The sequence below is a fragment of the Megascapheus bottae genome, chromosome 3 (assembly GCF_031878675.1).
Source record: "Megascapheus bottae isolate mThoBot1 chromosome 3, mThoBot2.hap1, whole genome shotgun sequence".
NCBI classification, from domain to species: Eukaryota; Metazoa; Chordata; class Mammalia; order Rodentia; family Geomyidae; genus Megascapheus; species Megascapheus bottae.
Genome location: NC_143511.1, coordinates 72652736 through 72783001, shown reverse-complemented (window position 1 = coordinate 72783001; position 130266 = coordinate 72652736). Strand labels below are relative to the sequence as shown.

The following is a 130266-nucleotide window of genomic DNA, read 5'->3' as shown; positions in this document are numbered from 1 at the left end:
GATAGTGCTCAGGCCCTGAGTTCAGTTCCCATGACTGCCCCCCCCCCCAAAAAAAACAGTCTGAGCAAGTGGCTCAAATGGTAGAATGCTAGCCTTGAGCTGAAGAATCCAGGGACAATGCCCAGGCCTAGAGTTCAAGCCCCATGACAAAAAAAAGTCTGAAAAAAGGTGTGGGTCAGCGTTTTGTCACTATAACAAGTATTTGAGCTAACAAATTTATAAAGAAAAAAGGTTTGCTGGGCTCTGATGGTTCATACCTGTAATCCTAGCTACTTAGGAGGCTCAGATCTGAGGATCATGGTTCAAAGCCAGCTTGGGCAGAAGAGTCCATGAGATTCTTATCTTCAATAAACTACTCAGGAAAATCTAGAAGTAGATCTGTGGAAGGAAGGTTGGTTGGTTGAGGCAGCTAGTAGTTTGGCCTAGTGGTAGAATGCTTGCCTAGCATGCACCAAGACCTGGGTTCGATTCCTGTTACCACATGTCTAGAAAAAGCCAGAAGGGGTGCTGTGGCTCAAGTGGTAGAACTCTAGCCTTGGAAAGCCCAAGGACAGTCCCTGAGTCCAGGCCAGGACTGGCAAAAAAAAAAAAAAAAAAGACGGAAGGAAGGAAAAAAAGGGTTTGTTCATGATTTTATAAGTTTCAGTTCACACAATTATCTGAGCTTAAAAATAAAAAGGCAGGGGGGCCGGGAGTTTGGCCTAGTGGTAGAGTGCTTGCCTAGCATGCATGAAGACCCGGGTTCAATTCCTTGGTACCCCACATACATAGCAAAAAGCCAGAAGTGGTGTTGAGGCTCAAGTGGTAGAGTGCTAGCCTTGAGAAAGTCCAAGGACAGTGCTCAAGCCCTGAGCTCAAGCCCAGGACTGGCAAAAAAAAATAAAAATAAAAAATAAAATAAAAAGGCAGAGGATCTAGTTGCCCATAGACAGCCAGGTGATAAACAGCATATAGAAAATTTTTCAATAGCATTAGTTACTAGAGAAATGCAAATCAAAGTAAATAGCGCTGTGGCTTATGGGGTAGGATGGCAGCCTTGAGCTGAAGAGCTCAGGGACAGGACCCAGGCCCAGAGTTCAAGTCCCACAGCCGACAAAAAAAATCTCATGGACTTTTGAAATGAACTCTAAGATATGGAAGCACGAGGTTTATCTTGTGTAATTGTTGAATTGTTGTTCTTAATGTACTGTAATTTCTCCTCTCATTTTTTGCTCTTATGGTTAATCTCATGTTGTTACTGTACCTGACTTTGTTACCTGGTATACTGTATATATGTTTGTTTGTTTGAAATAGGGAAGGGAAGGGGGGAATAAGATGATTGAGAGGGGATGAGGGGAAAGAAATGGGGACAAATGTGTGAGAAGTAATGCACCTACTACCTGACGAATGTAACTGTAACCCCTCTCTCTATACATTATCCCAGCAATAAAATAAAATAAAAAGAAATGTAAATCAAAGCCATAAGATTCTACTTTACACCCACTGGGATGGTCATAAATCAAAAAGATGGAAAAAAAAAACAAGTGATGGCCAAGATGTGAAGAAACTGAACCCTCATATATTGCTGAAGGGAATGTAAAATGGTAGACATAGCATTATAAAGCAGTTTGGCAACATCTCAAATTAAACAGACTTGCTGCCTGTTACTGGATATCTATGTGAAAAAGAGCAACTCCAAATAAAAACATATACTAAAAGTAGACACTAGATGGCACTGTTATTTCAAGATTCCTATTTCTTGATTTGGACTGGGGTTTGAATTCAGGGCCTCACATTTGCTTGACAGGTCTTTACCACTTAAGCCATACAGCCTGGCCCCTCCCTACTTTTTGGCAGTACTTATGGCCTCACAATGGTTAGACCAGCATGCTATCATTTAAGTCATGCTTCCTGTCTGGCATTTTGCTAGTCAACTAGAATACAGTCTCTTGGGCTTGTCTGCCCAGGCTGGCTTCAAACTTCTGTCCTCCAGATCTCAACCTCCTTAGTAGATAGGATTGCAGGCATAATGTCTCAGGCTCCTGGTTATGTGGTATAGTAACTAAGGCAAAAATAGTGAAAATAAAAATGAAATAAGAAGATATATACAATTCAAGTTGCTTAAAAAATACTTTGGGGCTGGGAGCATAGCCTAGTGGTAGAGTGCTCACCTAAAATGCATGAAGCCCTAGGTTTGATTCCTTGGTACCATATACTCAGAAAAAGCCAGAAGTGGCACTGTGACTCAAGTGATAAAGCACTAGGCCTTGAGAAAGCCTAAGGATAGGATTCAGGCCCTGAGTTCAAACCCCAGACTGGCTGGGAGTTTGGCCTAGTGTTTAGAGTGCTTGCCTAGCATGCACAAAGACCCAGGTTGATTCCTTGGTACCACATACATAGAAAAAGCCAGAAGTAGTGCTGTGGCTCAAGTGATAAAGCACTAGGCCTTGAGAAAGCCTAAGGATAGGATTCAGGCCCTGAGTTCAAACCCCAAGACTAGCAAAAAAAAAAAAACTTAGACTTGTATTTTTTTTTGTTGTTTTTGACATAGGATCTTGCTGTTATAAGGCTGACTTGGAACTCTTGAGTCTCCTGCCTCTTTGATTAGAGGCCTGTTTGCTACCAGACCCAGTAAAAACAATGCTTTTTAATATTAAAACATTGTGGTACTTTGATTCATTTCATATTATTAATGTTTTGTCAATTATCATAAAATGCCCACAGTTACCTTCATTTGTTCTGTGACTTCTGAAGTCAATGAAGTTAATTGTCTTTCTTTTTCTTGGTCTAAGACCAGGACTTGAATTTCTGATACTTTCACTCATTGGTTGATGCTCTTCTACCTGAGCCATGCGTCCAATTCCCATTTTCTTATTTTAAAAAGTAATTTTTTGTTTGTTTTTGTTTTTTTGCCAGTCCTGGGCTTGGGCTCAGGGCTTGAGCACTGTCCTTGGACTTTCTCAAGGCTAGCACTCTACCACTTGAGCCTTAGCACCACTTCCGGCTTTTTGCTATGTATGTGGTACCAAGGAATCGAACCTGGGTCTTCATGCATGCTAAGCAAGCACTCTACCACTAGGCCAAACTCCTGGCCCCTTAAGAAGTAATTTTTAATCAAAGTGGCTCATGTCTGTCATCATAGTTTGAAGCCAGCATAGGTGAAAAGTTTATGAGACCCCCATCTCAATAAGAGCCTAGGTATGATGTCATTCAACTGTCACCCCAGATATGAGAGGACCATGGTCCAAGCCAGCTGAGACAAAAAGTCCCTATTTTTTTAAAAATAGCAAATCTGGCCAGGTGTCAGTGGTTCCTACCTGTAGTACTAGCTACTCAGGAGGTAGAGATCTGATGAATCTCAGTTTGAAGCCAGACAGAGCCAAAAATGTTGTGAAATTTCATATTCAAAGTAACCAGCAAAAGCCAGGCTTCAAGCATGATTCAAGTTGTAGAGCAACAACAGAGTAAGCCTGAATCCCTGAATTCAAACCCTGATAATGCCAAATTTTTAAAAACCAAAATGGAGCTGGTTGCCAGCAGCTCATTCCTATAATCCCAACTATTCAGGAGGCTGAGATCTGAGGATCACAGTTGAAAGCCAGTCCAGTAGCCGGGGCAGAAAAGTCCCTGAGATTCTTACCTCCAATTAACTAGCAGAAAACTGGAAGTGGTGCTATGACTCAAAGTGGCAGAATGCTAACCTTGAGCTACAGAACTTAGGTACAGTGTGCAGGCCCAGAATTCAAGCCTCAAGACTAACAAAACCAAAAAAAAAAAAGGACTGATGATGTGGCTTAAGTGTAGAATATCAGTCAATCAAGTTTGAGTCCCTGAGTTTAAATACTGGCTGTGCCTTGGTTGTTCAAGCCTAAGTTCCTAGCTACTTACTTGGAAGGCTGAGATCTAAGAATAGAGATTTAAAGCCAGCCTGGGCAGATCTTCGGGACTCTTTTTTTTTTTTTCTTTTGCACTGATGGTTACATAGTTTTATTACATATTTAATCACAAACCCTTTTTTATTAATGACTGAGTGATTTAAAAGTCTTTGTAAAGCTTAGTAAATTTCTTGACAAAAAAAGGATGAAAAACAGTGCCATTTTGTTGATACAAGAATCACAGATGTTTAACTTATACCATTTCAGCAGTTTACAAAGAAATTATCTGCCAAGTCCTGGTGACTCATGTCTGTAATCCTCTCTGCTCAGGAGTCTGAGATCTGAGGATCACAGTTTAAAGCTAGCCTAGACTAGAAAAGTCTCTGAGATATCCATCTCCAATTCACCAAAAAAGCCAAGTGTAGTTGGCTCAAGTGATAGAGGCTTGAGCAAAAAAGGACAGGGGCAGCCCCCAGGCCCTAAGTTCAGGTACTAGGACACACATGAAGTTTTATTCAAAAGAAGCTTCAAATTACAGCATTTCTAAGATATAAAGGGAGCCTGAGAAGCACATGGGAATTGTAGTTTTACATAACATTGCATAGAATATATGTTCTTTAAAAAGTCCTGTATTACTTTTGACATTTGAAAGATTAAACATCAGTTTGGGACTGGTATCTTGACACCTGTAATCCTAGCCTCTGAGGAAGCTGAGAGATGAGAAACCCAGTTCGTAGTCAGCTAGGAAAGGAAAGTCCATTATATTCTTAGCTCCAATTAACTACCAAAAAGCTTGGCTCAAGTGGTAGAGTACTGGCCATGAGCAAAAAAGCCTAGGGGCAGCACTTAGCCCCTGAGTTCTTTGAGACCCATAGCTCCAAATAACCAACAAAAAGAACTGAGGGCATAGCTGTAGTGGTAGAGTGTCAACTGTGAATGAAAAGGTTTAACAAGATTTCAAGGCTCTGAGTTTAAGCCCAAATACCAGCATACACACACATGCACACTCACAATAATAAACTAACCAACAACAAATAGTATACAATAGGACTCTATTCCACTGAATCTGAATCCAATTTTTTTCTTTTAAGGTTTTTTTAAATCTATGACATAAATGTACTGATTCAGTGATAAATCATAACCTACTGTTTGAAAGACACTGCCTTAAAGGTGTTTTTAACTTGCCATTGTGATATTTCAAGTAGCCTTTTAAGATATTTTAGGCTTTTCAAGCCAAATCTATTAATGGTCAGACATCAACAATATTGTATGACTAAGAGCAGATACTTTCAATGGATTTAGAAGAGTCAAGGATCTTTGAAAATACCATTTTTTTCAACCCCAAGACTGGTAACCATGCCTGGGAAATCTCTTTTATTTCATAATTTTTACTGAATTTACTTTGTGCCAGTCCTGGGGCTTGAACTCAGGGCCTGGGAGCTGTTGTGCTGGACACTAGCACTCTACTACTTGAGCCACTGCTTCACTTCTGGGTTGGTTGGGGTTTTGTTTTGGGGGGAGGGTTTGGTAGTTTTTAGTGGAGATAGAAGTTTCATGGACTTTCTTGTCCAGGATGGCTTTGAACCACAATCCTCAAATCTCAGCCTCCTGAGTAGCTAGGATTCCAGGCATAAGCCATAAGCACCCTGCTTAAGTACAATAAATCTTGATCAATAGCACCCTCAGCTTTTTAAGATGTTACCTTAGTACTTTAATGATCATTGTAAGAAAACTAAAAGAATATACTGTAACATTAATTTAACCATTTTCATTTGTGATGAAACACAAATTTAAAATATTGAAGTATTCAAAACTTTTATCTTTAGAAGGCTGAGATCTGAGGATTGTGGTTCAAAGCCAACCCAGGCAGAAAAGTCTCCATGAGCCTCTTATTTCCAATTAACCGCTCAAAAACTGGATGTGTAATTGTGGCTCAAAGTGGTAGAGCTAATTTTGAACAAAAGAACTCAGGGACAGCACCCAGGCCCTGAGATCAAGCCCTGTAACCAATGTGAGAAAGAAAGAAAAGGAAAGAAAAAGAGAGAAAGGAGATGGGGGGGAGGAAGAGAAAAAGAGAGAAATGGAGAGAGGGAGGGAGGGAGAGAGGGAGAGAGGGAGAGAGGGAGGGAGGGAAGGAAGGAAGGAAGGAAGGAAGGAAGGAAGGAAGGAAGGAAGGAAGGGAGGGAAGGGGGGAAGGGGGAGCAGGAGTTTAGCCTAGTGGCACAGTTTTTGTCTAGTGTGCACGAATGCATGAAGACCTGGGTTCGATCCATTACCACATACACAGAAAAAGCCAGAAGTGGTGCTGTGGCTTAACTGGTAGAGTGATAGCCTTGAGAAAGCCCAAGGACAGTGCCTAGGCCTTGAGTTCAAGCCCCAGGACTGGCAAAAGAGAGAAAGAGAGAGATAAGGAGGGAAGGAGGGAAGGAAGGAAGGAAAGAAGGAAGAAAGGAAAGAAGGAAAAAGGAAGGAAGGAAGGAAGGATTATCTCTATTCTAAATACCATAATAATAGGTTTTGTAGTTAACCCTTCCAGTTTCAACAACCAAAAATATTTCTAGAAATTAACATGGTTTCTGGAGTACAAATTGCCCTATTCATTTATTTATACCATCACAGTGATTTTTTTTTAAGCAACTACAAGAGAGAATCCCAACAAAGATTGTGGAACCGCAATGGTTAAAAGAGTGAGACACAACCGATGAGCTTAGACTGGTTCTAATAATTGCTATAAAGAATACTATTGGCATAATTAACCAATTAAGAATATGTACTCGATAACCCTCAGCCTACTTTTTTTTATTAAAGAATTTATTAACATTGATTTTTACATCATATTTCAAATGACGTATTTACCTCAGCCTAATTTTAATTATGTTCTAAAATCTAAGTGCCAGTGATTGTATACAGAGATTACCTTCTTGAATACTTATTTGTTAAATATGTCATTTGAAATATGATGTAAAAAATCAATGCTAATAAATTCTTTAATGAAAAGAAAAAAAGAGTATGTACTAGACATTAAAGGTTGCTTTATTGTTATTGATCTTTTTAAAATTGCTTTTGTATGTGGGGGATGTGTGTGTGTGTCAGTCCTGGGGCTTAAACTCAGGGCATGAGCACTGTCCCAGAGTTCAACAGTGTCCCTGTGTCCCACTTGGGCCACAATGCTACTTCTAGCTTTTTCTATTTATGTGGTAATAAGGAATCGAACTCAGGGATTCATGTATGCCAGGCAAGCACTCTACCAGTAAGTCATATTCCCAGACCTGGGAAAACTGTAAAGGACTTTCAGCCATTTTTGTACCCTTAGGAATGAGAACTATTTGCTCACATGATAGAAGCAATGAACTGAAATGCCAAAGCAGCCCTGAAGCTGCACTTGTGGATTTCTTTTATAGGAATAATGCATTTTTATCTACAGTTTCCAGTTAAATACAGTTAAATGGTATGTGAGAGAGAGAGAGAGAGAGAGAGAGAGAGAGAGAGAGAGAGAGAGAGAGAGAGAGAGAGAGAGAGAGAGAGAGAGACAGAGATCTGGTCCTGAGGCTTGAACTCAGGGGCTGGGCATTCATTTCCCTAAGCTTTCTTTCTCATGGCTAGCACTCTACCACTTGAGCCAGCTTTCTGGTGATTAACTGGAGAGAAGAATCTCAGTGAGTGGGATGATGGTGCCTGCAATCCTAGCTACTCAGGAGGCTGAGTTCTGAAGATTGTGGTTCAAAGCCAACCCGGGCAGACTCTCATCTCCAATTAACCACCAGAAGTGCAACATGACTGACGGGGGGGGGGGGGGGGGTCACAAAAGTCACATGGACTTCTCTGACTGGCTTCTTGACTGGCTGGCTTCAAACCTAAACCCTTAGATCTCAACCTCCTGAGTAATTAAGATTACATGTTTGGGCCATCAGTGCTTGGCTATATTTAATCTTTAAATGATGGTTTATCTCAAGGCCAATGTTTCAAAAAAAATATAAAGCTTTTTGGGTCCCTTAACCACAACCAAATATCTGGTATTCTTAGTGTGTGTATGTGTGTGCGTGCACATACTCACATGTGCACACATGTGACTGGAGCTTGAACACAGGGCCTCTCATTGTTGCTTGGCTTTTTTGCTCACAGCAGGTGTTCTACCATGTTAACAGCCACACCTCCACTTCTGGGTTTTTTTGGCTATTTGGAGGTAAAAGTTTCCTGAATTGTTTTCCTACTCTGGCTCAGAAATGAGATTCTCAAATCTCATCCTCCTGAGTAGCTTTGATCATAGGTGTGAGCCACCAATGTATGACTCTGCTTGTTTTCATATCTACTTTTCCCTCTGTGAGCATTTCCTTTGTTCAAATTTCCTTCACTAGAAAATGACTTTTAATATTCCTACCTTCTCAATATATTACATGCTACTTACAGAGAATTGTATGAAGATCCCTGGCAGAGATCTCCCTCTTCATTTTCTTTTTTAATTCCTCAGGCACTGGCAAGAACTCAAGACTTCATACTCATGCTTGGCAATTTTACTCATAGCTGGTGCTTGTCACTTGAGTCACACTGTCGGTCTGACATTTTGGTGGTTCATTAAAGATAAGTCTTCAAGGTTTTTCTGCCCTGCTGCCTCTAAACCTTAATCCTCCAGGTTTTAACCTCCCCAAGTAGCTAGGATGATAGGTGGGAGCCTCCAACTTTCAACTTCCCTTTAGTTCTTTTGTTTCTGAAATAGGATCTTTCTACATAGCTATCTTCTTTTCTCAAATCAAATATTTTTCTCATCTGAACAATCATTCTATTTAAAATAATACAGCAAGGAAATCTAGGGTGAGTTTGAGTAATCCAAGTCCAGTTCCTTTGGAGATATTTCCACTTATTTCTTCCTGGTGTCCATTAAATAACTATTATCTCAAATACCCCAGGTTTCCCAAAGAGGTATTAATTCTGAGAAAGAGTACTGTATTTAGCACATGCTGAAACATTTGCCCTTCCCAGGACCAATACATAGCCTCACAAATATACTTAGAAAAATCAGTGCTTTTTAATGCCTAGCTATCAGATTGTGTCTACTAAGTATTAACAAAATGTTTAAAATTAGCTTAAGAATCAGGCTCCAAGCTGGGTGCAGTGGCTCACACCTGTAATTCTAGCTACTCAGGAGGCTGAGATCTGAGAATCAAGGTTCAAAGCCAGCCTGGAAACTAAGAAGTTCACAGGACTCTTATCTCCAAGTAAACACCAGAAAATGGAAGTGGCACTGTGGCTCAAAAGGTAGGGTGGTAACCTTGAGTTGAAGAGCTCAGGGCCAATGCCCAGACCCAGAGTTCAAGCCCCATGACTGATAATAAATAAATAAGTAAATAAATAATCAGGCTCCAGCTGAGCTAATTAACTCAGGAGGATGAGATCAAGATGACAGCGTTAGAGGCCAGCCTAGGCAAAAAGTTCACAAGATCCCAATCTATACCAGTCTCAGAGCAAAGTGGTAGGCACCAATCATCCCAATGATGCAAGAAATGCAAATAAGAGACTGGCATAAATGTAAGATTCTATTTAAAAACCCACAAACTGTCGGGGTCCTTCGTCCCAGGCCCCCCTCTACTAGTAGGGGGATGGGGAAAAAACACACCCGACCAGGCCAAGCCTCGAGAGGAAGGGGCCCAATGTCCCTCCGCACCCAGCCTTCTTACCCCGGAGCACGAACAGAGACGCCACGCAGCTTCATCAAGACAGGAAGAGCTCTATTCCCTAAATCCCTCCTCCTTATATTGGGTGAGGGAGCCTATCAGTATACAAGATGGACAGGACAAAGAGATCCATGTGTTTTATTTCTACTACAAGCCTCAGCAGAAAGTTATTAGACATGGCGTTACTCGGCCCCTAATATCTCCCCCGTTTTTATCTTAAAAAGGAAAAACTTAGGGTATGTGGGGCTACCACCATATTAGATCGGCTGTGCCTGCCTTAGGTGTCTCCACGCTCATTAGTCTTCTTACCCGTCCTGGGATCACCAAGTCCTTTTTACTTGGCTCCTGTCTTAGGTCGATAGGCTAATAGCTGGGACTTTACCGTCTTTGACTACCAGCCGTCTATTTAGGCAAACCAGACTTGAGGGAATGCACCTATTTCCATGGGAGCAGACGCCTGTCGCATTAGCATTCACTTTCTGCGTTGACTTTGTATTATTTTAGGCAAGCAATATCAGACATATTACAATTATAGCGCATCCAAACTAATCAATCCTGCCCATCTTTGATCAAGTCCTAAAATCATTTAAAATTCAACATGTATCTGATTAACAATAATTTGTGTACATAGAGAAATCTTCAAGTTGTCAAACTAAACATTAGACAGATTAATCACTCAACTGAAAATGTTATACGGCATTTCCATCAAGCAAAATCTGGAACAAGCAGCTACACAGAAGGTGCTGATCACCTGCTCCAGAATATTCAATTGTTCTCACAATAAATCAATTCATTAAGCATAACAATCCCAGTCCTCAATTAATGATCAATGGCTTCTGAGATCTACAACACAGTATTCATTCTCTGTAGAAACTGCAGTGGGAAGGGCAATCCTCACAGCAGTAACGGCATCTGCAGATGTGGCAATGGCCACCACCACGGTCAGGAAAATACCAAAGTCTCTTACTGATGAGCGGGAAAGCATTCTCCTCCACCTGTACAGGCTCTGGTATATACTGAAGGGCTCTGACTACAATAGCCAGAGAAAACAGGGAAGCATTCCAACATTAACTAGAACAACATTGCGGCGCCCGGCACCCCTGACCAGCAGGGAAGAACGGACACCACCCGAGGATCCTTCTTGTATCACGCTTTATTGAAGAGCAACTTGGTTGAAGGGAGAGCTGAAGCAGAGGGGCGCGGGGCAGGGAAATGCAGCTGCTTATAAACAATCAAGGAACACGGGGCTTTTGCCATTGGCTGCTCTGTTGCCAGGGTCATTTTAAAACTCGGGATTGGTCAGGCCTCTGACGTCATACGCGCAGACTCAGTGGACCGAGCAAAGGCTCCGCACTCGCATACCAAATAAGGAGACAAAGAGCGAGGCAGGGGACAGGCGCCGTCTCGGCCGCTCTGGCTCCCCACACAACATTATTAATAATTAGAGATTGAAACCAATAGAAAAACAAAGACTATCACATAAGTAAACTGTATCATAGCCAAGCAATAGAAGAATTAGAAATACTGAAGAAGTATTGGTGAGAGGAAGTGGCCAAGACTGTTCAGGTCCCAGCAGCGTGATCCTCAGCGACGTTGATAGGGTCATCATTGCCGCATGGATTCACTCGGGGAACCGCACTCGTAGAAGTCTTCATCTTGACCGACGAGCTTCCGAGCAGTCTCCACCGTCTGACGTATCAGTCTCTCCGGCACCCAAATGGGACCGTCAGCATCCTGTGGAAAAACACAAACACTTCCTCGCCCCCACTTGAGGACAGGGTCTGGTCCTTTCCAGTTTCCAGAAAGAATATCTTTCCACAATACTAAAGGTTTATGACTGCTAGAAGGATTAAGATGTCTATCTCATGCAGAACGTCCTTCAGCATCAAGAGTTAGAAAGTTTAAAGTAAAAAGAGCTGTAGCAAGACTATCTTTAGGAGTCTTCCAATCTCCCCCTTTCTGTTTTAAAAGTAATAATTTTAATGTCTGATGTGCACGCTCTACTATCCCTTGTCCTTGAGGATTATAAGGAATACCTGTTTTATGAACAATATTTAAAGTTGTACAAAACTGAGCAAAGGAAGCAGATGTATATGCTGGACCATTATCTGTTTTAATACTTTTAGGCATCCCCATGGATGCACATGCATGCAGCAGGTGAGATATGACATCCTTAACCTTTTCTCCAGTATGAGAGGAAGCAAATAGGAATCCAGAATAGGTATCAATAGACATATGCACATACTGTAAGGTACCAAAGGTAGGCACATGAATAACACCTATTTGCCAAATGTAATTGGGTTGTAAACCTTTTGGATTTATACCCAAATGAAGCACTGGAAGGAAAGGAGCACACTTTTGACACTGTCTAACAATCATTCGGGCTTGCTCCTTTGTAATGTTAAAGCGCTGTTTCAGAGTCATACTATTAATGTGGAATTGAGCATGAAAACGAGTAGCCTGTTCCAGTACTGAAAAAATGAAAATAGTTTTCGTAGCCAAATCAGCTAATTGATTTCCCTTACTTAATGGACCTGGCAATCCTGTATGAGCTCGTAGATGCCCGATAAAAACAGGATCACTATGTTTCCACAAAATTTTCTGAATTTGGAAAAACATAGAAAAAGCGGGAGTTTGTGGTAAGATAGGTCCAGCAGTTTCCAGAGAAGGAAAAAGTTGAACAACATACAAGCTATCAGAAAAAAATATTTAAAGGAACATAAGGATAACGTTGTAAGGCTACAATGATAGCGTCCAGTTCTACTAACTGAGCAGACTTATGATGGGTAATATGTGTCAATACTGTATTCCTAGTAACCACAGCAGCAATGCCAAGAGAAGATCCATCTGTGAATACTGTCAAGGCCTTTGGAATGGGATCCTTTTTAACTATAGTGGGAAATATAACGGGATGTTTTAAACAGAATAATAACAACCTAGATTTAGGAGGATGATTATCAAAGTAGGCTTGAGTAGAGCATCGTAATAGCCCATTCGTTGGTATTTCCGATTAAATATTCCAATTGTTGAGATGTATAAGGGGTGATAATTTTACAAGGATGAACTCCAAAAACCTTAAGGGAGGTAGTAAGGGCTTGCATAATTAATTCAGCTATCATAGATGGATAAGGCATAATAATTTTCTTTGGAGAAATTGAAAAATGGACCCACAAAAGAGGGCCCTCTTGCCAAAAAACTCCAGTAGGTGTATAAGCAGAAGAGATCACAATAAACATGAGCTCTTTAGAATAGTCAATACGATCACAATGAGCTGTTTCTATAGCTTTTTCTACAAGAAGCAAGGCTTTTCTTCCTTCTGGAGTAAGCTCCCTAGGAGATGAGGGATCAGGATCCCCTCATAATATCTCAAATAAAGGTTTAAGTTGTCCTGTAGATAGACCGAAGGAGGGCCGTAGCCAATTAATATCCCCTAAGAGATGTTGAAAATCATTTAAAGTAATCAATTTATCTTTAGCAATCTGAATTTTTTGTGGCTTAATACATGTATCCATAATTTGATATCCCAAATACAAAATGGAAGAACCTGATTGTACCTTTTCCTCAGCTATATGGAGTCCATGACTCTTTAACATATCAGACATTAAGCCAAAAAGTTGTAAATTTAAATTAGGGTGTGCTAATATCATCCATATAATGTATTACTATTACATCAGGATAACTTTCTCTAAGGGGCTTAATAGCTGCATCAATATACACCTGACAGATTGTAGAGCTATTAGCCATACCCTGAGGTAGGACTTTCCATTGAAATCTTTGATAAGGACTTTCATTATTTATAGAGGGTACTGAAAAAGCAAACCTTGGAACACCCTTAGGATGTAATGGAATAGAAAAAAAAAAACAATCCTTAATATCAATAGTAATAATTTGATATCCCTTTGGAATAGCTACAGGATTAGGGAGGCCAGGTTGCGTGGAACCCATACGTTGCATAGAATTATCAATAACCCTCAAATCATGAAGAAGTCGCCATTTTCCAGATTTCTTTTCTATTACAAAAATAGGGGAATTCCAAGGAGAAGTAGAAGGCTCAATGTGGCCAGCTTGCAATTGTTCTTGTACTAACTTTTGGGCTACTTGGAGTTTTTTCTTTGACAAGGGCCACTGAGGGACCCAAATAGGATTATCAGATTTTCATGTTATTTTTAATGGTGATTTCACAGTGGCCCTTAATAAAAGGATAACCAACTCCAAAGCGGTCTTTTTTGAGGTTATAAACAGAGGCTGAGGATTTCCTTGAAGATGTTTTCCCAGACCTTTCCCTTCCAGGTAACCCTGTTTATGCATCATTTTCCAAGCCCTCTTACCTGGGTAATATCCTGATTCAGGTCTTATCCAGGATTCTTTGTCTTCTTTAACAGGTTCTGTGGTAAGATGTACTCCCATTTGCTGTAATATATCTCTGCCCCATAACGTGATAGGCAATGATGCCAACACATAAGGCTGTAAAGTGCCTTTATGTCCCTCCTCAACCTGCCAGGATAAAACTTGAGCACTCCGATCAGGACTTTGTGAAAATCCTAACCCTCTCAACGTGCAATCAGCCTTCTGAAGAGGCCATTGCTTAGGCCAATGTTGAGCATCGATAATGGATATGTCTGCTCCAGTATCAAGGAGACCCTCAATGGTCATTCCTTGCACAAGTAATTTGAGCAGAGGCCTTTTTGAACAACCCTGTGCCCAACAACCCCCTGGAAAGATATGAAGGCCAGAAAGAATAGGCGAACTACATCCAAGAAGTAAGCCTACTGAATTTGGAGGGAGAGGTCCTGACACCCCTGAAGGAATTAATTGAACTCCCATCTCAGGTGTTAATACGAGTCGGGAGGTGGAGCAGAGGTCCAGTACTGCGCTGCCTGAGGTTCCTCTGACGAGGGAGTCAGTGGAAAGAAAGGATTGTGACGAGGAATGGTCTGGATTATGCCTGAAGTACAGCGTACTGGCATCTCCAGAGCCCCGTACATTTGCGGGCCCCAAGGCAAAGGGCCCCGCCTTCCGTTTTTTGACTAGGGCCTATTTACCAGGTTCTCATCAATATCAGTGACAGGCCTACACTTATTTACCCAATGTTTACCCCTTCTACACTTCGAACAAATCCCTTGCATTGGGGACTTTTCTGTCTTCACCACCGAAGCTCTTTGGAGCACCTTATTAGGACATTGCTTCTCAAAATGTCCTAAATGGCCGCAGTGAAAACAAGTTTTTTGTCTAGCTCACCCTGCAGGGCCCAAAGGAGATACACCCCTCATGGCTGCTGCAATCACCTGTCCTGTGACCACTGCATCATTAATGTCTCTGCAGACTTTTATGTAAACTGATAAATCCTTTTTCCCTTTCCATGGTCTTATGGCAGCTTGACACCATTTGTTTGCATTTTCAAATGCCAGCTGAAGTATTAATGGCATCGCAGTGTCAGCGTCGCCAAAGACACAAGTGGCTGTTTGAATGAGTCTATCTACGAAATCTGCATAAGGCTTGTTAGGTCCCTGAAGAACCTTTGAGAGATTACCTTGTAAATCACCAGAACCTTGTAAGGTCTTCCATGCTCTGTAGCTGCAGTAGCAATCTGCGCATATGTTCCTGGTTCATATTGAAGCTGTGCCTCTAACGCGGCATACTCACCTTCACCTGTAAGCATCTCAATATTTGTGGGAAACTGGCCGCAGCATTTCTACGTGCTGTTTCTAAAGATAACTCTTGCCAGCCAGTCTTCCAAATCAAATATTGTCCTCCACTCAGCACTGCCTTACATAATTTTTTCCAATCATGGGGAACCAAATTTAAATTTGCCAATGAGTCTAACATACTAATAGTGAAAGGCGCCTGGGGTCCATAAGCCATAACGGATTCCTTTAGCTGCTTAACGGTTTTAAAATCTATTGGTTGATGAAATCTCACTTGATTTTGATCCTCAAACACTGGAAAATCCCATCCATCCCCCATTTCTAACGCTTCTACTCTTTTAGCTAACTTGCGGATGGATTGGGTGAGGCTGGCTGGTGGCTCCTCCCACCGAGGCGCAGGTGGCTGAACTATGGGCAGCGGCTCCTTATTTCATAATTCCGCACCTGAGCACAGGCTTTCTAAATCACTACCACTTAATTCTTCCTCCTCCTGCTTACTCGATTCTCTCTCGAATATTCCTTCAAGCGTCTCTGCGCTTTTCACCTGTTTTTTAACTGGTTCTTTGGACGAAAGTAAGCATTCCCGAATAAGTTGCCACATAGGAAATGTTCCTCGGGGGAGGTCTCCCTGTTTCAGCGTTTTCTCCAAATCTAATTTATGTAAATCTCATTGTGGTACATTAAGAAGTCCTTCCTTTAAAAACCAAGGACTTACTTTTGCTATCATATCCACATAAGCCTCAACCGTGGCTTCTTTTACTGCAGTACTATTAGCTTTAAGTAAATCTTTTATAACTAACCATTCGGTTCTTAGAAACATCTGAACCCATTATTCCGGCTTTTTCTATTTTTTTTATTTTATTTTACTTTTTTTTAATCAAAACTCCTTTCACACACACATTCGCGGTCGTTCCAGCCTGAACCCATTCAGTTCTATTCTAAAAGCTCTTTACACACATTTGTTCCCTTTCATACACACATTCGCGGTCGTTCAGGTCTGAACCCATTTGGTTCTATTCTAAAATGTCCTCACCCTTACACTGCTCTGGCCAGAGACTCCCGCGAGGTTCCTCCCTACCTGGGACATTGCCTCGCCCTCCGCGAGGTTCCTCCCTACCATGCCCGAAGTGACCTGCACTTCGGAAGTAATCTGGGAACAATTATTGCCTCGCCCTCCGCGAGGTTCCTCCCTACCATGCCCGAAGTGACCTGCACTTCGGAGGTAATCTGGGAAAAATCTGTTAAAATTTTTTTGATTTTTTTTATTAGCTGCAGCTTCTTTTTGAGTTGCCTTCTTTATGGGTTTTTTCAGGTTTCTCTGGTTTTTCAGACTTTAGTTTTCTTTTTAAGCACTCTCGTGCCCTTTCATTGTGCCCCTTTCGTGCCCCACGTTGGGTGCCAGTATGTCAGGGTCCTTCGTCCCCGGTCCCCCTCTACTAGTAGGGGGATGGGGAAAAAACACACCCGACCAGGCCAAGCCTCCAGAGGAAAGGGCCCAATGTCCTCCCGCACCCAGCCTTCTTACCCCGGAGCTTCAAGACAGGAAGAGCTCCCTCCTCTCTATTCCCTAAATCCCTCCTCCTTATATTGGGTGAGGGAGCCTATCAGTATACAAGATGGACAGGACAAAGAGATCCACGTGTTTTATCTCTACTACAAGCCTCAGCAGAAAGTTATTAGACATGGTGTTACTCGGCCCCCAACACAAACAACAGCGAAAAGGGTTGGGCTCAGGTGATACAGTACCTGACAGGTACAAGGCTATGAATCCAAACCACAGTACTATCAACAACAGCCATAAGCTGAATGGCACATTCCTATGATCCTAATTATCTGAGGCTGATGCAGGAGGATCAGGAGTTCAAAGTCAGCCTGGGCAAAATTAGTGAGACCCTATCTCAAAAACAAAATAAAAAGGATTGAGGGCAGGGCTCCAGAGGGAGAGTAGTTGCCAGCATATGCAACCTGGAGTTCAAACTCCTAGTCCCTAAAGAAGGAAAGTGTTAAGAACAAAAAGAATCAAGACTGTAATTGAGGCATCTACGTCTCAATGGGTCTTATTTTACAACACAAAAATCAAACTTTGAAAATACTCCCATGTCATTACTCTGTGCCAAATTAAATTCCTGTAGGTGTTATCCTCCCACTACCCTCTACAAAATTAAATTTTTGATTAAGGTCTCATACTCCCAACAGGTTTAGAAGAGGGGCAATACTAAGAGCTTATCCTCTGTGTACAAGTAATCCTCTGCCCCGAGGATGGGAGTGATATGGAGAGAGTTTGCTTTTCCAGTTATAACAGTAACACTTTCATGGAGAAGCTTTCCAGATGGTTTGTTTTGTTTTGTTTTTCTGGACAGACCTTTTGCTTGTTAGCCTGTTCAAGGCTGAACATTTGCCTGGTGCCTTGTGGAATCATCAGCAGTAACATGATTTTCAGAACCAATCTAGTTATCTGGCATCCCAGGGACTTTCCTACTGACCTTGCAGATTGTGGTCTGGTTTTTTTTTTTTTTTTTTTTTAAATCAAGACTATTATTTCCAACAAAGAACAAACAAGTGTGGGGGAGTGAGGAGAAATACATGACTATTACACAGTTATGTCAAAAGACTTAAGAGGGCTGATTTGAATTAATAACCTGAGTGAAGGCTTTGCTCTAGTGGCAAGATGAAACTTCTATTTCCTATTAATGATGTGGTCTCAAATACATGAGAAGAAACTCCTTTTTCCCACAGCGCCATGGCATTATGAGCATCTACAATATTTATCAACTTCACAACTCTGCAGACAAATAGAATGACGAGGCTCTTGGAAAAGTGAACTATTTTAGCATAGTAGGCTAACTTCAGTCATAACAGGTGTGCATAGAGGGAGTTTTGTTTTGTTTTGTTTTGTTTTTTTAAAAAAAAGAAGGGCCGGGAGTTTGGCCTAGTGGTAGAGTGCTTGCCTAGCATGCCCGAAGACCTGGGTTCGATTCCTTGGTACCACATACTTAGAAAAAGCCAGAAGTAGTGCTGAGGCTCAAGTGGTAGAGTTCTAGCCTTGAGAAAAATCCAAGGACAGTCCTCAGGCCCTGAGCTTAAGCCCAGGACTGGCAAAAAAAAAAAAAGAAAGAAAGAAAAAGAAAAAAGTTGTCCCATTATTTTACCTTAAGGTAGAATTATTTCTTCCACCTCTACTTCTTTGTGTGGGTGTGGGGGTAGGGCATTATACCAGTAATAGGGTTTGTAATCAGGACCTGGACACTGTCCTTTGGCCTTTTTACTCTAGGTTGGGCTCTATCACTTGAGCTACAGTTCCACTTCTGGCTTTTGCTGGTTAACTTGAGAGGAGTTTCATGGACTTTTCTGCCTGGGCTGGTTTTAGACTGTGATCTCAGCCTCCTAAATAGATAGGATTGCAGACATGAACGACCGGAGCTTGGCTTATAATTCTTTATCAAATGTACCATACTAGTAGGTTGCTAATATTAGCAGGAACTTGGTGTAGGGCTTCCTGCTACCTTGGTCTTGAAGCTGAAACCTAATGCTTTTGCTTATTGACTAGCATGTGGCTGAGCCATACCTCTAACCCCAGTAGGAACTTTTTTGTTGTTGTTTTTTTGTTTTTGGCTAGCCCTGGGGCTTGAACTCAGGGCATGGGCACTGTCCTTGAGCTTCTTTTGCTTAAGGCTAGCACTCTACCACTTGAGCCACTTCTGGTCTTTTTTTTTTTTTTTTTTGATTAATTGGAGATAAGCATCTCATAGACTGCCTGGGGTAGTCAAACCACATTAATCAGGTGTCAGCCTGCAGAGTAGCTAGGATTACAGGTGCCCAGTTCCAGTTTTTACAGAGCTTACTATCCATCTCTCCCACTTTCACTCTTTTCCTGGAAGTTGGTGATTGGGCTGTTGGGCTGAAACTCTCCAATACTCTAATGTAGGGGGTGGAGAATATCTAGCCTTTGGGCTATTATAGACATGCTTCTTGTCAGCTGCTTGTGGCCATCTGCTTGCAATGATAATTTTGTTCTTCCCACAAATGATGTTATAAATATCCAAATGGGCCCTAGTAGAACAAAGGTCTTTTCAATGATCCTAGGAGAATTCTATGTTAAAAATCCATCCTCAAAGTAAGGAATAGGGTTCTACTTTTAATGATAAGAGATTAGTGCTTAAAGGGAAATGATGATTCTTATAACACTGTAGTTACACTCAAAACTATCCTCAGACTTACCTTCATGGACTCATGATTAAATCCTTCAGGAAGCTTTTCTCTGACTATAGGAATGACCATTATATTAAAATCTAGGGGATAGTTGCCGGGAGTTTGGCCTAGTGGTAGAGTGCTTGCCTAGCATGCACGAAGAGCCGGGTTCGATTCCTTGGTACCACATACTTAGAAAAAGCCAGAAGTGGGGCCGGGAGTTTGGCCTAGTGGTTAAAGTGCTTGCCTAGCATGCATGAAGACCCAGGTTCGATTCCTCGGTACCACATACATAGAAAAAAGCCGAAAGTGGTGCTGAGGCTCAAGTGGTAGAGCTCTAGCCTTGAGAAAGTCCAAGGACAGTGCTCAGGCCCTGAGCTCAAGCCCAGGACTGGCAAAAAAAAAAAAAAATAAATAAATAAAATAAAATAAAATCTAGGGGATAATGTGAACTAGATGATACAATAAAAAAGATATCTGGAGGTGGTGGGGTGGGAAATGGGGATAAAAACATGGAAGAGATATCAATGTGTGAGAAGTAGTGCACCTACGATCTAGCAAATGTAATTGTAACCCCTCTATACATTACCCTGACAATAAAAATTAAAAAAAAAAAGATATGGGGAAGGAATTCCCCCTTTTTGGAAAGGTGTTTCAAAAAGTACAAAGCAACTTTGTCTTAAGCTGGAAACTGCAAACTACAAGGCAGTGACAGGAGAGAATTCTCTCTACTCTACTCTAGGTACTGCCTAGTTCTCTGTGTATGCATGACAGAGCATGAGGAAAATTGGACATTACTCACCATTCCTGATAGGTTAGTAAGCATGTAGGAGACATTTTCATGCCACCCCCTCAAACAGCTGGGAAGGACTTTGAAGAAAGGCTCATAATTCAACAGAATGAGGAAAGCATCAGACTCAGTATATGTCAGCTATTATAGCATTTGACTATGAAGGCGAGATAGCCTGAAAAATATGAATTATACTCCCACACATTTTTCCTTTGACCTTTGAAGTGTGGTATTGCCTAAGTGTTAAATAAATAATGAATATAAAGGGAACACTCTGACAAGGTATCTTTTTTTAAATCATTTTTAAAATTTTGAAATAATTACAATTCACAGGAAGTTTAAAAGATAGTACAGAGATCCTGTGGGGCCTTCACCAGGTTTCCACGTATAACATCTTATTAATGGCAGTTAACCAACAAAACCAGGAAAATGACATCAGTGTGCTCACCCATCTTCTAATTCTTCTACCTTCACATTTACCACAATTCTATGCAGATTTTTATCATGTGGAGATTTATATGATCACTTCTATAATCAAAATTCAGAATTGTTTTATCATCACAAATTCTATCACAAACATCTCCATCCCCTTCCACTCCCTCTCATTCCATTCCTAATCTCTTCCATCCAGTATCTTCTTCCTTCTATCATTTTGGCATTTTGAGAATGTTACAGAAAGAGAATCATACAGTATGTAATCATATAGCATGTAATCATACATACTGTATATTTTTCACTAGGTATAATTTCAGAGGTGTTTATCTTAGGAAATATATATAATACATACATACATCCAATTTTGTATTTTTCATAGGATAAAATGATACTAAAGGGATTGGGGGGAAGGAAAGTGGGAGGAAAAACATGGGAAGGGGTAATAATGTTCAAGAAGTAATGTATTCACTACCTTACAAATGTAACTATACTCCCTCTTTATATCACTCTGACAATAACATTTTTAAAAAAGATACTAAAGGGGCCGGGAGTTTGGCCTAGTGGTTAAAGTGCTTGCCTAGCATGCATGAATACCCGGGTTCAATTCCTCGGTACCACATACGTAGAAAAAAAGCCGGAAGTGGTGCTGAAGCTCAAGTGGTAGAGGTCTAGCCTTGAGAAAGTCCAAGGACAGTGCTCAGGCCCTGAGCTCAAGCCCAGGACTGGCAAAAAAAAAAAAAAAAAGATACTAAAATGTTGACCTTCCTACATCCACCTCTGGCTATTATTTTTTTCACCTATATCAATATCTTCCTATTATTTCATGTCTTAAGAAGTCTTACCTGTAAACATGAATAGGGTAATATAGGTTAACTGTTAACTAACCACTACAAACTGGAATGAATTAAGACAAGTGTTCAAAGGTTACATTTTGTCCAAAGGTAAGGGTGAAGGGTGTAGCTATGAAAAACTACAAATGTTTCCTAGGAATTCCTTAGGCAAATTAGAATAAAAACACAAGGAAGATAAAATGATAACTTTTGTGTGTGTGTGGGTTATGGGGCTTGAACTCAGCCTGGACCCAGTCCCCTGAGCTCTTTAGCTCAAGGCTACCATCCTACTCTGGGGCCTGGGCGCTGTCCCTGAGCTCTTTAGCTCAAGACTATCCCCCTACCCTTCAGCCAAGCCCCAATTCCCCTTTTTCTAGAGGTTAACTGAAGATAAGAGTCTCAGGTCCAAGACATGTGAAAGGGTATCAATGTACGTGAATTAATGCACCTTCTATCTGGCAAATATCATGTAACCCTTTTACTAATTACAATAAAAAATGCAAGAAAAAAAAAAAAAGTCTCAGGTCCTTTTGTGCCCGGCTGGCTTTGAACCTTGACCCTCAGATATCAGCCACCTGAGCAGCTAGGATTACAGGTGTGAGCCACCACCAGCCAGAATGATAAAAATTTTATAAACTAAATAATTTGGAACTATCTTCTCTTTCAACAATATAACAAAGTGCTGGTACTAAGGTCACCTGGGCAATATCTGATTATTATAGAAATCTAAAAACGTCTGCCAAGATTATGGAAAGGCAAGGCTCTTTTATGGAAACAGCTCGGATGCTAAACATGGGTTTTGAAGAGTTAAGCTCTACTTTATCTATTGCTTTTGAATCAGAAACTCACAAATTCACAGCTCAGTCCCTAAGTTCTATGAATTTGATGCTAAGGGATATGGGAAATGAAGTTTCACCTTGCTTTCTGTTATAATATGTTTTCTTTTTATCTAGGCCTCGGTCATAAAGCTGGACTTGAATATTTAGCAAATACCATATCATTTTGTTTACTTTATTTAGGTGCACTGTTTTTACCTTGCACACTCTGTACAAAAAATTTATTAGTATGAATAATTTTCAGACACATTCCACATTTTTTTTTTGCCATTCCTGGGGCAGGAATTCAGGGCCTATGCACTGTCCTTTGGCTTTCTTAAGGCTTAGTGCTCTACCACTTGAGCCACAGCACCACTTCTTGCCTTTTCTGTGTATGTGGTACTGAGGAATCAAACCCAGGGCTTCATGCATGACAAGGCAAGCACTATACCACTAGGCTATGCTCCTGGCCCCACATTCTACATTTTTGAGTTTTTTTGTTTTTTTCTGGCCAGTCTTGGGGCTTGAACTTAGGGCCTGAGCACTGTCCTTTGGCTTTTTCAAGGCTAGAGCTCTACCACTTGTGCCACAACACCACTTCTGGCTTTTTCTATGGATGTGGTACAAAGGAATTGAACCTGGGTCTTCCTACATGCTAGGCAAGCACTCAACCACTAGGCCAAACTCCCAGTCCCACGTTTTACATTTAAAAAACAGTATTAATTTATGTTAGTTATCTTAAGGTATAAAGTTAAAACAGTATAACCAAACCAGGCTCTAATGGCTTACAATGAAATCTAGATATTGAGAAAAGAGACTCATCTCCAGTTCACTAACAAACAGTGAATGTGTGGCTCAAATTGTAGAGCATCAGGCTTGAGTGAAAAAAGCTAAGCAAGAACACAAGGCCCTGTGTTCAAGACCCAGAACAGAAACAAAAAACAGAAAAAAAGGGCAGGGCATTGGTGGCCTATACCTGCTATATTAGCCACTTAGGACGTTGAGATCTGAGGATTGAGATTCAAAGCCAGCCTAGACATGAAAGTCTGTGAGAATGATCTCCAAATAACCACCAGAAAGAAGTGGTGCTGTGGCTCAAAGTGGTAGAATGATAGCCTAGTGATAGAATGATAGTGGTAGAATGAAGAGCTCAAGGATAATGCTCAGGCCCAGAGTTCAAGCTCCCTGACAAAAAAGAGGGGTGGGGGGAAAGGGAAGAAATGAGAGAGGGACATAACCTTTTCTTAAAAAAAAAAAAAAGTACGTTGGTACCTTTTTGGAATAATTCTGGCAATAGTTGCTAAATCTAAAGTGTTTGTATCTTTTGTTCTGTAATTCTTCTAATCATCTATTCACAGGGGCAGGGAGTGTGGCCTCATGGTAGAGTGCTTTCCTAGAATGCATGAAGCCCTGGATTTAATTTCTTGGTACCACATACACAGAAAAAGCCAGAAGTGGTGCTAAGGCTAAAGTGGTAGATCACGAGCCTTGAGAAAGCCCTGAGTTCAAGCCCCAGAACTGGCAAAAAGAAAAAAAAAAATCTATTCTCAGATTGGTACAGATGATGTTTCAGGCATACATGTTTTTCTGCATAGATGATAGATGTTCATACATACATGATATTTTCTATAACATTCTTATATTAAAGAATTAAAAACTTTAAATTTCTGTGATTTGGGAAAAGTTTAAATAAATTCTAGCATATTAAATTAGATAGGGGCCAGGAGTTTGGCCTAACGATAGAGTGCTTGCCTAGCATGCATGAAGACCTCAGTTCATTCCTCAGTACCACATACATAGAAAAAGCTGGAAGTGTTACTGTAAGTGGTGGAGCTCTAGCTTTGAGAAAGCCCAGGATAATGTTCAGGCCCTAAGTTCAAGCCCTGGGACTGCCAAAAAAAAAAAAAAAAAGATAGTACTATTCAGTAACAAAGAGAATCAAGTAAAGTAAAAGAATTGTAGTTCTTGTAACAGTTAAGGTCTAAATGATAATATATATTATTACTGAGGTTATCATGGGCTGGGAAGGGTTTGGTGAGAAAAAAAACCAAAAGCTTTAAAATATTTAATAGTATTTCAATTTTAAAAATTGAGTATCAACACTTGTATTCCTGATGTACCAAAACAAAAAAATTAAGAAAATTTCATCCCCAGATTATACTCAAAATACAGCAATAGAAAGGCTGTATTAGCTATTTATTTCTATTCTATTTTAAAATAGAGAAATATCTACATATATCTGGCAGTGTATGGTGGCAGTATTTACAACTGCAACTTAATATTTGGACTTCACCAACAAAAATATATTTGGCATTTTGTAAAATGAAACTGAGGTTAGACCTGTACTTACTGATGACCTCACTGAATAAGATACTTTATTGAACTGAGCCAGGTGAGGTGTCTCATGCTTGCAATACTAGCTATTCAGGAAGTTCAGCTCTAAGGATTGTGGTTCAAAGGCAGCCTGGGCAGAAAAGTCCATGTGACTCATCTCTGATTAGCTATTAAAAAAATAGCTGAAAACGAATCTGTAGCTCAAAGTGGTAGGGCACTGGCCTTGAGCACAAAAGCTGGGGGACATTGTCCGGGCCCTGAGTTCAAGCCCTAGGACCAGCATCAAAATAAAAAACTGAAAATAGATTCAGCTAAAAAGGCTGGAATTTGAGTTTGTATCTATACTTTCAGTACCTTGCACATAATATTTACTGAGGAATAGATAATGACTGCATGAGTCTTTTTAATCTTTTTTTTTTTGGTAACACTTATTTAAAGCAAGACATTTTTAGAAAGGATACATGGTTGTGGTTATTACTTGCTTTTCAGGTGGGGGCAGCAGCTCACTATTTCTACTCAGGGAGGTTGAAAATTTGATTTAAAGGCAGTGGCTTACATTCTGGCGAGCTGTGAATTGGAAGGCCATTCAGTTTCAGAACTAGAGAGGTGATGAAAGGGGGAATAAAAGCATGTTGTCACTAGCTACATATTTGTGTTACATAGTTACTACATGTTACATATATATAGTCTATTTTTGTTCAGACAGAAAGGACTGTGGTGCAAACGAACTGTGAACCTGTAAATAAATCACACTACTCGTGTTATATTTTTATCTGGAAAAAGCGAATATTATTTACCTAAAAAGTTCTTCCCTTCCCCTCCCCTCCCTCCCCCCCGCCAGAAGGGTGAACGAGTAAAACTTATAGAACTATGGGAACTCGGGGGCCCTACTAGATTCGGGCAGATCCAAGTTTCACGTTAAAGTCAACACCGGATTGTTGGCTTTCGAAAAGCACTTGGACGAAAACTGCTTAAAAATCACAAGGCACTCCACGGTAGGATCTTCACCACACCTACCCGGCTGGAGCCAGGCCCGGGGGGAGACTCCCTTTGCCTGGCGGCGGGCGGCGGGTCTGGCTCAGGCCAGGGTTCCTCCCCTCCCGGGCCCGCAGCGTGGCCTTCCTAGGGCTCCAAAACACGACAGCCGGAGACTCGCCTCCGACGGTCGTGCCTGGTTTCTGGCCTCGCTGCCAACACGGTGGTCCACCCGGAGCAATCCTGTCTGGATTCTAGGGTCCTCGTGGGACTCTTCCACCGACGTTGCACAGTCGAGTCGGGGCTTTTCCCGCCAGCAGGGGGAAGTGTTCCAGGCGGGCCTCCCGCCGGGCCGGAAGGCCCGCGGGGCAGGCGCGAGGGCGGGCAGTCGAGCGCAAAACACAAGGCGCGCGCTCCCGCGAACGCAGGAGGGAGGCGGAGGCACGCGTGCGTGAGTGCGTGCGTGCGTGACGACGTGACCCGGGGGGGCGGGGCGCAGTGGCGAGGGCGGGAAGAGGGCGCCCTGGAGCCGAGCCCAGGGTGGGCGCGAGCGCAGGGGCGGGCCCCGAGGGAGGGCGTCGACGCCGGAGGGGCGGGGCCGAGCCAGGCGGGGACGCGCTTGCGGGCTAGGAAGGCGGGGGCGCGGAGGTGGCGGGAGCGTGCCTGGTCCCCGCCCCTGTTTCCCACTCTCTTTCCACCTCCGACCGGCCGGGCTCCGGAGAGGCGCCGCTTGCCGGTCCCCGGAGCTGCCCTGCCCCTGTCGCCGCCGCCCCTCGGGGCGAGCCCGTCCGTCCGCGCACCGTGCGCTCCTTCGTCTGGGCCATGGATGGGTAAGTGCCAGGCGGCGCGGCGCCCGCGTCGGGTTGTTCGGGCTCCGCTTCCTCTCTCTCGGCGGGACGCGTCGAGGGCCGGGAAGCCGGGCTCAGCGCCGCCCGACGGCGAGGTTTCCGGGTGCCGTCGTGGGGGGACCCCAGAGTCTCAGGAGCGCCGGCCGCCTCAGCCTCTCCTTCCTGTTCGTGGCGCCTCCGCTCTGCCCGCCCCTTCCCACTCTCACGGCGCGCTCCGGGAAGCGGAGGGAAGCCCAGCCCGACCGCCGGTGCCGGGGCCCGCCCTCCGCGTCCGGAGTCCGGGGAGCCGGGCCGGCCGGCCTCCCGACACTTCCTCCCAGAAAATGGTGCGCGGCGGACGGACGGACGGACGGACCGGCGGGCGGGCGTCTCGCTCGGGGACTTGCTGTTTACCGGTGGGGTGGGGCCAGGCGAGCGGCGGAGCTCTCTCCCCGCAGGCGAGGCGAGGCGAGCGGCCGCCGGGTGGCGGCAGGCCAGTGCGCGCGTCGGTGCACGTCTGGGCGGCGACCGGGTCTCGAACCCGTGCCCAGCTCGTGGTCTCGGGCGCCAGGGGACGGGCTTGGGGCGTGTGTGGTGTGTGAGTGGAGGATAATTCCTGACCTGAGCGCTCCGGGAATGTTACCGATTTCGTGCCTCCCCGGCGTCTGTTCCTGGGGACCATAGACGTCTTCCCCTTGTCCCCACCCCCGAGAAAGTTGGGTAAATTCGTTGCCTTCCTTGTGTGTAGAGAGATGGTGTAACAACTGCCGTTTTCGGGGCGCTTTTCAAACACTTAAATTGACCCAAGTGAAACCATGTAGAATCACCTATATCGTGTAAATATTTCGCTGGGAGTTCATGGGGTCTGGAGTGAGGCCTGCTGTAGTTTCATAATTAATGACCTTGGTGAATTAATTGAAGATCGGGTTAACTGTACATGAAGATATTTTTTAAAAAGTCATCTCTATCCCCAATTATGAGATTTTTTGTTTGGATTGCTAAACACATACACACACGGCGGTTTTTGTTTTTGTGTTTTAATTCTTTTTTCTACCTACTTTTGGTGGCATGATTCCTGCAAGTTTCTTGGATGTGAAATATGTAGAACTTTTTTTTTTCTTTATAAAGTAAAATGCCAGTTTGCATTTTGCCGTATAATTGATTGCTACCTGTTACTGGAAGACACTAGAATCTTCCAAGAAATTTTGCCCTCGTTAGGTTTCATTTCTTTGTTTCACAATATTAAGTGTAATGTGTGGATTACCTCATTTGAATGCGGATTACGCCTTGCCACAGACATCAAGTGTAATTTTAGATAAAAAATTACAGTCTTAATATTCTTATTGTTTCTATTTCATTTAAACTATTTTGTCTCTTTGAAACTTCTCTGAGAGAAGACCTATATAACATTATTTCACTCAGTTTCATTTTAAGTGCATGCATGTGCCAGTGTTGTGCCAATGTTTCAGTTCAGGAAGGCTGTAAAATTAGTTTCATGATTTGTAGTGAATCATCAGCAGAAGTTTTGATTTCTGCAAGCAGCCTAGTTTTTTGGGTCACAAAATTTATAGTTAAAAAGAGAGGACATTTGTATAGTTACCTCTCTCTTTGCTTCATCTGTATTTTTTTTGCCCATTCTGAGGCTTGAACTCAGTGCCTGAGCACTGTCCTTGGGCTTTCTCAAGGCTAAAGCTCTTATCACTTCTGGCTTTTTCTATGTATGTGGTACCAAGGAATCCTAACCCCAGTCTTCCTACATGCTAGGCAAGCACTCTACCACTAGGCAAAACTCCCAGCCCCTCATCTGTGGTTTTAAAGCTCAGTTTACTGACGTAAATAATAGGAAAATAAGTTCTTTTCAAAGCTATAAAGTAGTATGTTTTACTGTGGCCAGGACCAATATCAGAAAAATGGATTTCAAGTTTCAGAATTTACAAAGGAAAAATTAAAAAAATCTGTATGCTATTTTAAACAAATTCATGTCACTTAAACATATATTTATTTCTATGAAGTAATGATGCCATTATAGGTAATTATTGTAGCTTGTATGTAGCTTTTTCATAGGAAATTTGGGGCCAGACTATTTATTGACGATGTGGAGATGATGAGTTTTTATACAGCACGACTTTATGGGCATGTTTACACCCCGATCCTAAGGTTTTGAATACCATGAATTTTGCCTTCAGGAAGCTTATTAAATTTCTTTTTTCCTATAACCTTTTCCTTTATTTTGAGTACTTTTGTTAAATAGAAAGAACAAAACCTGCTTCCACTGGCTCATGCCTGTAATCCTATTTACTTAGAAGGTCAAATGAGATCTGAGGATCGCTGTTCAAAACCAGCCTGGACAGGACTGTTGGCAAGACTTTTCCATTTAACCACCAAAAAGCCAGAGTGGAGCTGTAGCACAAATGGTAGTATGCTAGCCTTGAACAGAAAAAGCTAAAGAATAGTCTCCAGGTCCTGAGTTCAGACTCTAGTACCAGCACTAAGAAAGAACTGACAAAGTCAGCATCTCTCTTTAGTTCCATTTCAAATCCCAGCTTCCTGTATGTGCTTCCCTTTCCTCTCAGAAGGAATTTCCATGTAAACACAGTTTTGATATGTTTCGAAACAAACAAAAAAATGCATCAAAACTTGAAAAAAAATTTTTTTTTGTGCCAGCCCTGGGGCTTGAACTCGTGGCCTAAGCACTGTCCTTAGGCTTTTTCCTCAAAGCACCACTTCTGGCTTTTTCTATGTATGTGGTACCAAGAAATCAAACCCAGGTCTCTGTGAATGCTAGACAAGCACTCTACTACTAGGTCAAACTCCCAGTCCCAAAACTTGAAATTTTTTGTGTTTGGATTTTTAAACTGTATTTTTTTTTTCTGGGGTGGGGGCAGTCCTGGGCCTTAAACTCAGGGCCTGAGCACTGTCGTTGGGCTTTCTCAAGGCTAGAGCTCTACTACATGAGCCACAGCACCATTTCTGGCTTTTTCTATGTATATGTGGCACTGAGGAATCAAACCCTGGTCTTCATGCATGCTAGGCAAGCACTGTACCAGTAGGCCAAACTCCCATCCCCTTATTTTTATTTTTGATGGTGGTGTTTGTAATAAGGGTCTTCCTTGTATTTATTACAAAATGCTATACTAGTTGAACCATGCTCCCTGGCTGTGGCATTAATAGTGTTCTGGTGAGTTGTTTTGTGTGATAAATGCAGATTTGCAAGATATTTTGCATTCTGTAAAATCCAACACTGGTTTTGTTTCATTTAAAATTGTAGATGTGATCATTTGTACCAATGGTTTAAAATAGTGTTCAAGATTTTAAATTTTGGATATTTTGAATAGAAATAAAAGAATAAACACTGTACTGAAGCACAACAGAAAGTTTCTAAATACCCAAAGATGTTTTATTTTGCTACTTGCTTTACTGTTGAGGCTTTGCTTTTACACTCTGCTGTTGCTAGACTGTTCCATCATTTTCCTGTATTAACATTTCACAACTCATCACATTTTTATTTTTGTTGTTTGTTATTATAATGCTTTTTCTTTTTTCTTTGATCTTATTATCTGTCTTTTAAGAACTTGTTCTCTAACTTTGTTTTCCATTTTCTCTTTTTACTTTTTCCATACAGTGTTGTTACAGATCTTATAACAGTCGGTTTAAAGGTAGGAATCTTTTACTATCCTTTCATAATCATTTTTGTATCTTAATTTTGGCATTTTTTTCCAATTATGAAGCTATAGCACCTATTGACAAAATTGTCTATTATACCATGTAATAGTAATAGTTCACTTTTCTTCAGCTTCAAAATAAGTAGACCTGTAGCTAATTTCAGATTTTATGTAATTTTAGGGAGGCACTTTATATTATATATTATATACATAAAGTATGAACAAAAATTGGGCCCAAAGTTTGACTTGACCTATTAGAGTGTTTTTTGGTTTCGTTTCATTTTAGAAGTTAAATTAAACTTAGGCTCTGATTTATCTTTTATTGTGTCCTTTTATCTTTTTATGAATATTCTTATGATTAATAGCAGTAGCTGGTATTTCTGTATTGCCTATTATATTTCACGTTTTTTTGGTTATTTTCAATAATCATAACAATTCTTAAGGATGATTAGTATTGTTTTTCCGGAGATGAAAAAGTGGGTTTAGAATGTTTGTCCTAGACACTTTTTTGGGGGGGGACGTCAGTTGTGGGGCTTGAATTCTGGGCCTGGGCACTGTCCCTGACCTCTTCAGCTCATGGCTACCGCTTTACCCTGAAGCCATAGCGCCACTTCCAACACTTCTAGTTTTCTAGTGGTTAATTGGAGATAAGAGTCTCACGGACTTTACTGCCCAGGCTGGCTTTGAACCGTGATCCTCAGATATGAGCCTCTTGAGTAGCTAGGATTATAGGTGTGAACCATTGTGCCTGGCTGTCCTGTAGACTTTTATTCAAATCCTTGTCTTGCTGGTTTGAAAGCATGATTTTTTTTTTGTTCTTATTGTTATACCTTATTGCTAGCAATAAGGTTTCTATCTAAAAGGTAAATAAGCCAGAGTTTAGATAATTATTTATTGTTTTGCCAGTCCTGGGGTTGAACTCAGGGCATGGGCACTGTCCTTGGACACTTTTTGCTCGAAGTTAGCACTCTGCCACTTGAGCTACAGTGCTACTTCAGCTTTTCTCTGTATGTGGTTCTGGGAAATCAAACCAAGGGCTTTGTGCATGCTTGGCAAGCATACTACCATTAGGCTGTGCTCCTGACCCTAGATAATTAGTATTTATAATAATTATTTTTCTATACTTCAAATAGTTTTAGTTCTATCAAAGTTGCCTGATTAGATTTAAAAACGTAAACTGAGTAAATACTGGCCCTCAATGCAGCTTTTAAAATGTAGATTGGATGTCTAAGGTTTCCTTTAGTAATTTGTTATTTGATGTAGCTGTATAGGGATTCTAGTTCAAGAAGCTACTTAGAATTCTAATTACTGTAGAAAAAGTTACTCATCTTTATATAGAATGTATTGTAGATATTACAGATACGTGTGTGGAGCATTGTCTCATCACTTCCTAGTATACGTTCTGCCAAAGAAAGCATATTCTGTGGTTGTCAATCCATCTCTTATACATCGTCTTGCTCACAAGGTCTTTTTCTGTTTCACTCTTACCTGGATCTGATAGTGTACTTATATTCTTACTATGCTTTAAGAAATAAGCAGAAATGGGATGTCCAAGACTAGCATAAATAAGGGTGTGTACTTATATTCTTACTATGCTTTAAGAAATAAGCAGAAATAGGATGTCCAAGACTAGCATAAATAAGGGTGTGTGTGTGTGTGTGTGTGTGTGTATGTTGATCCTCGGGCTTGAACTTTTTCCTGGATATTGTCCTTGAGCAGCTTTTTGCTCAGGCTTGTGCAATACTACTCTTTCACTTCTGGCTTTTTGGGTGAGATAAGAATCTCACAGACTTTCCTACAGGGGCTGGTTTTCTCAGATTTCAGCCTCCTGACTAGCTAAGATTATGGGCATGAACCACTGGCACATGATTGGGGCCATTTCTAAAAAAAATCTATTGAAAAGGTAATGAGCAGGAGGTTGCCAGTTATATAAATAAGATAATGAGTATTTTTGTTTTTCAACACTTACTTAGTCCCTCATTTTCTCCTGTTTACTCCTCTGTATGTCCCTCCCCCCCCCAAGTTGTAGAGTTCATTTCCAACATAATGTCAAGTGAGTATCAATGTTGCATTAGTTCATTTATCCTGCTCTTTCTGTGATTCCTTTTCCCTTCTCCAGAAGAATAAACTTAAATACAGGACACAAGGTACAGAAACTAAGAGAAAAAAGAAAGAACTAACTACATACAGGAATTCAGGACTTAATAAGAACCTTTGTTTCTAATTCTTGGAATTCATGTTGATACACTTCATTATATATAGTCCTATGTACTTAGCAATTGGATTATTGAGATTCTCTGTTAAGGATATCATAGACATAGTCTAGTTATTACAGATGGACACCATGCAACCTACTTTTCTTTGGGTCTGGCTTGCTTTACTAAATATAATTTTTGCTAGGTCTTTCCATTTCCTTTTGAATGGGGCAATGTCATTGTTTTTGATGGAAGCATAGAACGCCATTGTATGTATTGACTACAGATAAGGCCATACTAAAGCTACCAGCACAGCCATGTTCATTACAGCATTATTTACTGTAGCTAAGATATGGAACCAATCTAGATGCCATTTAGTAGATGAATGGATCAAGAAGATGGGGCCATTTCTTATACTTTGCTTTGAGGTTGGGTAGAGTTGACCCACTTTAGCAAAGTTGAGATGTATTTGTGAATTGGAAATAATGAAGATGTATTTTTTTGGTATAGTAGACATCTTTGGAAGATAAACCTGTTTCTCATTTTCTAATGAAATTACAGGCTCAATTTTCGTGTGTGTGTGTGTGTATGTGTGTGTATGTGTGTGTGTGTGTGTGTGTGTGTTTTAGGTGCCTGTGGGAGAAGCCGTAAGTATAGTAAATATTTGACCAGTTTGAGGACTTTCTGGATAAAGTTCTGAATACTTACATGCATGTGCACGCGTGCACACACATACACACGTACACATACACATTTTTGAGTATGCAATGTAAATGTTATGGTCAATGCCTAGGAATAGAGTTGTTTGGTGATAGGTTTTGTGCATGTTAAACTTTATCAGAGCTAGGGGCTGGTAGCTTGTTTCTGTAATCCTAGCTACTCAGGAGGCTGAGAGATAAAAATTGCTGTTCCAAGACAGCTGAGGCAAGAATATCCATGAGGCTTTTCTCCAAATAACAACTAAAAAGCCTGCAGTGAAGCTTTGGCTCAAGTGGTAGAGTGCTATATTTGAGAAGCAAAGAAATGACTGACAGTGCCCAAGCTCTATGTGCCCCCCACCCATATTAAAACCCTTCACTAGAACCCAGGACAAAAAATTAGCAGAAATGTTTTGAACTTGAATGCCTCCCTAAAGGCTTGGGGACTCCAGTGTAACACTATTAGGAAAATCTTCAGAAAGACTCTTGTTTAGAGATTTTTATTTTTTTATTTTTTTATTTTTTTGCCAGTCCTGGGCTTGGGCTCAGGGCCTGAGCACTGTCCCTGGATTTTTCTCAAGGCTAGGGCTCTACCACTTGAGCCACAGTACCATTTCTGGCTTTTTTTGCTACGTATGTGGTACCGAGGAATCGAACCCAGTCTTCGTGCACGCTAGGCAAGCACTCTACTACTAGGCCAAACTCCCATCCTTTGTTTTGAGATCTTTTTATCAATGAGTATATATCCTGGAATGTGATTGATGTAACCCACACTGGCTCTTTCTCTTCTCCTCCTCTTCTTCCTCTTCCACTTCTTCTCCTTCCTTTGCCTCCTTCCTTTCCCTTCTACCCCTTCTTCGGCCTCATTCTTCTTCCTCTTCTCTCCTTTCCTCCCCTTTCTTCCCCCTTTTTCCACCTTCTTCCTCTTCCTCTTTTTTTCTTTGCTTTCTCTTCCTCCATCACCATCTCTGCCACCACTTGAGCCACAGCTCCTTTTCTGACTTTTTGATGATTAATTGGAGTTAAGAGTCTGATGAACATTACTACCCAGGCTGGCTGTAAACCATGATCCTCAGATATTAGCTTTCTGAGGAGGTAGGATTACAGACATTACCAGTGCCTAGCTTTCTTCTTCTTCTTTTTTTTCTCCTTGCACTGGGATTTGAGTTCAAGTCATCATGCTTGAGTAACTCCACTTCCCTTTTTTATATTTGAGGTAGGGTCTCATTCATGCCTAGCCTCTGTGCTTGATTTATACTTCTCCACATCTCTGGCTTGACAAACACATGCCACCATATCCAGCCATTGTGCTTTTCCTGTAGCTGGGATGATAGGTGCACTCCACTGTGTCATCCATTGGTCAGTATATGGAGTGTTGTAAACTTTTTTTTCTCCGGTTCTGGGACTTGAACTCAGGCCTGGACGCTATTTCTGAGCCTCTTGTACTCAAGGTTGGTGTTATACCACTTGAGCCACAGCCCAACTTCCAGCTTTTTCTGAGTAGTTTTTGGTTTTGTTTTGTTTTGGGTCATGGGGCTTGAACTCTGGGCCTGGGCGCTATCCCTGAGCTCTTCAGTTCAAAGCTCTATTCCATTTAAGCCACAGCAGTTTCAGTTTTCTGATAGTTAATTGAGAAAAGAGTCTCACTGACTTTTGTGCCTAGGCTGACTTTGAACCTTGATCCTCCGATCTCCTCCTGAGTAGCTATGATTACAGGTGTGTGTTAGCTGCACCTGGCTCTGAGTAGTTTTTGTCTTATGGACTTTCCTGCCTAGGCTGGCTTTGAACCAAGAACCTCAGATCTCAGCTTCTCCAGTAGCTAAAATTATAATCCTGAGCTACTAGCACCCAGCTTGTAAACCCAGCTGTCCTAGAACAGACATCCATGAATCTCTGCCTTCCAAATAGCTAGAATTAACAGGCTTAAGTCACTGCTGCTGGCTCTGTTTCCCTTTTTCCAGAAGTGGTGCTGTAGCTCAAGTGATAGAGCACTAACCTTGAGAAAGTCCAAGGACAATGCCCAGGCCTTGAGTTCAAGCCTCAGGATTGGCAAAAAAGTCAGGTAATAAGTACATTTCTTTTTGGACAATGTTATGCCATCCCTTGCTTTCTCCCGAATTTTTTGTTTTAAAATATATTCTGACAATATGTTTTTTTTATTGGTAGAAGACACTTCAAGTGTGAATTAATGTAGCTGAATATTTACCTTGTACATAACTTTTCTTTTTGTTACACTTGCCCCCTTTTAGTTTTGGACCTTCTTAGTTAATTTTCAAGTAAGTCTTGAAGTTTTATCTGAAGCTGGCTGCAGACCTTGATCCTCCTACTTACGGCCTCTGTGTAGCTAGAATCACAGGCATATTTGTTGAGTTAAGGTCTTGCTAACATTTTTCCATGGCTAGCCTCAAATCATTATCTTCCCAATTTCTCTCCTCTCTCATGCTGTCTCTCAAGTAGCTGGCACTACAGACAAGTACTAAGTCTTCTGGTCTTTGGGATGCATTTTTAACAGCTAATTCCCAATGACTCCTTCCTGTTCTTTATAACCTTGCTATCCTTCATTTTACTTATGTATTAACCACCTTTACTTTTTAAAGATGTCTGAGTTTCTCTCTTTTAACACTTTAAGTATTTCACCTCACCACTTTTTCTTGTTTTTGTTTGTTTTTCTACCAGGGATTGAATGTGGGTTTTGTGATCACAAGACAAGGGCTCTACCTCATAAGTGAAGCCCCTACCTTTTTAGTTATTTAGGTAGTCTTGTACATTTGCCCAGCTAGCCTTGGACCTCAATCCTAGAACCTCTCCTCCTAAGTAGCTGGAGTTACAAGTGTGTATCACCTCACACAGCTTGTTTCTGAGGTAGGATCCTCATAAGTTTAACTTAGGCTGGCCTACTTGATCCTCTTATCTTTGCATCTTTAGCTGGGATTAAGGCTTGTACCATCGTGCTCACTTCACTCAACTCTGTCTGATTGCATGATTTATTTATTGTGTGTCTGTAGATATTTTTTCATGTATTTTTATTGTAATTAATAGAATTATATTCACCAGATAGAAGGTACATTACTTCACATACATTGATACCCTTTTTCATGTCTTGGTACCCATTTCCTTCCCCCCATCCCCTTCCCTCATCTTGTTTCCCCGCTTCCCTATCCTATTTCAAATAACCAAATAAACATATATACAGTATATCAGATAACAAGGTAAAATACTGAAACAATATGAGATAACCAAGGGACAGCAAAAGAAATGCGGGATAACATAGTACATTAAGGACAACAATCACTCATTATATGGCTTTTATTTCTATATCCTGGAAGCCCTTTCATTTGGTGTCATCCTATATGGCCTTATGTATCTAGGTTTTGCTCTGTTGTAAATCTCTGCTAGGAGAACCAACGGTTTCTACTGATTATGACAAACGAGGGAAACCATTGAGCCTATGTTCCTTTGAGTCTGGCTTACTTCATTTAATATGATTTTTTTCTAAGTCTTTCCATTTCCTAACAAATGGGGCAATGTCGTTTTTTCTGACAGCAGCATAGAATTTCATTGTGTATAAATACCACATCTTACCCACTGAGGAGCATCTGGGTTGGTTCTATATCTTTGCTATGGTAAATAGTGCTGCATTGAACATGTTGTGCCAGTGAATTTAGTATATCCTTGTTTCTGGAAATGATTGCATGATTTGTGATTAAACCCCTCATTCTTCCTGGGCATTGTCCCTGAGCTTTACAGCTGAAGGCTACTGCCTAACCCCTTGAGCCTCAGTACCACTTCCGGTTTTCTGGTGGTTAATTGGAGGTAAGAGTCTCAAGGACTTTTGTGCCATGCCCAGGCTGGCTTTGAACCATGATCCTCGGATCTCAGCCTACTGAGTAGCTAAAATTACAGGCGTGAGCTCTATCACTTGAGCCTTAGCACCACTTTGGCTTTTCTCTATGTATGTGGTACAAATCCAGGTCTTTGTGCATGCGAGGCTAGCACTCTACCACTAGGCCAAATTCCCGGCTCCTCATTCTTCTTAATCTTATTTCTCTATGTATATGGTGTTTTTTTCTTCTTTGTTTTAAATATTTCATTTTTGTCTTTTGATAGTTTGAGTGGCTTTTTTTGTTGTTTTGTTTTGTTTTGGTATTATCCTCTGTAATCTCTGAGCTTCCTGGATCTATGATTTAGTATAATGTATTCTATGAATTATAGGAAATTATTATGTTTGTTACTATTTTTTTTAGCAAGAGTCTTGCTTTGTTGCCTAGGCTGATAACAGACTCTAGGCTTAAGTTATCCTCTTAAATCTGTCTCTTGAGTAGCTCAGACTTGAAGTATACACCAGAAAAATTGAGTTCATTACCAGTTTTACTTTTAGATGTTTTTTCTATATTGCTATCTTTTTGTAAAATATTCTTGTTTTGTCTGTTTTAACCACTTGAAATTTCCCCTTAATCTCATTGATTTTTTTTTTTCTGTAGCCATGTCCGATCCATTGATTAGCCCATCAAGCATTTATTCATTTTTATTACATTGGTTTTGTTTTGTTTTTTGTTTTTTTGCCTGTCCTGGGGTTTGACCTCAGTGCCTGGGCACTGTCCTTGGACACTTTTTGCTCAAGGCTAGCATTCTACCATTTGAGCCACAGTTTTTTCTGTGTGTGGTTGTAAGGAATTGAACCCAGGGCTTCATACATGCTAGGTATGCACTCTACACTAGGCCACACTCTTGACCCCTCATTTTCTGTTTTTTTATGGGGGGGGGGGATCGGTTGTGGGACTTGAACTCTGGGCCCAGGCATTGTCCCTGAGCTCTTGACAACTCAAGGCTACTGCCCTAACTCTTGAGCCACAGGGCCACTTTTGGTTTTCTAGTGGTTAATTGGAGATAAAAGCCTTATGGACTTTAATGGTCAGGATGGCTTTGAACCGAGATCCTCAGATCTCAGCCTCCTGAGTAGGATTACAGGTGTGTACCATTCCTACCTTTTGCTGTTTTTAATCATTTCATTTTGAGTCTTGGGTGTTTCCATCTCTGATTACATCTATTTTTATTGAATGTTACATACTTTTCCAACAGTAGGCTTTAACATATTGGTCATAGTTATTTTAAGCATTGTCTGATAATACCAAGATCTTTATCCTATTTCAATCTGGTCCTAATGCCTGTTTAGTCTCTTCAATCCATATTTATTCTTGCCTTCTTGACTTGTCTTTTTGGCAGAAAGCCAGATATGATTTATCATATCTCAGCATTTAAAGGCTATTAGAATTTTGTGTTAATCTAGCTAAGAGTTGGACTGTATTCAAAGTTGGCTATAGTGTCCAAGGCTTCAAATTTTCAGTGTCCTTTAGAATCTTACTCTTGGAGCTTTTCATAGCTATAACCCATTGCAGTACATTAGAGTCCTGTTATTTAGTGATAAGATGTTAGAAAGGTAAGCATTTTTTTTTACTCTTTTTTGTTTTTGTTTTGTTTTTGTTCTTTGCCAGTCCTGGCTTGAACTCAGGGTCTGAGCACTGTCCTTTGGCTTTCTCAAGGCTAGAGTTCTATCACTTGAGCCACAATGCCACTTTCAGCTTTTTCTGTGTACATGGTATTGAGGAATCGAACCCAGGTCTTCATACATGCTAGATTACCATTATACCACTAGGCCAAACTCCCGGCCCGGCATTTTATACTCTTTAATTTCACTTTTTTAGTATGTCTGTGTCCTTGGTCTATGACCTTCACAAGTGTTTTCTTCAGCCTTTTTCTCCCCTTAGCTAGGCCAGGAAAGTTGGACAGGGATGGAATTGAGAACATGCCTTCCTCTGGATAAAATGTAATTTTTTTACCCATCAGTTTGATCTTTATTTTGAATAAAACTGAAAAGTCTATTTTACAGTGGCGACTTTCTCCTTCTTACTGCTACTCTTAAGATTTTAGTTGTGGTTTTGGAGATAAACTCCTCAGAGGGTGTCGAAACCCTATGATATTGCTGCTTCAAAGGGATTTTTCTTATGCATGTTCATACTCAGCCTTCAGACGTGTATCAAAGTTACCTACCAATCAACTGTTTCTACCATGACTCTCCAGCAGCTTCTCTTCTAAGTAAGGATATCTTTTCTCTGTGACATTAGATTCTCCAAGCTTTAAGGTTGCCCAGAAATCTCAGTTCTCAGTTATGTTTTTCTTTTTGTGAAGGCAGAAATAACTATGTATTCTTTCAGATGCAGTTAATGAATTGTAAGATTCTTTTATGTATTTTGGATATAATAAATACTTTTTGTCTGATTCATTTATTGTGCATTCTTTCAGTGTGTATGTCTTGCACTTTTTTTTTTTTTTGTCAGTTCTGGGCCTAGACTCAGGGCCTGATCACTGTCCTTGGGTTTTTCTCAAGGCTAGTGCTCTACCACTTGATCCACAGCACCACTTCTGGCTTTTTTCTATATATGTGGTACCGAAGAATCGAACCTGGGTCTTTGTGCATGCTAGGCAAGCAGTCTTACCACTAGGCCCCTTGCACTTTTTTTCTTTTTTTGGTTGATTGTTGGGCTTGAACTCTGGGCCTGGGCATTGTCCCTGAGCTCTTCAGCTAAAGGCTGCCATCTTGAGCCACTTCTGGTTTTCTGGCAGTTAATTGGAGATGAGAGTCTCATGGACTTTAGTGCCCAGGCTGGCTTTGAATCATGATCCTCAGATCTCAACCTCCGGAGTAGCTAGGATTGCAGGTGTGAGCCAGTTCTCCTGGCCTGCACTTTTTTTTTCCGTAGTGATACTGGGCTTTGAATTCAGGGCTTCATGGTTGCTAGGCAGGTGCTCTTAACACTGAGCCATGCCTCCAGCCCTCTGATTCACAAGTCTGTTTTGAGATAGTGTATTGTGACTTGCCTGGGCATGTACCTTGGCTGCCATCTGCCTACTTTAGGGTTCTTTGTGACTAGACTACCAAATACATGTTACTACATCTTGCCTTCATTTGAGAAGGTGTCTTGTGATCTTTTTTTTTTTTTTTTTTGCCAGTCCCAGGGCTTGAACTCAGGGCTTGAGCACTGTCCTTGGGCTTTCTCCAGGCTAGAATTCTACCACATGAGCTATACCACTACTTCTGGCATTTTTCTATGTATGTGGTACCAAGGAATCGAACCCAGGTCTTTGTGTATGCTAGGCAAGCACTCTTACCTCTAGACCAAACTCCTGGCCTCTTGTGAACTTTTTCTTTTTGACTGGCCTTGAACTGTGATCCTCCTGATATCAGCCTTCCAAGTAGCTAGGTTTATAAAGATGAGCCACAGGTACCTGGCTTGTATTTATTTCTTAAGAGTGTTTTACGGTAAATATAGTAATTTGATTTTGATAAATTTGTTTAATTTTTTTTTGATAGGCTTTCTCTGTGTTTAAGAAATTTATGTATTGAAGGGGCCAGGAGTTTGGCCTAGTTGTAGAGTGCTTGCCTAGTATGCACAAAGACCCTGGTTCAATTCCTTGGTATCATATACATAGAAAAAAGCCAGAAATGGTGCTGAGGCTCAAGTGTTAGAGCTCTAGCCTTGAGAAAGTCCAAAGGTAGTGCTCAGGCCTCGAGCTCAAGCCCTGGCTGGCAAAAAAAAAAAAAAAAAGAAATTTATATATTACAAAGATAAGAAGGAAGATACTTTCCTTTGTTGAAAAGCATTTTCTTTGGCACTTGAAAAAATCATTTCATCCTATGTAAGTGGCCCTATTTCTGCATACTTTTTTTTTTTTTTGTCAGTCCTGGGCTTGGGCTCAAGGCTTGAGCACTGACTGTCCTTGGACTTTCTCAAGGCTAGCACTCTACCACTTGAGCCTCAGCACCACTTCCGGCTTTTTGCTATGTATGTGGTACCAAGGAATCAAGCCCAGGTCTTCATGCATGCTAGGCAAGCACTCTACCACTAGGCCAAACTCCCGGCCTTCTGTAAACTTTTTTTTTCTTCTTTTTCTGTGTTGGTCCTAGGGCTTGAACTTATGTCCTGGGTGCTGTCCCTGAGCTTTTCCACAAGATTGTAAATACATTAAAATAAGGACAAGGATTTTTTGTTTGTTCCATTTTTTTTCAGTGACTAAAGGCCTAAGTAATCTCTAAATATTATTGGATTTATTGACTGATGGATGTTATTACTAAGAGAGTTGTACATATTGAGTTCAATATATATGGACTATGCCTATTTTAGTGGGATCTGAATAAACTGTTGAAACGAATGCAGTTTGGTTTGAATGTCATAAGCTAAAGAATTGTTGTGGAGAAATACTTTGCTATTTATTAAAGAAAAATATTACTGTTGCTAAGATATCCAAGTAAAATGAAAGCCTTCAGAAATTGTTATAATTAGAGGTTTTTAAACCTTTGCCACACTGTGCAGTCCAAGAGTTTTATCTCATCTTCAGCTACTCCCTTTTTATTCTCACTGTCCAAAAACTTCAAGAGGGTCAGCCTTGAAAAGGAAAATGTTACAAATAAACAGTTTGACAGTTGTTCTTTAGGATATATCTAGGTATAATCATTGAATAGATGAGGGACCCAGTATTTTGAGAGCATGATCTCTTTATTTTTTTATTTTTATAACTTACCACATATATTTACAATATATTCTGATCACTCTCACCCGTTCTGTTGCTGTCTGAAGTCATGATGTCTCAATGGCTAGTATCTTTGGGACTGACTGAGGTCTGTTAATTAACCAGGAGTCTCTGGAAGGGTGAATGTTAACAAAAGGCTTAAATGTGTTTTTTGTTTAGTTGTTTTAAAACCCAGACATTGGAGTTATCTGTAGTGCTTCACAGTTACGTTGCAATTCTGTTTGTTTCTACATTTCTATAGTTCATTATTTAGCAAGAAAGTTCTTAATATATTATGTACAAAACCATAGTAGATTCTGTAGAGGAAAGGACATAAGGATGAGTAATCAAGAGACCATCATTGACAAATGTATAGTAATACTCCACCTGATATCACTTATTTCTGCTTATGGAAAAGCTTAGTCAGTTCAGGACAAACATGAGTTTTCTATTCTGGGAAATATTCCGCCCAGGGTCACTAGACCATCTGCTAGAAATTTTACTTTGGTTCAAGGTAGGACTTAGATATTAGGTTCTATTAATTAAAAGCAATTCTAAAAGACTGGGCTGGGCACATTTTGTGGTTATAGTATCTTGACAGACTAAACACAATTTATCCTATTGAATTTAATGTGTATTTTGGGTATAATCTTAATTGTAACCATGAGTTAATGTTTTATTTTCACAATTTTTCTTTTCATTGTTGTTGTTTGTCATGAGGCTTGAATTGGGAGCCTACATGCTGTCCCTAAGCTCTTTTGCTCAAGGCTAGCACTCTGCCACTTTGTACCACAATGCTACTGCTGGTTTTCTGGCGGTTAATTAGATGAGTCTCCTGGACTTCACTTTGAACTGTGATCTTCAGATCTTAGCCTCCTGAGTAGCTAGGATTACTGGCAGGAGCCTACTGGCGCCTGGTTTCAGAATCTTTGTTATGTATTCACTGGTTTTTTTTTTTAATATATTTTTTATTGTAATTAATAGAAGGGTTACATGATATTTGCCAGATAAATGGTGCATTAATTCCCACACATTGATACCCTTTCACATGTCATGGTCCCCATTTCCCCTTCCCCCTCCCCTACCCCTCATCTTGTTTTCCCCGTTCCCTATCCAATTTCAGATAACCAAATTCAAATATATCCGATATACACTGTCTTTTTTTTTCTCAGTTGTTTGGCATTCTTATCTTTATCATATTAATATTCCCATTTTAATTGTAAATAAAGTCAGTTCCTGTCAGATATGACAGTGAAGTACTTTATTTGTTCTGCTTAATTACAGTATTCTTGTGCCTTTTGGCTCTGGGTATCCAATTTTCAGCTGGAGAGAGCCTCAGTAATTGATACTTGAGGAAAGTAAAGCTGATTGATAATATTGGTACAGCCAGAGAACAACAAGTCCACAGGAAACTTCTGGGCTTATGTAAAATTTGCTTTGTGTTTCTAAGGAGACTGTTCATGCAGTGTTATCCTCAATTTCATAATGTCTGTGTTATTCTACCTATTTAGGCCTTCTTACACTATTTACCTGTGATACATTGTCTTTTTTCTTGTAGCATACAGTCAAATCTGATCAAGCTTTCCTGTGTGTGTGTGTGTGTGTGTGTGTGTGTGTGTGTGTGTGTGTGTATTTGTGTGTATACATATTTGTTTTTATTTAGTACTAGGGTTTGCTTGCCTAGCTTGGCTGAACACTTCACCACTTAAGCCATTCCTCTAGCCCAGCATTTTGCTAATTTTTGTTTTAGAGAGTGGTGTGATTTGAAATTTAAGCTTTATAATACTAAAAATCTGCTTTCTATCATTTGACAGTGAACTCTTGGGCAAAAAACAAAACAAAACAAAACCCACCTACCCACCTTGGATAATAAAATCTGGCTATGACTATTTTTATGGCCACATTTTAAAATACAACATTCTGGGCTGGAAATGTGGCTTAGTGGTAGAGTACTTGCCTAGCTATTCATGAAGCCCTAGGTTTGATTCTTTAGTACCACATAAACAGAAAAGGCAAGAAGTAGACTCAAGTAGTAGAGTCTGCTAGCTTTGAGCAAGAGAAACTCGGGGATAGTGCCCAAGCTCTGAGGACTAGCAAAAAAAATAAAATGTAACTTTTTTTTTTGTTCTTTTGCTATTATCATCTTGAGCTATTAGGGTTAAAAAAATGTTATTTATTTGGGGGTATTTTTTTTTTTAGGCAGTATTTTTCTGTGTAGTCTAGGTTGACCTTAAACACGTTTAGGCTGGGTGATGGTGGCTCATACCTGTAATCCCAGCAGTTACTAAGGAGGCTGAGATCTGATGATCATTGTTCAAAGCCAGCCTGGGCAGGAAAGTCCATGAGATTCTTTTTTTTTTGCCAGTCTTGGGCTTGGGCTCATGGCCTGAGCACTGTCCTTGGACTTTCTCAAGGCTAGAGCTCTACCACTTGAGCCTCAGCACCACTTCCAGCTTTTTTCTATGTATGTGGTGCCGAGGAATCAAACCCGGGTATCCGTGCATGCTAGGCAAGCACTCTACCACTAGGCCAAACTCCCGGCCCCTCCATGAGATTCTTATGTCCAGTAAACTACTTCGAAAAAGCTGAAAGTGGTACTATGGTTCAAGTGATAGATCACTAATCTTGAGCTTTAAAGATGCTCAGGGACAGAGCCCCTGCCCCAGAACTGGCCAAAAAACAAAACAAAAAACTAACAGCAACAAAAAACCCTTAATGCTTAGGTGTGCTTGAATTTATGATTCTTTTTATCTTAACCTTTTTAGTGCAAAGAATTAGATGTTTGCTTCAATACCTTACTAAAGTTTAATTTATTTTTGTCATAATTATTTTAGAAATGTTTTACTTATTCAATATAATAAGTCATAAACCCCATCTTTGATTAAAAACATTTCCATTTAGGGGGCTGGGGGTTTGGCCTAGTGGTAGAGTGCTTGCCTAGCATGCCCAAAGACCAAGGCTCAATTTCTTTGTACCACATATATAGAAAAAAGCTGGAAGTGGTGTTAAGGCTTAAGTGGTAGAGTTCTGGCCTTGAGAAAGTCCAAGGACAGTGCTCAGGACCTGAGCTCAAGCCCAGGACTGGCAAAAACAAAACAAAACAAAAACATTTCCATTTAGGAAACTTCAGGATCTTATATTTATATTTTTATGTATAATAAGATAATAAAATTAACATTTCTTTACCTCCATTAACAAGGACGGGGGTGTTTTACTTTGTTTGCTTGGTCTGAGCACAGATCCTGGAGTTTGAGATGGATCTTAAACTATATAAGCAGTCACTCTTCCATTTAACTCATATTTCCAGCCCCTTTTTGTGTTTATTATTTGTTGTTGTGTCAGTACTAAATCAGGGGTGCAGTCCCTGAGCTTATTCCCCCCCTCCTCAAGGCTGGCAGTAGAGCCACATTTCTGTTTCCATTTTTTTGATGGTCAATAGGGAAATAAGAGTCCCATGGGCTTTCCTGCCCAGACTGGCTCTGAACTGCAGTTCTCAGATCTCAGCTTCCTGAGCACCTAATATTACAGGCTTGTCTGTTATCTTTGAGGTAAGGTCTCACTTTATACATGGCTGGCCCTGGGCCTGGACTACAGTCTTATTTGTGTTGTCCTTTATTGCACCGTGACAAGTATTTGTCTCTTCACCCAACCATTATTTTTTTTTTTTTTATTTTTATTTTTTGCCAGTCCTGGGGCTTGGACTCAGGGCCTGAGCACTGTCCTTGGACTTTTCTCAAGGCTAGAGCTCTACTACTTGAGCCACAGGACAACTTCTGGCTTTTTTCTATGCATGTGGTACCAAGGAATCAAACCCTGGCCTCCGTGCATTCTAGGCAAGCACTCTACAACTGGGCCAAACTCCCAGCCCCCAACCATTCTTTGAAATGAAATCTCTTGAATTTCTGTGCTTCAACTAGATTCATAGTCCCTCAATCTCCATCTCCCAAGTATTTAGAATTTACAGGCTTGATCCACCTTGCTCAGCTATTTGTATATCTTTTAGGCATGTTTTATTTCATTTAAAAAGCTCTTCATAGGGCTGGGATGTAGCTTAGTGGCAAAGCGCTTGCCTAGTAAGTGCAATGTCCTGGGTTCGATCCCCAGTGCCAAAAAAGAAAAGACAAAAAAACAGTTAAAAAAAAAAAAAAGCTCTTCATAGCTAGGCACTGGTGGCTTATTTTTTATTCTGGCTAGCCTCTCAGCAGGATGAGACCTGGAGGGTCATGGCTCAAAGCCAGTTTGAAACTTTTTTTTTTCAGTTCATGAGCATGAAGACAGACTGGAGGTGTGATTCAAATGGTACTGTAATAGGTGTAAACTAGAGTTCAACCCCTGGTAACAGCGTTTGTTCTCTCTCACTCTCCCTCTCCCCCTCCCTCCTCCTCCTTCCCTCCCTCCTCTACCTCCCTCCTTCTCTCTCTCTCTTCTCTCCCTCTCTTCAGCTTTCCCTCCCCCCCCACACTTGTTGAAAGAGTTAATAGAATTAACAAACTTGTTTATTTTGAAGATTCTTTGCAGGGTTCACTATTGCTTCATGATAGTTTCTGATTTTTCTAAATTTGGGAATATTTGATTGCATTTTCAGATTAAATTTCTTTTATAGTTTGGGAACATTTGATTCCATTTTCAAATTAAATTTCTTTTACAGTTAGAAATTCGGTGGCAATTCATAGAATAACAATTAAGTTTTTGTCTTCCAGAATGGTTCAGTGTTTGATGTACTGCCCATAGGCTTTCTTACAACCCAGCCTCTAACAAAACCAGGCTGCCCCAAACCCCTGGCAACAGAATTGTTTACCTTTATAAGAAGGTAGATAGGGAAAGCACCAAATCTGCACATGGTGTGTACTCAGGTTCTTTGGTATTAGGGAAGGTTCTGCTGTGAAACCCAAAGTCCTTATTCGACTGTCTAAAACAACAACAAAAATAAAACCACATCAGTAGAGCATATGGTGGTTCCATGTGTGCCAAATATGCTTGAGACACTCTGATGTGCTTTTCTTATCAAGGAGCAGAAAATCATTGTGGAAGTCCTGAAGGCACAAGCAGAGTCAGAAAGCTAAGTAAAAGTAGGAAGCTTTTTGTGTGTAGCTAACATGTAGATCTCTAAAAAATTTCTAGCGGGCTGGGAATGTGGCTTAGTGGTAGAATGATTTGCCTAGCATGCATGAAGCCCTGGGTTTGAATCCTCAGTACCACAAAAATAGAAAAAGCCAAAAGTGGTGTTATGTCTCAAGTGGTGTAGTACTAGCCTTGAGCAGAGGAAGCTCAGGGACAGAGCCTAGGCCCCGAATTCAAGCCCTAGGACTGGCTAAAAGAAGAAAAAAAAATGTTTTTCTAGGAAGTAAAAGAAATCTTTTGAGTGGTTAATTGGAGATATGATTCTCACGAAGAACTTTCCTGCCCAGGCTAGCTTTGAATTGTGATCCTTAGATCTCAGCTTCCTTGGCTCAGGGGTGAGCCAGCAGTGCTTGTCTGACAGCTTTTTAACATTGCTAGTTTGGCTGTAGAACACCAGAACACTTTACTTGGCTGGATGTGGGGACAAACCAGTAATGTTAACGCTGTATTCATAAGTCTCAGGCAGAATCACAAGTGCCAGGTCAGTTGGAGCTGAAGAGGAATATTACTCAAAGAAAACAAAAACAAATTAACTCCTTCCCTCAAGAAACAGTAGTACATTAGATATTATTTTTAGGATTATTTTATGAAATATTACTGATTACAAAGAATTCAGTTAGTATAGCTATAAATTGTATCTTTGTGTTGAGTTAGAAAAAGTATATGGATATTGTTAGGATTTGTAATGTTGTACCAATTCCTTTGTATAAATACAAATTTTACTTTTTGTTGTTGTTGGTCATGGGGCTAGAACTCAGTCCTGAGCACCATCCCTGAGCTCACTGACTCGAGGCTGGTACTCTACCAGTTGGGGCCACAGTGCTACTTGTGGTTTAATGGTGATTCATTGCCCAGGCTGCCTTTGAACTGTGATTCTTAGATCTCGGCCTCCTAAGTATTACAGGTGTGAGCTACCAATGCCCAACATAAATACAAACTATAAAACCATTTTTGGAATGCAACCTCCTAAGTACAGTTATAGTTCTGTATTTCAGAAGTAACATTTTATATGACTTGATTTGGTCAAAACTAGTAGATTGCAAGATGATGTTCCCATTGTCTGTGGTGGCATTTTATTAATTGTTTTTACACTTATCACTTGTGGATGTGCTATATATGTTTTCCTTACAATACATTCCCAACTTCAGATTTTTATGGATTCTCTTAAATAGGTCTTCATACTAAAATAGAATAATAGTGATTATTACTTTTGGTACTAAATCAAACTATTATCAAAATTTGGGCTAACTGAACATTGGTTTTGCTTTTCAGCGGGGATCTGATGAGCTTCTTTCTTCTGGTGTCATTAACGGACCTACCATGAACAGTTCTACTTCTACAGGCGTGTATGGTAAGTTTTAGTTCTTGTCAATTTTTTTTTCACCTGAGCGTCAACATTTTTTTGAAGTGTTCAGAAACATGATGAAATGGCACTGAAACCACCGTATAAGAACTATAGAATTAAAGTGAACAAGAGTCAGTTACTTAAGGGAAAAAAATGGAAAGCAATTTTTTTAAGTTTATGAATTCATATGAGTTGGTCAGCCATTGGTGTGCACCCTCTTAGTGACTAATGGAAAGATTTTGTAGGCAGAGAAACAGCAGGGCATTTGTTAATGAAGATGTGGTTAGAGTAATAAAGGCATTGAGTCTAAAGTAGACATTTCAGAGTTGAGATCCCATCAGACTCCCTGAGAAATCTTGTTAAAATACAATTGTTATTTGACTTGTAAAATCCTGTTCAAAAGGTTGTGTTTGACACCAGGCTGGGCTGCATAATGAGCTTGAAGCCAGCAGGGACTATATAGGAAGACTAAGTCTCATAAAACTCACCAGAAACAAAAAGCCTCACAGTTGAAGTAAAGCACACTGCTGAGTGTCTTTACTCTCAGCTACTTTAAAAGCCAACATAGGAGAATAACAAGTTAGAGGCCAACATGGGTAATTTATACCTTGTCTGAAAATGTAAATTTAAAAGGACTGGGATGTTGTTCAGTGGTTCTGGTTCAATTTCCAGTATCACAGAAAACAAAAAATAACTTTTGAGACTCCATCCAGCATTTCTCTCTCTTCTTGAACTCAGGGTCTGGGCACTGTCTTTGGGCTGTCTCAAGGCTAGAGCTCTACCACTTGAGCCACAGCACGATTTCTGGCTTTTTCTATGCATGTGGTACTGAGGAATCGAACCTGGGTCTTCATGCATGGTAGGCAAGAGCTCTATCACTAAGCTAAACTCCCAGCCCCATCCAGCATTTCTAATTCCGTAGTTTGGTAGTGGGTCCTCAGGATTTGCACCTGTAGACGCTTGCATAATGTTGATAATGCACATTTGGGAACTGCTGGTTGAGAGGCAAAAATCTAAAATTGCTAAATATGATTGCCTTTTGATTTAATGGCTCTTTAAAAATTCTGTTCTTATTCTTCTATTTTATGACATCCACTGTGAGTATTTTCATTTTACAGTCTGATCATTTGTCCAGTTCACATTCATGAACTGTTAGGATAGGTGATCAGGCTCTACTGGAGAAAAAAGAAACACAAATGAGATAGGAATTTAGCTGACAGCAGTATTTTGTGTTTCAGGCTTTTTAAGGATACATCTCATTAAACTTTAGGTTCAGTATGTCTCTTCCTTCTGTAGCCTTTCAGCACAGCTCTTTTAAGTGGTAATCTCTTTCAGACTTTGGCTAAAATGTCTTTTATTGTCATTATTGAGTATTAAGTGACTAATTAGGATTCTTGGTTAAGCATTATTTTCCCCCTGTCTTTTAAGGATCTGTCTCTTCTCCCTCCTAATCCCCTCAACTATTAGGGATTGAATTCAGGGGCTTTCACTTGCAAATGCCCTACAAGTTGAGCCAAAGGACCAGCCTGTTTTGTTTGACTTACTTTTGTTGATGTAAGCACCCAGATTTCCTTTGTTTTACCACTGCATCTGGTTGAACAATAATATCACCAGCAGGCCATGAGAGTTTCTATTGTAGGTTCAGCTGCCAGAAAGTAAGTGGTCTTTGTTGACCATCTTAGTCTGGGTTTAGCCAGGAATAGACTTGGAAGACAGCATTCAGTAGTCAGCTTTATCAAGTGCATAAATATATTTCACATGATTCATGTGCTATATACATCCACACATATAAAATTTTATGTATATAGGTATACAGTCATACATACATGTCTATGAATATATCTTTTTTGTTGTTATTCCAATACAAGGATGTGAACTCAGGGACCTGGGTTCTATCCCTTAGCTTTTTGCTCAAGGCTGACCCTCTACCACTTGTGCCACAGCTCCACGTTATTTATTTATTTATTTATTTTGGCCAGTCCTGGGCTTCCGCTTAGGGCCTGAGCACTGTCCTTGGGTTTTCTAGAGCGCTACCACTTGAGCCACAGCACCACTTCTGGCTTTTTTCTATGTATGTGGTACCAAGGAATCGAACCTGGGTCTTCATGCATGCTAGGCAAGCACTCATCTCTAGGCCAAACTCCTGGCCCACTTCTGCCTTTTTGGTTGTTATAAGAATTGGATGGGGGCCGGGAGTTTGGCCTAGTGGTTAAAGTGCTTGCCTAGCATGCACGAAGACCCGGTTCGATTCCTTGGTACCACATACATAGAAAAAAGCCGGAAGTGGTGCTGAAGTCAAGTGGTAGAGCTCTAGCCTTGAGAAAGTCCAAGGACAGTGCTCAAGCCCTGAGCTCAAGCCCAGGACTGGCAAAAAAAAAAAGAATTGGATGGGCCAGGAGTTTAGCCTGGTGCTAAACTGCCCAAGGACAGAGCTCAGAATTCAGGCTGAGTTCAAGCCCCAGGACTGGCTAAATAAAATAAATAAAAATAATGTTTGCTGGTAGGCATTTTGGATGGAAATACCATACTTGTTAAAGTAGAAGAGAACAAACCGCTTGTCTAGTGACTTACTCATAATGTGACCAAGAAGCAGAGCTGCATGGACTTTTTAGGAATCAATACTCCTAGTTCTGGAAATGACGCTTCCTGTCTTCATAGAATTTTGGAACAAGTGTTGGGTATTTCATTAAATAAGCAAGGTTCTTTGTTATAGAGATTAGTACAGCATAGTGTTACATTAATTTTTGTTTTTAAAATCTTTGTGCCAGTACTGGGACTTGAAGTCTGCATCTTGTAGTCTTACCCAGCTCTCTTGCTCCAGGATGGTGCTCTACCAGTTGAGCCACACCACTGGTTTGTCATTTTGATGGCTAGTGGGTAGTTTTTCTGCCTGGCCTGGCTTTGGATTGTCTTCCAAGTCTCAGACCTCCTGAGTACTAAGATTACAATATAACTACTAGCACCCATCTTACTGGCCTTTCACAAATTTGTTTATTTAGGATTACAGACATTTTAAGTAGTTTCATTAGTATTTAGAAAAAGAACCTTTTCAGTTTGGAACAATTACGTCTTTTTCCTATTAGCAATAACAGTATGTACTATTAAAAAGCTGTAATGAAATTTTCAGTTGTTAAGTAATATATATCCAGTCTTCTATCTTATTTTTCTAAAATTTGTTGTTTTAATTATATTTACTTTTAGATTAGCATAGAAAAAAATCCTTAAAAATACATTAGAGACATTACAAATATTGTTAATTATTCATAACAAAAAAGTGGCGTAGAGGTGTAGTCATATTTCCATGGTGGGGATATTTTCTGAGAAATGCATTATAAAAAATTTCATCATTAAGGAAATATGTAGTATACTCACACAACTATACATAGAATAGTTATTTACTCAACTATATTTTACTTACTTACCAGGACTAAATGATATAATCTGTTGCTGTAGGCCATAGATTTGTACAGGTTGTCACTTTTATTGAATACTATAAGAGGTGGTAACATAATGGTAAGTATTTTTGTATCTAGACATAGAAAGGGTACCCTGCACAATTAGATGGTATGTTGGGTGAGTAAATATGAAATCCCAGGGTGTGATTGCATTCTGTTACAGACTTTATAAGTATTGTATGTTTTGTTCAGATTTGTTTTTCTTCAGTAGCATTGTTCTTAGCTTCATGTACTTTTTAAATTTGTAGACTTAAAAGAATTACTTTCTAACATTTTGTAATTGTACTTTGCTTAAAACCTAAACATTTTATAGCTGTGTACAGAATGTTTTCTTTCTTTATATCACTATTATGTGTTTTCTGTGGTCAAATATTTTAAATTTATTTTGCTTTTTAAACATGAGAGTCATGATCATCTGTTTCATTTTCTTCTACATCTTGTCCTACTGGAATGTCTTTAGGGCCAGTAACAAGCATGAAGCTGTCATCTCCTGTGATAGCAATGCCTTTTAAATTGTTTCCTCCAACTGCTGTATAGTTTACTTTTTGTTCATTTTATAAGTAAAATTAGTAATACTCTTATGAAAAAATTCTAAATACACAAATGAGTAACATAGTCATTTAATATCAATAATTATGATATATAATACTTTTTTGTACAAGTGGAAGAGCAGTAGGTTTGTTTACGTCACAGTCACCATAGACATGACTAATAGTATTATTAACAAGATAGAAAATTTTCAGTTTATTTAAAAGTCTTAATGGGATCAGTGATCTGTATATGATCAGGTCCTTCATTGAAACATCATTATGTAGTTCATAACTGTATTTGAAATAATGCATTCACTTACCCTAATACTTTTCCTTAATGTTAAATACCATAGATCATTTAAAAAATTATAATGCTCAAAAAGAAACCTGATAAACGGCTTATTGAGAGGTGGTTGATTTTGTTTGCCACTGTCCTCTTTTTCCTTTAAGTTCCCATAGTCCCTTGAAATTTATATCCTGAAACTCAAGAGAATCAAATGTGACAATGTAGTTAATACAGGATGTCAACCCAAATTAGTTCCAGTAATTTTTTTAAAATCTTATATTTTTTAGCTAATGGGAATGACAACAAGAAATTTAAAGGAGATAGACCTCCCTGTTCACCTTCCCGTGTTCTCCATCTTCGAAAAATTCCATGTGATGTCACCGAAGCAGAGGTCATATCATTAGGTCTACCATTTGGCAAAGTAACTAATCTTTTGATGTTAAAAGGAAAAAGCCAGGTATGTAATACTTAAACATTGACAGAATGATTATTACCCTGGTGTTAGTATTATGATTTTTATTACTTTGAACTTCCAAGAATATTGTCTCTATTTGTCCATCCATCCATCCATCCATCTGGTCTTGCTTTGTGGCCCAGGCTGGTCTTAGATTTACTGAGCTCAAGGGACACTTTTTTTCGTTGTTGATCATGGGGCTTGACTCTGAACTTGGGTGCTGTCCCTGAGCTCTTCAGTTCAAGGCTACCACCCTACCCCTTGAGCCACAGTGCCACTTCTGGTTTTCTAGTGGTTTAATTGGAGATAAAAATCTCACAGTCTTTTTTTTTTTTTTTTTGGTAGGGCCATTGGGCTTGAACTCTGGGCCTGGGTGCTTTCCCTGAGCTCTTCAGCTTAAGTCTGTCACTCTATCCTTGAGCCAAGCCCCACTTCCTGTTTTCTAGAGGTTGATTGGAAATAAGAATCTCAGGGGGTTTTTTGGTTTTGGTTTTGGTTTTTTTTTTTTCTGCCAGTCTTGGGCTTGAGTTCTGGGCCTGAGGACTGTCCTTGGATTTTTCTCAAGGCTAGAGCTCTACCACTTGAGCCTCAGTACCACTTCTGGCTTTTTCTAAGTATGTGGCACCAAGGAATTGAACCCGGGTCTTCGTGCATGCTAGGCAAGCACTCTACCACTAGGCTAAACTCTTGGCCCCAGAATCTCGGGTCTTTTTGTGCCTGGGATGGCTTTGAACCTCAATCCTCAGATCTCAGCCTCCTGAGCCTCCTGAGTAGCTAGGCTTACAGGCCTGAGCCACCGTGCCTGACCTGAGTCTCGCAGTCTTTAGTGCTGAGGCTGGCTTTGCATCATGATTCTCAGATCTCAGCCTCCTGAAGCTAGGATTACAGGTGTAAGCCACCATACCTGCCAAAAGGACACTTCTTAATATGTATCTGGGATTAAAAGCATGTGTTACCATGCCTGGATCTTTAACTTTTCTTATCTATATATTATTTTATGACTATTGTTAGTTTTTTTTTTCATGTTGTTGTAGTGGCCATTGTTTTTGTTTTGTTTGGCTAGGGCTAGGATTTGAACTTCAGGGCATCATGCTTGCTCAGTATCCTTGTTCAGAGCAGGCATGCCTCCAGACCAGATTTTTATCTTATCTGGAAATGAAGTTTCATGGACTTTTCTGGCCAGGCTGCTTTGACCCTCAATATTCTACCTCTCATTCTCTTAAGAAGCTAGTAGTACACATGTGAACCACTGGCATCAGCTCATAAATTTTTAACTACTCATAGTTGGTTTTCTTATCACTTGAGCTATGCCTCAAGCGTGTTATAAGTTAGCGTGTGTCTGTGTCTGTGTCTGTGTCTTTGAACACTGGTTGTTGAGCTTGAACTTCGGGCCTGGGTGCTGTCCCTGCACTTCTGTGCTCAAGGCTGGCACTGTATATCACTTAAGCCACAGCTTCACTTCTGGCTTTTTTGGTGGAGGTGAGAGTCTCAGATGATTTTCCTATTGCTGACTTTGAATGGTGGCCCTGAGATGTCAGCCTTCTGAGCAACAAGGATTGTAGGTGTGAACCACCTGAGTCTGGCATAAGTTCATTTTAAAGGAAAGGGGGCTTGCGGGGGAGAGAGAGAGGAAGAATCAGAAAAAAAAAATAGAACAATAAATAAATAAATAAATGATGACAAAAAAAAATTACTCTTACCCAAGGACTGTGGTCATCTTCCTTTTTATTTTATTTTATTTTTTTGGCCAATCCTAGGCTTGAGTTCAGGGCCTGAACACTGTCCTTGGATTTCCTCAAGGCTAGAGCACTACCAATTAAGCCTCAGCACCACTTCTTTTTTTTTTTTTTTTTTTTTTTTTGCCAGTCCTGGGCTTGGGCTCAGGGTCTGAGCACTGTCCTTGGACTTTCTCAAGGCTAGAGCTCTACCACTTGAGTCTCAGCACCACTTCCGGCTTTTTTTCTATGTATGTGGTACCGAGGAATCGAACCTGGGTCTTCGTGCGTGCTAGGCAAGCACTTTAACCACTAGGCCAAACTCCTGGCCCCCTCACCTCAGCACCACTTCTGGCTTTTTTCTTTCTTTCTTTTTTTTTTTTTTTTTTTGCCAGTCCTGGGTTTGAGCTCAGGGCTTGAGCACTGTCCTTGGACTTTCTCAAGGCTAGCACTCTACCACTTGAGCCTCAGCACCACTTCTGGCTTTTTGCTATGTATGTGGTACCGAGGAATCAAACCCGGGTCTTCGTGCATGCTAGGCAAGCACTCTACCACTAGGCCAAACTCCTGGCCCCTCATTTTCCTTTCTAACAAAACATTTTGTATTTTATATTATAGGATGTTTTATTTAAAATATTTTATATCAAAGGCCAGAAGTTTGGCTTAGTGATAGATTGCTTGCCTAGCATGCACAAAGACTCGGGTTCAATTCCTCAGTATCACAGACAGAAAAAAACCGGAAACAGTGCTGTGTCTCAAGTGGTAGAGTGCTAGCCTTGAGAAAGCCCAAGGACAGTGCTCAGGCCCTGAGTTCAAGCCCCAGGGCAGACAGAAAAAAATATATTTTATATCAAGAGGCACTGTATTCATAAACTGCTTTACTGAATGACACCCCCTTTGAACAACTTCCCAAAGAAAATAAAAATATAGGCTGGGAGTTTGGCCTTAGTGGTAGAATCTTGCCTGTACAAAGATTCTGGTAGTGGAGATATAAATTATACCTCATTTGACAAATTACAGAACAGTTGTCCAGAATCTTAAGTGGATATGTCTACTATTCTCACAAGACAAAATTACAAGTTTAAAAGGTCATATTGACCTTTATCTTGTAAAATAGAATTGAGTGTTCAACTGAACATAAAGAGTTAGTGTTTTAACCTAGAAATAAGGAAATAGGAAAAAAATTCAAATCAGAATGATTTAGATCAAGTTATTAGAGGCCACTTTCTTATAGAATTAAGAGTATGTAAAGCCAGGTAGACTATGTCCTTTCTTATTGCTTGCTGTGGATCTCCTGGTTTACTAAAGTTAAGCCCAAAGAGGCAAAGGATGAATATCTTCTGTTATATGTGGAAGTTAGAACTTATTTATAAATGTCCTAGTAAATACTTCTGGGCTGTATACAAATGTATTATCTGAAATACAGTATTTTCAGTCAAGAATTCAAATGTCTTAGGAAGGTCCAAAATGAATTCTAGGAAAAGGGTGTTTAAGGGTTGGGGACAGACTAATGAAGTAGTAAGGAAGTGAAAGAAATACAGTAATAAAATTTAATGCATATCCTACAAAATTAAGAAAATTGAAAACATATAAGCTGGGTCCTGGTGGCTTAAGATTGTAATCCAAGCTACCTAAAAGGTTGAGACTGGAAGATCACAGTTTGAAGCCAGCCTGGGCAGGAAAATCTATGAGACTCTTCAGTTTTTCACCAGAAAACTGGAAGTGGCACTGTGACCCAAGGTGGTAGAGTGCCAGCCTTGAAGTAAAGAGCAACCAAGGTCAAGGTCTTAGTTCAAGTCCCATGACTATCCCCAATCCCTACCCCCCCCCCCAAAAAAAAAATTAAGGCCTAATTCTCTACAGTAATGGTACAAATGAAATCAGTGTGTCAGAGACATCGGTACTCTGTATTCCCACATTTATTACATCACCATTCAAAATAGCCAAGAAATAGAAACTACCAAAATGTCCATCAGCCAGTGAATGAATAAAGAAAATGCAATGATGAAATACTATTCTTCCATAAAAGAAAAAAAGAGATCCTGTCATTTGTAATAGCAGAAACGGAGCTGAAGATTATTAAGTGAAGTAGTGCATGATCTTACTCATCATGTCTGGAATCTAAAAGGCTGAAAGTTGAGAATAGAATCGTAGCAACCAGTGGCTGGGAAAGAGGAGAAAGAGGTTGGGACAAGTTATCTGTAGATACTAAATTATAGTTAGATAATAAGACTAAAAAAATTGATGTACTATTGCCTATTTGAGTGACTATAGACAATAATGCACTATTTCAAAAGGCTATTAGCAATGATTTTAAATGTTTTCATCATTAAATAAATGATAAAATGGTGGATACTGTAGCTCACTAGTACTGTGCTTGCCTGCTACATGCTAAGTTCTGTTGAGCATTCAATAGAAGAAAAGAAAAGAAAAGGAAAGAATAACTGAGTAATGTATATTGTTTTTATCTGATTTAAGCATTTCACAATATATTATGTAATTACAGGTAGGTACCATACCTGTAATTGTAGGTACTCATGGGGCTAAGATCTAGGGGATCATAGATTGAGGCCAGCCTGCAGGGAAAGTGTCCTAGACTTCATCTCCAAAATAGTCAGCAAAAAACTCAGCTGGCGCCTGTAATCCTAGCTGTTAAGGAGGCTGAGATCTGAATATCTTAGTTGAAAGTCAGCCAGGGCACAAAAGTCTGTGAGACTCTAATCTCCAGTTAACCACCAGAAAACTAGAGCTCAGGGACAGCACCCAGGCCTAGAGTTCAAGCACCACAACTGACAAAAAAATAAATAAGTAAATAAACTGAGCTAAAGGCATAGTTTATAGTGGAAAAGTACCAACCTCCCAAGCATACAATCCTGATTTCAAACCTCAGAACTGGAAACAAAAATAAGTAAGTATGTGTGCCACACCATCTTAAACAGATGCTTTTAGTGGTTGGGGTTTAATAATGTCCTTACCCCCTCCTCCCCCTGTAGAATCCCATGTTAGAGATGCAAAGAAATTTATAGATCACATTAGGCAGCACTTCATGTTTTAGAGAGGATATGAGATTCAGGGTTGCTAATAACCGCATTATTGCAGCTAAGTATAAGTTTACATTGTTTCCTTTCCACTATGAATTGACAACTCTTGTTCCTAGTTAGCTAAGTATGGGATGATCACCGTCACTAAAAAAAACGAATATTCTATTTAATTTGTCAAAAAAGTTATTTTATTTTGTTTTTACACAAAGGAAAGGTAGAACACATAATTATGCCTCATACCTGTTAAACAATTTTTGCTAGTTAAAATACTATTTTTCAGCTTTCCTCTCTTTTCTCCCCCCTTCCTTCTTTCTGACTTTTAGAAAACCCTGATTGCCTCATTAAATTTTAATACATCTTTTGTGTACTGTAGCCCCTTAACTGAATATTTTTGTTAATGTATGTCAGATATACAATATAACTAGTATGTGCAGTATTTGCTATATTAGTTCTACTGTGTAATATAATAGGGTACCAATGTAACATTTCCACACATACATACAATATATTTTGATGAATCTCACTTCCTATCACTCTCCCCTATCTCACTGCTGCCCCTAATTTCAATAGATTTAGATTTCTGTTTCATACATAAAAAACAACTACTGAGACATACTGAATGTCATTTACCCTCCCTATTAGTTCTGCCTTCCCACTGGCACTAATCACCATGAATGAAGCCTTCCTCACTTTCTTGTCATTCTTTTTAAAATTGTACTAAGAGACTTAACGGTAATGTTTCAGATGTACATGTATTCTACCTTGCTCAGAACAACCATCTCTACTGTTTACCCCCTCTGTCCTCCTAACACCTTTTGATGAACAGCTTTCATTGAGACTCCTTATGCTGACTTCATACATAGTTGCAATGTATTTCAGTTTTTTACCCTTTATCTTTCTTTCCCCTCCCCCTTCCATCATCATCTTAGTCATGTTTTATGTATATAGGTATAAATTTAAGTGTGTGTATATACGTTCATGTCCTTAGATATGAGAGAGAGAGAGAGAGAGAGAGAGAGAGAGGGAGAGAGAGAGAGTGTGTGTGTGTGTATGTATTTGGTCTAGCTTCCACATGTGAGTGAAAACATTTTAACTCATCTTTTTCATCATTTATTTCATTTTTATGACTGTGTAATATTCTATGGTAAGTGCCATACTTACTATTTATTTTTTGGATATCTTGACTGGCTCATCATTTTATGGGGCTAGCTAGAACTCAGGTCTTTCAGCTTTCACTCAGCTTTTTCTGCTAATTGCTGGTGTTCTCCAATTTGAGCCATGCTCTTCTGGCATTTTGTTAATTATTTGGAGATAGAGTCTTGAGGTTTTATGTGTCCAGGCTGGCAACCTTGATTCTCAAGTCTCAGCTTCTGGAGTACTTAGGATTGTAAGCATGAACTGATGGCTAGCCTAGACCCAAAAATTTTAACAGAAGACTATTAAATCAGAGTTCCTTAAAGCATCCATTTATGATGGTGATGCACATGTTTATCTTTGCCTTTATAAGTATTTTTAGAAGAAGCAGAAATAAGAGGAAAACAAACATACATCCACCATCAGTAAAACAGCTGACAATTTCCAAGACTTAAGTCCATTATTGAACCCAACTTTTTGATGTACTTCTAATTAGCATGTATGATCTACTTCAAAGCAGAGGATTTTTTCATTCCCTTGGGGACATTATAATTTCTATTGAGAATGGATGAGGCGAGAGGAAGAAACTAATAAGACAGAATAGTTCTATTTAAAAAGATGGTTTTTCACTTTATCTTTTTGCATTTATTGCAGGCTTTCTTAGAAATGGCTTCTGAGGAAGCTGCTGTTACTATGGTGAACTATTACACTCCTGTTACTCCTCATCTTCGAAGCCAGCCTGTTTATATTCAGTATTCCAATCATAGAGAACTTAAGACTGACAATCTACCTAATCAAGCTGTAAGTATTAAAGACATTTTTAAAAGTAGATAACAGCACGTGGTATTAAATAAATAAGAGCACATGATATAGAGAATATGTACTATTCTTCATTTTAGGATACTTTATTAGTTGGAATAATGTGTTTAATTTCTTACTTGATGCTAAATAATTAAAAAATGTCACTTAGAAACATCTGAAATTAAGATATTGGGAATAACATTTTTTTCTTTTTTTCTTTGTTTTGGTGGATCATGGGGCTTGAACTCGGCACTGTCCTTGAGCTCTTCAGCTCAAAGTTACTTCCCTACCCTTGGGCCTGGGCACTGTCCCTGAGCTCTTCAGCTCAAGGCTACCACCCTACCCTTGAGCCAAGCCCCACTTCCCATTTTCTAGATGTTAGTTGGAGATGAGTCTCAGGTTATTTTGTGCCCAGCTGGCTTTGAACCTTGATCCTCAGATCTCAGCCTCTTGAGTAGCTAGGATTACAGGTGTGAGACACCACGCCCAGCTTTTTTCTTTCCTTTTTGTATTAAAATGATTAGAAGAAAAATGCAATGTTCTATATCCTAAAATCTCAAATATAAAAGGAACTCATCAGATAGGATCTCACTTTTCGGTGTTTTATTTTGCTATTGTTTGCCTTTTCAAGGGTTTTTTTTTTGGTTTTGTTTGTTTGGTCAGTTGTCATGCTTAGGGTCTGGGCCTGGGTGCTGTGATGCCCCGCCCCTAGTGCTCTAATCACTTCTCAACATAGCTCTACTTCTTGTTTTTTGGTGGTTAATTGGAGTCTCACAGACTTATTTTCAGATCTCAGCCTTCTGAGTAGCTAGGATTATAGGAATGAGCCACCAGTGCCCAGCCCAAGTTCCTTTTTAAGTAGTTTAGTTTTTTGGTTTTTTTTTTTTTTTTTTTTTTTTTTGTATACAAAGCAAGTACCCTTTAAGCATGTAGCTCAAGTGGTAGGATGCTAGGAGGTAACCCTGAATTCAGTCCCTAGTCCCCCCCAAAAGAGTATTCTTTTTTTAAATTTATTTTACTTTTTGGTTGCTTGTAAGGCTTGAACTCTGGGCCTAGGCGCTATTCCTGAGCTCTTCAGCTCAAGGCCACTTGAGCCACAGTGCCACTTCCGGTTTTCTGGGGGTTATTTGGAGATAAGAGTCTCACAGACTTTCCGTGCCCATGCTGGCTTTGATCCTCAGATCTAAGCCTCCTGAGTAGCTAGGATTACAGGTGTGATTACTGCCCCAGCTAAAAAAGGATAATTTTTAATTGTATGAAGAGTATCTTTGACTTGTGTTCTTGCTCTAAAGAACTGCACTCCTTTTTTGTGTGTTTTTGTGTGTTTGTTTTTTTGTTTTTCTGCCAGTCCTTGGGCTTACTCAAGGCTAGCCCTCTACCACTTGAGCCACAGCACTACTTCCAGCTTTTTTTATATATGTGGTACTGAGGAATCAAACTTGGTCTTTGTGCATGCTAGGCAAGCACTCTACCACTAGGCCAAACACTTAGCCCGTTGTTTGTTTTTGAGTGGAGTTCCTATGTAGTTCAGGCTGGGCTAGAACTCCTTACATACAGCCCAGGCTAGCATCCAACTCCTTATTGATCTTCCTCTCTTGGCCTCCTGAGTGCTAGCATTTCAGCCACATGCCACCATGTTCACTCTAGCCTTTGATTGTGTGTTGAAAGGCATAAAGGCAAGTTGCATTAAAATTTACTAAGTTACAGTTTTCTGCATTGCTTAAAACAAAGACATTTGTCCATGATCCTTACTTTAAGTAATAATGTAATAATCTAATGGGTTACTTAATGGTTTTAAAGTAAAAAATGCTTTTTATTTTTTTTATTGCTGCTTACTTTGCCTCCACATATTTCTCATTCAAGCATGTTGGGAATGAACATAGGGTCATAGTTGGTTAAGTCAACACTTACCTTAGAGCTGTAGCCTCTATAATAGAGTTTGGTTGTTTTTTTTTTTTTTTTTTTTTGCCAGTCCTGGGCTTGAGCTCAGGGCCTGAGCACTGTCCTTGGACTTTCTCAAAGCTAGAGCTCTACCACTTGAGCCTCAGCACCACTTCCAGCTTTTTTATGTATGTGGTACCAAGGAATCGAACCCGGGTCTTCACACATGCTAGGCAAGCACTTTAACCACTAGGCCAAACTCCTGGCCCCTATAATAGAGTTTTTTTAATGAAGAAATATCATACAAATTATAAATATACATGGTAGAGATAACTTAGTCATATTTTGGTTTATATTTTTCTGTTCTGTCACTGAACCTAACTTACTGCAGTGGAATCTTGATAGATAATTTAAACTTTCTCTATTTTTCCTTTATAATATTTTTTAGATATTGTTTATAACAATGAGTTCAGAGTTGATTTGGTTTTAGTTCTTTGGTGGGGTTCTTGTTGTAATTGTTTTTTTAGGGGAAGGTTGTTTGCAGTACTTCGATTTGAACTCTAGAATTCATACTTGCTAAGTAAATATTCTACTACTTGAGTCATTTTGCTCAGCTTTTTGGCTTTAGTTATTTTCATGCTTTTTGCTTGCACTGCCCTGGGCTGTGCTACCCTTGCCTTCTATATAACTAAAATGACAGTCATGAGTCACCATACTTAGCTTGTTTAATCAGTCAGGGACATACTAAGTTTTTTGCTGAGGCCATCCTGGAACTGCAGAATAGTCCTCCTACACTGCCTCCCATATAGCTAGGATTTCAGGTGTGAGTTAATCTGCCAGTTTTTTTTAATGATTACTATAATTTATGGTGAATTTTTTTAGATAGGTATTACATATTTTTCCCTGTTTTATAATGGTTTCTTTTTGTTTTGGAAAGTGGTACTGGTCTGGAATCTTGAACTGAGGACCTGGGCACTGGCCCTGACCTTTTGTGCTTAAGACTAGCTAGAACTCTTAATATTTGAGCCACAGTTTCACCTACCTTTTGATAGTTTATTGGGGATCACATTCTCATGGACTTCCCTGTCTAGGCTAGCTTCAAATCCTGATCCTTAGATCTCAGCCTCCTGGGAGTTAAGACTACCAGCTTGAGCCATCGGTGCCCAGCTTATTTTATAGTTTTAAAAATAGTACTACAACAGCATATATTTTACCATTCTTACAACATTATTGTTATTAAGTCATTAGGCAGTGAAATATTTCTGAAACCCAGCACATTTTTTATGTTGTGATGTTACTGGATTGCTTTTGCATATCTAATAATGTGTGAAATTGTATCTTATTTTTATTTGATAATATGTAACATTCAGTGGCTTCTGTTTGTCCCTTTTCTTTCATTTTGTTAACTGTAAAATACATGTCATTTAAAATTTATCATTCCAGCAGCTTTCTTCCCCCACACACTCCCTTGGTGGTGCTGGTCCTGGGACTTAAATTCATGACCTTGCCATCCTTCACTTGGCTTTTCCACTCAAGTTTGGCACTTTACAACTTGAATCTTACTTCCACTTACAGTTTTTGCTAATTAATGCAGATAGCAGTTCATGAGATTTTTGCTTGTCTAGCTTTGAGCTATAATCTATAGACCTCAGTCTCCTGAGTAGCTAGGATTATAGGCATGAACCACTAGTGCCTAGCTCATTTCAGCCATTTTATAAGTGTAGGTTTTGAGAGGTTTTATGTATTAATTTGCAAATAGCATTTGTATTGTTTTAGAGAAGGAAGTTAGATGTTATAGTTTCAAATTTCTGCTTCTAGTCCTACAGTTTTTTCATTAGTGTGATTCCTAAGGATTTTAGTATAACTCTTGAAGAAGAAAAAGTAATTTAATAAAACTTTTAAAGATTGAATTATTCTAAAGGGAAACAGTGAGAAATTCCAGTTGCTTGGCAACCAGTCACCCAAATGACCTAGTTTATTCTTAGCCTTGATTTCTTCCCAGTACTATTTACTTTTGTGAAATTATTATACATTGGTATTTGATAAAATATAGAAACATGAGGTTGCAATTCAAAGTAGCTCTTTACATACTTTGAGTCTTACAGCCTCTGTTTTGTTCTTTGAGAAACAAAATATCCCAAGCATGTATATCACTTCTTAGATATAATTGATAGAGAATCAAGTGAATACCAAGTATTTTTATTTCCTTCACTTAAAATAAATTTTTATTACAAAATTTAGGTCATATTCTGAGATACAGCATTTGGTAGTCTTTATTGAAATATCATAATTCTTTGGGTTTTTTTTTTTTTTTTTTTTTGTATTTTCTTTTTTGGTACTGGGGATTGTACCTAGTTGCACTTGCTAGGCCAGCTCTATTTCTTGGTCTTATTGGTAAGAGTCTATAAATCTGCAGAGATCAGGGGGGTTTTCCTTTAAAATATCTGTAATATAAAATGAACAGTTAAAAACCTGTACACTAGCTTTGTGCTGGTGGCTCCTGCCTGTAATCCTAGTTACTCAGGAAGCTGAGATCTGTAGGTTAATGTTGGAAGCCAGCCCAGGCAGGAAAGTCTATGAGACTTCTATCTCCAGTTAAGCATAAAAAATACCAGAAGTAAAGCTGTGGCTTAGACAGCCTGCAGGCCCTGAGTTCAAGCCCCAGGACTGCCACAAAAGCAAAACAAAAACCAACTGTACATACATAACATGTTAATTTGCACTTCCTTGTCTTTGGAAATACCTTCTTCACATCACATATGTATTTTTGTTGTATTTTTGTTTTGTTGGGACAGGATCTCAATACATAGCTCAAGCTGGCTTTGAACTCAAGAGCCTCCTACCTATCCTTACTACTGCCTACCTATCCTGACTGCTGCCTCCATCATCCAGATTTCTATCCCAACTTAATAAAATCTGTTGTTCCTGCTCCCTCCCTCCCTCCCTCCCTCCCTCCCTCCCTCCCTCCCTCCCTCCCTTCCTTCCTTCCTCCCCCTCCTCTCTCTCCCTCTCTCTCCCTCCCTCCTTCCCTCCCTCCCTTTCTTTCTCTCTCTTTCTTTTCTCATTTTGGTTACTGGAGTTTGAACCTCAGGGCCATATGCTTATTGGGATGGTGTGACACCAGTGAACCATATCTCCATTTCTGTTTTTCACTGGTTACTTGAAGGGTAAAGATGGGGTCTTGCTGTCCCCTGGAGGCACGTTTGAGCTGTATCCCACCTAGTTAGGCTTCTGATCTGTACTGGGATCGTAGGTGCATGCCATTTCATCTAGCTTCTTTCCATGAAAACTGAAACTTTGCTGCTCAAAGTAGTTCTATACTGCTGGCATAGAACTACTGTCCTTCCAGTCTCACTTTCCCAAACAACTTGAGTTACAAGGCACAAGACACCCATACCCAGTTTACTTCCTTTATTAATAGTTAATGCACTCATTCCTGAGAGTTTATTGCCCACATGTTTAAAAGTCATATCCCATAACAGATTTTATGCCTTGTAATTTTTAGTGCCAGTTGCATTTTCACATTTTAAAAACCCTCTTGATTTTTCACTTCAATGTTTTTGGCATCGTTTTATTTGGCTCTAAATGCTGGGTGTGATACATGCTTATGATCATAACATTGAGAAAAGAGAAGCTTGAATTCAAGGCTACACTATGAAACTGCCTCAGGAAAAAAAAATCCCACTCCCAAAATATTTTTGAAACTATAATTATAAAATCTATAGTGTCTTTCGTAAATTTATTCATTCATCCATTCCTTCCTTCCTTCCTTTCTTCCTTTCTTTCTCCCTTTCTTTCTTTCTTTCTTTCTTTCTTTCTTTCTTTCTTTCTTTCTTTCTTTTTTTCTTTCTTTCTTTCTTTCTTTCTTTTTCTGTCAGTTGTGGGGCTTGAACTCTGGGCCCGGGTACTGTCCCTGAGCTCTTCAGCTCAAGGCTATTCCTCTTATCACTTGAGCCACAGCACCACTTTGGTTTTCTGGTGGTCAGTTGGAGATAAGAGTCTCACAGTCTCACAGACTTTTATGACCAGGCTGGCTTTGAACTGCTTTCCTCAGTTCTCAGTCTCCTGAGTAGCTAGGCATGAGCCACCAGCACCCAGCCTAAATGCTATTTTCTCAGATTTATTATCAAAAACATGTTTTTCCTTTAGGAGTAAGACTTTATACAAAATTTCATGTGTGATAGGACTTTAACAAGCAAGACAAAAGCATAAGACTCAGTGAAGTACAAAAACTGCTAATAAGTTTTTTATTGCTGTGATAAATACCTGAGACAACAACTTAAAGCAGATAAAGCTTAATTTGCTTCCAGTTTTAATCATTTCTGACAGGCACAGGGAGACAGAAGAGAAGGAGTAGAAACAGGAGAGGAAAAAAGACAGTGAACAAGAGGACAGAAGAGAAGATAAATTTTTAAAAAATGGGAGAGAATAGCAGAGCATGGTAGCATTCTTACTGTTTTTTCCCCTTTCATTTCATCTGGCCCCCAACAGAAAAGAAAAGAGATGAGGATGGAGAGAAGGGAGCAAAAACATAGGCAAGAAGAGGGAAAGGAGGTAAGAGAAGGAGGACCACTAGAGCATTCTTCTTACTGGCTTTCCCCCTTTTATTTCATTTGGGCCCAGTGAATGCCAACAAATATGTAAGAGCTAATATTAAGAAATGTTTCCCATGAGCACAGATGTTTTATCTCTTAGCTTCCTGGCTGCCATGTTGTGAGCTGCTGTCCTGTCACATATTCTCTATGGTCATGGACAGAAACACTGGAAACTGTGAGCCTAAAATAAGACTTTCCTTCTCTTACATCAGATTGGGAGAGCCATGACAGAGCTAAAACAGAGACATCTACAAATTCTGTCCTGCTCTTCAGGGCGTCCTTGCTTAGTTTGCATGTATGTATACTAAAACATTAACTTGAAGACTAAGAACTTTTCAGTACTTAAATAATAAGCACGTAAGAAGTATTTTCTTGGCAATGCTTCCTCATAAACCTATGTGCTTGCACTGCAGTATCTCTATAGTTCCTTGTATGGCATCCTTTTTAGATTAAGATGCTCAGCTATACCTTGCATTAAGGTGTAGAAGATAGCCCTTACTGATCCAGGCTAGGACCTGAAGTATTTTGGAGGATGGAAGTGAGTTGATAACACAACTCCCAAAATTTGATCTGCCCAAAGACTGTCTTTGATTGTCTACCTTTAGTTTGACAAAGGGTTATTTACCTTTTACAATTCCATTGATGACCTCATAACCTATATAAACTTCATAAGTCATTTATTTATCTATTTCTTAAAGAATACCACTATGCTGGCTCATAGGGCACAAACAGAAAACTACCAGGGAGCACTTAGTGTCACTTGTGACATCATCTCTCCTCCATCCCCACCAATAGTATCATAGAGCTACTGCATAGCTGAAGAGTTATACCTGGTAGTCACAATCTAGATTGTTCATAAGATTCAGTTGGTTTCAAATTGAATGAGAGCGAGCCATGGGGAGTTAGTGCTAATTCCTCCTCAGAGGCTAAGCTTCCCAGATATACTAAAAATGTACATGAATCCCCAGGGCCATCCCGCTGGAGTTTTTGCTGCCACGAGTAACTTGAAAGCAAAATAAGCTACACCATTCACAGATGACTTAACAAAATTAGTGCACCAAATTCTGTTCCTCAGTCCTTGGTCAAGTATACCTTTTTTTTGCCAGTCCTAGGGCTAGAACTCACGGCCTGAATACTGTCCTGGGGCTTTCTGAAGGCTAGACCTCTACCACTTGAGTCACAGCAGCATTTCTGGCTTTTTCTATGTATGTGGTACCAAGTAATCGAATCTTGGTCTTAGTGCATGCTAAGCAAGTACTCTGCTGCTACGCCAAACTCCCGGCCCCTGTTGAGTATCCTTCTGCCTGTCAGGGTTAATACAGAAGAATTTAAAGTGGTGGCACAGTGCCACCACCAGAGGAATAAGACCATGTGTGATCTTGAAATTACAGGCATCAATCCCAACCTCATACTCAGTTCCAGCTGGAGAAATGACAAGAATTAACTAAACAATAAATGGCTAAATTTAAAAAAAAAATCAACTCCTTAGTTGCAGTGGCTAAATTTAAGTGCTTACTAGCCATTCTAGCAATCATACTAGACAGTGAAAACACATTTCTGTTATTGCAGAGAGTACTGATTAATATCTTACATGTTTCCACTTAATGTTGGGTTTTGTGTTACAATAAATAATGTCTTTTCTAATTCTAACACCTGGATTATTTTCTTATTTTTGGTGTTGCTGTTCAATCATAGGCTTGAACTCAGAGCATGGACACTGTCTCTGTGCCTTTGTGCTCAAGGATAGTACTCTGCCACAGTTCTATTTCCAGTTTGGAGGTGGTTAATTGGAGATAAGAGTCTCATTGACTTTTTTGCCAGGTCTGGCTTTGAACCCCGATCCTCAGTTTTCAAGCCTCCTGTATAACTAGGGTTACAAGCATGAGCCACTGGCTTGGATCTTTTTCTGTTGATGAATTTCTGTCTCTACTTCCACCCCTTCCCCCTCCCAAATAATTGATTTTGAACTGAAAACTAACATCTAAATTAGTTCTCAAACTTCAGTAAAACAGTACTACCCTGTTTTCCAATAAAATCTTAACAGGGCAACCAGAGTAATGTAGATGGGCTACACTCCCATGTTTAAAGCAATACTAGGCTTATGTTATCCTAAATATTGGACTTTATTTTTGTTTTGCCGCTTTTTTTTTTTTAATGGTTTGAACCTAGAGCCTTGCACTGGCTAGGTGGATGTGCTTCCACTTGACAGTCACTGTGTGTGTGTGTGTGTGTGTGTGTGTGTGTAGTGGAAATCTGACTTGGGAGCATCATTCTACTTGTATTTTCCTCACAACAGGATTGCACATAGGTGCCACTATACTTGTTTGTTGAAATGAGTTCTTGTTAACTTTTCCTGCGCTAGCTTGAACTGCTGTCCTTTCAGATCACCACCTCCCAAGTAGCTAGGATTAGAGGTATGCGACATCATGCCTGGCCAAGAACATAGTTTTGAGAAGTAGTGGTATAAAATATTCAGATAATTGTTCATATATGCTTTTTTATTATTGGAGTAATGTATAGAGGGGTTACAGTTACATTTGTCAGGTGGTGGATGCATTATTTCTCCCTGTTCATATATTCTTTTTTGAGCTGGTCCTCAGGCTTAAACTCAGTCTGGGTGCTACCCTGGAGCTTTTTTGCTCAAGGCTAGTGCTGTACCACTTGAACCACAGCTCTACTTCCCATTTTTTTTGGTGGTTAACTGGAAATAAGAGTCACAGACTTTTCTAGTTTGAGCCTCAGATCTCAGTCTCTTGAGTAGCTAGGATTGTAGGTGCGAACTTCCTGCACCCACCCCACTTATGTTTTGTTTTGGTTTGGTTTGGTTTTTTGCCATTCCTGGGCTTGAGCTCAGGGCCTGAGCACTGTTCTTGGGTTTTTTCCCTCAAGAGTAGACCTAACACTTAAGCCATAGCACCAGTTCCGGATTTTCTATGTATATGGTACCAAGGAATCAAACCGGGGTCTTCATGCTTGTTAGGCAAGCACTGTACCTCTAAGCCAAACTCCTAGCCCTGTGATGTATTCTTAAGATACTGCTACTTTGGAAACTGAACATTTGGCAGTTTGTGTAATATGCGTAAGAATCTGCATATGACCTAAAAATAAAATGTTTGCATACAAGGTCTTCTCAAAGGATGATGCTTACTTTAGCAGCACATACATCAAAATGAGAATAGTACAGTCTTCAGTTTGTTTTGAGGCAGGGTCATGCTAACTTTGCCTGAAGTAGCCTCAAACTCTGTTTACCTTCTAAGTAATTGGGGAGTACCACTGTGCCTCTGTACCATATTTGTAAATAGATTCCCCCTAATTAATGAGAAACACTTAATAAGATGTCTTAAACAGGAAAAGGGAGTTGTACATAAATATAAAGGACAATTTTTGAAATGTTAAGCATACAGAAAAAGCTTCCAATTTTCAGAAAAATACTTACTTTATATGTATAAATTTATTTATTTTTTTTTCCAGTCCTGGGGCTTGAATTTAGGGCCTAGGCACTGTCCCTGAGCATCTTTTGCTCAAGGCTAGCACTCTACCACTTAAGCCACAGCACTATTTCTGACGTTTTCTGTTTAGATGGTACCGAAGAATCGAACCCAAGGCTTCATGCATCCTAAGCAAGAACTCTACCACTAAGCCATATTCCCAGCCCTTACCTTAATACTTATCCCAGCATAATAAGGAAAAAAGTATTTCACTTTAGAATCATAGTGTACACAATTCTAAGCTGTTTAAAATTGTAACTATATCAGTATGTAAAAAGGAAAGCTACATTTGAAGTTGTAGAATTTTTCATTCTATTGCACCAATATTTTGTAAAATATCGTTAATGCTAAGTGTGAAATAAAAGATTGGTAGCAATGATGTGTAGTTTCAGTAGTTGTTGATCATACTTTTATTATTCTCTTCAGTTTTCCCTCTTTTACTTCACTTTTTAAAAAATTTTTGAAGCAGTCACAAAGTTTTAAAAAATAGTTTCAGGACAGTATAACAAAGTTTTAATAGCTATTTTTCTACAAATAAGGATATTTCTTCTATCAGCTGCAATAGCAGTCAACATTAAAAAGTTAACACTGATGCATAACTTCTGCAATCCTTAGACTCCATTGTCTTTCACCAGTTGCTATTAATGTTTATTAATAGCAAAGGATCCATTTCTAATTTACATGTTCCATCTAGTTGTCCTATCTTTATAGTTTTTAGTTTAAAAGAGTTCCTCAGTTTTTCTTTGGCTTTCCTGTCTTTGTCATTGCTAAAAAGTACAAGCAGTTTATTTTCTAGTGTCCCTTAATTTGAGGGTCAGTTCAAGGTATCTATCTTTGACAGATCACAGGAGTCATTTCTTCTCATGGTAGCAGCATATAATTTCATTTTGTTTCATTACTGATGATGTGTTCTTAGATAACTCAATTATGCTCATGTTTAGCCCAGCTTTTGCACTGTGGAATTATTATGTTGTCCCTCAGTGTCCATGAAGGGTCAGGGGAGGAGTTGGTGGCTCCAGGAACACTTTAAAACCAAAAAATGTAAGGGTGCTTCAGTCACTTACATAAACTGTATTGTTCAGAGAATAATAAGAAAAAAATCTACATTTTCATTATAGATGGAAACTATTTTTTCTCTGAAAAATTTTGGGACATGATTTAGTGTGTTTTCCACATATATGGAAGACTCAGCTAAAATGGGGGAGAAAATATATTGTGCTGGGAGTTTGGCCTAGTGGTAAGAATGCTTGCTTAGCATGCAAAAAGATCAGGTTCAATTCCTTGGTACCACATACACAGGAAAAAAAAAAAACAAAAAACGAAGAGGTGCTATGTCTCAAGTGGTAGAGCTCTAGCCTTGAGGAAAAAAGCCCAAGGACAATGCTCAGGCCCTGAGTTCAAGCCCAGGACTGGCAAAAAAAAGTGGGGGAGAGGGGAGGCAATAGTACTTTGTAGGCACATATTTTGAGATTTTATAAATATACTGTTCCTTAACCTGATGCCAGTTTTAATCAGTATTGATTTAGAGTTCCCTGTTTTATTTCATGGATTATTTTGGTACTTAAACTATTTTGGAGTTGGCTTCTGCCTCATTTTGCCATCATTGTTTCATTATTTCCTTGAATTCTGGCAAAATCAAGAAAAACACCATAAAACCAAAAAATATTTCATACTCATCTTGGGCTTTTCCTGCCCCAGTTCTGGAACCAGCTTTTTGTTTTGTTTTGTTTAGAGAGTTCTTGTTACTTTCAGGGAGAAGTGCTTTGATGCTTTTATCTGCAAACCATGGACTGAAAACTAGCATTCCTTACATTATCCCTTCATTGAATGATGTGAAGTGTGTTTAGACTCTTGGTTTTGTTGGGGGCTTTTGTTTTGTTTTGTTTTGTTTTGTTTTTTAATAACTTTTCCCCCTCACCTCCATGGAGCTCCTCTTTCTTCGTGCTGCTTAGGCTGTTCTCATTACAGTGTCTAAGCATGTGGACTCCTACCCTTTGGGCTCTGACATTTCTGGCTTCCCTACTACTGAATGCCCTGCTTACTCATACTCCTTAGTTCTTGATACATAATGAATTGCCTCTCCCAACACACACCCAAATAACTTCCTTACTTTGGCTCAGATTCCCTTAGCCAGACCATAGATTCTGGTTTTCAGCTTTTTTCAGCACTGATGCTCTGTGCAACTATGGCTTTCTATGTAAATGCCCTTGTTTTTCCATTGAACAATCACAGTTCTCTCCTCTTCTGTATTTATGCCCCCCAAAGTCTTTAGAACTGAATTGTTTAAGGAAGGAAAAAAGAAACGGTGAATAAAGATGGACTTGAATAATTTTTACATGATCTTTAACATTCATTTTATGTTTTTCCCCCATTATCTTTTTACTTTTTTGGAGACTGTCTCTGTGTAGCTCAGGCTGACCTTAAATTCATGATACACCTGCTATAGCCTCCTGGGTGCTGGGATTGCACTGTACTTAGCTTTAATACTGTATCTCTGATAATTAGATAGGTTTTTAATTCTTGATAACAAACTTGAGATGTATATATACATCCAGATCAAGTGTGAGGGTGCTGTGTATATTTTTAATTTTAGCTTTGTTCATATTGTTTTATGCCAGCTGATATTTAGGATTCATAGAATGCTTCTGTATAATAAAAAAAAGCTCTGATTTTTACTTGTTTTCCAGAGAACCCAAGCTGCACTGCAGGCTGTCAGTGCTATCCAGTCAGGAAACCTGGCCCTTCCAGGAGCCACTTCCAATGAAGGCACAGTCCTCTCTGGGCAGAGCCCTGTGCTCCGAATAATTATTGAAAACCTCTTTTATCCTGTTACTTTAGAAGTTCTTCATCAGGTAAGGAAAAATACTCTTTTGTTTTTTGTTTTTTTCATTTTCATATAACCCCTTTAGTTTTTTACTTTCATTTTTTGAAATAGGAGAAATAGCCTCACAAAAGCATAATCAGAATAACCTGTGTAATATTTACTTATGTATTTATTTATTCTTCAGTCATAGGGCTTGAACTCGGGGACTGGGTACTGTCCCTGAGCTATTTTGCTCAAGGTAGTACTTTACCATTTTGAGCCATAGCACCACTTCCAGGTTTCTGGTGATAAATTGGAGATACGAATCTCATGAGCTTTCATGCCCAGACTGGCTTTTAAACCAAGATCCTAAGATGTCAGCCTCCTAAGTATCTCGGATTACAGGCATAAGCCACAGATATCCAGTTCTCTGTAATATTTTTATATTTAATATCTATCGTTTTCTTTTTTGGCCAGTCCTTGGGCTTAACTCAGGGCCTGGGCACTGTCCTTAGGCTTTCGCAAGGTGAGAACTCAACCCCTTTGAGCCATGGCACCATTTCCAGATTTTTTTCTGTGTATATGGTACTGAGTAATTAAACCCAGGGCTTCATACATACCAGGCAAGCACTCTGCCACTAGGCCACCCTCTGATCCTCTTATCTGTTTTCTTTAGGTTATTGTTATTGGTTGATATATGCTTAAATAGTGAAAAAAATCCTTTACCATATTATTTCACAAAGAACTCATATCAGTTAATTTTTCATTATTATAAAGGTGATGTACAAAAGGATTATAGTTACATAAGTCAGGTAAGGAGTATATTTCTTTTTGGATAGTGTCATCCTTTTCCTCAATCTTTCTGTTTTACCCTCTCTCATCCTCAACCCCAGAAATAATTTTGACAGCCTCTTTTTCTAAGATGAGTATATGATTTTAAAAGCTCAGGGAGAAATGGAGAATAATAAAAGGGTGACATTGATCAAAATACCTTCTACTTACAAATTGAAATGTTGAATAACCTTTAAAGACAATATAAAAATTTAAATATTGCTGGACTCCAATGGCTCATATCTTGTAATCATAGCTACTCAGGAGGCTGAGATCTGAAGACCACTGTTTTAAACAAGCACAGGCAAAAAAATCTGGAAGACTCTTACTGCCACTCTGCCACCAAAAAGTTGGAAGTGGATACGTGGTTCAAGTGATAGAGTAGTAGTCTTGACCAAAAAAGCTTAGAGACAGCCCAGGGTCTGACTTCAAGTCTCAGGACCAACATGCACAAAAAAAGCAATGCACTGTTGATTCATGCCTCAGAAGGCTGAGATCTGAGGATCGAGGTTTGAAGCCAGCCCAGGCAAGCAAGTCTGTTACTCTTATCTCTGATTAGTTATAAAAAAGATGGAAGTGGAGCTGTGGTTCAAGTGGTAGAGCACTAGCCTTGAACAAAAAAAGCTCAGGGATTGTGCCTAGATTTTGAGTTCAAGCCCAGGACTGATATACACACATACACTCAAAAAATCTTTTAGATATGTAAAACTTCATATGTAACATTTATATGTGTAGCATGTTAAATAGTAACTAATACCCAACATAAATTGCATATTAAGGTATCTAAATTCTTTTGGTAAATGACATTCCACCAAATCATGGGTAATATTTAGAATTGATGACTGGAAAATTACTTACATGATTTTTGTAGTAAATAATACAGAAACTCATATAATTGGTGAGGATCAAACCTTCTGATGTGCAGCTGTATGTGATAGATCATGCCTATATCCTGGCATCTCAAGAGGTTGAGATTAGGATTGTGAAGTTCAAATCCAGCTCTAGGCAAGAAAGTTCATGAGACACCATCTTGGTGGAAGACGCTAATGTGTGCCTATTGTTCCAGCCATTAAGGAAGCATAGAAAAGATAGATTGTGGTCCAGGCATGCACCCAGACAAATGTGAGACCATTTCTCCAAATAACCAGTGCATAAAAGGGCCAGATACATGGCTCAGCTGTAAGAGTATCTGCCTAGCAAGCATGAAATCCTAAGTCAACTCTAGAAAGAGAAAAACTTGAATATGATAATGTACACCTGTAGTTTTCAGTACTGGACTGCTTCTGGCAGAGGAATTGTGAGTTAAATGCCAGTCTGGGCTTAATTGACAACACCCTCTGCCTCCAAATTAAAAAAAAAAAAATAGGGCTGGGAGTGTGGCCTAGTGTAGAGTGCTTGTCTAGCATTCACGAAGCCTTGGGTTCGATTCCTTGATACTACATACACCAAAAAAAGCCAGAAGTGGTACTGTGGCTCAATGTGATAGAGTGCTAGCCTTGAACTGAAGAATTCAGGAACAGTGTCCAGGCCCTGAGTTTAAGCCCCAGAACTGGCAAAAATAAACCTTCTTAAGCTCCTTGATTAGAGTCTTGTATTTTTCAATGCTTTTATATTTTAAACTAATGTTTCATATATACTATTTTCAATGTAATGTAGGTTGTTTGTACTCTCTATATAATATTTAACATCTAGCTCCACAACTTTTGTTCACTCTTCAGGAATCTATTGATTTCATTTCATTATACTTGTCATCCCATGTGTTAAAGTACTGAGGCATTGAAACACATTATGCTTATTTTCAAACCTTGGGATTTATTTGTATAACTGAAGAGGTGTAGAGACTGTGCATATGTGCTTAATAATTCAAAAGCATCTTACTCTCTTCTTACATTTTGCTGGGTCCCTGCAGGGCTAAGATACCTTTTTTCCTTCAAGGGCCATTTGGATATTTACAACTGAATTTCACTCTTGTACCATATAAAACTATCAATATAGACAGCCAGCTATAGGCAGTGGATGAGAAGCATACTAGAAGTCTTTGTGACTGTCTAGCCACATATCAAATGAGGCTAGAGGTATCCTACCCTTCCTCAGAAGTTTATTTTTTCATAATCATACCGATCGATATAGTACTCAGACACATTTCCCAATATGATCCTGTGCTAAACATGTAAATATATGCTACATATTTTGTACTAGTAAGTAGGCTTACTTTGTTCTTTTTCCTGGTTTTCTTTTCTTTTTTGAACTGCTATCAGTAGTGTGTGATGCATTTGCAACTATATAATACTATGGCTTGCTAACTTACCAGCCTTTTATAAAAGATGTTCTTATCCCTATTGCTCACTCAACAGTGCTACTACTCAAAAAAAAAAAAAAACATGATGAGCTTACTCAGTGTCACATGATCAAGTTTTATCCTGTTTATCCTTTCCCCCAAAGCAGCCAGTCCTGGGGTTTGAACTCATGGCCTGAGCACTAGCCCTGAGCTTCAAGGCTAGCACTCTACCACTTGAGCCACAGCACCACTTTTAGCTTTTTCTGTGTATGTGGAACTAAGAAATGGACCCCAGAGCTTCATGAATGCTAAGTAAGCCTTCTACCGCAAAGTCACATTCCCAGTCCCTATACCTTATTTTTTTTCTCACAAAAGATCATGGAGTCCTTTAGGTAAGGAGGACAAATTATGAGAATCCTAAATAGCAACTATTATAGTAGGATTTTCATTCTTTTCATTTTAGCTCTTCTTGTTTAACTCTCTTCAGGGCTATTGGGGTAAACCAACTCATACCAAGGGAGAAATCCTCAGGAACCTTAGGGACTGGACCTTTACAAGCAGATATATGTCTTGTCTCTGTGTCCTCCCTACCTAACACTTGTTAATACTTTTAACACCATGGCCTTTTCAGACACATGAGTAGCCCATTTTATAGCCTATTCTGTGGGTTGCCTGCCTTCTTGCTCTGTTGATAACTGACTTTTGGTGCACAAAATTTTAAGGTAGGCTGTTTTTTTTGTTGTTGTTGCCTATGTTTTAGGATAGTTATCTTGAGCATTCTTTCTACTTACTACAAAAGATCAATTGCCTTAAGGACATTGACATATATCTTACCAGTATTAAGAATACCTAATCTTGGGCTGGGAGTTTGGCCTAGTGGTAGAGTGCTTGCCTAGCATGCATGAAGACCCAGGTTTGATTCCTTGATATGACATACATAGAAAAAATCTGGATGTGGTGTTGAGGCTCAGGTGGTAGAGCTCTGGCCTTGAGAAAGTCCAAGGTCAGTGCTCAGCTCCTGAGCTCAAGCCCAGGACCGGCAAAAAAAAAGAAAAGAAAAGAAAAGAATGCTTAATCTTTATATTCTTAGCAGAAGGTCAAGTTTCTGGTATATTAACATTCAAATTCAAAATAGAATAACAGAGTAAGACAATGTATAACTGTTTTCAGAATGCCACCTATTCTTTAAGAATGAGATCCTAGCAACTCAGTCCTGAATCTTGGTAGAACAAAGTTTATGAGAGTAATGTTAATTAGGACTATGTCAGGAAGATTTTTCTTTGATTCTATAGGTCTTTTATCAGAAGACATTTCAAAAAGTCCTTCCTTGACCACCCTTGTACCATTCTAACTTGTATAACTCTTACTCCTTCCTTTTATTTTTATTCACAAAACTTTTATATGACCAGGTAGAACATTGCTTATTTACTTTTTTTCATAAAAGCAGAGACTTTCATTTGTTTTGTTCATTGCTGATTCCCTAGTGCTCAGAACATTGTCCTGTGAATATTTACAAATATATTATCTCCCTGTGGGTTTTTTTGTTGTTGTTTTTGTTTGTCGGTTGTGGGACTTGAACTCTGGACCTGGGTACTGTCCCTGAGCTCTTCAGCTCAAGGCTACTGCCCTACTCCTTGAACCACAGCGCTACTTCCCACTTTCGGATGGACAATTGGAGATGGGCTGGGCTGGTTTTGAACTACAATCCTCCAGTCTCAGCCTCCTGAGGATTATAGGTGTGAGCCTAGCTTCAGCCCTCTGTTTATAAACATCTTATTCTAATTACCCTGTCTGTCAAATAGAACTGTCTGGAAATAGAGCTGACTCACAGGATGAAATAATTGAACCATTAGTTTCTCCCACATCCATTTATGTGCTTTGTAACACCATTGTCTTACACTATCAATTCCTTCAGAGGCCTTCTATTCTATAGTATTGTACCATTTATACTTGCTATAAAGCAGGATAAGTTTGAGTCCTTTCTTGGGGCAGGTCCTGCAATAATACATGCTGCATGGCCTTTGAAACATTAACATTTTAGACTTTAAGTCATTTTAGTACCAATAGTTTTAATAGAGAAGATTGTTTCACTTAAAAATGGAGGTTATAGCTAGGTATGTGACACACATGTATAATTCTAGGACTTGAGAGTCTGAAACAGGAAGATCTCAAGTTCAAAATCTTACTTTCACAAGACCACAAGCAAGACTCTGTCTCAAAAAAACAAATAAAATAGGTTGCACACTCAAGTTATATTTCTATAATTAATTTTCTTAGATTTAACTTACTGTGAACTTCTTTTCAGATATTTTCTAAATTTGGCACAGTTTTGAAGATTATCACCTTTACAAAGAATAATCAGTTTCAAGCCTTGCTTCAGTATGCTGACCCAGTGAATGCACATTATGCCAAAATGGTAATTATATATTTTTTCCATTTTTCAGTCATTAATCACACACTTCAGTGATACACAAAGGATGATGCCATCAGGTCTTCTGAATTGTTACAATTTACCATCATATTGTTTTAAACTGTGACTAGATATAATGCTTAACAGTTTAACCATTTTGAACTGTATGGTTCCCTATATTCTTTTTTCCTAAGGTAAAAACTATACTTTTTTCATGGGAAATATTTCCAAATCTATCACCTCTTAGATCTCCAAGATTCAGTACTGTTTATGAGTTGAGCACATTACACCTGATGTATTCTGACTAATGAAGTAAATTATGTTTTTATTTACAACTGTTACATTTAGCCAAAAATTGATCATATTTAGTCTTCATTCCATTGAGCCTGGTGAAGTCATTACATCTTCTCTTGGGATTTCTTTTGTGTGTGGGTGTGTATGACAGTACTGGAGCTTGAACTCAGAAACTTAGAGTCTCTCTTGCTGTTTGTTTTGTTTTGCTCTACTAATTGAGCCCATCCCTGCTTCCAAGTTTTTGCTGGTTAAATGAGTCTTACTAACCTTTCTTTCCTGGCTGGCTTCAAACTTTGATCCTCAGGTCTTTCTCTTCTAAATAGCTGGTATGAGCCACTAGAACCATGCTCTATATTGTCTTTTTAATATACAAATACTTGACTTTTTTGATAAGCATAAAACTTACTTTATAACAGTAAACTTCAGTTATATTAGACACATTTCATCTGTATTCATTCTATCTTATATTGATCTTTGTCACTTCTAACTTCTGCTCAAAGATAAAGACTTCTGACATTCCAGAATATAGCTTTAATATTTACTTTTTCCTCTGCCTGCCTATAAACATTTCATCGTAGACAGAATAACCACAATAGTAGTTAGTCTTACTGTAATACCATACAGTAGTTTTCTGAGCTTTTCCATGTCTTCTCTCTCATTTGATCCTATCACAGATAAAATGGATGTTCTTGTTTTGCATATAAAAACTGACTTAGGAGCTTTTCCTTTTCTTACATAGGTTCATTGTCAGTAACAGTAAAAAATAACTTCAGATCTTTGGCTTTTAGTTTAGTGCTCTCTAGCTTTTTATCTAATTGCCACTTGATTTATTAGTTTTATCTTGCCAAAACATCAATTCCTTTCTTACATGCTTTAGGCGCTGGATGGCCAGAATATCTATAATGCATGCTGCACTCTGCGTATTGACTTCTCCAAGCTCACCAGCCTTAATGTGAAATATAATAATGATAAAAGCAGAGACTTCACTCGCTTAGACCTTCCTACTGGTGATGGCCAGCCATCCCTTGAACCTCCTATGGCTGCTTTTGGTGAGTAGTTCATTTTTCAAGTCACATAATTTCTGAAATTATGTCTTATTAGTCTTATATGAGCCCTTTCTTCTGGAATGACTCAGAATCTGTGAAGGAAAGTAAGAATCATGGAACAAAACATGCCCATAAAATTAGGAAGTTCTGTTAGTTGACAGGTCATCTGAAATTTATTTTCTCATATAATACATTCATATTACTCATAGGCTACATAACTATTTGATTCAGTTTAATCACCTTTACTATTAATATTGACTTAAATGTTGATTTGTAGTTAATACTATTCTCGTGAGAAAAATAGTTTAGTTTTTAAATAGTGAAATTTAAAGTCTGTGGCCTAAATTTACATTCAAGTATGTACTAGCATACTTGTAATCCCAACTACTTGGAAGGCAGAGATGGCAGGATCATGGTCCAAGGCCACTTGGCACAAAGCACTATCTAAAAAACTAAACTGAGCACTCATAAAACTAAAATAAGGACTCATGTGGCTGAAGTGGTAGAGCACTTTCTTAGAACGTAATAAGGCTCCTGGTCAATCCCCTTTTTTCCTTTTTTGTCAGTCCTGGGGCTTGAACTCAGGGCCTGAACACTATCCTTGGGCTTTTTCAAGGCTAAAGGTCTATCACTTGAGCCACAGCACCACTTCTGGCTTTTTGTATATATGTGGAACGAACCCGGGTCTTTGTGCATGCTAGGCTGTAAACACTCTATCACTAGGCCAAACTCCCGGCCTAAGGTCAGCTTTTATATAAAGGTTATAACAATGGATGATCCAGTCTGGATATTATCATCAGGTTAATATGTTAAATTATTTTTTAATAGGTTAAATTCTTTGTTTCACAATTCTCCAAAGTATAGTTTATTTTGATACCTTTTGTTGTTTCTTTTCAATTCTGAAATAATAAAGTATTGCTAAGTTATATTTAGTTCTTTTATGGATAAAATTAAAGAATACAGTTGGTTTTCCAATTTTTCTGAAAAATTGTTGGCAACTGTAAAAACTTTTTAACGTGTGTGTGTACATGTGTACTGAAGCTTGAAGTGTGGACCTTGTGCTCTTAAGTCAATTTTTTTTTTTTTTTTTTTTCCAGTCCTGGGCTTGAGCTTAGGGCCTGAGCACCGTCCTTGGACTTTCTCAAGGCTAGAGCTCTACCACTTGAGCCTCAGCACCACTTCTGGCTTAGGAATCGAACCCGGGTTTTCATGCATGCTAGGCAAGCACTTTAACCACTAGGCCAAACTCCCGGCCCTTAAGTCAATTTTTATTACTCATGGCTTGCACTCTACCAACTTGAGCCATACCTCCACTTCCAGCTTTTTGCTGAGTAATTGGAAATAAGAGTCCTGAGGGTTTGTCTGGCTTCAAACCATGATTCTCAGATCTCAGGTTCCTGAATAGCTAGGATTTAAAGATGTGCACCACTGGTACCTCCTTTGTTGGGGGAGGGATAGTAGTGAGGCTTAAACTCAGGGATTTTACTTTATTAGGCAGTTGATTTACTGTTTGCATTATAACCCGGTCTGCAAAGCCCCATCACAACAGGAAAAAAAAGCTACGTATAGCACAAAGCATTACTAAGATTATGGCTCAGGCTACAGACTAACTAAAAAATAAATAGCGGTAAAAGGGCTGGAAGAGTGATTCAAGCAGCAGAGCACTTGCCTTGAGTTCAAGCACTAGAAAAAAAAAGATATATGTGTAAACTGGGTTATTTTTTAGTTAGTCTATAGCTTTGCAGACTTTTTTGTGGGGGGAGGGGAAGGGGGGGGTCTCGTGAGGCTTGATCTCACCCTGGGCACTGTCCCTGAGCTTTTCAGCTCAAGGCTATCACCCTACCCTTGAACCAAGTCCCAATTCCCATTTTCTAGAGGTTAATTGGAGATAAGAGTCTCAGGTTCTATTGTGCTTAGGCTGATTTTGAACCTTGATCCTCAGATCTCAGCCTCCTGAGTAACTAGGATTACAGGTGTGAGCCACCTTGCCCAGCTAGGCCTTACAGACTTTTTTTGGCCAGTCTGGCCTGGGTGTCCTAATCAGTCTCCTTTGCATCTGGGATAAAAGGCATATCCACTGTACATGTATGATTGAGGTGGAATCTCATGAATGTTTTTTTTTTTTTTTTTTTTTTGCCAGTCCTGGGCTTGAGCTCAGGGGTTGAGCACTGTCCTTGGACTTTCTCAAGGCTAGAGCTCTACCACTTGAGCCTCAGCACCACTTCCGGCTTTTTTCTATGTATGTAGTACCAAGGAATTGAACCTGGGTCTTCGTGCATGCTAGGCAAGCACTTTAACCACTAGGCCAAACTCCCGGCCCCTCATGAATGTTTTATCTAGACTGGTCTCAACAGTTTTTTTCTGGATCTCACCTTTCTGGATAGCTATGATTTACAGGCATGAGCTACAGCACCTAGCTGAATTTTGGTTTCTGAATATAAAATATCAGATGTTTGTGTCTTTTTATTATGTTAGCAAACTAGTGTCTGCATCCTAAGATTAATGACTCATCAGAGAAAAATATTTTACATATTGTATGGAAGTTTCTTCTGCCAGGTACTGGTGACTCATGCCTATAATTCTAGCAACTCAGAAGGCTGGGATCTGAGGATCGAGGTTCAAAGCCCGCCTAGATGGGAAAGTCCATGAGACTCTTGTCTCCAGTAAACTACCAAAAAAAAAAAAAAAAAAAAGCCAGAAGTAGAGCTATGGCTCAAGTGGTACAAAAAAATCTCAAGGGAAGTGCAGTTTACCTTTCCTCTTCTTGAAATACCATACTCTCTTCATAATGTCACTGACTATTCTTTTCTCCTTTAACAGTAGTTCTACAGTTTTTTAGACTGAGTCAAGTATTTTACCCCTGTTTTCAAAGATGCATTATGCCTTAAAAATACTTCTGAAAGAGCCAGGAGTTTGGCCTGGTGGTACAGTGCTTGCCTAGTGTGCACTAAGACCCAGGTTCAGTTCCTCAGTACCACATACATAGAAAAAGCCAGAAGTAGTACTGTGGCTCAAGTGGCAGAGATCTAGCGACAGTGCTCAGGCCTTGAGCTCAAGCCCCAGGATTGGCAAAAAAAAAAACACATCTGTCAGTGGTAAATATATTTTATACAGTTGTATCACTACCACTCAGGTTGATAAGTAAAATATTCATATTAACCATTTATTTCCCCTGGTCCTGGGGCTTGGACTTGGCCTGGATGTTGTTCCTGAGCCTCTTTGTGCTTAAGGCTAGCTAGCACTCTACTACTTGAGCTACATCCAGCTCTCTCTCTTCCCCCCCCCCCCCTCCCTCTCTCTCTCTCTCTCTCTCTCTCTCTCTCTCTCTCTCTCTCTCTCTCTTTGCTCTCTCTCTTTGCTCTCTCTCCCTTCTCTCCTCCTCCTCTCCCTCTCCCTCTCCCCCCCTCTTTATTTTGCCAGTCTTGGGGCTTGAACTCAAGGCCTGAGCACTGTCGCTAGATCTCTGCCACTTGAGCCACAGTACCATTTCTGGCTTTTTTCTTTTCAATTGCTGGGGTGATGTATAGAGGGATACAGTTATGTTCATCAGGTAGTGGGTGCATTAGTTCTCACACATCGATACCCCTTGTCATGTTTTTGTCCCCATTTCACTCCCCCCACCCCTTCCCTTTCCTATTTCAAATAAATATACATATATACAATATAGCAGATAACAAAGTCAGATACAGTTCCAGCTTTTTTCTATGTATGTAATACTGATGAATTGAGCCCGGGTCTTCATACATGCTAGGCAAGCACTCTACCACTAGGCCAAACTCCCAGCCCAAGGAAGCACTTATACTTCCTCCATGGATTATTTTCTTGTTCTCCTTGTTCCAAGATAGCTACAGCCCCAGATTTGATCATTATAGTTTTGTTTGTTTTTTCCTATTTTGCTTTTTTAAAAAATGCATTTATATGGTCCTAAATGCCTTTGTGTTTTTAACCTATATTTAAATCTTTACAAACTAGCATCATACTCTTTTGTGACATTTCTTTTACTAGGTGTTTGTGTTTGGGACTGTGGCTTCTTAATTAAGACAAGTATATGTTATTCGTGCATTTTACTGTTGGTAGACATTTGTGTTGGATTTAGTTTTAGGTTCTTATGAACAATGCTTTTTTTTTTTTTTTTTTTTTTTACCAGTCCTGGGCTTGAGCTCAGGGCTTGAGCACTGTCCTTGGACTTTCTCAAGGCTAGAGCTCTACCACTTGAGCCTCAGCACCACGTCCCGCTTTTTTCTACATATGTGGTACCAAGGAATCGAACCCGGGTCTTCATGCGTGCTAGGCAAGCACTTTAACCACTAGGCCAAACTCCTAGCCCTGAACAATGCTTTTATAAGCATTCTTCTGGACAAGAATTTAGTCTGTGAGCATATGTAAGAAAGGAATTATTCTGTTTGGTGTTTTGAAGTGTATAGTATCTCTTTATATACCTGCATTGTAGGATCTTTTAATTTTTGCCATTCTGTGCGTAATGATAATCTTTTTTTTAGCCAGTTGTTGGGCTTGTCCTCAGGACAAGGTTATTTCTGTTGTAGTTTCTCCCAGTTTAGACTATTGGTTTATGAGTGAAGTTTTTTATTTGCTTTATATTTGTTCTTTTTTGTATTTTAAGAAATTGTTGGTTATCGTGAAATTATGAAGCTGTTTGCTCATATTTACTGATAACTGTGCATAGTATTGCACACCTTAACTCTAGCACTCAGATGACTGATGCCAAGAGGATTGATTCTTTAATCAAGGACCACCTTAGCTACATAGATGGAGCTGTCTCAAGAATCACAATAAGGCTGGGTGCAGTGGCTCACGCCTATAATCCTAGCTACTCAGGAGACTGAGATCTGAGGATTGAGATTCAAATATTCAAAGCCAGTCTGGGCACTAAAAACTGTGAGACTCTTATCTCCAATTAACCACTAGGAAAACTGTGAAGTGGCACTGTGGCTCAAGGGCTAGGCTGGTAACCTTGAGTTAAAGAGCTCAGGAACAACGCCCAGGCCCAGGGGTAGGGGAGTAGACTTGAGCTGAAGAGCTCAGGGACAGCAGCCAGGCCCAGAGTTCAAGCCCGATGACCCACCTTAAAAAAAAAAAAAAAAAAGACACCAAAAGCTACATATTTACAGTATACTGTGTAGTTCATGCTCTTTTAGCAGCTTTGTTTTAAATAATTTAAGTTTCAAGTATACTACGGAGAACCATTATTCATATTCTAAAATCTTTCATCTCTTTGCTTTATCATCTGTTTTTTCTTTTTTTCTTTTTTCTTTTGCCAGTCTGGGTACTATCCTTGGGCTTTCTCAAGGCTAGTACTCTACCACTTGAGTCATATCATCACTTCTGGCTTTTTCTGTGTATGTAGTACAGAGAAATTGGACGTAGGGCTTTGTGCATGCTAGGCAGGTACTCTACTACTAGGACACACTCCTGGCCTCATCATCTCTGTTTATAAATGTGTACTTATGTATATATATGTATACTTATGTATATGCTGTTTACCTTTTCGTGTAAGTGTATGTGTTCATGTGCATTTATTTCTCTTTACCTCAGACCATTTGAGAATGTTACAGACATGGTGTGCCCTTTACTTGCAAATAGTCATGTGTTGACAAAGAATAAACACATTCAGACCTAAACCCAGTTCAATTATCCTAATTAAAACAGTCACATCTGTATAATGCTACATTTTACAGCTATTTTAAAAATTTTACCAATTGTCAAAAACAGTTAAAAGAAGAGGGCTCAGGAAGATGGTTAAAAAATGGTAACATAAATAGAGTGAATTTGACTAAAATACAGTATATACAAGTTGTAATCAAAATGAAACCCCTCTGACAATTTATGCTAATAATTAAAAATATATCATTCATATTTCAGGAAAATTTTTCATTTGTGAAAAATGATACATTTATTTATTTACTTGCTTGTTTATTTTGTATTATTATTACATTTATTATTATTATTGCTAAATTGTTGTTGGTTTACATGTTATACCAGGTAGGAGATTTTATTGTCACATCTCCATACATGTTAACACTGTAGTGAAATCAATTTCCATCACACTTGCTGCATCCTTCCTTTTTTTTAATTGTAATTGATAGCAGGGTTACAGTTATATTTGAAAGCTAGAAGGTGCATTACTTCACAAACATTGATACCCCTTCTCATGTTTTTATCCTCATTTCCCTCCCCAACCCCTCCCCTCATCTTGTTTTCTCCCTTTCCCTTTCCTATTTCAAATAAACAAATAAACATATACAATATACCAGATAACAAGGTAAGATTATAACAATATGAGAATAATCAAGGGACAACAATAGAGATGAGAAAATAACATAGTACATGAAGAACAACAATCCCATTATATAGTTCTTGTTCTTGCTTGTTTATTTTAGTAAAAATCCAGACTTTTAGTAGAAGACTATATTCTAGAGTCCTTGCATACAGATGGAATATTTCCACCTTTTTAGTCTTTTATGACTTATATTTTTGAAGAGTTCAAGGAAAATATTTTGTAGAATGTGTGAGGCAAACGTCATAACTACTACACTACAGAAACCGGCTTATTTTGTAGAACGTATTTCCCTTGGTATAGTTACGTCATTTAAAATAATTTTTTTTTAATTGGTGCGAGGCAGTATTGGAGGTTGAACTCAAGACCTTTTATTTGCCAGAAGAGTGCTCTGCCACTTGAAACATCACCCTAGTCCTTCATTGTTTTGTGTTTTCTTGTATTAGATTCTCACATTTAGGTCCAGACGGGTCTGGACCACAAACCTTTTATTTACACTAACTAGATAGGGGCAATGGCAGGCATAAACACCATGCCCAGATTTTTGTTGTTTGGGATGGGAGTCTCTTGTACTTTTTTCTCCTGGGCTGTCCTTGAATAGCAATCCTCCCAATCTCTACCTTCTAAATGCTAGGATTATTGGTGTGTACCCTATCATCTGGCAGGAATATTGTGTTTTCTTATCAAGAGTATCTTTTTTTCCCCCCAAAGTGTCACTGAAACAATACCTTTCTCAGTCCATTATTTCAAGAGACATGCAATGTCAAGTTATACTATTTCTGCTAGTATTAACTGTTGTTTTTGTTTTTGTGTTTTTTTTTTGTTTTTGTTTTTGTTTTTGTTTTGCCAATCCTGGGCTTGAGCTTAGGGCCTGAGCACTGTCTTTGGACTTTCTCGAGGCTAGAGCTCTACCACTTGAGCCTCAGCACCACTTCTGGCTTTTTTCTATATGTGGTATTGAGGAATCGAACCTGGGTCTTCATGCATGCTAGGCAAGCACTTTAACCACTAGGCCAAACTCCCAGCCCTCTGCTAGTATTAACTGTTGATAACTTGTTAAAGGTGGACTCTGTAGGCTCTTCCCTATGAGATTATTGTTCTTCCCCTTTATAATTGTATGTAAGTTGAGGCTATACAAATGCCCAGTTCTTTATCTCTTTTCACCTTGTAGTGTTTACATCCATTGCCAAATACCATGCTTGCTTGCCATTGGTAATATGGTAACTCCATTTCTTGTACATTTATTAGCTGGCATAATAAATCTTTTCTACTGGATGTGCTCACACATGTCTGCAATACCAACTACTTGGGATGCTAAAACAAGAGCACCACAAGTTCAAAGCCAGCTTGGGCAATATTGCAACACTTCATCTTTAAAAGAATAGGGATGGGGGGGTGCAGGAGAAACAGAAACAAAGCGCAAACAAATGCAACAGTGGTAATTACTACATTATGTCCAAAATGAGCTATACAACTTGTTCTCTAGGATGGGAGACCCAAAAGACATGTACTCATTATCTGGTTATGAAATGGCAACCCCTCTGTACCTCACCTTAATAACAAAAAAAAAAAAAAAAAAAAAAAAGAATAGGGATTGGGGTTGGGGATTTAACTCTTTGGAAGAGTACCTACGTAGCAGGTGCAAGACCCTGAATTTAGTCCACAGGTCCTTGTTCCCACACCCTTGGGTATGGGTTGGGGGTGGGGCAGAGCTAAAAGAATAGGGATATAGAGTGTCTGGGAAAATAGCTCTGTGATAGAGTGCTTGCCTAGCACACAGGATACCTGGTAGTTTGTGATCTGTGTACACATACAGACCTTTTTTTCCTAATGTTATCAACCCCATACTTTATGTTAGTACCAACTCAAAGATTTTTACTCTATTCTTTGAGTTATAGTTCTTAGTGTCATTTGTCATTTTTTATGCTCAGATTTCCCCATTTGACCAATGAAAGCCCTTTTATATGGCTTTTGTAGGTTTTGGCATGCCCTTATCATTGACTTTGACATATTCATCATCATTTGAATACTTACTTTACTTTCTGACCCCAAACATCTCAAATCTTGTGTAACTCCTATGACCTAGCTCCCCAGTCATTTTTCTAGTATGCCTCATAACTGTTAGTAAGAAATGCTATTTAGAAATCAGTATCTAGGGGCTGGGAGTTTGGCCTAGTGACTAAAGTGCTTGCCTAGCATGCATGAAGACCCGGGTTCAATTCCTTGGTACCACATATATAGAAAAAAGCCGGAAGTGGTGCCGAGGCTCAAGTGGTAGAGCTCTAGCCTTGAGAAAGTCCAAGGACATTGCTCCGGCCCTGAGCTCAAGCCCAGGACTGCCAAAAAAAAAAAAAAAAAAAAAAAAAGGAAAAGAAATCAGTATCTAGGATACATTAGGGTTAGGTGTACTCATTATTAAGGAACGTGAATACACTGAAGTTGTCCTTTTGACTTAACTACCTTGGGCTAATTTACTAGCATTTGCCTCTTGCTTTATGCCTCATGAGGTTGAAGAAAGAGGAGCTCAGTTTCACTGGTTTAAGATTTTTTTTTGGTCTGGTTGGTCTTTATCATCTTGTTGACTTTTAGGTGTTTAGGTTTTGGGAATTTTTTTTGTCTTTTGGGGTTTTTTTTTTTAAGAAAATATAGGTTGGACTGTGTTACTTCATCTATTATATGCAAAAAAATGTTTAAGAATTTAAAGACATGTAATGCCACTTTAAAAAAAAAAACTCTTAGCGTTTTTTTAGTGTGCTAAGTTTTGAACTCATGCCCTTGTTAGACAGGTACTGTACTGCTTGAGCCACATCCCAGCTCGCTCATCAACTATGAGCCAGCTATCACTCCTTATGTCTTTTCTGTATAGGACTCCAGCTGACAGTGTTACTCTTGGCATTCTTGCGATAGAAAAATAAGAAAGCTGATACAAACTTATAGCATCCTGAAGCTTTTGTGCCATGTTTATTTCTGCATTTATTCTGTTCAGAACTGTACAATCAAGTCCAGTGTGATTTGTACAAAACTGTGTGCTTCTCCTAGAAAAATAACTCAGGTAACATCAAAGGGACAAGTGAATGCTAACTAACAGTAATAAAATCTACTGTTTCCTTGTACTGAACTAGATTTTCTAGTAAGCACTCTAATCTTGAAGATTGAGTCTTCCTTTACCAATGATCTTGAAGAAAGGAAGATGAGTTTTATAAGAATAGAATTTATTCTTTTTTTTTGGGGGGGGGGCTTTGTTTTTGCAACAGGGTCTTGTTGTATAGTTACAGCTTTCCCTGAACTTGAGATCCTCCTGCCCCAGCCTGTGTTGAGATGACAGGTACTTTTCCTAAGGGTTGAAGTTCTTAGCACTCTTCCACTTGACCACACTTCCAGCTTTGTCCCTGAGCTCTTTTGCGCAAGGCTAGTGTGCTACCACTTTGAGACACAGCTCTACTTTGGTTTTTGAGTGGTTAATTGGAGATAAGTCTCACAGGGACTTTCTGCCTGGCCATCATCAGATCTCAGCCACCTGAGAAGCTGTGATTACAGGCATATGTCACTGGGGCCCAACTTTGCTTGGATCTTTGAATTTGGCTTATTTCTCAACATGATGGTCTTAAATTCCATCCACTTACCTGTTAATAATATAACTTAATGTTTAATGTATGATACTTATGTACCATATCTTCTTTACCCATTCACCTTTGACAGGATCATGAAGTAGCTCTTTTTTTTAGCGTTTTGAGAAACTTCGTAGTGATTTTCATGGTGGTACTAGTTTGCATTCCCACCAGCAGTATATGAGAGTTTCTTTTGCACACACACCTGAATTTATTGTTAGTTTTCTTGATGATTGCCATTCTGACTGGGATGAGATAGAATGTTTAGTTTATTTTTTACCTGTATTTCCTATATTTTTTGGTCCAGCCCTGGGACTTGAATTCGGAAGCCGTTAAGTTTTTGCCCAAGGCTAACAAACACTCCACCACTTAGGCCACAGCTCTACTTCTAGCTTTTTGTTGGTTAATTGGAGCTATAAGTCTCACAGACTTTCCTGCCAGGCTTGCTTTAAACTATAATCCTAGATCTGAGCTTTCAGAATAGTTAGGTTTATAGTTGTGAGTCACATGTACTTAGGTGAACATTATCTACTAGTTTGTATTTCTTCTGAACTTGTCTGTTCAATTTTCTCTTCAATATTTCTAAATCTTTATTTAATTCTTCTTTCATGTCCCATATTGTCTTTACTTTATTCAGGGTTTTGTTTGAATTCTGTGTCTTTTTTCAAGTACTTTCAGCTGTTTAAGCATTATCTTTATTTCATTTACTCTTTTTGGCATTTATTGAGCTTGTTTGAGCTTTCTTTTCACTATCATTTAAGTTTTTTTTATTATAGAGTTACTATTTGAGGGAGATTTTTTTTTTTTTTTTTGGTTGGTCATGGGGTTCAAACTCTGACCTGGGAGCTGTTCCTGAGCTCTTCAGCTCAAGGCTACCAACCTACTCCTTGAGCCACAGTTCCACTTCCAGTTTTCTGGTGGTTAATTGGATATGAGTCTCACGGACTTTTTAGTGCTAGACAGGCTTTGAACCTTGATCCTCAGATCTCAGCCTCCTGATTAGCTTGGATTACATATGTAAGCCACCACACCCAGCAAAAGAGAGAGAGAGATTTTTAGTTAATGCATTTAGAATTTTTTGCTGGAGTTTACACATTAGGGACAGACTTTTAGTGAAGGTCTTAATCTCTGTGTTCTTTTGATAAGTGATTTCTTGCAGAGTACTAAAGACTGAGTAATGGCTGGGTTGTGATGTGTTTTTCCTAGTACTAGATTCTAGGAGGGTTGTGTCTCAGTTGTCAGCTAAGCAATTTCAGTGCTCAAAATACCGTGGATGGAACTCTTCTCTACCCTATGAGAGAGCCTGGCTACAAAAGCTATTGCAGTTAATAAAACACAACCTTCTTTTGTGGCAATCCCTAATGAAGCTTAGTTACCACACTGTAGTAGTATTTTTTTAGATGAATACAAAAGCAAAGATACATCATCTTGGTCTAGGGAGGCCTCCATTAACCAGTAGCACTAAGAAGGAAATAATAAAGATTACATTAATGATTAAGACTAAATGTTTGGTTTTATAGAGAAGGAAGGAGTGGAGACTGAACCTTATAGAAGTAATGAGAAAGTAGAATGAGGTAATAAAAAAAATTAGTAAACATTCTTGGCATAGAGAAGGGAAGAGGTAAAATGAAGAGATTTAAGAACACAGAACCCTTCTACCCCCCCACACACACCCACGGGGTGCGGGGTGAGAACGCAACAATTTCAAAAAAGAAAGGAAAAAAAAATCAACATGAAGTAACATCCACCACCAGAAAGAAAAAGTGAATGGTATTCATCCAATCTAGTTACCAGGACAAACTTCATAGTTCTTTGTATCAGCACAGTACCTCATAGATACCATACTCTTGAATAAATACTTGATGACTTTTGGGGGGGGAGGGGGTGTGCAGGTCTTGTGGCTTGAACTCAGGGCTTTGATGATATATCCTTGAACTTTTTTGTTCAAGGCTGCACTTTACTACTTGATAATTTAGTGGAGATAAGAGTTACAGGGAGCTGGGAGGGTAGCCTAGTGGTAGAATGCTTGCCTACCGTGCACAAAGCCCTGGGTTCTAGTCCTCCGTACCACATACTCAGAAAAACCTGGAAGGGTGCTGTGGCTCAAGTAATAGAGCACTAGCCTTGAGAAAAAGTGCCCAAGGACAGCGCCCAGGCCCCATGTTCAAGCCCCAGGACTGGCAAAGAGAAAGTATCACAGATTTTCTTGCCTGGGCTAGCTTTAAACCACAACCTTCACATTTCATCCTCCTAAGTAGATTACTTTTTACTCATTTTATTTTATATTAGCCAGTCCTGGGGCTTGGGCTCAGGGCATGAGCACTATCCTTGAATTTTCTCAAGGCTCTACCACTTGAGCCACAGCACCACTTCTGGCTTTTTCTTTATATGTGGTACCAAAGAATCAAACCCGGGTCTTCTTCATGCATGTTAGATAAGCACTCTACCATTAGGCCAAACTCCCAGCCCACAGTTAAGATTACTTTTTACATAGGAAAAAAGTGTTCTAAAAGCCAAAACATGAGCCTTGTACAGATTTAATTAATGCTTCTTTTGCAGGGTGGGGAAATTTAGGAGCTACTGTAATTTGAACCCTCCCTTGCATTTGTGGTGGTCTACCATGTGAGCCATGCCCCAGTGCCAAACCGTGCTCTTTGTCCTTGAACTCAGATGAAAGGTCTTAACCTCTGTAGCAAAGCAGACTCCTATACATTAATTATCACCTATTGAACAAATAAATATTCCACAATTTCATTCTCATTGTCTATAATTTTATGCCCACTTTATTTATATTGCTTTAATAAGCATATTTATAGAAAATAGTATATTTATTGTAGCTTCTCTTCCTTTCTAGGTGCACCAGGTATAATTTCTTCACCATATGCAGGGGCTGCTGGATTTGCCCCAACAATTGGATTTCCTCAAGCTGCAGGTGAATTTTTTTTACCTTGAATTTAAAATGTTTAGGTAAAATTCTTTATTTTCTAGACACTTATTAAGATAAAAAGTGAATGATTTGATAATAAAAGCATTAGACAACATCAACTGTAAACAGTTGTTCGATGCATATCTTCCTGCCATTTCCAAATAGTTCCCTCTAGTTCTAGTCTAGACTCTAGCAATTCCACTAGATGTTCTGAATCACCTATTGTTGTGCTTGGCACAGGCACATATAGGTTTACCACATTAAACACTAAATCAAGTTGTTACATAAAGTATATGAATTGCTTTTTGTCTTTGATAATAGGCTTAGCGATATTATGATCAACAAGCCTAAATTTTATCTTTGTGTTTTCAGTGGCACTCAGCACACGGTATGTAGTCAGTAAATATTTGGCTTAATAAATATTTACTATTTAATCTCCTCAGAATATCTTGCCAGTGATAGGGTTTGTAAGATTACCACACAGGGATATATTCTTTTCCTCTTTACCTAATGGAAATACAAAACTGCAGTTGATTAATACTTCGATAATTATTCCTGTTTAAGCTGATTATAAGGAAAAGGAAAAAAAACACTTAGTGATTTTTATCTTTTGAAGGACAAACATGGTGGCTCATCCCTGTAATCTTACCTATATGGGAAATTGTTAGATAGATGGTAGAAGTTGAATGCTGGCCTCTAACAGAAACACAGGACTATCTGAAAAATAACTAAAGCAAAAAGTGGTTTGGTAGCATGGCACAAATGGTAGAGTACCTACCTGGCAAGCTCAAAGCCAAGTTTAAACCCTAATAGTTCCCAAATAAAAAGAAAGGAGGAAGGAAGCAAATGCTGGATAGTAATTAAGAAAATGGTAGGTTCTCTTAAGCTGAATGTAAAATGTACATTTTTAGCTTTCAGCTAATTGCCTTATAATTTTTTGTCTGACAGTCTTTAAATAGTAATCTGGAATATTAACCTCTCTCCAGTGGAGAAGATAGAGTTTACTTACTAAAAAAAAAAAAAAGTGATGGGGAAGACTGGTTTAAGGGTGGTTTTTAATGCATCGTAACCTATCTTCTAGTGGCTATTCTACATAATTTTTTTTCAAGGAAGACCTTCCCAAAGTTAATTGGTAGATATTTGAAGTAGTATGTATATTCCCTCATTTTAGATAGTTTTTTTAGACCTACACTATGTAGAAATCATATTAATCTATATTAAGAATGATTAAAAGTGAGTAAAGAAAAACTCCTGACTTTATAAGGTCTAGTAAATCTCCCCCTCTACCGTACACACACACACACACACGCATATCACATCACAGTGGTACTAAGATACTCTTAGCTGTATGTCACAGAACTACAGATAAAAGCAAAAATTACAGAGTTAGATTAGTTGAAGTTGCATGGGAAGCACTACTGGATATAGATTGCATAGGAAAATATTCAACCTGTGAATGTGATGTACATTTTAAAATTCAGTAGTATGAATGATAATAGAAAATGTTTTTAGATGGTCAAACAGCTATCAAATATATTGAAATTTTATTGCATGCATTTTGAATTTGGAGAATGAAAAAAATAAAGAATGGTTCATTTTATATAAGCTAGAAGTATATATGTAGATGTGTATTTAGCTAATTTTAGCTAAGATATAAATAAGTCCAAGAGGGACTTTCCAGTGAAATTTTCTTACATATATTGGGAACATTACATTATTAATAGAAATTTAAGTAGTTTAAGAATATTGAAGGGAGCAGAAAACAACATTTTCACAAAAGAATACTGCATACCATAAGTCTTTTATTGATCATACTAATATTTATGTACCACTTTATAAGTCCCTCCCTCCCTCCCTTCTTTGCTTCCTTCCTGTGTATGTGTGTGTCTCAGTCCTGGGGCGTAAATTGAAGGCTTGAGCTCTGTCCCTGAGCTTCTTTTTGCTCAAGACTAGCTCTACCATTTGAGCCATAGTACCACTTGCAGCCTTTTCTGTGTATGTGGTATGGGGTAATTTTTGTTTGTTTTGGGGTATTTGTTTTGTGGAGTCCTGGGCTTGACCTCAGGGCCTGGGCACTCTCCTTGGGCTTTCTCAAGGCTAACATTCTACCACTTGAGCCACAGCACCATTTGCAGCCTTTTCTGTGTATGTGGTATGAAGGAACAGAACCCAGTGCATGCTAAGCAAGCACTCTACCACTAGACCATGCTCCCAGCCCTTCTGAGTAGGTTATTGGAGATAAGAGTCTTACAGACTTTTCTGCCAGGCTGGCTTCGAATTGCAGTGCGCATGTCTCAGCCTCTTTGAGTAGTTAGGATTATAGGCATGAGCCACCACCACCAGCACCCAGCTATAGTAAAAGGTTATTTTTTCCAAGTAGACTATTCTGTAGTGTAGCCAGCCCATGTTTGTGACTTCACCTGTAGGACTTTTAGTCAGGTTTTCTATTGTTTGAGCCACACCTCCAGCTTAAGTAACATTAAAAAAAATTATATATCTAGTCTGCATGGTGGCTTATACCTGTAATCCTAGCTACTCAGGAGGCTGAGATCTGAGGATCAAGGTTCAGAGCCAGTCTGGGCAATACAAAGCCAAGAGACTCTTACCTTCAGTTAATCACTGGAAAACAGGAAGTGGGGATATGGCTCAAGTGTAAGGCAGTAGCTTTGGCTGAAGAGCTCTGGGACAGCACTCAGGCCCAGGGGTAGGATGATAACCCTTGAGTTCAGGGACAGCGCCTAGGCCAGAGTTCAAGCACCATGACCAAAAAAAAAATTATGGATCTGACTTTATAGCACAAGGCACAAGGAAAATTGATAGAGTCTAAAATATATTTATTTCAGGACAGAGGAGCCCAATAGTTTTTGTTTGTTTGTTTTTTGCCAGTCCTGGGCCTTGAGCTCCGGGCCTGAGCGCTGTCATTGAGCTTTCACAAGGCTAGATCTCTACCACTTATGTATGTAATACCCAGGAATTGAACCCAGATCTTAAATGACTAGCCACAGTTTTTTTGTTGTTGGGGTTTTTTTATTTTTGTGGGTTTTATTGTTGTTGTTGGGTTTGTTTTTGTTTTTGTTTTCTAGTCCTGGGCTTGAGCCTCAGCACCACTTCAGCTTTTTTTTGTATGTATGTGGTACCGAGGAATCGAACCTGGTTCTTTGTGCATGCTAAGCAAGCACTCTGGCACTAGGCCAAACTCCCAGCCCCAGGTTTTGTTTTGTTTTTAAGATCAATAAGTTCAGTTATTCTGCAAAGTACAGTATGAGTAGGAGAGTTCTACGTAAATAATTTCAACAAATAAAGAACTCAGCTTCTAGACCCTTTATGAGGCAGAAAACTGCCTTTTGATATATTTACAGTAAGCCTTGCTTACATGTTTGCTTTGAGTTACTGTTACCATTTTCTGGTTAACTAGACTATGAAATGCTTTTGGTGTTTTTAAAAGGTCTATCAGTCCCAACTGTTCCTGGAGCGCTCGGTCCTCTCACACTTACATCCTCTGCAGTCACTGGGCGGATGGCCATTCCTGGGGCAAGTGGTCTACCAGGAAATTCTGTTCTACTGGTCACCAACCTCAATCCTGATGTGAGTTTGAAAGTCCTATATATAAATCCCCTGTCAAGAGAAGATTTAGTGGTTTCTGATCTAGGGTTGTATGTAAATTGCAATGCATAAGCTTGTTTCAGTGATTTATTAAAACTCATCATCAGCATATATAGAAGCATATAAAAATAATGCTTTAAACAAAAATAATTGCACTAAAGTATAACTATATTAAAGTTTTATTTAGTCAAGATATTTACATTGTATGTTATCTTCTCTAAACAGCTTATCACTCCACACGGACTTTTTATCCTGTTTGGTAAGTTCATTTTTATTGTTTTGAATGTTATCTGTAGATTAAGAACTGAGCACATTTGATTTCATTTAGTAGTATCTATTGATTACTTCTATACATGATTACTTCTATTACATGAGGAGAATAGTGAATGAGGTTTAGTAAGTACAACAGAAGCTTTATTATTGGGGATTTCGGAAGTTATTAGTGGGAGTATAAATCAAGGAGCCTTACCTAGCTGAAAAAAAATCATTATTTAAAGTGACTTGTGAAAAATGAAGAAGGATACTCTGGGGAAAGACCTAAGATAAATGTCTTCACAGCTGCTAAAAATAAGAGAAAATTTTCCTGCTGCATGGAAATTAAGACACTCAGGGAGATGATGAAGCCAAACACATGAATAGGGAAAGTTCATGAGGAGCTTTGTAAAAAACTATATATAAAGGAATTGTGTTGCCTAAGAACAATGAAAATTCATTGGGCAGTATCTTTTGGTTGGTTGGTTGGGTTGGTTTGGTTTAGTTTAGTTTGGTTTGGTGTGGGGTTCACAGTATTGTGCATGAAACTTAAGAACGCAAGATGTCAAAGCTTGTTTTTAAGATAGAGTCTAGATAACTATTGTGTGGTTTGGCCTTGAACTACAACCCTCCTATCTCTATCTGAAAAATAGCTGGATTATGAGAGTGTGCTACCATGCTGGGTAGGCATTTTAAGCAAGCAAATGAGTGGTGTTATGAAAATTCTGGTTGGTATTTTCTGTTGATGGCAGTTGAACTCACAGCTTCTCTCAGGCTAGGCAAACACTTACCATTGAGCTACATCCAAGTCCAAAGTTTTAAAAATAATCTCTATATCTTTAATCCCAGCACTATCGGAGGCTAAGTCATGAATATGATAAATTCAAGGCCAACTCAGTTACATAGTTGTGTCTTGTCTCAAACACCAAAGAAGTCAACTTTTTTTATTAAAGAATTTATTAACATTGATTTTTTACATCATATTTCAAATGTCATGTTTAACAATCAAATATTCAAGAAGGGAATCTCTATATACAGTCACTGGCACTTAGATTTTAGAATGTAATTAAAATTAGGCTGAGGGTTTGTATGTCATAGATATATATTAATCTATGTAATAAAGCATTATAGAGTCATACATTTTATGTCTATGTAGTTGTGTTTATATTTCCAATACCATGTCCATAGCATTGAGTACACGTATATTGACTCCTCGCTCTTATACTGTGTGGATCTAATAGCCTTTTGTTCCTTAGGTCTTGACTTGTCTCACTCAACATGATTCGCTCTAGATTCATCCACTTCCCTGCAAATGCCATTATTTTATCTTGTCTGTTGGCTATGTAGAATTCCATTGTGTGTGTGTGTGTGTATCACATTTTTTGTATCCGTTCATCTACAGTAGGGCATCTGGATTGTTTTCCATCTCCTGGCTGTTGTGAGTAGTGCAGAGATGAACATAGCTGAGCAGGTGTCCTTGTCATATCTTGGGTTATGATGTTCAGGATGGACGCCCAGGAGTGGTATGGTGGGATTGTAGGAAAGGTCAATTTTCAGTTCTTTAAGAAACCTCCACACTGCTTTCCAGAGTGGCTGAACTAGCTTACAATCCCAGCAGCAGTGCAGTAGGGTTCCTTTTTCTCCACAACCCTGCCAACATCTGTCATTGTCTGAGTTCAAAATCTTGGCCATTCTTGTTGGGGTGGGGTAAGGTGGTATCTTAGGGTTGTTTTTATTTGCATTTCCTTTATGACCATGGATGATGAACATTTTCTCATATGCCTTTCTGCCATTTTTAACCTCTTCTTTTGATGTCTCTCTTTAGTTCCCTTGCCATCCATTTAATACTCATTTCATATAAGTATACAAACACATGAGTAGTGAAATAAGCAATATTTAACAATTGAAATAATCTTATTAATGAGAAAAATAATTTTTCCATGAAAAACTACCTCTTGAGCCACACCATTACTTCTGGCTTTTTGCTAGCTAATTGGAAATAGATATTTCTCAGATTTGTCAGTCCAGGCTTGCCTTGAACTGTGATTCTTAGTTCTCAAAACTCTTAAGTAGATAGGATTTCAGTATGAACTTCCGGCATCTGGCTTTCCCATCTCTTATTAAAGGTATTTTTGAGTTATAGTCTCATTATGTAGCTAAGACTTGTCTTGAACTTTTGATCTTCCTGTTCTTCTACTGTTTAGCTTTCCAAATAGCTGATGACACGTATACTTCATTATACCCAGCTGCTTAATAGAGTTGTTTTGTTTTTGTTTTTTCTAGTTCTAGATCTTAAACTCAGGGTCTGAGCACTGTCCTTGAGCTTTCTTAAGGCCAGTGCTCTACCACTTGAGTGCCAACACCACTTGCAGCTTCTTCTGTGTATGTGGTACCCCAACCTAGGGCTTCATGCATGCTAGGCAAGCACTCTACCACTAGGCCAAACTCTCAGTTCCTAGAGTTTTTTGATAGGTGTTGTTTGTTGTTTGTTTTCATTGTTTGTTGTTATAGGGCTTGAATTCAGGGCTTGGGCACTGTTCCCTGAGCTCGTGCTCAAGGCTACTGCTCTATCACTTTGAGACTCAGCGCCACTTCCAGTTTTGTGGTGGTAATTGGAGATAAAAAATCCTATGGACTTTCCTCCCTGGGTTGGCATGAACCGAAGCCTTCATATCTCAACCTCCTGAGTAGCTAGGATTACAGGCGTGAGCCATTAGAACTTGGCTTTATAGTGGGGTATTTGTTTCTTTTTTAATTTTCTTTTTTTTTTTTTTCTTTTGTGTGTCATGGGGCTTGAACTTGGCCTGGGTGCTGACCCTTAGCTCTTCAGCTCAAGTTTACCACCCTACCCTGGAGCCAAGCCCCACTTCCCATTTTCTAGAGGTTAATTGGAGATAAGAGTCTCAGGTCCTTTTGTGCGCCGGGCTGGCTTTGAACCTTGATCCTCAGATCTCAGCCTCCTGAGTAGCTAGGATTACAGGTATGAGCCACTGCACCCTGGCTGTTTTATTCTTTTCTTTTTGTGAGGTTTTTTTTTTTGTGTGTGTGTGTGTGTGTACGTGTGTAATTTGGTTTGATCTGGTTCTGGGACTTGAACTCGGGGCTCTGGCACTGTCCCTGTGCTTTTTTTTTCTCTCAAAGATCCATAGCTCTACTTCTGGCTTTTTATTGGGGGTAGAGGTGGGGGGAGAGACTTAATGGAGATAAGGGGTCTCACAAATCTTCCTTCCCAGACTGGCTTTGTGCTATAATTCTCAGATCTAGCTTCCTGAATAGCTAGGATTACAGGTGTGAGTCACCAGTACCCTGCTTGACAGATTTTTTTTTCATATATTTTTATTGTAATTAATAGAAGGGTTACATGATATTTGCCAGATAGATGGTGCATTAATTCCCATACATTGATACCCTTTCACATGTCGTCCATCCCCCCACCCCCATTGACAGATTTTTTTAAACATTATTTTTAAGTATAATTATAAGCATACAGCTGGCCTGCTTTAAGTATTACTTTAGTATCTACTTTAGCCACTTGTCATTTTTTTTAAATAAAACAGCAGATCCTTGTCTTTTTTTTTTCTTTGTCTCTGTGTGTGCATATGTTCGTGCATGTGTGTGCACATCACCCTGCTACAGGGGCTTGAACTGGGCTTCCCACTCTTGTTAGCTCTTTCACTCATGAACCAAGCCTCCAGCCCTGTTTTTTGCTATTTGTTTTGGAGTCTTTCTTGTACAGGCTCAGGTGGATCTCTGCCTCCTCTATGGCGCTTTTAGGTGTGACTCACTGATAACCCTTAGCCCTTCTTTGTTTTAAAATTTAAAAGTTTCTTTATGTGCTAATAACCACCAGTCCTTTGTGTGTTTTGAAATAGCTATGTTCCCCTGCATTATATAGTAATGATACTGCTATTTGGAGAAGTTGTTTTTGTAACATCAGTTATACCACGTAACACATAAACTGCCATCTATTATAATTTTAACACTGGATGAAAAACTGAGTATTTGAATAGATCTGGAACTTGGGAAAGTATTGTGCAATTACCATGGGATTATAAATAATATGAAAAAAGAAATCCTTGAATATGATAGTAAAATTAAACTACACAATTAAGCTTTAACACTATCTTTTGTTTTAATATAGGAGTATATGGTGATGTACATCGCGTGAAAATTATGTTTAATAAGAAAGAAAATGCCTTGGTTCAGATGGCAGATGCAAATCAAGCCCAACTAGGTACTGATGATTATAATGATGACAGTGATAACTCACCCTATATATGTGCATTTTTCTCTTCAAAATAGCAAAGGCATAAGTAGCAGCAAAAAAATTTTTCAAAGAATATTTCCTTACTAGTGTCTTCATTATTTTTTGCATCTATTGATATTTCCATATTACAAAATATTCATTACTTTTGTTTGTTTCATTACCTTTTTATCAAGTTTATTTCTCTACTTGAACATAATGTTTGTAACTTTGATTCTAGGGCTTTTGTTTAAACTAATAGCCATGACTTCCTTTGATTTCATGTTTGGTTCCTTCTAAATTAGGTGTCTAGATATGTTTCCTAATGATGGTACAAGAAAGTGTCATTCTGTGTCCTCACTATCATGCGGGCTATTTTAAAAAATGGCTATTAAAATAGGATTTCTTAAGATGATCTTAGGAGTCTCCATATATTTTTTCTAAGCACTTAAGTTTCAGGTGCTCTGGCACTTTCTCATGCTATACTTAGAAGATAGTTATTTGTTTGATTTGTTGTTTCTGTTTAAATTGCTTTCATTGTAATACAGTGAAAATGAAATTACTTAGTTTATTTCCCTAAAGGTTTTTAGATTTAAAACATTATTCCTTAAGCTGACTAAAATTTTAAATGACTCAGCGAAAAAAATTTATGGCAATTTAGATAATACTGACAATCGGTCTTAGTACTCAAAAATTGTCTTCTTTTTTTCCTTTGTAATAGCAATGAACCATCTAAGTGGACAGAGGCTTTATGGAAAAGTCCTTCGTGCTACACTCTCCAAGCACCAAGCAGTTCAACTTCCTCGAGAAGGTCAAGAAGACCAAGGTCTGACTAAGGATTTCAGCAATAGTCCTTTGCATCGCTTTAAAAAGCCTGGTTCTAAAAACTTCCAGAATATCTTTCCACCATCAGCCACTCTGCATCTGTCCAACATTCCGTATGTACCTAATAAGTTATGTGTTTAGGTGATTTAGTAACATACACTATGTTAGGGGAGACTATGTAGTGCTTCTGAAGATTCTAAATATAAAATTGGCTGGGCCAGAATTGGCTACTGATAGAGTTGAGATCTGAGGATCCAGGTCTTGAATCCAACAAGGGCAGAAAAATCTAAAAGTAAACAGTATTTTTAAGTTTTCAAAATAGAGATTTTCAGTGAGTTGCTTTTCAGTTAATTTTTTCAGCAGATGAAAATAAGCATATACACTAGTAGCCTGCTGTTACGTACTTGTCCATTCATTTGTACAAGTACAGACTCATAAGTAGCTAATATAGAAAAATCAAATGGTAGTTTATTTTTATTTGTTTATGTATTCATTTTTGCTAGTCCTGGGGCTTAAACTAGGGCTTCAGCACTGTCCTTGGGCTTTCTCAAGGCTAGAGCTCTACCACTTGAGACCCAGCACTACTTCCGGCTTTTTTTTTTTTAATGTGTGTGGTACTGAGAAATCAAACCTGGGTCTTTGTGCATGCAAGGCAAGCACTCCACCACTAGGCCAAACCCCCAGCCCTTATTTTTATTTTTTACTAGCCCCAGGGCTTGAACTCTGGGCTTGGGCTCTATCTCATATACCTGTAGATAACAAATGTCAGCTGTGCTATTGAACATTCTTTCTCTGTTAGTTTTTTTCTTAATAACTTTGGAAGTAAGGCATAATTGTATTTGTATCGAAATGAGATTCAAGGTAATTTATTCACAATGATCTCTCAAGCAAGTAATGTGAGCTCAGATCTGTCTTGCTAGTTGTCATGAGAAGATGTGCTTTTTGGAGTCATTTGACTCTAATGTGATAGACTACTATGTCAATTACTTGCTGCATAGCATATCACCCCAAAACTTCTTTTTTTTTTTGCCAGTCCTGGGCTTGAGCTCAGGGCCTGAGCACTGTCCTTGGACTTTCTCAAGGCTAGAGCTCTACCACTTGAGCCTCAGCACCACTTCTGACTTTTTTCTGTGTATGTGGTACCGAGGAATCGAACCCGGGTCTTCATGCATGCTAGGCAAGCACTTTAACCACTAGGCCAAACTCCTGGCCACCCCAAAACTTCTTAACACAGTAATAAATATTCATGAATCAGGAATTCAAAGATGGCTTGCTTAACTGGGTGGTTTTGGCTGAATGTGTCATAAAATTGCATCACAATGCTGGACAATAAAGGACTGGTGATCTAGCCCAGCATTTTAGCATGTTCAAGGACCTGGACCTAGTTTCAGTTCTTAGCACAGAAAAATAAAAAATCGGGCCTGAGTATTGTCACCTCTGAAGGAACATAGATAGTCATTTCTAAGATACCTTAAGGGTTACTGAGAAAAATCTCTTTTCAGTACAAGCAGAGAATACTCAAAGATATAACCATCATCTCAGACAGTAGCTGTCGATGTCTACATTCAGAATTACCTTGAAGTCCATAAATTTAGAATTCTAGACTGTAGCCTACAATTTAGAACCAGTGAAGTAACTTTGGAAGTACTATATTACAGTTAATTACTAAAGCCAATGACATAATAACTGTGAGAGAATACATATAGAAAGTGGTTTTGGTTGGTTGGTTTTGGGTTTTTATTTTCTTGTTTTACCTTTTATGAAGACAATTTTTGTCAATAAAGATTAATTCCTAAGACTTTGTTTTCAGCAAAGATAAAAACAAAATTGAGAACATGTCAATTTCAATCAAACCTATTCCTGGACACATGTCATTACACGGCTAGTTTTGTCCAAAATAGAAGATGCTGTAGATTTGATATTACCATAATTAATCTTTGCTTAGCTGAGTACCAAGCTAATGTAGTTGATGCTCTTTGATATGTTTTCACAGCCCTTCTGTTACGATGGATGATTTGAAGAACCTTTTCACAGAAGCTGGCTGTTTGGTGAAGGCTTTTAAATTCTTCCAGTAAGTCCTTTCAGTAAATTAAAATTATTTAACATGATATACAATTGTTAACGATAGTTCAGTGAGTTCTAGTAAACAGAGACACTTGGAAGCAAAATTGATTTTAAATACTCTTATATTTCTTACATCATTTTCAGGAAAGATCGAAAAATGGCACTCATTCAGTTGGGATCTGTAGAAGAAGCAATCCAGGCCCTCATTGAGCTTCATAATCATGATCTTGGAGAAAATCACCACCTCCGAGTTTCCTTCTCAAAATCTACAATCTGACATCTCTGAATCTTTCTCCTCAAACTGGACCATAAGTTCAATAGAACCTTCAGACAGACTGAAGCAGCTCAAGACCAATCCTGCCTCTTCAGGATTTGGTGTTCACATACATTCAAACAAGAGATGTTCTTTTTTCCTATTTTCCCCTCTACTTCAGTAATTGATCAAAGGTTTGCTTTTCCTTTGTACCATGATTTCTATGAAAATGACCTTCACAAGGAAAAAAAATCAGGAAAAATACTTTTTCAATAATTTCTTGTGATTAATTAGATTTCATGAGAGCAGACTTTCTTTTAGTTTGGGCCCAGATCAGCTTTATACAGCATTTATCAACTCCTTTGTACTTAAAGAAATTTAGACATTAGACTTACAATTACTTGATGTAAGTAATTTAAATCACTTGCAGCCAGGTTTTTTAACTTTATAGTTTAGAATCTTGACCCCTGTAGAAGATGGTTTGCTTAAAAATTATATTATTTACCATCTATTGATAGTTAATATGCATAAACACATTGAATTATATTGGAAGCGGATTTATAAACATGCATGTTTTCTTCATCTGTTTCTTTTGTTCACTGTATGACATTCCTTTGGATATTGCACATTTTACCTTTTTTTAATATATATAAATGTGTGCAAGACCTGGGCTTAAAATTAGAGCTTAGGACCTATGCACTGTTCCCTAAGCTTTTTTTACTCAAGGCTAGTATTCTTACCACTTAAGTCACATCTCCACTTCTTCTGGCTTTGTGGTAATTAATTGGAAATACCAGTCTCATAGACTGGGTCTGGCTTCAAACCTTGATCTTCAGATCTCAGCCTCCCGAGTAATTAGGGTTTCAGGTGTGAGCCACTAGTACCCAGCTACGTACCTTACCTTTTTTAAGACTTTGGAAAAATAAAGTAACTCTCCCCAGGGAAATTAAGTGGAATCCAACCAGAATTTATTAAGATGTCATAATAATTAGTAATTTTTATTAAAATCATGCTTTAAATTTTAAAATGACACCTGTCAAGTAATAGAATATAATCTTGGGAAATAATCCTACTTAAAAGCTACTTTTTTGTAGTTGTTTTCAGAAAAACGTTTACAGTCTTAAGGAAAATATTCAGGTCTATCATATGGTTTAACAGATTTTTTAAAAGTTATTTTTGGTAAGGTCTTCTTTTAGAGAAAAATTAATCTCAAGGGTTTTTTGTACCACTATAATCTCTTAATACTTTATCAAAATTACTGTGTATTTACTTAATTTCTTATGTGCCTTATTATGTGCTTAAGATACAATAGGTTAGAGTTTTATCTAAATATTTTGAAAGATATACTGTTGTGGGCTTGGGAAGTGGTTTTTTTTTTTTCCTTTTCCTGTTTTGGTAAGAATTTTAAAGTTTTTTCATTGCAATTTTAAATGGTTTTCAATAAGTAATTGTTTCTACTCCAATTTTTGGTGCTTTGGTGCAGAGATGGGGTGTAGGAAGGCTAATGGTTTTAGAATAACTCAGTACATACTTAGAGACCTTTGTTTGTTGTGACTGGTAGCAATTATTGTGATTACCACACGCAGACTTGGGGCTATTGAACTGCAATCTCATTTTCTGGATCTTGTCTAATCTTTTGTCCATAGAATTTGCCTCAGGATTACTGAATCTTTCTCAGTACTCAAGCTGGATCTTGCTTTGCTTTGTTAATGTAACCTGTCACTGAGTGCCCACATATTTGGTGTCTGAGAAGGTGGATTTTTTTGTACTCTCTTTTTCCTTGAATGTTAAAAGTATGTTTTACTGTTTTGCTCCAGTGATTGTATAATATAAAATGGTTTCTTTTTAACAAGAAACTTCCTTCAATGCTTGATCAGATTTAAAGTATAATTTCTCAAAGGGATCAGTTTTATTTTACCCCTTTTACACTTCATATTCAAAGAGTAGCTCGTCTCAACTTTTAAAAAGAAGAAACTTATTCAGTTCCAGCAATTAATTTGAATATAAGGAGGGCTTTTTTGTGGTTTGTTTTGCTTTAAGAAAATGTTTATGGAAAAACAGGTAAAGATAATTTTAGGATATTTAAAAAAAATCGGAATTTACCCAAGACTGAAAATGAGCTAGAATAGGATGGAAGATACTTGAGTTGAAATGTTTCAGATGGATCAGTTTGGTATTGGTTAGATAGACGGGTATAATAATTTATCTATCTAGGTTCCCCCTCCCCCACATATATGTGTAATTTATTTTTAACTGAACACTGAGTAGCATAGTAGTAAAAAAAAAAAACAAATTCTTTAATCTCCTCCCCACACATGTGGACACGATTTTGATTTTTCCAGTGTCATGTTAAATTGGATTGCTTTATTTGATTTAAGTTGGCAGTTACTATGTAATTTATTAATTCATGATTCTCATAATATCCAGCCTAAGTGTAGCAAAAGTTACTGATAGTAGAAGAGGATGGTAATGGTGTTGAATGTAATTTTGAATTAGGGAATGGCCTTTAAATCTGGGAGAGAACATTGGAATCCTTTTCAGGGATTTATGTAGATATGTGTGTGTGCACGTGTGTGTATAAATTAAGTGTATATACATACACTCTTCTAATGTATATACATATGCACATTACATACATGTTAATTTATTGACAAAGAAAATTAACCAAATTAAGATAGAAAAGTGGGGTTCTTAAAGAGCATGTTTGAAGCCATCAGACTGCATCTAAAATTAGCTGTAGAGTATGGATGTGGTCCATTTTGAGCGCGTCACTGAATTGTAGAGGTCTACAGTATTTGTGTTGGTGTAGTTTGTAAAAAGATTTTTTAAATATCAGGGTGGTAGAAAAAATTAAATCTGTGTAGTTTTGTTTTGGCATGCATTTAACTCCTAGGAAATGGTCTACTTTTGCTCTTGATCTGTGATAGTATCCTGTTTTTAAGTTTATTTACTTTATTTTAAGGCGCATTGTCATATCACTTTTCAAGATTATCTTTGACTTTTACAGAAAGTATATATATATTCAGGACTTAAAAAATAGCAGTATACGTTTAACAAATAGCAATTTATGCCAAAATTCTTTACTTTGAGATTCGCATAACCTACATAGCAGTAAAATGTGTTTTATGTAAGATACATATAGAAAAATAGTACATTATCTTAACCAGTAGCTTTTTAGAGTTTCATACTTGCTCCTATAGAATATCAATTCTTTTAGGTCTAAATATTGTGATCAGTTATTTGTAATAATGTTTGCACTCAGATGTCAGAGCCACTGTTTCTGCCTGCTTAATTTCATATGGAATGAAGCCTTCTGAGTCTCCTTCACTTGATCTAGTCATCATTCTGCTTCAGCTGAAGAATTAGTGCTGAGCCGGACACAGTGGCTTACTTCTGTATGTAATTCAGCACTGAGGAGGCTGAGGCTGTAAGATTTGAGTTTAAGCCCAGCCTGGGCTACACAGTAAGTAATCAGCCTCTCAGTAGAGCCTAACTTGTTACAAAAAGGAAAAAAAAAATGGCTACTATGACTCTGATCAGTCATAGAAACTTTTCAAAGTCTCCATGTCATAAGACAATGTTCATATTTGAGTATATCTGCTACCATGCCTTTTCTCTTCTATTCCCATTCACTATTTGGGGGGGGGGGAAATGACACAAAGTATGTGTCATTTTTGTTCCCTTAAAAACCCTAAGTTTGCCAAACTATTATCCTATCTCTTAGAAAATCTAATGTGTACTGCTATTTTTAAAACCAAAAAGAGCATGACTCTGTGTTTAGTGTCTTTCTTTAGCTTTTGCTTTGTTTTTGATCAGTTGTAAATGAAAACAAAACTGCCAGACTTCAGATATTCTACTATTGTTCTACAACAATTTTAGACTTGTATACATTTTAAGGTGTAACTTAGCTGTCTTTTACTAGTTTTGTTTTCTATAAGACTATTTGCAGTCTTTTTTCAGAGCAAATCTTTACAGCTACTTGTAAATGGCTTAAAATTTAAAAAAAATACTAAAATCTTCATTTGGGAGTTTTTTATAAAGAGATAAAAACATAACAGGACCAAAGTTTATGTGCCTTCTTCAGTAGTCTTAATTGACTTTTTTCTTCCTGTTTGAGAGTAAGGTAGTGTCCATATTCTGGTTTTCAGGAAATATGTATAGTTTTTAAAAGAATGTTGTCCCACAAACTTATCATAGAAGCAAATAATTGTAACTGTGTGAATGCAATCATGGTTACACTTTGGCCTTTATCACATAATACTCAGTACAGAGAATTGTGCTGGTTGAAGAACAGAGCTGCTCTTAAGTATTTGTGGTAGTAGTTACCCTAGTTTTTGCAACCTGAGGCATGTGTTCCAGAAAACAGGGATATTTATCTGGTCCAGTGACCTTGGTGATGATAGTCACGATTGGAAGCTGCTTATAACAAGCTTAATTTGACACTGTCAACAGATTTTTGTTTTGTTATTTTCAGTTTCTGGGATCTGTGTTGTAGTTGTAAGAACAAATATTTATTTTTGGTGTTGTTAAAAATGATGAGTCATACTCTAGACTTTTTTTTTTCCTGTTACCATTTATCGTTACCCACATCTTCTAAAAGTCTATCCCATATCCAGAAAGTACTAATTATAAAGATTTCTGACCAAGCAAAGTTTTGCATCAAAATGTCACCTCACTGCTCTGACCAAAGACTGACTGTTGTGGTTTTAACTCATCTTTGTGAAGCATTTTCCCCAAGCTCCTTTCTGAAAGACCCCCTGCAGAGCGGCCTTTACTTTCTATTTCTTATAGGTGAATAGACTACTTAGAGAAAATGGGAGTTTAAATGTGAACAGAATGGACTAGGATGAACAAGGGTTTGAAGGACATTTTCAGTACTGTATTTAAAGGAAAAAATATAGCACAGCTAGAAGCCTCTGACATTGTCTTGTGTCTGTTCATTACAATCCCTTTTTCTGTTTGTAAGAATGTTCATCTAACAAAAAAAAAGTGCTGTAAATATTTGTAACAACATTTTTTTTAAAACCAGGCCAAAAAACGAAAAATTGTTTTTGGGAACAAGTTAACATGTAAAGTGGTTTTATATGAAACATCAATTGTCTTGTATATTTTGATAAGCAGCAGTACCAGCTTTCATTTGTAATACAGTTTGTGGCTTTGGAAGAAAAGGATTCTGTGATTGTTGAAGTGAACTATGTTATAAATGCAAAGAGAAGATAAAATATTAAAACATATTTTCTAAATGCGTAGTGCATGGTTAATTCAGACTTCTGTACACTACAATATACTCAATTTTTCTTCAGTTTGTATTTGCTTACTATTATTACTTGATATCTCTAAATCTTTTCCTAACCCATATAGCATTGTAGCATGCCTTTTAATAAATGTCATGACATCTGTACTCTCTTAAATTTTTTCTGTGTTCTTGTCTATACCTTGGGTTCCCCTTGTCTTACCTATAATTCTAATAGTGTTGTATTTTCTTTTTTTAGTAAACCCTTCATCTCAACTTATTATAGTAGAAAGATATATTAAAACATCTTTAAAGGCTAAAACCAGGAATCTAACTACTTCTTTTATAGTAAAAGAATTCTCATTTGGGGAGCAAACTGCTTTTCTAATCTTACTGTGTACCTTCTTGTTGGGTCTTTAGTGCAAGTGTACATTAGTGTGCTCTGTTCAAACTCTCTTCTCTCTCTCTCTCTCTCTCTCTCTCTCTCTCTCTCTCTCTCTCTCTCTCTCTCTCTCTCTCTCTCTCTCTCTCTCTCTCTCTCTCTCTCTCTCTCTCTCTCTTCCCTCTCTTCCTCTCCCTTTCCCCGTCCCCCCTCCCTCCACCTCCACTCTCCTTGTGTGTAAAAGAGGCAGACTTAATTGAAATTGCAGCTTTGCTCAAGTTTTGTCTTCCCTATTGGATGTTCATAGACATGAAGGTGTGACTCAGACCAATTTTATATCCTTGAAGTTGTGCCTATCTTAGTTAACATAATTGCCAACTGATTTGGACATTAAATGCTTTTATTTCTTGGTTCTTTAAGGAAGGTCTTGCATTTTCAGGGCCTGAGCATTCATCTTTTACTCTCAAGAATCTCTTGGAACTAAAAATGTTTTTAAAGAAATAGTGTCATAGGTAATCCTACTAGTCTGTGTTAGTGTACCTGTAAAATTGAATATTTCCATAAATATTACTGGCAAATAAGTAGATATTTGTTTTTGCAAAAGAAGCATCTGTACCAGAAAAAGATAAAACAACTACGTAACTAAATGCAGCTCGTATCACCTTGATAAACTGGAAGTATATACTCAGTAAGAGGGCTCAACATCAGCCAAGAGGTTTTGAGCTTAAGGAGGCTTAAGTCACACTGAGTTCAGCTGTCTCATGTAGTGTTCTGTTGCATGTAGATACTACACTCATACTACCATGTAGTGTTAACATCATAAACTTGAACTATTGGGGGCTTATATACTCTGAAAAGTATCTCAGCTAACTTGAATAAGGGAATATTTCTATTGAAAACTAAAAAAAAATTCTAACTGAAAATGTAATTCATGTTGTATTCATGTAAGGAAAGCAGCTCTTAATATCTTACTAGGTGCCTGGTGGCTTATGCCTGTAAACCGAGCTACTCAGAAGACTGAGATTCTCAGGAATCATGGATCAAAGCCAGTCTGGGCAGGAAACCATGAGATTCCTGTCTCCTTGTAACTTCCAAAAAAGCTGTAGGTAGAGCTGTGGCTCAAGTGGTAGAGGGCCAACTTTGAGCAAAGAAGCTCAGGGACCAGTCCCAGGCCCTCAGTTTAAGCCCTATGACCAATTTCAAAAAAAAAAAAAAAAACCACAAAATGTATCTCACAGTTTAGGATCCTGGAAATCTAGAATAAAGATGTGAACTGTGTTTTCTTCCAGTATATCTCTTACCTTCCCATAGGCTTTCTCTGTTTGTGTCTGGGTCCTTATCTCTTCTTATAAGGAGAGTGGTGTCACATGCCTGGAATTCCAGCATGAGAGAAATAGAAGCAGAACAATTGGATGTTTGAGACAAGCCTGGGCTACATAGAAAGACTTTAACTAGGCAAAGTGAAGAGATCACCAGCATGATCCCATTTTTACTTGGAATTCTTAAGAGATTTAGATAGGAACACTTGACATTGCAGATACAAGAGAAGGGGTTAGACATTGGAGCACACAACTCGGCCTATAGTTCTGTTTAGTAGGAGTTATAGTCTCAGATTACCAAACACTGGTAGTAACAACAGTTGATATATGTTCTGAGAAAAAATAGTTATGGACATTATGACTTCTCTTTAAGAGAATGTGTAGTGAAGTGGAAATGTCAAAACCTAAATCCATAGATCAGTTGTGAACTCATCTTCAATAGGAAGCTTCAAGGGTGGCTTGTGAGGTTTGTTTATTCTAATCAACGCATATGGGTACAGCTGTCCTGCAGCTAATTACAAATATGCAGAAATATATAACCTTTAATAATTACACCCTTTACTATAAAAAAAGGCATTCCGAGCTAGATGCCATTACTTGAACAGTTAATGATCAAGTAAAAAGGTGTCCATCAAGCTGAACCCAATCTCCAGTGCCCAGCATTTGTTAACATAATTTCCTTTGCAATTTTTACCCCACTTAGTGCTGGGGTTTTTTCTTTCAATTTCTGATTGAAGTTTGTCATTGTATGAGTTTCCAAACAATTTTTGCTGATGTGATAAAAAAAACTTTGCACCAATTTTGTGGGAAGTTCTGCATTTCTAAGCCATTTAGGTTTCACTATAGAATTCCCAATTCTGCTAGTGTAAAGCAAGTATTTAGGAAGAAAACATTGTTCTGAGAAGATTTATATATCTGTTTTCTTTTGTCTATTATTCAAAGGATATAGACACTGTAGAGCAAAAGCTTGCTTAGCAATTCTGTTGGAATAAATTGCCCCTCTGTTAGATTGAGTGAGCACCTTCTGTGTCTTAAGGTTATAGAATCATGCTGAATTCTTGATTTAGAACTACAAATGTGTTGAACTCTAATCTGTTAAAGAGAATTGACTTTAGCCAAAAGAAAGCTGATATTAGCAATGTCTGTTAGTATACTTGAGGACAAAATGCATTATAGAGATAAAACATAAAGAGAATCAAATATTTTATTTTTTGCCAGTCCTGGGCCTTGGGCTCAGGGCCTGAGCACTATCCTTGGGCTTTCTCAAGGCCTACAGCTCTACCACTTGAGCCACAGCACCATTTCCGGGTTTTTTTGTTGTTGTTTTGCTTTTTATGTATATGTGGTGCCAAGGAATCAAACTGGGGTCTTTGTGCATGCTAGGCAAGCACTCTATCACTAGGCCACAGCCCCCAGAATCAAATATTTTATATTGGCTTCTTTTGTCACTTTAATCTCCATCCCCTATCCTTGTGTGTGTTCTATTATCTTCGGCCCTAATTAGGGCTAATCCATCATGACTTTCCTCTTTAAAAGATCTGTCTCCATATAAAGTCATATTTTGAGGTGTCACCCAATTAGTGCATTATAATATGATTTTTCAGAAAACCAGAAGGAAGGAAAGGAAAGACAGATGACAGATAAGATTTACTAGAGGAATTGGCTCACATAATTATGGAGACCTTTATTGTAGTTTAGTAGAAGTTGAAAGTCCTCAGAACCAAGGAAGCCAATAATATAAAACTTAGCCAGTATTAGAGGTCCAGAGGGAGAGACTGCTGGTCCAAGTCCTAGAGGACAAAAGCCCAAGAAACCTAAGAGTTATGTCTAACAGCAGGAGAAAAGGATAATCTCAGCTATGGGATAGCAAAACCAATTGCCTGCCTTTTTCTGCTTAAGCCCCTCTACGTGTTGGTAGTGTCCCCTCACAGCAGACATACCCCAAAATAATGCTTCACCAGCTGTCCAGATCTTTAATTGAGCCAAACTTGACACACAAAATGTAACCATTCCAGAGCCAGGTGCTGGTGGCTCACGTCTAATCCTAGTTACTCAGGATGCTGAGCTCTGAATATCCCTGGCAGGAAAGTCTGTGAGACTCTCACCTTCAGTTAGCCAACAAAAGTAGTAGAAGTGGAGCTGCAGTAGATCACTAGCCAATAGAGACCTAGAGAAGGAGGAGGGGGAGGGAGAAACTCGGGCAGAGTTCAAGTCCCATAATGGACCAAATAAACGAAACCAGATTTCAGCATTTGAAACCTAAGGAGACACAATTCATCCAGTAATACACATTTCCTACTTAGGAGCCCAGACCTTGCTAAAAGAATCTGGAGGAATTTTAGGATCCACACTCAAAAGCCATTTGTCCCTTCCTCTGACCAATTGGGGTTTGTGCTCACTATGCAGAGAAAAAAATAAATCGGACAGATTTGATAATTCTCATGAAGATAGTAGTGAACATGAATTTTTTTTATTTAGTTCATTAAAGGAACTAAATAAGTTAGATGGAAAAGAACTTAAACTAGGATGAGAGACAAAGTTGTTTGGAAAGAACTTAAACTAAAATGCATATAGTCAAAAGAATTCAGGATTTCTAACTTAAAAAAGAAATCTCCAAGCAATGTTAAATCATATTTGGGATTCTCTGGACATTTACAACAATCGCATATTTAGCAGCTTTCTTCAGGCTAACTTTGGGAGAGGAAGTTGTTTTGTGTTATTTCAATTTTCAATACTTTTCATGCATAGTTAAATATCCATTTAAAATCTAATACATATCATCCTCCATTTTGTGCCTCTGAACAACTTTGCTAAATCTGGATCTTTAAGGAGATTGTCCCAAAGGTGATTTGTAGCTCAGCAGAGAATACTTGCCTAACACGTGCAAATCGCTGGTTCCACCACTAAAAGAAAAGTAATTTTAAAAATTAGTCCAAAAGTTGATACCCAGCATGAGGAGTTCTCATGATCCTTCCCCAGTAATACTTGCGAAAACTATTCTTTTTTTTTAAGTTAGAGCTTCTGAAAATGGTCCTAAGGGCAAACAGCACACAAAGAAACATTTATTTGAGAACATCTAACCCCCCCCCAAAAAAAAAAAATGGTAAGAAAGGCAAGTCTGCGTGTTTGAATCAAGATAGCTCCTTCTTTTTCCCTTCTTTGCCCCCTGACAGACTGCTATGGCTGAAAACACTCCCTAACACCCTGAGAACTTTGTCCTAGGAAAAGTTGAACAGCTTTCCTCATTCTGCCCCAAGCCATCTGTTACAAAGGCTCAGTTCCAAGTATGATAGAGGTGGGAGCTTCCTTCTTTGAAACAGGCCACATTCATGGAATAGAGGCTTTTCTTGAGCATGACTACCAAGAATATGGGGTACCTGCTCGCTTTCACCTTGGCTTGTGATTCTGTACCAAGAAAAGCGCACGCTCACAGAACCATGGGAAATAAGACTAAAGAAATTGTTAGATATGATAATGTTGAGTCAGTAGAAAATGCCGGCAATTACTCTAATAAAAGAAGCCAAGTGGAAAACAGAGTTGAAAAACACAATAACCTTAAAAACTCACTAGAGGGGCTCAATAGTATAGTTGAATCGACAGAAAAACAATAAAGATTAGAAAAGCTGAAGAACAGAGAAGAATGGAAGAACCTCAGAAATGTGGAACACATCATAAGGAAAACATTGAAAGTAAAAAACAGGAACTCTTTAAAGAACCCCCCCCCACACACACACACACTTCGTTACTTATAAGGGAGAAGAAAATCATGACAAAACATAATTTAGAAAAAACAATGGAAACTAGAAGGCAGTGGGATAACCTTAGAGTTATCCAAGAAAATTATTCACAAAAGGGAGAAACCAAGGAAGAAAAAGAGAACTATTCACGAAGAATCATGGGTCCAGCAAGGCTGTAGCCCACAATGAAGATGAACTTCCCTAGAAAAACATAAACTGAGAGAAATTGATCCTGGCAGATCTGCTTTGGAAGAGAATACTAAAGGTAAGTGACCTCATAGCCTTCTCAGAAACACTAACCAGAACTTTTGCACAACACTCTGGGGCCATTGTAAATCAACAAGTTGCAAAAGCATAGCAAAAGCAGGCCACAATAAGGACACTTGCTTTAAAATGAGGCTAAAATGGAGTGTTGCAGGCGCCATCTCATCTGGCAATTTGTACAACTCAAATGTTTTTGTCAGCTGAGCTTCAGTGGCTCATGCCTATAATCAATCATAGCTACTCAGGAGGCTGAGCTCTGAGGACCATGGTTCAAAGCCAGCCCGGACACCAAAGTCCCTGAGACTCTTATCTCCAGTTAACCACCACAAAACCGGAAATGACACTGTGGCACAAGTGGTAGAGTGATAGCCTTGAGCTGAAGAGCTTAGGGACAGTGCCCGGCCCAGAGTCCCAGCCACATGACTGACAAAATAAAAAAAGGTTTGTCACTCTGTACATGTTGTGAATGTCCAAGAAAGCACTTTGTATACTGATTTATGGTTTACAAACTTTTTGCAAGTAGAGAATGGTGAAGATCAGCTGGGTCTTTTTTACTTGCTGCCCAATGAAGAAAGGGTTCAAGTAGTGTTGTTCTTGATTCCCATGCAAATGAAGAAGTATATCCCCACCAGCAGACATGCCCATGCAGTGATATTTCTCAGAATGTTGTTTATGAAATAATATTCCAATTACCACCATGGGGTAAGGAATGAGTGGAACCAACCAATAGGGCAAAGCTGAAGTCCCCTTCTTCAATTTTCGCTATTACAGGTTTAAATTAGCCCAGGAGGGGTTATAAGAAAATAGACCAAAGGACACATTCCAAAGCTTAGGTGACAAAAAGTTAGGAAGCACTTAAGCAGTTTTGGTAAGGGATCCAGGAATTTCCTCACTAAGATAAGGACATAGAAGGACTCTATCGTTTGCCAGGAATTGATGCAAAAGGTCAAACACTTACAATCCTGTCTTTAGGCACAGGATAAATTACCATTAAATCAGTAGATTTCCACTGATATCATTCATACTTCAAATGGACAGACAAACCTCCTGTAGTTAGCCACGTTCTCCACTGGGTTCCAGGGACCCCACAAAGAAGAAAGTCCTGAAATTCCTTACAGAAGGAACCTGTTTAGGTAGTACTGACCTTAATACACAGAGAGTTATACATCTACAAAGAAAAGGTATTGGCATCTCTATCATAAAGCTGAAAGAAACCTGAGCGGGGGTTTCACTGACAACCTGAGCCATTGTCATTGACACCCTGCTGTTGTCAGGGTCTTAGTCCAGGACCAGAAGATTGTCACTGCTGACACTGGAGCCACTGTCTCTTCATTCTCAGAACCTTCAAGTATTAGAAATGTTGCCTTTGTGTCTAAATACCGGCAGAGAAACAACTTAATGGTGAAGGGACCCCTTTCTTGACTTCCCCCCAAATCCATCCCCTATAGGCATTCCCTGTCTTCATGACAAAGGAGTACTTGATTCAAGGCAGGGGGGCTGTAAATTCCCTGATAACAGCTCAGATTACAAGAGCAGTTAAACCAGGTGGAGTTGCCAGAATTCCTCCCCCACCCAACCCCCTTGGCCTACCAGGAAATTCCCTCCTTTTCCTTGTCATCAGAGCAGTGTACCAGAAGCCCACCAAGATGATAGGTTAGTTCAAACAGCAAAGGTCAGTGGTTGCCCTAGCCATCACTCAAGTATGTTGAGATTCCATTGGCCACCTGTGTATGGCCCAGCCCAACCACATGGCTGGTGGCCTATAAAAGTAGCCTGTGAGATTAGGTGGGGTGGCTCTCTCACTCACATCTTAGAGACGGCCCTGACCGGTCAGTATGATTCTTGATGCTAGGCACGCAATAAAATTCTGTTTAACTTCTGCTTTTGTGTCAGACTCGTTCCTTTGATCACGGACCCTAAAATTGGGGAACTGGACCCTAACAAATGGGAAGAATGAATTGCTTGTGGTTTAAGAAATTTCTATCCAGCATGGCAGAAGGGTCTGGTGGAGCAGAGCAGTTCCCATCGTGGAGGCCAAGAAGTAGAGGAAGAGCAATGCTGTCTTCATGGGCTATATTCTTCTTCCTTTTCTATTCCAAGTAGGCTCTGAGATTCAAAGCAAGCTCTCAGCTATAAGACCTTGTAAACTCAAAAGGCAGGACATATGTTAAGAAGGATCAAGTGGACAAAAGGGAAGAAAGAAGACAGAGACCTCATCAGATCAGGATTAACCATTGCTGAGGAGGAGCATCATGTAGCACTGAGCAGAGCTGGAGAACTGGAGAAGGTAAGGGTCTGGGTGGCAGTCAGTTGCATAGACATTGGGAAGAGCACTTAGATCAAAAGGCCATACTGCTACCTATGGTGACTGAAAACAATGGTGTATATTTTGATGAGTCCAAGGTGAGGATAGTCTCAAGAAGCTCTCTAGGATGGGGATTTCTGGAATAGGGAAGGAGAGAGGCCAGAAAGTCATGAAGCAGCACTGGGTTATGAGAACAAGGTGGCCAGATTCCCATCAATACATACTCTCTATATACAATTACGTCTCTCTCTCTTTCTCTCTCTCTTTCTTTCTTTCTTTCTTTCTTTCTTTCTTTCTTTCTTTCTTTCTTTCTTTCTTTCTTTCTTTCTTTCTTTTTTGCCAGTCCTGGGCCGTGAACTCAGGGCCTTGGGCTTTCTCAAGGCTATAGCTCTACCTCTTGAGCCACAACACGACTTCCAGCATTTTTCTATGTATGCAATACCGAAGAATCAAACCTGAGTCTTTGTGCATGCTAACCACTCTACCACTAGGCCAAACTCTCTGCCCACAATGACATTTTTTTCTATTCCAAAAGAGAGACGTGGAGCTAGGCAGGGTGGACTACACCTACAGTTCCAATTACTTGAGAAGTGGTGTTACTCGAAATTTAGTACAACTAATCAACCTCAGTCCTGTGTCCAGAAGGAGAATTTAGGCAGGATTCAAATATAGTAAAAGTGATAGCAAAGTGTATTAGGCCAGGAATATGGAAGAGAAAGACATTCATTCCATAGCATCCATGAGCAAAAAAAGCTGAACCAGCAAGAGACCCTGAGTTCAACCCACAGTACTGGCACATAAAAATAAAATAAAATGAGATTATATGACATAGATATGCCACAGGCAGATAACCTACCTTCAGCTATCCTCAGAGGTACAGATATTGACTTTCAGTTTTATGGGGAGAATTGGGGACAAGATGTGAGGAGATAAGCATAGTTAGGGCAGATAGGTAGTTGGATAGTTCACTGTCTCAATATTACTCAGGTTATAAGCATATTTAATGCCTGTCAGCTGGTCTTGCCTTCCCTTCTTGGATTCCAAGATGGCTGCTGAGTGATGGCAGAAGAAAATGCTGTATTTCCCCCTAACCCCAGGATCAGCTCAGTGGGCAGAGTCACAAGGGTAGGGGAGGTTTATTGAATTACGTTTGACCTCTACAACATGATTTTAGTGGCCTGGACAGGTAAATTGAAGATCTATTGTTCTATCACTATTTGTTGGCTCGCCTTGTGCTGGAATGAAGCAGAGCATGAATTCTTAGGTGGGTGGAATACTCTGGTGGCCACAAAGGGTGGTCACCTTTTTGTTGGTAAGCTTAATTACAACAAAGGAACACTCTCTCTGAGACCCTGAGAACTTATTCTCCATTTAGATTCCTTTGCATTTCTTATCTCTCATAGTTACTGCCTATATCAATGGGAGGCCCAGAAGATCAAGGGTTTGAAGTCAGCCCAGGAAGTTAGAGGGACCATATCACACACACACACACACACACACACACACACACACACACACACACACACACACACATCATCATCATCATCATCATCATCATCATCATCATCTTTGCATTGGGACAGTTGGAAAGACCCCTTCAGGACATGTCTGGAATGAGCTGGATTTCACTGTTGCAGGCCCAGGATGTAAATATTTAAATTCACTTCACAGACTCGGAGTTCTGGAACACACCCTTCTCACTTCAGAGCACATTGCTCCCACACAGGGCTACTTTGGAAAATGGTTTCTCAGATTTAGCCACCCAAGAACTCAAAGGCTACTGCAGCTACAGTCCAAGAAGTCCTGGTTATTACTTGGCCTAGCATCGGATTTTGGTGCCATCCTCATGGTGTTACAGCACCCTAGACCAGAAATGACCAAGACCACTTTTTAAAGAGGATAGAGAAGTTTCTTTCCAGCAATCAGAACCAGGCTTATGCCAGAAAGAAGTTCAGAACCAGGGAGAGGGGAAACGCAGAGTTTTTATACTCTTGTAAAGTATCTCAGTTGGGAGAAACAGAGAAACCACATTTTGAGAGGTTGAATTGGGAGTTTTTATTGGAAAGCCAGTGACTACAGGTGGACTTTTTTCACAAAGACCTGCAGCCCATTGAATACACTTAACACTATTAGAAAACTGAGCCATGAAAGCTGGAGAGGAAAGAAAGCGTAGAAAAACAATGCCAACAAACCAGATCAACTCCAATGCAGAGCTGAAGTGGAATGCTGCAGTGACCAGATGAGATACAGGAGACAGGAGATATAGACACAGGCATGGCCTAACGGTACCTGACCTGGTCTGAGCCTAAATAGGTTCAGGTCAGGGGGCAGGGACACAGGGAACTCTAGGTCTCAGGAGTCCAAAGCACAGGACTGACAGGTCCAGTAACCTTTTGTCCAAGTCCCACACGCCTATCACCTGACACCCCTAGCACCTGAGAGGGGGGACTTCCCCTTCCTCCATCATGAAGACAAGATGGTACTAGTTAAACCCAGCTCCCTATCTGCCATGTAGCCAACATGGTGCGGGTTAGACCCAGCATCCCCACTTCAATACAAGCTGGTTCCATACAAAAACAGTCATTACTCAGTTATAGAAAAGGTCAGGTGGGTTGACACCAGCTTCTGGCTAGATGGGCAATCATGACATTTTATATTGTTATTTTCAAAATGTCTTGTGGGACTTTCTACTATCAATTCAGACATATCTCATTTAGTCTGCCTCCAACCTACATTCCAGAAACAGCTCCACTGGGCCACTTTCTGGCAGCTGGGTGGAAGCCACATTCCAGCCACTGGGTGCTAGAAAGGCCCTTTGCCAGGAGGGGTAACTTTGTCTACTTCAATAGTACTGGTTTTGCAAGCGTGCATCAACACACTCCTGGGTTTCCTTTTTTTGCCAGTCCTGGACCTTGAGTTCAGGGCCTGAGCACAGTCCTTGGGCTTTCTCAAAGCTAGAGCTCTACCACTTGAACCACAGCACCACTTCTAGCTTTTTCTATGTATGTGGTACTGAGGAATCAAACCCTTTGTGCATGCTAGGCAAGCAGTCTACCACTAGGCCAGCCCCTATTTGGCTTCTTTTTTGGAGGGAAAGAAAATAAGAAGTTTGACCTAGTGATAGAGTGCTTGCCTAGCAGGCATGAAGACCTGGGTTTGATTACTCGGTGGCACATATAAGAGCCATCAAGCAATCAGTGCAAATTCCAAGGGAGGAGATACAGGAGGAGCCCTGCACTAGAACAACCACCCTCCCGGAGGACTTTGGAGGACTCACCTTTTGGGGCCCCCTCTCTTTCAAGAGTCTTTTGCTCCTTTCACAGATTTTCTTTCCAAATAAACTTGCTCTGTCTGCTTTAAACACTTTCCTACCTTTTAATTCTTGAACATGGTGAGGAAATAAATCCATACCCCAAGACAGCATCATTTGATGAGGAAGAAGCCCGTGACCTGGATATGGCCTTTCTGACAGATGTCTATTTCTCACTCAGATTTGTTCTTGTGTGTATCTCAATGTCTTAGGTCCATCAAGTCTGTTTCTGCAGCAGGTAATAACTGTTTTCTCACCTCTGGCCAAGTTGAGGCTATGCAAGTTTGTTTCATACTGAAGTCTTTTTTCCTATTGCTTGGACTTATCTTTTAGCGCTCCTTTTTCCCCCACCCCCCAGTCCTGGGGCTTGAACTCAGGGCCTGGGCACTGTCCTTGATTTTTCTCGATGGCTTGAGCCACAGCATCACTTCCAGCTTTTTCTGTGTATGTGGTACTGAGGAATCAAGGAATCAAACCCAGAGCTTTGTGAATGCTAGACAAGCACTCTACCACTAGGCCATACTCCCAACCCTATGGCCCCTCTCTTAGAAGAGTCTTTTGCTGCTCTCCCTTCTCTGCCCTGGTCTCACTTCCATTACTCCATTCTTGGGCTACTTGAGCAGATGACTACCCAAGCACATTTGTTTGATCAAAGAGTTGATCCTGGTAGTTGCAATCATCTTCATGGCATACAATTAGGGGCCATGGAGGAGCTAAGTAGATCCCAGGGTTAGGCCTAGGGCCATACAGTTATTTTTTTGTTTTTTGGGTGTTTTTGTTTTGTTTTTGTCAGTCCTGGGCTTGAACTTGGGGCCTGAGCACTGTCCTTGGACTTTCTTAAGTCTAGAGCTCTACCACTTGTGACTCAGCACCACTTCTGGTTTTTTTCTATGTATGTGGTACTGAGGAATTGAACCTGGGTCTTTGTGCATGCTAGGCAAACACTCTACCACTACGCCAAACTCCCAGCCTATTCAGTTGGCTTGATCTTTGATTTAATGTCAAACATGAGTATTGTGCAATAGATTGTTCTAAATTCAGAAACATTTTTTTTTCACAGAACACAGCAGTTATTTATGTAGATACTTGAAAAGGTCAATGATGGAAAAAATAGGTTTATCATGAGAGTTTATATTTATTAGGTCCACTTTACTCTTTTAAAAAAAAGTGCTACCTCTAGGTTATCCTGACCAGATATAGAACACTTGATAACACATGCAGTTACTGCGATATACGAGACAGACACAGTCATTAGAGAATGATTTATACTCTAGGAGGAAATTCAGCAATAGTAAGTATGACTTGTTTATTTAAACTAAAAACATTGATAATATGCAAGTTTTCTTTTGATTGAAGGGGCTATAAAATTCCACATACTGACAAAAGAAGCAACATAATCATGGAGAAAACATTTTTTATTTGTCCACTTCCTCACATACGCCTCAGGGAATCTCTTGTCCCCCTTAGCCCACTATTTTTCTAATATTTCTTACTGTTACATGGCAACTCCAGTACATTCAGCACCCCTAACACAACTGTTCTCTGAGTTATTGAGTTGGAATGTCATCCCCAATTCTGCCTAAAGTAATTAATGGCTACAAACTCTCCAAATAGAAGTAGAATAATAGACACAGTTCAAAATTAATTCATTCTTTTTTTTTTTGACACTCCTGGGGCTTGAACTCAGGGTCTGCCTCAAAGTTAGAGTTCTACCACTTGAGACACAGCATCATTTTTCTATGTATGTGGTACCGAGGAACCCAACCCAGGTCTTTGTGCATGGTAAGCAAGCACTAGGCCAAACTCCCTGCTCTAATTTATTCATTTTATTCTATTTTTGACAGTACTAGAATTTGAACTCAAGCTGTTAACAAAAAAAAGCTAAGGAACAGCAGGCCCTGAGTTAAAGCCCTAGGACTGGCACACACAAAAAAAAGGAAGATGGGGGGTGTGGGGGGGAGGGGAGGGTAATGGGTACCAAGACATGTGAAAGGGTATCAATGTATGTGAATTAATGCACCTTCTATCTGGCAAATATCATGTAACCCTTTTACTAATTACAATAAAAAAAAAGAATGGACATAATGGCCAAAACCAGACAGTTCCATTATCCACAAAAAAAAAAAAAAGGAAGAGGAGGAAGAGGAGGAGGAGGAGGTAGATGAGGAAGATGAGGTGGTAACAAAGGCAGAGACAGGCAAGGGTTAGCTAGGTACATACCTGTAATCCTAACACTTAACAGGGATGAGTTTCAGGCCAGCCTGGTCTTCTTCAAAGTGTGTTCTAGGCCAGCCTGGGCTATGCAGTGAGACCCTGTCTAAAAAAAAAAATTATTGGGGCAGGAGTGTGGCCTAGAGGTAGAGTGCTTGCCTGGCATGCCCAAAGCCCTGGGTTCGATTCCTCAGTACCACATACACAGAAAAAGCTGGAAATGGTGCTGTGGCTCAAGTGGTAGGGCACTAGCCTTGAGAAAGCTTAAAGACAGTGCTCAGGCCCTGAGTTCAAGTCCCAGGAATGGCAAAAAAAAAAAAATCCTCAACCACAAAACACCCCTCTACACATAACAGCAAAAAACAAAACAAAACAACAAAAACAAAAACAACACACACACACACACACACACACACACACACAGAAAAAACAAGCAAATAAATTTAGCTGTTTCCTCCTGCCCCTTGGTTATTTTGACCATCTGTGTCATCTCTCAACATGTTACCTAGAACTCTCAACTTTACCTCACAACTCCCTGTTCTCTTTCTCCTCTTTACTTCCTGAGCTCAGGTTCCCCTTCACTCCTGTCCCCTCAGAGATCTCATTGGATTCACTCTATAGGATTTGTCATCTCTAGTTTACCAGTGCAGTGGTACAATGTGGTGGGTGTTGCCAGGTATTGCCTACATGCACAAGGGCTCCTCCTTCATTCACGGGACCAGGGCTTTTATTTTAATGAAACAATTTATTAACATTGATTTTTACATCATATTTCAAATGACGTGTTTAACAAACAAGTGTTCAAGAAGGGACTCTCTATATACAATCTCTGGGACCAGGACTTTTATAATGGAGACTTCATGCAGCAAACAGTAGCTTGGCCTCCTCTTTCCCTCGTGTCCTGCCTTTTGTTACATGAGGATAAACAAGAAAGACTTCATCAGATGCCAGCATTTTTTAAAACAGTCCTGGGGCTTGAAGTTAGGGCCTGGGGGCACTAACCCTGAGTTCCGTTTGCTTAAGGTTTTCGCTTAAGGCTACCTCTTGAGCCATAGTACCACTTCTGGCTTTTTCTGTTTATGTGGTACTGAGGCCTTGAACCCAAGGCTTCATGCATGACAAATACTCTACCACTAAGCCACATTCCCCGTCCCTAAAAACCTCTGTTCTTTATACATCATCCAGTCCCAGGTATTGTGTTATAGTAGCACCAAACAGACTATGCTGATTATCTGTCCATAGTCCAGGTCTTCTAGCACCTCTACTTGCTTTGCTCTGCTGGACTTGCCTAATCAGCCTTTAAAGAAATAGAACTTTGTGGGAGTTTGGCCTAGTGGTAGAGTGCTTGCCTAGCATGCACGAAGACCCGGGTTCAATTCCTTCGTACCACATACATAGAAAAAAGCCAGAGGTGGTGCTGAGGCTCACATGGTAGAGCTCTAGCCTTGAGAAAGTCCAAGGACAGTGCTCAGGTCCTGAGCTCAAGCCTAGGACTGGCAAAAAGGAAAATAAAAAGAAATAGAACTTTGCCTATTTCTTATCATCCCCTTTACAGCCAGACTTCCAAAGAGAATTAATTGTCTTAGTTTCTTTATCTTCCTACATTTAGCAAAGCCCTCTACTATTTTGCCATGAGGTAGCAAGTCAAATCATAACTTGCTTTAAATAAAAACCTGTAGTCCCCTTAAACAGAGCACATTTCCTTTGTAATTGTAGTAGAATTTATAACACAGATAGCACTGAACACGCAATCCCAACCACACCCTTTGGCTGGCAATTACGAGCCAAGTGCCACCTCAATTCTATAGCTTGCTTTCTGGCTTGCTTTCTCATCTCAGATTCTCCAGATACCTAGCAGCCTAGCCTATTGCACTTGAATCCAGTGTATCGTATCTAAACATACACACACACACACACACGTGCTTGCATGTTTTTCCAAATAAAAATAGCTCCTCTGTTGTTCCCCAATCTGGGATTCCATTTGGGGTCTATGGCTTGCTCATCCCTGATTGAAAATCAGAGAGTCATATGGAAAAATCATATTTCTTCTCTCTCCAGCCAGTCTGTCTGCCTCCGGGGCAGTGGCGGCCTCAGGAAGTACAGGCAATTAGAATGCAAACACAGCCTTGCAATTAGGGCCTCAGAATACCAGGTGACCTTTTTGCTTGGTGGAAATGGTACTGTCATGTTTCTCTTTTATTTTGTGACTATGAATGTATGTCATCACCCGCAGCTCTTTCTCTTCTGATTGCCAGTCACCATAAAAATCACACAGCTGCATGCAAGTGAATTTCCAGAAACTGCAGATTTATTTAACGAGAGACAATCCTTGAAGGACTAGTGAAGATAACACATTGACTAGTGAGTTCCTTGTGCTAACCAGGATAGTTACACACCAAGTTATCTTTTGATTTTTATTTATTTATTTTTTATTTTTTTGCCAGTCCTGGGCTTGAGCTCAGGGCCTGAGCACTGTCGTTGGGTTTTCTCAAGGCTAGAGCTCTACCACTTGAGCCTCAGCACCACTTCCAGCTTTTTTCTGTGTATGTGGTACCGAGGAATCGAACCCGGGTCTTCATGCATGCTAGGCAAGCACTTTAACCACTAGGCCAAACTCCCGGCCCTGATTTTTATTTTTGAGACAGGTTCTTGCTGTGTAGCCTAGGCTAGCCTTGAACCCTCAATTCTCCTGTCTCACCCTCCCGAGTGCTGGGATTACAGGTGGAGGCCACTGTGCTAGACTCCCAAATGTCTATTTTTTTCTGTTTTATCAGTTGTGGGGCTTGAACTCTGGGCCTGGGCACTGTCCTTGAGCTGTTCAGCACAAGGATAGTGTTCTACCCCTTGAGCCACACTGCTACCTCCCCCAAGTATCTTTAGATTGGAATGAACTCAAAGATAGCTGGGTACTGGTGGCTCACACTTGTAATCATAGCTACCCAGGAAGCTGAGATCTGAGAATTGCGGTTCAAAGCCAGCCTGGGCATGAAAAGTACATGAAACTCTTATCTCCAATTAACTGTCAGAAAACTGGAAGTAGTGCTGTGTCTCAAGAGGTAGAGTACTAACCTTGAGCTAAAGAGTTCAAGGACAGCACCCAGTCCCAGAGTTCAAGCCCCATGATAAACAACAACAACAAAAAAAACAGAATTCAAAGATAAATAACTCCTGTAACTCCTGGCTCTATACTCTGGAAATTATCATTCACGCATTCATTTACGTATTCATTCAACATGCTTGGAAGTAAAGTATTATATAACTTTCTATAGTCACAAAGTCAAATAAATAAGGTTTCTGTGCCCCAAGTAGTAAGAGAGAAGGATAATCGTTCATTATTAAGCATTTATTAAATATTAAATATTACTAGACAGGCTTAGAAAATATCAAAGGAGCTCAGCGGAAGAGCTAGGAGCCAGAGTGGAATCTTCCCTTGGCCTTGAGTGGTGTCTTAGAAGAATCTACATGTCAAGATGCTGTACTCGGATATGATTATCACAAATATTCAGTATCATGTACTGGGCCATTATTCTCCCTTGGCCTTATATCTGTACCAAAGTCCTCAGCAGAGATGAAAACCCTGGTTCTTTTTATTGTTGCTTTACTTTATAGCCCAGGCTGGCCTCAAACTTGTGAACTTCCTGTCTTGGCCTCTCATGTGTTTAGGATCTGAAGCTTGTCCATCTAGGGTCTGCAAGATTATTAAACACCTCACATGCCAGGCATGGTGGCTCACCCCTATAATCTAGCTACTCAGGGGGCTGAGATCTGAGGATCGTAGTTCAAAGCCAGCCTGGGCACTGAAGTCCATGAGACTCTTATCTCCAATTAACCACTAGAAAATCAGAAATGGTGCTGAGGCTCCATGGGTAGGGCAGTAAGTAGCCTTGAGCTGAAGAGCTCAGGGATAGTGCCCAGGCCCTGAGTTCAAGCCCCATTACAGACCAAATAAATAAATAAATAAACAAAGACCTCACATGACACATGTCAATTCTGCTCAAGGTCCGCTGGCCCTGACTGAACTGCTGCTGGGGATGGGATGAGGGGAGCCTGAACTTGCTTGGTAAGTATCTCTCTATGGAGGAGAAATGGAGTTCACTTGGAAGGGGAGGAAGAAGGATCTGGGTGGAGAGTGGAGTGGGGGAGCAGGGATGAGTAGCTGTGAGGTAGGATGATAGAGAAGGGTTAGACACCGAAGAGCACAGGGTTGTGGGGACCCCACGAGCAATGTCACGATAAGGAATAGGAAAGGGAAAAGAAAAGACCCACATTAGCAGAGGATGATTTCGATCCATCAACCTCAGGACACTCCCAGTTGAGCCACTCTGCTACTTAAGAACTTCTGGACCTGGAAGTGATGTAGACCAAGGAGGGATGGCGCCATAGTTTGAACCCCAACTCTCTGTAGACCTTCCACAAGACTCATTTTTGTGCTTTAGCCTCTAGATCTTCTGTGTTTCTCTCTTTCCCTCTGTCTCTCTGAGAATCATCAGAGCAGGGTGTTGGTGAAAGCATCCACTGTGAATGCTTTTTTATGAACCATTTACTTTCTTCTTTTTATTTTTGTTCTATTAAAATGCTTCACAGTTCATTGCATTGTTTTTAAGTCAAATGGTAAACTTCAAAAAGTACTGTTTTATACATGAATACATTTAATTTTTAGTGTGTTTATAGTACATTCTCTCTAAAAGCAGTATTTGTGGATAAGGTTGCTGTTGCTAGGGTTTAAGAGAATCTTGTTTTGGAGGCATCTTCTGGAGCAAGCTCTAGAGGAATTTCGAGGCCTAAGACTGGACACCCCCTCCTTCTCTCCCTCCCTCCCTCCCTCCCTCCCTCCCTCCCTCCCTCCCTCCCTCCCTCCCTTCCTTCCTTCCTTCCTTCCTTCCTTCCTTCCTTCCTTCCTTCCTTCCTTCCTTCTTTGCTTCCTGCTTTTCTCACTCTTCCCCTTATCCACTAGCTTCGAGCTAGTGAGCAGACATAAGACTTCCTGTGACCACCGTCTTAGGATTCTAAGATAGAATGAAGTTAGCAAAGCTGAGAGGAAAACAGGATTTTAGCAGTAATGATTGGAGTCTATGGTCACAATTCAAGTCACTGAAACTTTGGTTATGAAAACGAATGAATTCTGAGTATTCTTTCAACATTTTGGATCACATTTTATGTCATTTGAGCCAAAAGCATCATAAGCAGTGCAAATAGAACTATGACTGAGACAAATCCAGAGAAAGGACTTTTGACAAGAGAAGGATGATTAGTACAGAAAAGTGACAACAGCACAGGTGGCTTGATTGAAATCACATGTGCCAAGCTGTGTTTCATATAAAGGTCTGAAATTTGGAGCTTCTCATCCCAATATTGTGGCTGACGTTAGCAAATAATGTTTACAAAGTAGTTACCATAATACGAAAGGATAATTTGATTAAAAAATAATTACCCATGAGTGTTTTAGGTTTGTTTCCCAAACCTGCTAGAGAAAAATCAAAGCCTAGGAAACCTTTTGAACTGGTGAATACGTGCTTCCTTTTCCATGACCCACTTTGGCACAGATTCAACGTCTAACACTCACCTCCACTTTAAAACAACAGTGGGAGACCGTCGGGGGGGCCCAAGGCTGCTGGAGTCAGTGCTGCAGGACAAGCCACATCAGGGGAGCACCAAGCAGGAAATAAGACATGCTGCAGATGGCTGTTTCAAGCTTTTCTTCCGTGGCATGCTCTGAGGATGCACAGCTGAGCTGAATATTGACATCCATGAACAAGCCAGGGGTGGCAGTGAGGACTCTTCCTCTCCCAAATGTAGAATAGCCACTAGATACTAGGAATGGTGTCACATGTAAGGCTAGCTGTTTAATATGGCATACTCAGGCCTGTGCCCAGATCTTTAAGCCAGGGACCAGATGGACAAAGGGCCTCAGATAACATGCTAGAGATCTTGAAGCTTAAATAGTATGAAAAAAGAGTCTGGCTTTTAGCCAAGATGTAGTGTACAGAGTATTTTCTTAGTTCATTCATCCTCGTTGCTAGAACAATCTCTGCCAATCTCCATTGTAAAAATGACAAGTCCTTACCAATCATTTGATGCCATGAGCCCATGATTCTCTAATCCAAGTTGACTAGGAATATGCATTTGATCAAAGCTGACCCCTGAACACTGCTGCCTTCCAAGTCTATTTTCTGGCTAAGCCCAGCCTACGATGGTCAACACAGATCATTTACTTTCTGGCAGCAAAACCTACAACAGGAAGACTCATGGGCTGCTGGTGATATTGTTATTTAGCCAGATGCAGTGGTAAAACAAATGAAATCGGGGACCAGAATAAAGCAGATGCCATGGGGAAAAAAAAAAAACAATAGAAGACAGCTTCCAGAGTATCCCAATTTCAGACCACAATCTATCCTTGCCTTTTGCTTAAGCTAGTTCAAATGGGATTCTTTTACTTATTGTGAAAAGGCTATCAGCAAGTTAAAGTGTTAGGAAGATCATGCTAAGAATTTGTGGCTTAAACAGGATGAATCAAAGCTGGGTGCTAGTGGCTCAGGCCTGTTGCCCTAGCTACTCAGGATGCTGAGATAACTGAGGTTTGCAGTCCAAAGCAAGCCCAGACAGGAAAGTCCATGAGACTCACCTCAAATTAACCACCCCAAAAAGCAGGAAGTGGAACCGTAGTTCAAGTGGTAGAGTGGTAGCTCTAAGAAAAATAAGTTCAGGGAGCGCCCAGGCCCTGAGTTCAAGTCCCAGGACTGGAGCACAAACACACACAGGTATCCCCCTACACACACACACACACACACACACACACACATAGGTGAGCAAGCATGTAAGAAGCATACTCTTTTCTGAAGACTTATTACAATGTTAGAAAAAATATATAAAAATAAGACCTAGTGGAGCAACAGAAACAATTAGGAAATACTATGTATCCACATAAAAAGCATGAATGTGCATAGCAGAATTATTCATTAGAGCCAAGAATTTGAAGCCACCTAAGTGCTGAGCAACAAAAGAACACATCAAAACTGCCCTATCAAAGAATGAAACACATGTGGGAGAGAATTTGTCTCAGAGAGGACCTGGCTTTTGTTCTTGCATTGTGGAAGGCAACTTCTGATTTTCTGGAATGTCATGCCTGAGAGAAGCAACTCAGCCTTGGGCATTCCCATCATACAAAATGACCCAGTGCCAACAGGATTTAGAGTGGGAGCTGGCCAGAGCAGAAATCAGCAAGGTGACTTTGAGTGAGACAGTGGGCCATGTAGTATTCAGAGAGGAGAAGACTGACATCAACCACTTGATAAGCAATGAATCAATCATGTCTATTTAATGGAGTCCCAAATAAAAACTGCACACCAAAGTTTAGATCAGACCTCCCTGCCCATGTCCTCCACCCCTCGGCTGGTACTACGCCCTATATCTTGTCACATATATTGAAAGCAGGCGAGTGCTGTATGCAGACTGTGTGAGGCTGGAATAATGGATGCTTTGGGTCTGGAATCCTTCTGGGCTTGGCCTTATTCTTCCTTCCCAGGGCCTGAGTCCTGTCCCAGAGCTTCACTTTTGTGTAAGACTAGCACTCTATCACTTGAGCCACAGCACCACTTCTGGCTTTTTCTGAGTGGTTAATTGGAGGTAAGCGTCTCATTGACTTTTTTTGCCCAGGCTGGTTTCGATCTGCATTCCTAAGATCTCGGCCTTCTGAGTAGCTAAGATTACAGGCTTGAGCCACCAGAGCCCAGTTGCATCCCTTTCTTAATTAATTTTATTTATGTGTGTGTGTGTGTGTGTGTGTGTGTGTGTGTGTGTGTGTGTGCTGGTCTTGGGGCTGGAACTCAGGACCTGGGTACTGTCTTTTAACATACATTTATTTATTTATTTATAATCAAGGCTAGCTCATTATCACTTGAGCCACACCTCTACTTCAGGCTTAAAATTTTTTTTCTTTTGGACCTGAGTGTTGGTGGCTCACACATATAATCCTGGCAACTCAGGAGGCTACGATCTGAGGATCAATGGTTCAAAGCCAGCCTGATCAGAAAAGTCCATGAGACCATTATCTCTAACCACCAGAAAACCAGAAGTAGCATTGTAGCTCAAGTGGTAGAGGGCTAGCCTTGGGCACAAAAGACATCGCATAGGCCTGAGTTCAAGCCCCATGACTGACAAAAATATTAATTTGAGGGCCAGGAGTATGGCCTAGTGGTAGAGTGCTTGCCTAGCATTCACAAAACCCTGGTTCAATTCCTCTGTACCACATACACAGAAAATGCCAGAAGTGGTGCTGTGGCTCAAGTGGTAAATCGCTAGCCTTGAGAATGTACAAGGACAGTGCCCAGGCCCTGAGTTTAAGCCCCAGGACTGGCAAAATGTGTGTGTGTGTGTGTGTGTGTGTGTGTGTGTGTGTGTGTGTATTAAAGATAAGAGTTTCACGAGTTTCACAGATTTTCGTACCCTG

General features: G+C 39.4%; 1 protein-coding gene across 5 annotated transcripts; it reads left to right on the top strand.

The window, feature by feature from the left end:
- The first annotated feature begins 26203 nt into the window (after positions 1 to 26203).
- Positions 26204 to 103166, top strand: Ptbp3 (polypyrimidine tract binding protein 3). Of its 5 annotated transcripts, XM_090330435.1 has the most exons (16): positions 26291 to 26365; positions 29985 to 30018; positions 47876 to 47954; positions 52507 to 52676; positions 59218 to 59364; positions 65737 to 65799; positions 72016 to 72180; positions 77546 to 77656; positions 78822 to 78993; positions 91748 to 91825; positions 95265 to 95404; positions 95648 to 95681; positions 99816 to 99908; positions 100639 to 100855; positions 102736 to 102813; positions 102951 to 103166. In XM_090330435.1, the coding sequence occupies exons 1-16, from the start codon at positions 26358 to 26360 to the stop codon at positions 103081 to 103083; spliced, it is 1722 nt and encodes a 573-aa protein (XP_090186561.1). In that variant the 5' UTR covers positions 26291 to 26357; the 3' UTR covers positions 103084 to 103166. The 5 variants fall into 5 exon arrangements, with proteins under 5 accessions (XP_090186565.1, XP_090186561.1, XP_090186563.1 ...); XM_090330439.1 differs by lacking the exon at positions 29985 to 30018 and having other exon boundaries at positions 26204 to 26365; XM_090330437.1 differs by lacking the exon at positions 65737 to 65799.
- Positions 103167 to 130266: the final 27100 nt, after the last annotated feature.

Bases quoted from the DNA above. Each gene is read 5' to 3' on its own strand.
- Ptbp3 (XM_090330435.1), top strand. The intron at 72,181-77,545 runs GTAAGGAAAAAT...ACTTCTTTTCAG, and splicing joins CTTTAGAAGTTCTTCATCAG to ATATTTTCTAAATTTGGCAC. The intron at 91,826-95,264 runs GTGAATTTTTTT...TGTTTTTAAAAG, and splicing joins TGGATTTCCTCAAGCTGCAG to GTCTATCAGTCCCAACTGTT.